The 109,642-nt window shown below is 40.6% G+C and overlaps 1 protein-coding gene across 1 annotated transcript; it reads right to left on the reverse strand.

Moving 5' to 3' along the window:
* Positions 1-28,021: 28,021 nt before the first annotated feature.
* LOC121462569 (serine/threonine-protein kinase Nek1-like) lies at positions 28,022-93,361 on the reverse strand. Its single transcript, XM_041674205.1, has 13 exons — positions 93,245-93,361; positions 86,761-86,910; positions 84,382-84,510; positions 79,358-79,423; positions 79,057-79,285; positions 66,658-66,778; positions 65,338-65,426; positions 64,279-64,499; positions 49,463-49,602; positions 34,562-34,770; positions 33,800-33,930; positions 33,101-33,233; positions 28,022-29,219 (listed from the first exon to the last, which is right to left on the reverse strand). Exons 1-13 carry the CDS (start codon positions 93,359-93,361, stop codon positions 29,206-29,208), a joined length of 1,749 nt encoding a protein of 582 aa, XP_041530139.1. The 3' UTR covers positions 28,022-29,205.
* Positions 93,362-109,642: the final 16,281 nt, after the last annotated feature.

Here is a 109,642-nt window from a genome sequence, read left to right on the forward strand (position 1 = left end):
CATCCTACCAAAGAGAAACATAAGCACCAACCCAGCCACAGAACATTTTCTCTCCAATGGTGAACTGCCTGAAACTGCTAGTGCAGTTTGGTGGGCATAATCAACCAATGACTGATTTAGACCCACTCCATAAATCAGAACTCCTAGCCAACACTACTTGGGTGACCAAGAATCTGAGACTAGATAGCCCAGACACTGGGGTAAAACCAATATACTATTTGTTCTAAACAAATAACATAGTAACTTCTAAAAACATTTTGGTATGCTCAGTGGTATATGAACAATGCCTTGTTCAGCCATAATCATAGAGGCTTTCTCCTGCAACAGATGGGAACAAATACCCATAGTCAGACATTATGCAGAAAGCAAGAGACCTCCGAGTACTCATTCCTAAATGGGATGTCCTCATCAGTGCCTGTCCTCAGAGAACCCTGTAGAAGAGTCGTAGGAAAGAGTGTCAGAGCCAGAGGGGATGGTGGACACCAAAAAAACAAGGCCTTCTAGACACAATGGGACTGATGAACATACTAAGCTCACAGAGACTGAGGCAGCACCCAGGACCTGCGTGGGTCTGCACAAGATGGGTCCTCGTGGGGAAAGAAGTGGGCACAGGTCCCCATCCCTAACCCAGAAGCAACCTCCCATTGATTATTATTTGCAAACAAAAATTTAGCTTTCTCCAAGGGAGTTTCAGTGGGAAAGCAAATAACTCATAAGGCAGGCTGCGTGCCCAGCAATGGAAGGCCAACAGGAGAACAGACTCATTGGCATTGTTGGAGGCTCCTTGTCTCATATTGTATCAGAGATTTTTTTCTTTCTTTTTAAAAATTATATTATTTTTTAATTTTTATTTTATTCACATGTTTTTTCTTCTCTCTTTTACCCTATAGGTCTTTTGTGCATATATTATGGTTTCATTCAGTGTTTTTATGCGATTCCTAAGTGTGCTAATGAGTGAGTCTCTGTTTCTTAGGCCTTCTCTTGGGCTCTTTTCCTTCTGGTTGTTTGTACAACTTCAATGTGTCACTTTTTGATTTATGTTATTATATTTTATTGTATTATGATTTATTGTATTTTATAACCATCCCATAGAAACCTGTCTTCTAATGGGAGGCAGAAAGGGGGTGGATCTGGATAGAAGAGGTTGAGAGGAATGGGGAGGAGGGAGAGGAAACTGTAGTCTGAATATATTGTGTGAGAAAAATCTATTTTCAATAAAAGGAAAAAATAAAACAAAGAAAATTGAAACAGAAGGCCGCCTCTCATTTCTAATATGCTCCTAGAAACCAACCAAGTGGTGACCACTTTCTGGTGACAGTCACATCCCAGTGATAGCCTAAATGGAAGCCGGACAAGGTAGGGGAGGTTGAGTGCTATATATTCTCGAGTTTGGTTTTGACGAGGCCATTTCCTCAGTTTTGAATGGCTGGGGCTTGTCGACTGGAGACGTCCACGGGCATGTCATCGCCAGACTACAAGTTCCCGAGAAAGCCAAAAGCTTGCCACAGCTGTTTAAAGAGCTGCAGCGATATGGGTCGAGCCAGAAGTTCATAATGCGGAAGAGCACTGTGCCCCAAGTGTCAACAATGGTGAGAAGTCACAGAGCTCCTAGAGGATGTCATCCCCCAGGTGTTTACAGAGGTAATGGAGTGTGGCCTCCATTGCCACAAGACAAAGAGGTCAGCTTATGGCAGGAGTCACACGTCTGTGACTCTCCATCTGGACTCAATGAACATTTGCAATTCAAATATATGAAACAATTAGTGTCAATAGCAATTAGATGTTAGCAGTACAGTTGACACCAGTACAATAAATTGGCACAAATGTCCTGGCACAAGATCAATTCTGTCTCCTGTTCCCACTTCAAACCTTGTCCAATCCCAAGAGTTGCTCTGGGAGCCCCTTCCTCCCAAAATACTAGATAGGACGGTGACTTTAGTATCTATATTTAATAGAGCCATAAACATGTGTTTGTACTGGCAGGATAACAGAGCTTTAAATGCTTCTTGTGTACAGGAAGATTATAGCTTCTCTTTTCCTCTTGAACATGGTTGAGGCAGGAGCAGCAGAAGGAAGGATTTGGGATAAAGGAAGACAGAGGCTTTGTCTGTTAAAGGACTTGTGTTTGCTCGTAGTTGTAAATGGCATGGGTCACCACTCAAGTCAACAAGCTTCTAGTGTTTTTGGCTTTCACAATACTCTGTTTGGCTTAGCAAGATACTTTCTTGTTCTGTGAACTTTCCTTAGGGAGGCACTATCTATTCACCCCATATACAGCACGAATGACGGACCAAAGAAAAGATTTCAGTCAAGTCTGATTTGATGAAGCAATGAGTTTAACAGTATTACAGCAGCATGGCTTTGGTGCAGGGGGTGGAGGTGGGACCTACAGGACAAACCTTGGTCATTAAATTGTTAATGGACCCAAGATTATTGCCAGGTTTGCAAGCAAGTCCCCATCCAGAGGATGGTTATCTATTTGGGTCTTTGAACCCACCTGAAATTACTCAGTAGTTTCTCCTGATTCACAGGCAATACCTGGGACGCCCATGTATTGCACTGATCACTCTAAAGTTTAGACAACATGCTTCTTGTAAACCACATGAGCTGGCTCATTTAGGCTCTTCTCCTTCCTTCCACAGGACATCACATCTCTATCACCAAGATTCTTTAGGGAACTTGGAAGGATCTGCTCTTACCCTGTCACAGGTTAGCAAGTTAGGCTGGTTTAGCTAGATAGATGCTGTTAGGAAACATGATACTCTGGTCAGAGACAGGAGACAAGTTGTTATTGAAAACAACAGAAGGAGAACATTGCCCCCCTGGGATTCCCTGTGATCAAGTTCCTTGACACAATAGGCAAGGGAGATACCAGCACATACCATGGGTATGTGAGTCTGGGTAAGCCAATAGTTTCTAAACAGACAGTGACATGGCCTACCTTTACTTCTGAAAGGGACAGTCTATCTTTTAAGGGTGCTCACACCCATCTCTGAAAAGTTAGTCCAGATATGAAAGCAGTCAGCCTCACTCTCCAGTTTGTACTTTCTCCCGAAACACACATTTTTTCATGCACAGAATTCTGGGCCCATTGTTTACAATAATTTCAATAAGTAATTTTGAGACATTAAAAAAAGACAAATGCAAATACCAAAGGCAATGCAACAAAAATTTTCCTGGAAAAAACTCTTAGGAGAGAATGTTAAATATTGGCCTCTATAATGGCTTTGATAGAGATTAATAGTGAAGCCTTTCTGTCAATACTACATCTAATAAATGAAAGAAAATTGTTTTTCCTTTTGAGACAGTGTCTCTTAGCGGCTTGAAATCTTAAAACTATAGTGGTTGACCAGTAGGCCCTAGAATCCACCTGTCTCTGTCTCCTCAGTGATGGAATTTCGAGAGCATGTCACCATGCCCTCCATGCCCACCATGCCACCATGCCCATCATTCCCTCCACAGCCATTACACATCCTCCATGTCACTATGGCCACAATGCTCACTGTGCCTTCTGTGCCCTCTATGTCTACCATGACCAGCTAACTTCGAAACTGAACTCAAGTTCTTCATGTTTACAAGAGCTCTAAAATTTGTGTTTAGGAGATCTTTCTCTCACACACACACACAAGTTATGGAACTAAAGAAGTTAGTACACATAGCCTGTTCTGCAGTTAGGACTGTTTGCAGAATAGACAGCTTCAGAGGTAGTTAAAATTAAAATCATTCTTTCATATTTATTTCCATGTCTGTTTGTTCTCTGTGTGTGAAAACACACGCTTGCCACAGTCTGAATGTAGACGTCAGGGGACAGTTTTGGGGAGTCCATTCCCTCCCTTAACCCTCATTGTGGGTCTTAAGGAATGAATTGAACTTAGTCTTGAAGGCAAAATTGCAGGGCCTAGAGACCACCTCCCCATCTATGTCAAATTTCGGCTTGTTTGGCACTCGGTGTGTAACTTCTGTGAATTTTTAAATGTGATAACCGTGTCATGGCATGACATGGCATTTCCCGTCATTTCTCCCCATTATCTGGTTTTACACTTTGTTGCCTTGATGACTGTCAGCCTTGGTAGGAATGAAAATGTGTGGGTAAGGGACTGATAAGGACGTCCCACTTAGGGCTAAGCATTCAGTCTCTTATTCTCATCAACTTGAACGATTGTTTGCCTCTGTGATGACTGCTGCCCTCTGCCAAAAGAGGTTTCTCTGATCCAGGTTAAGAGCCGCCCAGGTCTGTGGGTATACACATAACTACCTACAAGGCAACCAAGTTAAACTTCTGAAAGCTAGGGATGGAGCTCAGGGGCATAACACTTGCACCACTGCTTAGGTGAAGTCCTGGGTTTGACCTCCAGCACTGAAATGAATACAAATTAAAAAATTAAAGCTTCTGGGGCTGGAGAGATGGCTCAGAGATTAAGAGCACTGGTTGCTCTTCCAGAGGTCCTAAGTTCAGTTCCCAGCACCCACATGGCAGTTCACAACTATCTGTAACTCCAGTTCCAGGGCATCTTACCCTCACACCAATACACATAATAATAATAATAATAATAATAATAATAATAATAATAATAATAATAAATCTTAAAATTATTTTAAAAATTAAAGCTTCATTTTGAGGTAATGAAAGATTCACATATGGTTGTGAGAAACGGCAGAGAGCCCAGTGTTTAACTTATGTAGCTTTCCCCAGTCTTGCAAAACCACTGCACAAATTCAGAGTCAGGGCATAAACATGAAGGTAGTCACGACACAGAACATTCTCACCACCACCAGGTGCTGTTTATAGCCAGTGATATCTTTTAAACCTTCCTGGGACTCTTTAAATATGTTTTCTTGGCTACTCCAACCTTCCCTTAATCTGTGAAGAAACAGAGTCCTAAGGAACCCATCTGTCGGCTTTAAGGTAAATCAACACTTAGGTAATTAGATTACTTTGGATGGAGAGGACAGGATGGTTATAGCCCTAACAGGAAAGGATTCTATATGCTTTTTTATAAATAGGAGTAAAATACCTCATTATAGAATATTTAGAATGTACAGGAATAAGGAATTTGGGGGTAAATTAACTATCATATCATTACTCTTGGCTAAGAAGGAAAAACAAGACATTGACATTGATTTCATTACAGTTATGGCTTGAATTTTCTCACCAAAACTCATGTTGAAATTTGGGTTAAGGTGGAAATTCAGACTAGAGCTGTGAGTTTGGAGAGATAATTAAAGTAAAATGAAGTAAAAAGAGGCTAATCCAACTGGGACCACGACTTTTCTTTCTTTTTCTATTTACTTTGTGACTGGTAGTGCTAAGAGTCAAATGCAAGGCCTTCAGCATGCTAGGTCTGTACCCACTGAGCTACACCCCCCCATTCTAGAGCTGCGGCTCTCTAAGAAGAGGAATAAAGACCCAGACTAGTATGCTCTTATTTGATTTGAGACTCTGAAGGCCCTCGCTGGCAATAGAGACAATGGCCAGGCACAGGTTCCAGTTCTCAGAACACAAAACCGCTAGTCCAATAAACTTTTATTCTTTATACATGAACCAGTCTGTGCAGTATCCATTATAGCAATTGAGAATGGACGAGGACACTGACAATCTTGAGGTCAATAGCATCACTGGAAACACAGAAGTTCTTACACCACTTTTCTCTCACCTTGATTGATGGTCAGGAGACAATGGATGCAGCAGTAAATTCTTATGGGCATGTCTTCAGATCTCCCTGGCTGTAATGATGGTACTCACTTTGCAGGGTGGGTATCAAGGAACTCCATCAGTAGGTACATGGCCAGGAACTTTTGCTTTAGTTGAACAAGGAGCAAATGTTCAGGCAGTAATTGAAAGGACTCTGAAGAGGTGGAGAAATGCATGTTGTGTGGAGGTATATTTCCAACCATCATTTGATTAATGACAAAAAAGTTTTTATGTGTAACTGTGATATATCTGACTTGGACCTCAGAGTTCAGAACACCTGTCCCATGAACCAGGGAGTCCAGGGGTAACTCCTTTAATGTACTCACGTGCCATTAGCCCAGTCACTCCTCCCGGGGCCAGCCTCGACCCACAAACCTGGGGCTGCCGGGGGACTTCTGCCAACAGCCTTTCTTCTGCCAGCCAGTGGGCTGACTGATCAATACTCAGTCAAACAAGCCTTCCCAGGGAAACAGCAATTACCTCCCACTCTCAGAACAGGACCGATAAATATGGTTATTTATATACAGTCATTTCACACACAATCTGATGCCCTTTACTCTGACTAATGAAGATTTCCCAAGAGACTCTCTGTTTCTTAGGAGATCTTACTATAAGTAAAATTCTCTTACATGAACACCATTATGTAACTTACCGGTATAAAAAAGAAGCTGGCTAACTCCATATAGCCATGAGGGCAGAACTATATACCCCGCCATGGAAACCGTACTTCTCACTGTTTATTCTAAGAACGATTTCCTTCACTGAATTCATGAGTGAGGCTGGAATTCGGTTCATTTTTAAGTGTGAAAATAGGAGAAATGATTCTAAAAATAAAATAATTTGGATGTAGAGACAGCTGTACTAAGATTCTGTTTACAATCCTGAAGCTATAAATATGTGACCTTATTATCAAAAGCTATCTGAACATCAGTTTTAACGTCTACAAAGTGGAAATTATCTGTGCCAACACGACAGAGGGATTCTGATTCAACAATGAGGCTTCCCAGCACTCAGATTCATCCTAGAGGAATTCTGCTGTCCAACGTCTCAAGTTACACTGACTGGTCTCAGTCCTCAGAAGGAAACTGGCCAAATGGATGTTTTGTGCTAAATGTCATGGACCAGCTGCTGATGAGGAGCAGGCCATAAGCTTTCCAAGTCTGGCTTTTTCTGCGAAAAGATGTGGATGAAGACGGTGGCAGTCATTGGACTGGACCAGGAATCCCCAAGGTTCACAGAGCACCAGAATGACCTAGGTATGATTTAAAAACATAATATTGCCCAAACCACACCTGAGACCAACTCAATCAAATGCTGCTTGGTTAAATCGCATCAGCAATTTTTAGCACTCCCCAGGTGAATACACTCTACCACCAAGGTTGAGAACTAGGAGGCACCATTCAGCTAGGAACACCTCAGAATAAAGCAGTAGGCAGTATTCGAAAAGAAGGCATTGCTTATGTTGTTGGCATTTAGTTCGCAGTATCCAAAGACTGCAGTGTTTCCTAAAAGATGGAGCTGTAGTTGGACGGAGGAAGGTGCGATGCCGAGATTCTTCATGGAGGAATTGTGTGACCTCAAACCTGTGCCAACCATTATCATCACTGACAGTGATTTCTAGAGCTGTGTATCATAAGATCTGTAAGGAACGATGGCCCATCTCACTATTGATCTTTGTTGCCATCTTCAAGGCCAAAAGCACATGTTCTTGGGCCAGGACATATACCCCAAGGGTCTATCTATTCCTTATTTGACCTTTAGAGTTTCTAATTCAGTGGTTTTGCTCATAATGGAAAAAATAAATGTTTCTGATAAAAATTTTCTAGAGGAAGATATAGAAACATGGGGATTCCAATAGCTTACAGGAAGCCACAAACTCGGTACTCAGTCCTGGGGAGAATTTTCAAGAAATTCCAATTTTTTTCCTTTAAAGAAGAATGTTTCTATTGTATTCAAAGTAGCTAGTTACCTTAAATATAAATTTCATTCATGTGGCTTTTAGTGTTGTGTAATGTTTTACTCTTTTTGCTTTTTAAGGAACTCACCACCTGGCTCCCAAATAATCACACATGGAGGCTTGTTCATAGTTTATGGATACCTGGCCTTAGCTTGCCTTTTTTCTTGCCAGCTTTTCTTAAATTTTCTCAACTGCCTTTTACCTCTGGGCTTTTATCTTTCTCTATTCCTGTATTCCTTTCTTTCCTTCCTTTCTTTCTTTCTTTCTTTCTTTCTTTCTTTCTTTCTCCATGGCTTGCTGTGCAGCTGGGTGGCTGGCCCCTCATGTCCTCCTCCCCTTGCTCTCTTCTCTCCTTCTTTGTTTCTCCTATTTATTCTCCTTGCCTGCCAGCCCCACCTATCTTTGCTCCTGCCTTGCTATTGGCCATTTAGCTCTTTATTAGACCTTCAGGTGTTGTAGACAGGCAACGAATCACAGCTTCACAGAGTTAAACAAATGCAGTATAAACAAAAGCAACACACTTTAAGATAATATTTCCCAACATTTTACTGTTATTTTATCTATGACGCATTTGAACCCTTAAGACTATATTAAGACTATAAAAGGTCTGCTTATTGAACTGCTATATACAAAATGTAGGCAATACTATATAATTAAATAGCATTAAAATAATTAGTTCATAAATCACAATAAGCAACATTCTCTCAAGAGAAAGCTATATGTCATAATTATAAAATTATAGCCATATTTGAATTTTCACCTGAACGATAATCAGGAAATAAACAGCTTGGGGATTTGTTTTTATGTGTGTACATTTTGATAGAATACAAAGGTTCTATATGGATCATCATTTCTTATGTGATTGATGGTTTTCTAAGGAATGCATGGGCTGAATAGTGCCTCTTTGCCTTTTAACTGCATGAATATATTTATTTCAATGAAGTTGAAACACCATTCTCCTCTTTCTACATTATTTAATATAAGGTGTGTCATTGACTGTGAAATATAACTAGGTTATAGATTATCATTAATGCTTTCCCTAAGGAAGACTGAAGCTGTCTGTGGTGATTGACAGGGCTTTGAGTTGGATTCCAACAAGCAGAGGCTAAATGCATGTTCTTATTGTGTATTTTGGTTAAGCATCCTGTAATATTTTGCTTGTAATCTAACAAAGCTTGCCTGAAGATCAGAGTGAAGTGCTAATCATACTAGTTAGCTATAGAGGCCAGGCAGTGGTGGCACACACCATTAATCCTGGCTTGGGAGGCAGAGGCTGATGGATCTCTGTCAGTTCAAAGCCACCCTGGGCTACACTAGATTGACCCAGTCTCAAAGAGAAACCAGTACTTGGGAGTCACACGCCTTTAATCCCAGAATTAGGGAGGTGAGACAGGGAGGTATATGGCTGGGTAGAGAGAGGAATATAAACCAGGAAGAGACAGGAGTTCAGATACAGTCTGAGGATTCAGTCTGAGCATATATAAATAGACATATATATAGTAAAATATAATATAATAATATTAAATATAATATAAATAGACTCAACTCACAGGCTAACAGATTGGACACAAAAACAGAATCCATCCATCTGCTGCATATAAGAAACACACTTCAACCTCAAAGACAGACATCTCCTCAGAGTAAAAGGATGGGAAAAAATTTCCAATCAAATGGACCTAAGAAACAAGCTGGTGTAGCTATCCTAATATCTAACAAAATAGACTTCAAACTAAAATCAATGAAAAGAAACAAAGCAAGACATTTCATATTAGTCATAGGAAAAATTCATCAGGAGAAAATCTCAAAATTGAACATCCATGCCCCAAATACAAGAGCACCTTCATATGTAAAAGAAACACTACTAAAGCTTAAATCATACATTAAACCCCACACACTAATAGTGAGAGACTTTAACACTCCACTCTCACCACTGGACAGGTCAGTCAGACAGAAAATTAACAGAGAAATAAAGGAACTAACAGATGTTATGACTCAAATGGAACTAATAGATATCTACAGAATATTCTATCCAAACATAAAAGAATACACTTTCTTCTCAGCACCTCATGGAACCTTGTAACATGAAGAGCCAGCTTGTTGGGGTTTCTGTCCTGCCCAGTACCCCACAGTGGGCAAGGGCCAAAGAAAATCACACAAAGGACTCCATAAGATTATAAATTGATTGGCCCATTAGCTCAGGCTTCTTATTAGCTCTTGTAGCTTATATTAACCCATTATTCTTATCTATGTTAGCCACATGGCTCAGTACCTTTCTCAGTGGGGCAGATCACATCTTGCTTCTTCAGAGTCTGGGCAGGAGTGGGAGGAATGGGCTTCCTCCTTCCTAGAATTCTCCTGTTCTCATTGCCCTGCCTCTACTTCCTGTCTGGTTGACCCACCTATACTTCCTGTCTGGCCAATCAGCGTTTATTCAAAATATGATTGACAGAATACAGACAATTCTCCCACACCAGAACCTTCTCAAAAATTGACCACATACTTGGTAACAAAACAAACCTCAACAGATTAAAAAAAAAAAAAAAAAAAGGAAAAACCCCATGTATCTTATTGGATCACTATGGCTTAAAGCTAGAATTCAACAGCAATACTAATTCCAGAAAACACACAAACACATGATTTAAACAATGCTCACCTGAATCATCAATGGGTCAAAGAAAAAATAAAGGGAGAAATTAAAGACTTCCTAAAATTCAATGAAAATGACCACACAACATACCCAAATTTATGGGACACTTTTAAAGCAGTGTTAAGAAAAAAGTTCATAACACTAAATGCCCACATAAGGAGCTGGAAAAATAACACACTAGTGAATTAACAGAACATTTGAAAACTTTAGAACAAAAAGAAACAAATTCACCAAAGAGAAGTAGAAGGCAGGAAATAATCAAATTGAGAACTGAAATCAACAAAATAGAAACAAAGAAAACAATACAAAGAATCAATGAGACAAAGAGTTAATTCTTCAAGAAATTAACAAAATAGACAAACCTTTATCAAAACTTAACAAAAAGACAAAGAGAGAATATCCAAATTAACAAAATCATAAAGGAAAAGGGAGCCATAACAACAGACACAGAGAAAATACAGAGAATCATCAGGTCATATTTTGAAAACCTGTATCCACAAATTGCAAACTTAAAGGAAATGAAAAACTTTCTGGATAAATATAACTTACCAAAAATTAAATCAAGACAAGATAAACAAATTAAATGGACCTATAACTGCTAAAGAAATAGAAACAGTCATCAAAAGTTTCCCACCCAAAATATCCTAGGACCAGATGGTTTCAGCTCAGAATTTTACAAGATTTTCAAAGAAGAACTAGTACCAATACGCCTCAAATTGTTTGACACAATACAAACAGAAGAAACATGAAACTCTTTTTAGGAGGCTACAATTACCTTGATACCCCAACTACAGAAAGACATTACTAAAAAAGAGAATTAAAGACCAATCTCACTCGTGAACATTGATGCAAAAATACTGAATAAAATACTGACAAATCAAATCCAAGAACACATCAGAACCATCATCCAAAATGATCAAGTCGACTTCATCCCAGAGATGCAGGAATGGTTCAGCATACGAAAATCTGCCACCGTAATCCACCATATAAACAAATTGAAAAATAAAAAAAAACACATGATCATCTCATTAGATGCTGAAAAATCTTTTGATAAAATACAACATTCCTTCATGATAAAGGAAGAGAGAGCAGGAATACAAAGAACATAGCTCAACATAATAAAGGTAATAAACAGCAAGCAAACAGCCAACATCAAACTAAATGGAGAGAATCTCCCAGTGATCTCACTGAAATTGGGAAGAAAAGGTTGTCTACTCTCTCCATATCCATTCAATATAGTTCTTGAGGTCATAGCTAGAGCAATAAGACAACAAAAAAAAAGATCAAGGGGATACAAAACGGAAAATAATAAATCAAATTCTCATTATTTGCTGATGATACAATAGTTTACATAAGCGACCCCAAAAATTCTACCAAGAAACTTCTACAACTCATAAACAATTTCAGTAATGTAACAGGATACAAGATTAACTCAAAAAAATCAGTAGCCTCCTTTGCACAGACAATAAAGAGGCTGAGAAAGAAATAAGAGAAACATCACCCTTCACAATAGCCATAAGTAGCATAAAATATCTCCAAGTAACTCTAACCAAGCAAGTGGAAAACTTGTATGAGAAGAACTTTAAATCTTTGAAGAAAGAAACTGAAGAAGACACCAGAAAGTGGAAAGATCTCCCATGCTCTTATGCAGGTAGAATTAACATAGTAAAATTGGCAATCTTACCAAAAACAATCTACAGATTCAATGCAGTGCCCATCAAATTCCCAGGAAATTCTTCACAGACCTTAAAGAATGGTACTCAACTTCATATGGAAAAGCAAAAAACCCAGGATAGCCAAAATATCCTGTACAATAAAAGAATTTCTGGAGGCATCACAAATCCTGACTTCAAACTCTACTACAGAGCTACAGTACTGAAAACAGCCTGGTATTGACATAAGAACAGACTACTTATAATCTAATCCATAAAATTTCAAGATATACAAGAAACCTTGATGGACATACTTTTGGGGTGAAAATAAAAACAAGAAAATTCTCTATCATTTTGTGAAAGGAAATGGACAAGGAGTTTCAGTGTTTTGCTTTTATTTTAATTTTATTTTTCACACACACACACACACACACACACACACACTCCTATTCTCTTCAAAGCATATAGTCTGTTGCCCAACAGCTCAGTGCTGTTTCTCTCTGTGATGTTTTGATTAGGTAAGTGCATATTTCCAATAAATGTTTGTTCCAAATTGCTGCATTTATAACTCAAGCCTTCGTTCCATGTTTTCTCATTTATTTTAAAGACTATATTGTGTTTTGTCATGGCCTTTGACTAAAATAATGAGTTCACTGATTCATTTTTGAATTTTAAGTCTCTAAAATCAGCTCTGCACTGGGAAATGATTCCCAGCTAGGAAACGGAGACTATGACATAAGGCACGTGCCCTAAACATTCATGTTGCGTTTGGGGGCCCTTCCACCCCTACCCCAGCTGTGTGTTTGCACCAGGGCATGAAATCTACTGACTTGCTACAGACTTGCTCTCTTGGAGAAACGTTAGGACAACTTAAGAAAGGCTGATCCTTGACAGATTTACCTACATGCAGATGGCATACCAAATTTATTGGGTGATCTTCATAAGTAACGAACCCAGCCTGAGGGCCGCAGCCGAGGCTGAGCGCTGGGGTGTTTCTTTATTGTGAGAGTCTCTGGAATTGAGTCTCCAGCAACAACCCCCTCCCTCTCCTCGTAATAATAATAATAATAATAATAATAATAATAATAATAATAATAATGAAAGTTAAGAAAGGAAACCGAATATACAAGGCCCCTTGTAGTTGTGAGTGGCACCCTGTTTGGGGGCAGATTAATGGCTGGGCTGTGACTATTCAGAGAAACACTTTGGAGATGTGAAACCAGGGGCCTGGAAGCCAAGCTCGACTCTTGTGTGTTGAAATAATAAGCATTAAGTCTAAGAAGGGCAGCCGTCTAGTGGGGAAGTCCGAGGCAAAGAAGTAGCTTAACTCCAAGGAAGTATTCCACGTCCATTCTAGCGAAAACTGGACGGCTGCCCCCATCTGTTTTCCTATTTGCAGGTCACTTTTAATTTAAATTGTTTCACGACAACTGTCCCAAGTTTTACTGTTCTAGGAAGCACTTTTGTGCTCTCAAGAAAAAAAATTTAAAAAGGAATAGTACAATTCCCTAGTAAAAAGTCTTTGTGACTTCCCGGGGCTCGGACGCAATCATGGTGACCCGCGGAAGCTGTTGATTGGCAGACGACCTCTTTCGGAGTGACGTCAGGAAGTTATGCAGGGCATCACCGGAGTCACGGATGGATAACTGCGTTTGGCAGTGCCAGGAGCCGTGACTGCCATAGGGTGCAGTCTGCTGAAGCTTGAGCTGAAGCCACGGAAGATAAAGGGAGCTGGGTTTTTTTGAAAATAGTATTGCTTTTCACTCACGAGTTCCTTTTAATCAAGCACTCTCAATCAAGAAAGCCATTTCCAATTGAAGCTTTAAGTTTCGCTTTCTGGGCGAGAAACATTCTGTGCCAAATGGGAAAGTTATCTGATGAGGCTCAATAACTTTTATTGGCGAGTTTGGAGGAATGTATCATTTTGATTGCTTTTGCCTAATTATTAAAAGACACAAACCTTATACTGAAGATATTTTCTTTTCCAGAATTTCCAAGGCTGTAAAGGATTTCTTTATTCATCTAGTTAATGAGCCTTGATCAAATACCTACTATCACCCAGGCACCAGGCCAGATGCTAGAAACGCGAAGTTGAGTAAGACCGTCTATGGGCTAGCTTCACTAAGCCATTAGAGAAGAAATGTCAAATCCAAACTTTCTTAGGGGCTGGAGGGAGTGCTCGCTGCTCTTACACCCACCCACATGTATGCAGCATTACAACAGCCCGCAACTCTAGTTCCAGGGGATGGCATGACCTCTCTCAGCATCTGCAGGCACCTGCATCCATGTGGTGCTCATACATACCTCCGACTCCTGCCACCCAAAGTATATAGAAATAAGTAAAATAAAAAACTAAAACTATCAATAAAAACTTCATGAAATGTAAGAATGGCAAAGTTTACAGTGTAGATAAACCATTGAGGGGCCCATAGGAAAAGGGAGCGCCCTCCTGGGTCGTAGAACTTTGAAAACGGAGAGTGTCAAAGCCCAAGTGGCCACATGGTAAGGTGCGGTGTAAAATACGGGAACTTGTAGCTGTTTGTTTGTTTGTTACTCTGGTCCCACGTTGAAACACCAAAATTTTGGTTGTTTTCTACTCTTTACTCTTTTGGGGGGGCAGCCCCCCCAAAAAATACATGGAAGCTTATTATTACTTATAAATGCCTGTCCTTAGCTTCTTTTGTTTCTACAGCCAACTTTTCTTAACTTAAATTGTGCCATCTACCTTTTGCCTCTGGATTTTTGTCTTTTTATACTCCCACATCTTACTTTCACTCTTGCTCCGTGGCTGACTGGATGAGTGTGTGGTTGGTCCCTGGCACCCTCCTCTCCTTGTTCTCTCCTTCCTCCCTATTCCAGGTTTCTCCTCCTATTTAATCTCTTTGCCTGCCAGCCCCACCTATCCTTGCTCTCCTGCCTCACTATTGGCCGTTCAGCACTTTATTAGACCATCAGGTGTTTTAGGCAGGCAAAGAATCGCAGCTTCACAGAGTTAAACAAATGCAGCATAAACAAAAACAATATATCTTTACATCATTAAGCAAATGTTCCACAGCATAGACAAAAGTAACATACCTTAAAATAATATTCTACAATAGAAACCATAATGTACCAACCATCAGCCATCTTTACAGTACATCAATAATTTTTTTATTTAGTTGTACATTTATTTATTTTACATCTTGAACACAGACAGTTTCTCCTCCCTCCTCCACTCCCTTCTGCTGTCCCTCTCACACCATTACTTTATACCCTACCTACACATATCATTTATATCACTATTCACTTGAAATTCTTCTTCTTTGTTCGTTGTTGCTTTTGAGACATCTTACCATGTATCCCTGGTGGACCTTAAACTCACAGAGATCCTCCTGCCTCTGCCTCCTGACCAAAGGATTGCACTACCAGCTGTGGCTGACATTATTCTTTAACACAACTAACTCCAAAAGATCAAGTTCAGTTTTCAGTATGCTAATCGTGCTTTTCTAATGACATTTATTCTCTGTGAGAAGTATTCCCTTTCAGAAGACCTTTCTGAGGCTGAGGAGATGGTTCAGTTGACAATGTGTGCTTACTCACAAGCGTGGGCACCTGGGGTTGGCTCCCCAGCACCCATGTAAAACAGCCAAGCATGGCGCTGTGCCTTTGTATCCCTGGTGTTAGGGGAGGGGAGGGGACAGAGACAGGCAGTCACTGAGCCCCTTGTTTATTCCTGCTGCCCGGCTAGCTTACACCCGAAATAACCACACAGAAACTGTATTCATTAAAACACTGCTTGGCCCATTAGCTCTAGTTTCTTATTGGCTAATTCTTACATCTTAATTTAACCCATTTCTATTAATCTGGGTATCACCATGTGACTGGGGCTCACCGGCAAGATTATAACCAGCGTCCATCTCAGGCAGGAGATCCATGATGTCTCTCACTCTGTCCTTCTTCCCAGCATTCAGTTCTGTCTTCTCTGCCTACCTAAGTTCTGACCTACCAGGCCCAAAGCAGTTTCTTTATTCATTAACCAATGAAAGCAACACATGAAGAAGAATCTCCTACACCAGTGAGAGACCATGTCTCAAAGTGTAACTTGGAGAGAGACAAAGATGCCTGTAATCCAACTTTGGCCTCCAAATACCAGCGTGTACACCCCTATATACATGTTCACAAACATATACCACACACGTGGAAAACATACTTCTATATGTTGTACATGTGTCCTAGGCTTCTGTCTCCTTTCCCTTTCAACTTTCAACACTGTGACTTCTTTGACCAACTAGCTGCCCTTGAATTAATGGAAATTTATGTTCTGAAGCTGGCGACTAACCAGTCCCTGATAAATATTGGAGTATGGATGCCACCGTCCTTTGCCATGAGTGCGGATAATTTGACAGAGCTTCCCTGGAGATCAGGTTAAAAGGCTACCCCTCCCCAAAACTTACTCTTAGCCTGTCTCTGTCATCCTAAGCCATATTCCTCAACCGGGCACTTTCTTCATAGTCTCTTTCAGAGAAATCCAGAACTGCTGAGGAATTCAATTGGGCAGGCACCAGCACCCTCCACTACACTCCCCAATCATCTGTTTACCACCACCCAAAGGAGAAACTACCCACCCTGTCTTCACAAGGTATCCTGTGCGCCTGCCTCCCTAGCAGCTCTTGGAACATTAATCTGACACCTATATATTTCATTCCATGGAAAAGGAAATTCCTAGGGTTCCAGGCAGACACTTGGTATTCCTTCCAAGGTGGGACATTTAATCCACAGACAGACTCTCCCACTAGGTGCCTTACTTTCTAGCTATTACCAAAGAAATACCTCTCTTGCTTTGTTATCATAATTTTGTTTCTTTGGAGCTTAAATATTTGATTAGGATATGCTCTTCGAAGTGAGGAGCTTTGCATAGAGAGATTCTGGTCATATTTATTCCACTCTCTGCTCTTTCCTATCCCTCTTCTCCTTCCGCAGACCTAGAGGCCTCTGTGACCTTCTGTCCTTCCTCCTCCTGACTCCACGTGTGAGGACACATGTGATATTTGTCTTGGATACATTTTGCTTCACATTATGACCTCCAGTCCCACCCACATTTTTCAAACAATATAATTTCACTTTTCTTTGTGGTTAGCCATTGTCTCTCTGCACAATTTTCATTACCTGTTCATCTACTGACAGGCACCTGGGCTGTTCCACAACCAGACCACAGGAAAAGGTGAAGGGACAATTACAGTGTGGAGGTTTCCCTAGGGCGTGGTGACATGGGCTCTTCTGTGTATCAACTCAGGAATAACACAGCTGAACCAGGGAAGTTCTATTTTTAATAGAAGTTCATACTGATGTCCGCATTAGTGGGTCTAATTTATATTACTGCCAAAAGTTTATAAGGGCTTGTTTCCTCCACATCCTTGCTAACATCTGGTGGGGGTTGTTTGGTTTTGTTTTGTTGATAATGATTCTAAATGCAGTAAGATAGGATCTCAGTGTAGTTTGATTTATTTGTATTTTCCAGACAGCTACAGATATTGAATATGTTTCCATTGGCCATTTGTACTTCATTACACAAGTGTTCATTTGTCATCCCATTTATTGATTGTATTGTTTTCTCCCTTGTCAGTTAAGCCTTTGACGTTTTTGTTATATATTCTGCAGATGAATCCTCTGTTGCATGGATATCTGGGGAAGACTTTCTCCCATTCTGTAGGCTGTCTTTTTACTCCTGTAATTGTTTCTTTGACTGTATAGAAGCTTTTGAATTTAACTTAATTCTGTGTTTAATTCTTGCTGTTTTTTTTTTACTGAGATACTGAGATGCTTTGCTCAGGAACAGTGTTGTGATCTAGTTTTAGAATTCCACACGTGAGCCGGGCGGTGGTGGCGCACGCCTTTAATCCCAGCACTTGGGAGGCAGAGGCAGGTGGATCTCTGTGAGTTCAAGACCAGCCTGGTCTACAAGAGCTAGTTCCAGGACAGGCTCCAAAACCACAGAGAAACCCTGTCTCGAAAAAACCAAAAAAATAAATAAATAAATAAAATTAAAAAAAAAATTGCACACGTGGATAGCCAGCTTACCCAGCATGAAAAAGCTGTTTCCCCGATGTATAGTTTTGAAACCTTTGTCGAGAATCACACAGCTACATAGGCTTACCTCTAGATATTCTGTTTTATTTTCTTCTGTGCTAATAACATGTTGTATGTGTCAGGATAACTTTGTAGTATTATTTGAAGTCATATATTACCATATCGCCAGCACTATTCTTTTTCTCAAGAGTACTTTGGTTTCTGTGAGTTTGAGGCCAGCCTGGACTATAAGGCTAGTTCCAGGACAGGCTCCAAAGCTACAGCAAAACCGTCTTGAAAAACAAAAACAAAAATAAAACTAAAACAAAACAAAATAAAAACGAGTGCTTTGGGTACACAGAATTGTATTTTCCCCTTTTAAAACTTGTTCCATTGCTTTTGATTTATTTTAGTGTGTGTGTGTGTGTGTGTGTGTGTGTGTGTGTGTGTGTGCAGGTGCCTGCAAAGACCAGAAGAGGAATCCCTTGAAATTGGAGCTTCATGTGGTTTCAACTGCCTGACATGGGTGCTGAAAACTGAACTTGGATCCTATGCAAAAGCAGCAAGCACTCTTTACAGCTGAGCCATCCTCCAGCCTCAGTCCTGACTTTGATTTTCCTCAATTCTCTCACAAATCTCTTGCCTTCTTTCTCCTTTCCATTAATTTCCTTTTTCTCCTTACTGCTTCATAATATATTATTTGTAAAACCACTGTGGGGAATACAGATTGTAAGAGTAAGAGAATGCACATCTCTTAGAACTGCTGAGTTGGCTCAGTGTGTACGGGCACTTGCCTCCAAACCTGATGACCTGAGTTCTATCCCTAGATAGCCACATCGTGAAAGAAGAAATCCAAGTCTTGGAAATTGTCCTCTGGCCTCCTGACCTCCACAGGAACTCTGATGTATCTGACCCCTGTAACTCTAAATAAAATATAACAAATTTTTTTTCAAGGAAGATACGATTTGAAAAATATGTAAATATGTCACTAATTATCATTTGAATTTCACTAATGCATAATTATATGGAATTTTACTCTTTAGTCCACGGTCTCCTATTTTACTTATTTATGGTCAGCGAAGGCCTGAAAAATATTATAAAGAAAATTCCCAAAGTAAATAATTTCTAAGTTTCAAATGTCACATCAATCTGAGTAGCATGATCAAACCTAGTATACCTGTCTCTGTCCTTCCTGGGCCGTGCGTGACTCAGCCTCTGCGCTGTGTCCACCCTATATAAGCTACGGTCACTAGTCACTGCACACTGTGTCCACCCTGTATATGACTGTCACTAGTCACTGCACACTGCGTCCACCCTGTATATGACTGTCACTAGTCACTGCACACTGTGTCCACCCTGTATATGACTGTCACTAGTCACTGCACACTGCATCCACCCTGTATATGCACTGTCACTAGTCACTGCACACTGTGTCCACCCTGTATAGGACTGTCACTAGTCACTGCACACTGCGTCCACCCTGTATATGACTGTCACTAGTCACTGCACACTGTGTCCACCCTGTATAGGACTGTCACTAGTCACTGCACACTGCGTCCACCCTGTATATGACTGTCACTAGTCACTGCACACTGCATCCATCCTGTATAGGACTGTCACTAGTCACTGCACACTGTGTCCACCCTGTATATGCACTGTCACTAGTCACTGCACACTGCGACCACCCTGTATATGACTGTCACTAGTCACTGCACACTGCGTCCACCCTGTATATGCACTGTCACTAGTCACTGCACACTGTGTCCACCCTGTATATGACTGTCACTAGTCACTGCACACTGCGTCCACCCTGTATATGACTGTCACTAGTCACTGCACACTGCGTCCACCCTGTATATGCACTGTCACTAGTCACTGCACACTGCGTCCACCCTGTATATGACTGTCACTAGTCACTGCACACTGCGTCCACCCTGTATATGACTGTCACTAGTCACTGCACACTGCGTCCACCCTATATATGACTGTCACTAGTCAATGCACACTGTGTCCACCCTGTATATGACTGTCACTAGTCACTGCACACTGCGTCCACCCTGTATATGCACTGTCACTAGTCACTGCACACTGCGTCCACCCTGTATATGACTGTCACTAGTCACTGCACACTGCGTCCACCCTGTATATGACTGTCACTAGTCACTGCACACTGTGTCCACCCTGTATATGCACTGTCACTAGTCACTGCACACTGCGTCTACCCTGTATATGACTGTCACTAGTCACTGCACACTGCGTCCACCCTGTATATGACTGTCACTAGTCACTGCACACTGCGTCCACCCTGTATATGACTGTCACTAGTCACTGCACACTGCGTCCACCCTGTATATGACTGTCACTAGTCACTGCACACTGTGTCCACGCTATAGATGCTACTGTCACTAGTCACTTGGGATTGTCTTGGTTACCAAACCATCTTTCAATGTATTGAAATGCTTCTTTAAGTAATAATTACTTTTATAATTATTCCAAGGCACAAGAGTGGGAGGTTTGAATATGCCAAAGAGAAGCCGTGAAGAGCTTCTTCCTTTAATTATTTCTTAGAGTAGTGATTATTGAACTTAGGGCATGCTAGACAAGTTGTTTCCCTCTGAGCCATTTCCCCAGCTCAAGTGTTTGCTTGAAATGAAATAGTACAATTTCTTGACTTAATAAAAAGAAAGAAAAAGCTCTCCACTGCAGTTGCTAAGATCTGTGCTCAGAATGAATCTTCTGTCTGTGAAACTGTGAAGAAGAAAAACAAATCCATGCTACTTTTGCTATTGTGCCTCAAACTCCAATACTATGCCCAGATGCAAAAAAAAAAAAAAGCACTAAATTTTTGAGTGAGAAACATGAACAGAAAGCATGATTTTATGGACGGCAGTGCTTTGCTCCAGAAAGCACAAAGACTTGCTAAAACAAGGAGTGCCTGGAAATGAGAGGCGGAAACTACCTCACTGCAAGGGCCAGTTGTACAAAATTAGGCATACGTTTGGGCTGCAAACCATGAAAACTATTGGAGACACTGCTACAGTGTGGGAAGGCAAGTGGGTGGTGAGATGGAGAGGCTGGTTAACAGACACAAAATTACAGTTGAATAGGAGAAATAAATCTCCGTGTTCTTCAGCACAATGAGGCGACTATAGCTAAAAATAGTATTCCGTATTTCTAAGCAGCTACCTGAGATTCCAAAAGGCCTTAACACGGAACCCCAGATAGAGGTGCAACTGTGAGTGGATTCAATGAGAACTAGAAAGGCCCTCTATTCTTGTAGGGAAAACATAGTTCTACACTATGTATTAGTTACCTGTCTCATTGCTGTGACCGAATGACAAAGCGTCGTGAAAAGGGAGGGCTCATTTTGGCTCACACCTTAGGGTACAGCCTATCACGGCAGCAGAGGCATGGCAGACAAAAGCTGTGACCCCTGCTTACGTTGCACTCACAGTCAGGATGCAGAGGACGGATGTGGCTGTTCAGCTTGCTCTTTTCTTCCTTCGGTCTTTTAGCTCCTTTTCTAGCCCCTGGCAGCTAGAAAGAGTGTATTGACTTTACAGTTTCAGAGGGTGAGTCCATGACCATCCTGGTAGGAGCCATGAAGCCAGTAGGCAGCCATGGCAGGAGCTGAGAGCGTACATGTTATGAACACCAGGGGGCAGAGAGTGAGTGTAGCGGTAAGGGCATAGGGTCTTGAAACCTCCAGGCCCCACTGACATACCTCTTCTGACCAGGCCCTGTGTCCTAATTCTTCCCAAACAGTTCTATCAACTGGGCTTGGAGCATTCAGATGGGGTCTGTGGGGGCTGTTCTCATTCAAACCACCATATTTTGTCTAGTACTTTCGGCATCGCTGAATCTAGAAAAGCCTTCGGGTAATGTCCCCAGGTGATTCTAGACCCGGGGGAGGCAGGCAACACTAACCATCACTCCTGGCACAAACAGTAGCCGGAGGGGCTGTATCTTCTGACAAATAAGCTACCACTACATTTCAGCAGAAGAAAAGGAAAGAACACGACCTCACGTAGGTGTTTAATTGTGAGAAAACTGATTTGGGAAGATGTTGGCCATTAAAATCTACGTGCGCATAAACGCAGAGTCAGTGTTGGTCTGATAGTTGTGGGAGAGCAAATTAACTCCCATCCTGTTTGGTGATGCTGCAGAGCATGTGACAGAGCCATGCTCAGTCTATAAATAAAATGGAAAGTTCTAGAAAGGCTTGGTGACAGCCATCTTGCTTATGGAATGGCTCTAATATTTTCTCCAGAAGCTGGGAGAGGAAGGGTTGGAATTACATGTCTGTTAGTGATGGACAATAAACCTACCAACCTGAGTATATTTGTTATGTATACAGTGAGGTGATATTTTTGATGTTTTATTAGCATATATCAATTATAGATCTTTTCTTACATGTGTGCGTTTTGATCATAGTCATTCCCCATTATCCTTTCTTGTGTCTCCCCCACTGCTGTTGATCCTTTTCCTTACTATGCTTCTACTTGTGTGTGTGTGTGTGTGTGTGTGTGCTTGCGTGTGTGCCCCATATGAGTTTAAATAGGTTGTTTACAGGAGCATGTGTAAAGAGTTATTTACAGGTAACTCATCAGTGGCTACAGAGCTGAAGAAAATGTCTTTCCCCAGCAGTCATTATCTGCCGATAGAGCCTCAAGGAGAGTAGGGGTTCATGGGCCCCTCCCAGCTCCTCAAGGAACACTGATAGGCTGTCTTGTGCAGGCTATCACAACTGCTAAGGGTTTAGAGTGCAACGGTCATGTCATGCCAGGAAGACAGTATTCTACAGCACTACAGTCCTTACTCCAGGTCCTGCATCCTTTTCACCCCCTTTCTGGATGTTTCCTCAGTCTTGGAAGAAGTGATACAGACATCCTTTCTATGCTGAGTATTCAGCTGTGACGTATTCTTAGTTCTCTGATAGATTATGTGTCTCCAGATTGACGGCTTGTTATTGTTTGAACGTGCAATGTCCCTCTTAGGCTCGAGTGTTTGAGTACTTGGTCCCCAGCTGGTGGTACTGTTCGGAAAGGTTATGTCTAGAACATTTGGAGTTGGAACCTTTCTGGAGGGTGCATGTCACTGGGAGTGGTATTTCAGGATGTATAGCCTGCCTCTACCTACTGTTCTGTGGTTCCAGACTGCTAATGCACTGTGATTGGGCTGACTGCAAGCTCCCGTCATGCCTTTCTGCCCTTATGGACAGTATCTTCACCTCTGGAACTATGAGCCAAACAAACCCTTTTGCCTTTAAGTTGCTTTTGTTAGGTATTTTATTACAGCAATTAAAACTAAAGACAATTGCCCACTAGGAAAAAAAAAAGCAAAAGCAAGCAGCTAGCAGCTTTTCTTAATCAACCTGCCAACAGAACTAACTAATCTCTTGGAGTGAGTTCTGGCACACCCGCATGGCGCTGAGCTGTGTAGTTCTCGGTTCCCTCTTGGTGCTCTCTTATCTTGGTTCAGGTTGGCTGGACTGGGTTCAGTGTATAGGAGGGAGCAAGTGGAAGTTTTGTATTTTTACTTCCAAATGCCACCCCATTGCTTCAGAACCTTGATCAAGACCACATACAGCCAGCTGGACTATGACTGAAAAAGCATGGGATAAAACCGGACTCTCTGAACATGGCGAACAATGAGGGCTGATGAGAAGCCAAGAACAATGGCAAGGGGTTTTGATCCTACTTCATGTTCTGGCTTTGCGGGAGCCTAGCCAGTTTGGATGTTCACCTTCCTAGACATGGACGGAGGGGGGAGGACCTTGGACTTTCCACAGGGCAGGGAACACTGACTGCTCTTTGTACTGAAGAGGGAGGGGGAGAGGAGTGGGGGGAGGAGGAGAAAGGTGGGAGGAGGGGTAGGGAAATGGGAGGCTGGGAGGAGGGGGAAACTTTTTTTTCCTTTTCTCCATAAAAAAAAATAAAAATAAAAAAATAAATAATAATAAATAAAAAAAGAGAACAAAAGACCACATACAGCTACCTGGTATCTGGTCACAGATCAGCATCTGCTGCAGCCTGCAGACAGAATGTCGTGTTGACTACTGCTGGTGCATAACATGCACCGATGCTGTAAAGGAAGGACAGAAGCCGGAAACTGCAAATGTCTGCTAGAAAGACTTAGGGAATGGTTTTAAAGGATTTCCTGCGAAGCAATGGAAGCTAGAAAAAGCATCCCTATAGGATACGTTGGTGGAGGATTTGCCCACATTATGGATGAAGAGGAAGGGAGGGCACGGTGAAGGCCATCAAGAGGCAGCAAGCGAGGAACTGGAAGAACTTGTGCATCTCCGGAGGAAGAGAATGGAGACTCGGAAGCAGAATCTTCAGTGTGAACACTACTAAAAGTTTCGCAAGTGTTTTGAACTGTCCAGACATTAAAGGGCAGAATTCTGATACACGGATCAGTGGGGGGAATGTGGCATTGACCACCTGTGTGATCCCAGAAGCAGTACAGACATTGAAGTGATATTTTTCCAAGTCATGAGCAGGTTGCTTCCTTAGTGTTCTTTCCAAAACATTTGGCAAAACTTCAGCTATTAAGGACCCTCAACCATTATCTGCTGCTAATATGTAACCACTGACATCCAGGCTCCATGGTCCAGGATCCCAGAAGCAGAGGTCTGCCTTCAGATACATTGTTACAAAAGCCAGTGGCAGCCTAATGCCCGGTCGCAGTGTTCCTTCACACACTTCACCACACTGCAAGGCTGAGTGCAGCACCATCCATGGGGAGAGCACATTCTCATAACTAATCACTGGAGTGTGACGTTCCTGTTAATCTCTTACTGTGGCTAATTTATTGCTGTGTTTTGAATGAGAGACGGCCACCATAGGCTCATGTGTTTGATCACATCCTCAGTCAGTGGAGCTGTCCGGGAAGGAAGGCTGTGGAAACTTGAGGAGGTGGGCTTGCTGTGGTGAGTCATGAGGGGTGGGCCTTGAGGATATACCTGCACTCAGTCCGGTGTGTGTGTGGCATCCAGAGTGTATGTGCAATGTGACCAGCCAGCTTCCTGCCACCATGCCTTCACTGCCGTAATAGACTGGGACCCTCTCAAACTGTAAGCCAAAAGAGACCGTTTTGTCTGTTAAGTTGCTTTTGCTGGGGTATTTTATCACAGCAATGAGAAAGTAATTAAAAACTTTTATGAGTTAAATTTTATTATCATAAACACAAAAGGAGAAAAATAGTCTGTATATTAAACTGTCCAGCATTATTCAGTTTCTGGGTCTATTGAGGGGGCTCTTGCAGTCTTTACAGCTGGCAGGTATATTAGAAGACAGAATTCAGTAGCCCTTTCAAGGACATGCCATCAATAACCAAGCTTCCTTCTTCTAGGTCCAATCTCCTAAAGGCTCCCACATCTGCAAGAAGTATCTCAAGCTAGGCAACAAGTCTTCAGCAAGTGGACCTTTACAGGAGCTAGGTTCCAACTAACTATAATGTTGAACTACTATAGACCTTTCCGTGAGTTTATCCTCATCTTTGAACATGCATGACTTCTTTTTCCCATTTTCAAACTGGCCATCTTACTGTTATATTTTCTTTCCTCATTCTACATGGCATCTTTGTCAGATACATGCTTTGCAAACATCTAGCCTATTCTGGACTTTATATTTTTGGGACAGAATCTTTGGAAAAGTATTGATGTTATTTTAGCGAAGTCAAATTTTCTTTTGTAGTTTGTACTTTTAATCAGTTTACTTTGTATTGATTTCTCTGAGCAATGTTTGTAACTGTCAATGTAGTGTGCATACTGTATATATATATGTATATATATTTACACATATATACTGATAATTTGTCAAATATGACAAGAATTTCACAATTGATGCTATTATAAATAGTATCTTCATTTTTCTTTTGAGACAGGACTTCAGAGCCCAGTCTGGCCCCAAACTTGCTATATGGCGGATGAGCTTGCACTGTGGATTCTCCTACCTCCACTTCCTATGCATCAGGACTAACAGACCCAGCTTTTATTTGGTTCCTGAATTTTGTGCATGCCAGGCCAGCACTCTGCCAACTGAGCCACATCCCCAGAATGTGCTTAGCTCTCTCTAGTTTTTGTAGCCACTATTTAGATATCTTAAGACTTTTTTGTATGTCCTGCCTTCCATGTCATCTGTGAACATTTTCCTTTCTTTATAATCTGAGGTGTCCTGATTACTGTTCATTACCTTGGTGTTATCTCCAGGACACTGGAAAAAGCAGCAAGCAGAAATCCATGTTCTTATTTCCTTTAGGAAGGAAACTTTAAGTCCACCACTCCCTGGGGGCCTTTATCCTTTCTGCTCCCTGTCTGCAGAAACTGTTTGGAATGGATGCCCAGTTCTCTCATAGGTGCTTTTCTTAGTCTGATGATATAACGATTTACATTGCTATTCACATGTTACTTTAATCCTGTATTCCTAGTATATGGTCCACTTGGTTACCATTCATTGCTTTCTGATTTGTTGTTGAGCTAGATTTGCTAACTTGTAACTTTTTCATCATTGCTCACTAAATAGGATTCCTTAGCTCATTCTCCCTCCAGCCGTTTTCCCCCCTCTCACTTTGGGAACAGGTTGTGCTCTCTGAAGAGGGACAATTTCCCCTGCATTCCAGTATTTTAGAACAGCTTGTGTAGAACTGGTACTGTTTCTTCCAGAAGTGCTTGATAGAACTTATCGCTGAATCCATCTGGACCCAATGGCTCATTTGTGGTAGGCTTTAAACTAAATTTCACTTTCACAATTAGATATTAGACTCTGAGTAATCAGATAGAGACTTCCTGTGAGCTTAGATAACTCTGTGGATTAAATATTTGAGATCCCCCCACTTCCCGATGCAACCAAATAAATTCTTGTTGAAGTCCTAATTACCAAGAAATGTGAGTGGACATGGACTGTCAGGCAAGGTTAAGTGAGGTCATAAGAATGGGCCTGGATGCTATAGGATTAGTCACACAAAGAGCTCACCTCCACTGTCGCCTCATGAGGAAATCCTATCTGCAACCAACGAGAAGCCACACTAGAAATCATGACTTTGGACCTGTAGCACCTATGACACTGAGAAAATGGATTCTGTAGTTGAAGTCACTCTTATGTCTGTTATGGCAACCTAGCGCAGATAAGTTTTGCTCCAAAAAAAGGCAGTTTTAATTATTTTGGCATGAACTGTTCATATTTCCTTATAATCCATTAGGTGACTGTCAAGATACAGTGAATCATCCTCATCCAGATATTTCTAATTATGTCTTAAGTACCTGTTAGTCTAGCTACAGATTTATCAATCAGTACTACTGATATCATTAAATAACCAACCCTTGGATTCTCCAATTTTGTTTACAATAGAGTAATTTCTGTTATTTAGAAAAATAATTTCCTTTCTGATAGTTTGAATTCACCTCTGTATCAAGGCAGAGCTTAAGTTACTGAGTTGTTTGTTTATAATATAGTAAATTGTATTTTAGCAAATGATGGCAACCCCTGGTTTTGCTTGGCTCCAACCTTTCCATCCCCACCCTGCTGGCTCCTGTAAGGCTGAGGAGCCACAACACCCACTGTGGTCAGCCCATCTCGGCTGGAGCATTAGTATCACTGACTGTTCCTCACTGTTAGAAAACCATCTGCTCAATACTTTGCCTGGTGGTGCTGTTAAAGGTAGACCTGCTTCCTGCCCTTTCATCCCAGACAGGAGTCAGACCATTGCTTTCTGGCACATGTCTTCTAAGTATATGCTCTGGGTTGAAGATGTTTTGATAAAAGTTCGGTTCCCAGGATGGTAGTGAGGAGAAACTGTGGCCTTAGGAGGTCCTTAGGTTGCCAAGGGCTCTTACAGATTACGGTAACTTTCAAACGAGGGTTGCTTGAAAGTCTGAGATCAGCCTCACCGACTGCCTGGCATCAGTCTCCAGACGCAACGTCTTCCTCTGCACGTGCTCCTGTCATTGTCTGTCTACCTGAAGACGGTGCAGATACTGAGAACAGTGCTAATAAAGACAACTGATTGTACGCTTCAGGTACATAATACAAATTTAATAGTACAAAATAAAATATAAAATCAACTATTTAGTTCTGGATGTTAGAAATAATATACATAATAAAGTCAATACAGTACTAATAGTAATAAGAATCCACATTTCAGATGACAGATTATGCCCATCAGGTTGACTGGTACCCTAAGAAGCACACATTTCTGGTCTTATTAGGAACATTCGGACTGTAGACAATGAAGCCATGTATACTTGGCATATTCTGAAACTATAACTGTTCCCATATGTAGTTTCACATAACTGAAACCATGTGACCATCATTGTGATGACCTGGTTCCATCCTCGTTCTGAACAGGACAGGCAAACATTCCCCATACTAGTTACCAAACTGTCAGGGTGCTGAAAACAAAGGCTCCCTCCTTTTTAGCAGGTGACACTGAGGCACATATATGAGAGGGGTTAAAAACCAAAAGGACGATTTTATGCTATTTTCTAGGTCCACGTTTAAATTTATAGCCTGATTTTTAGACACACTATTTCTGGTCCTTAAAGAGAAACAGAAGAAATTAAAGAACTTTTAAGTGTCAGGAAATACAGCTTCGCTATTCCTTCATAATGAAATCTTTCAATGATTTTTAGGATTATTTCCACAGTCTGTTTCCACCGGGCTAGCTCAGGAGATTCAGTATTTGGTTGAAAAATGACTTGAGAATACAAACTTCAAGGTTAAAATTTCATCTTCCAAATGTAGAGATTTGAATAGAGCCCTTGACAAGAATTATTTAATGCAAACCTGCTAGCCAGGATGAAAAATCCTAGACGGAAAAAAAGTGATGCTAAAACTGAAATGAAACCCTAGTGGTAGGCCTCTTATGATACAGGCAACTCCTTCCACAGAAAGACTGTTGCTAAAATTAGTTCCTTCTTTTGTGGTGAATTTTAACACTATTAATTCCAGTTCTGAGTCAAAGCTTTGGTGGACTGAGTTAAAGACATATACATTCTATAGGAACCTATGAGTCAGCTATAGAATCCAATAAACAAAATAAAATAGATAAAATGTAAGAAAAAACACACTTCTCAAATTTTTCATGCAATAAGCATGCCTATCTTAAATCTGGCATTTCTCATAAATAATCTTTATTGCCCAGGAAGCTTGTATTATGAGCCAAGTTCAAATGTTTTCATATAGTTGAATATTAAAGGATGTCCTGAGGATTATTCATCATTATCTGTAGAAAAAAAGAAAAAAATTAATTCACTTTATTATAATTCAAGCAGTATCTTGCTTTTTAAAAAGCATTTCCTCTCTAAAGATTATTAATGCAGTCTTAAATGTAATTTTATTATAATAGTGCATATTCACTGTCTGACATCCAGGCAGTATTACAAAGAATAAAGGTAAGTAAAAATTATCAAAGACAACCAGTGTTACAAATAAGTAAGCATAAATCCTCAGATTGCCTTCTGAAGCACAAATATCTCTAAGACAATCAGACTAAGATGCAGAATTGTGAAGTGAGCGCCCCACATAAGACACAGACTAGACAGGAGGATAGAGAAGTGCGCTTGGTAAGAAGCAGCAGGACTGGAAATGCTCGCTGCAGTCTCTGTGGGGGTGCCAGGCACCACTACAAAGCTTTCACTGTTTCTCATGGTGAAAACCTCACAGTAAAATCCACGTCAGAGTCAACGTCTGCACACTATTCCATCTTATGAGGACGGAACAATGAAGTAAACTATTCTTATGTAAAACCACAAGAATGTCTATTCTTAAAAAAACATTGTTGAATGAGTTAATAAGCACACTGATTTGCCTAACACTGCCAAACAGCCCTCTTTAGACCCCGGTAAATCCAAGGCATCATGTCAAACATTACACCCTGTGGACCCCACTGTCTGCCACGCCCTCGCTTCTGACGATGTCTGTAATGCTCTCCAGGATCAGCAAACGCGGAAATGCTTTAAAGATTCCCCGTGTTAGTTACTGGCCATCACTCACTGTCCCTGCTGCAATGTTCTGCATCCCTTTATACAGGATGTGCATACTGATCCAAGATAAACTGCCATTCATCTCTGAAAATCCAGTTTCGATGTTGTCTCCTTAAGGACCACCCCCAGCCTACCTCCCACCAGTACTTCATGCAACTTGAATATATTTTCATTGCTTCCAATGTCACACACCACTCTCTATTATAACTTATTCGCTTTTACAGCTATAAAGTGCTTCAGAGAGTCAGGAAAGCAATGAACACACATATGCCTACCTAGCATTAACAACGTTAACTTTTAGTCCTACTGGTTTTGATATTTAAGTAAGAGTGTATTACAGGCTGTATACTTTCCCACTTCAGTGGCCTTCTTTTCTAGGGACATTTTTCAGCACACCCAAATTAATGTATATTCTTGTTGCTTATACTTTTTCACTGCTATTAAACATATGCAGAAGTATATAAGCTTGTTTTAGATGTTATATAAATCACACGTGACTTATTTAACTTAGATTTGTGGGCATATGCATATTCATAGCTAAAGATTTGGTTCATTCATTTGAACAGCTGTATAGAATTTCATTACATAAACACAACATAACATTCCATCTAAAATGGATGAGAAGGGAAGGTAGATTGAAAGAAATCACGTGCTTAGTTGCTGATGATCAATGGGAGGACGTGGTAGTCTCTGCCAACCTACCATTGGCCACACTACATTCATTCAATTCTCCTTGTGAAGGAATTCTTAGAACCAGTTCTAAATAACTTACAAAATTACTACCTCTGTTTGACCTATGACTTTTGAAAGAGCTTCATATGGACTAGTTAGTGTTAATTTTACCACTGGAGACAGTTACTAAAGCTCACAAAACCTACACTGCAACAATATCAGGAGACCTTATTGGTTGAGATCGGTTTGGGGAAAGTTGACAATTTCCAGGGAAATTAAACAGAAATGAGATTAGAAGATCATTTTACAAAGTTCAAGTCTTGCTTGTGGTGTGGGCATACGCATGTGTGCAGATGCTCTATGTGGACATAAGCTCAGACCACCGGCTGATGGTGGCGTGTTTCCCTCAATCTCTTCACCTCACTTTCTTCTTTTTAATATGTCCCTTACTAGTTTCTCATCATTTAGAATGAGAATAAAAGTGTGCAGGCATCATGTATATGACACGATTCTATTATCTCCTAGATAATATCTAAAACCCAACTATTTATATATAGGACAGCTTGATTTGAGATCCATTTGCTCTCATTATTCTAAACACAGTCACCGTCTAGCACTTAATTGTCTAATGTTTAACACAGCATCTTCGCTTTTGCTTAATGTATTTTTCATGTGTTTATTCAGTGGCTACATTAGTAAGCTAAAGTGTGCTATAGGATATATAAGAAGTTTGCTAAGGTTGCTGGGGTATTCTACCTTGTCCTTTGCTCTTTGCAAAGGCAGTCGCTTGACTGTGAAACTGCTTTACCTTTTCTCTCCAGGCTGGCTCTGGGTCAGGGAACTTCGTGGTCTCACGAACGTCCCCACTGCACACTACAGTAAAACTGACCACGTTTCTTGAGGGCTACACGGCTCAGCCTAGTGTTTGGTCCTTGTAGGTGACTAGGCCCATAAGACAGGCATCCTTTAGCAACCACTCAGCTGTGCTAATCCTACCTTGAGGCCCAGCTGATTGTTACAGCTCTCCACTCAAAGGGCAAAGCAAAAGAAAAGCTCTTCAGACACTTGACAAGGAACACTACAGCCTGAGCATACTGCTGCCGAATCCACTGAAGAGTCCATTGAAACAAGACTTGTGGAGGGCTTCCTGAAGGACCAGTCTGAATGAGAATAGAACTGGCTAGATCTCGCCACAGATTTACTAAAATAGAATCATTCTCTAGTCTTGTGTCATGGTAGCTTACACATATGAAAAATAATCTATGGAATCCAAATGTTGCAAAATTACAAGCTATTCCTCACTTCAGTGAAGTATAGCTCAAGTGCACGAGCTCAGTGAAATCAAGAATCTGTAAATTCCAGACGCTGGCTAAAGTAGAGACCTTCATCTTAATGATGAACTCATCTGTTATCATTTCAGAAAATAAAATACCTATTTTATAGTAATACACCGGAAGGAAATTTCCGAAGTCTTAACAAGTTAACTCAGTTAACTAATGTTAACACTTAGCTGTACTGAGATCTACAGACCCCTGGGTTCTGTTGTGCCCTATGGGCTCTGATTCTACTAACCAGGATTCCTGCTTCCCTGCCAAGTTTCCAGAACGAAGACCTTCTGAACATTATCCTATTTTTACCCCATCCCTTGTTTTGTGCTTGTTTATCTAATATGCTGCTTTCTCAAATGTTTTTAGTACTTATTTTTATTTTGTAAAGTGGATGTATTTTTAAAAATTATCTTAATTATTTTTAGCAAGAGGCAATATAAATGTATTTTAAGAAAAATTATATTGCTAAAATTAAACAATTAAAATTTAAAATCCTCAATTTTGGTCTATGAATTAAATCTTTAAAGTAATTATATTAATTTTGACAACCATATTAGAAATAAATTCATGTTCAGAATTTTACATTTTTTCCTTTGCCAAAAATTCAATAGATTGATGAGAATTATTTTAATTTCTACAGCTATTGAATTTTTAATTAGGAAACTTAAAATTTTTTATTTAAGGGTTGGAGAGATGGTTCAGTGGGTAAGAACACTGGTTGCTACTGCAGAGGCCCAGGTTCAGTTTCCAGCACTAACATGATGGCTCACAACCATCTGTAATGCCAGTTCTAGGGATCTGATATCCTCACCTGGCTTTGGTGGGCAATGTACACAAAAGGTGCATATACATACACGCAGGAAAATGTACACATTAGTAAATAAAGCACTAAAAGTTCATTCCAATGTTACTTATGAACTAAAAGACAGTGGCTTAAAGACTCTAAGGCAATAGAATCTCGTGACAGGGCAGAGTAAATTTTAGAGCTACTTCACAGTATCAGACAGGGTCCAGTACAGACTGCCTCAAAGCCCATTTGAGGAGAGTGCCTTATCTTACATCTGTCATCTTGTTTTTTTCTCACATTTGCTTAAAATATGAAGGCATGAGAAAAACTTTACCTTCGTGATAGGCTCCATCTGCCATGACTAAATGCAGAATCTTGGCGTAGAGATGCTGATGCTCATTGCCCAAAATAGTCTCAACTATTGTTGAACAAATTTCAATATTTTCATCTTCATCCTCATGAATAGCCTATGCCAAATTACCAGATGTAAGTTAATACGGAAGCTGCTACAGAAGAGAAGCAATCAACGATAGCCTGTGAACCATAATGGTGCCTAGCACAGCAAGCTCTCCCTAATGGACAATAGTGGCACTTACATCTCGATGGCAACCAGAAGCCGTGTAATTAGACTCAAGGCGTCTTCACCAGAAGGGGGATCATGCCTGGTACTATAAGCCTAGCCACTCTATGCAGCTGGTGAGGTCAGTGATTTTAGAAGAAAACCCACTACTGCTACTTTCCTAAACCAGCGTGATTCCTAACTACATCATACCATTATACCCAACGTTAGGTGTAGATCTCTCCCTTCAACAAAGAAGTTTATCTTTACAATAGCATGAGGTCATCACAGAAAGTTAAAACTGGTTAAGATGCAGTGAACAAATTATCATGGGCAGCCTAGCTCTACACGATACATCTGTGTATACGCATATATAATAGCAATGGTTAAAGAACAGGCCGTGCATTTGGGAGGGGCTTATACAGGACAAGTAGGAGGGAGAGAGGGAGACATGATGTAATCAAATTGACATACCTTTACTTTCTCATACACCTCAAATAACTTGTCAAAGCCCATTTCCTGCTCCAGGTGAAGTCTCAGCTCCTCTAAGTGGTTGAAGACGCTGTCATATTCACATTCACTAGCAGTCTCACCGTCACTGTTATCTAAAGACACTTTGTGATTAAAAGTCATTCTTACACTACCAGACTGTCATCAACGACAAATGAGTTATAGCTTCCTGTATTCTTCTACGTTCAACACAAGCAGTCTTCACTATGGCATCTGCCCATCAAAACACTTATAATGCTGTCTTACCCAAGAATGTTACTTTGAGAATTGTTTCTTTTAAAGATATAGATAGTAAATCAGATTACAAAGAAAGATTCCCACAAACACCACTATTTAAATGTTAGTTTGGAAACAAATGGAAAAAGCGTATTTCTATGTTCTGAACTGAAACAACCAAACCTATGTATAAAGGATAAACATGGACTATAACATGAAGAGACAGGCAGAACAGAGATACTAAGTTATTGTCTTTCTTACTAGAAAACAAGTCAAGAAATGGAGAACAAAAAGCAGAGTAAAAATGCTTCACAAGTCGCTGTGCAACAACAGGAAGAAATGAAGAACTGCTATGCCCTGTGTGAAACACGGGCAGTCAACACACGACAGAAGACAGGCGCACACGCCAGCTTAAGCTGGTGATGGCCACACTGCACGTCAGAAAAAGACCTCTTACTTAAGATGTCTGAGCACAGAGAAAGAAGCAGGCCCACAGCCAAGACCATGCACCTGAGTGCCACTCCTCATTCAGGGCACTGTCGCTGCTGGGGTTGTCGTCCTCGTCGGCGGCGTCTGTCCCTCTTGCTGTCCGCTCCACTTCGCTGCTCTTTAAGGCCAACTCGTCCTCCTCGCTGTACTCATCACCGGGCTGCTCCCTGAGCAGCTGCTCCATTGAGGCCTGAAGCTCTTGTAAATCTGTGTCAGTTTCTTCAAACACACTGGAGCGTAAAGGATTAAAGAGAATGCTGCCTAAACTTGAACGTATTTTGGAATGGTACTTCAATTCAACACATGCATGTGCCTTCTCTCCCGCTTAAAGGTAGTAACCATAGATAAAAAGAAGTCTGAATAAGCCTATACGGTGTTAACTAAGGAAATAAGGATGAATACAACTGAGAAATAGAGAACATGAGGGGTTTTCTACAATTCATAAACTAGAAGACGATTTGCTAAAATTGGTCCTGATTTGCCAAAGAGAATCATGTACCTATTAGCATTAATCACTGCCTAAACTTTGAAATGATGTTCCGTGTCTCTGTGTCCCAGCTATAATTGGACAATTTAAGAAATCAAAGATGTTTATCATTTGTTTTCTCAAAGTGAATACTCAAATATTTAAAAGAAATTTTGAAAAAACAGATAATTTTGAAAGTTCATCGCAATCTTCATATGGCTACTAGCTGTGCACTTACTATATGCAAAGATTTCCATGTGAATGCATTTGCACTTGTAGCAATAAGAGTCAAGGTCTTGTATAGTGTCTATATAAAGTGAATATAATAGCCAACAGAAACTTCTGTGCATATTCTTGGAAACATTTCTAAACATGTAAGTAGATTTTCCCAAGAATAAATCAACTACCATGATCCTAACAGGAGGATTTTCTCTTCAAAGCATAAAATTCCTATCTTTATGAGATTTAAAATGTAGAAAAAAATTAATTCATATAGTAAGACCTTATGTTTATATAGCACATTAGTTTACTAAGCAGTTTCAACCAATTTTTAAATTTTATCCAAATGAAGCTCATGGTAGAGACATGAAAAGTGTAAATCAAAGTATGCCATGGCTCAAAGCCTCAGCAATGCGCAGCAGACAAACCTTGAGCTCTTGTACAGTAACTCAGAAGCATACTCAAGGCTGCTCTCTGAGGACAGAGTTCTGTCAGAGTCTGGATGTGTGAAGGCGTCTGCTGAGGGATCCTAAACACAGGTCTCATCTACTAGAAATGCAATTTAAGTTAGGGATGCTCATGATGACCTCCCCAAAAGTTTACACTCAACTCCCAATACAAACACTAGGTAAGGACCTGAAGACATTTTACATTACTGGAAAGAGAAAACAATCATTTTCACAGAAGTACCTTTATTTGGTACTTAGTACACTGACTAGCCATTGGACTTTGTGGACCTGACTATTGACTAGCAACCCCACCTGTGAGCATGAGTAAATACTGGCCAAGGCATGTTGGAGTCAGTGAGTGAGATTGGCCTGACTGCCACCCTAAGGAAAACCTGAGAAGATTTCATATTTTATGAAATCAGCATTCAAAAACCTGTGTCAGATAATCTGAAATCTGGTCCCAAATTTAGTTTTTAGTTTGCTTTCCCATTATAAAATCTTGATAAATACATGAACCAAAATCAGTTTTCAATGACAAACAACTAGTAAATCTGGAATAGTACTTTAGGAAGAATTCGTTTACAGCTGGCTCAGTTAAAAACTGTTCATTTTAGTTCTATTTGGGAAAAACCCTCCACAAAATCCATTACCTAGCAATTTGCAACCACCCAGGTGCTAAACATTGTGTCCACCAGTGAGCACAATGAAGCATGACGAAAGGGTCCCTCCCAACCACTCACAGGTCTCTATGAGGACTGATGAGAACGGACAGCTTGTTAGGAACTTGCAAAGTACCAATGCCAGGTGCAGAGATCCTGCCTCAAACTGGGCCTCGCCCGAGCTAAGCTCCTCTACCCCAGAGCTACAGCCCTGCATCCCCAGCACTAGACCCTACACGACACTTTTCCTAGCACTTCATGACAGGATACTTAGCTTTTAGCTCCCCCACGTTAGTGATACTTGCCTGACGTGCTTGGAAGGCTAAAACTGAAGAGGTCAAGAATGATTTTTATCAGAGGCTTGGCCAACATTTCCCTTAACTTTCAGAAATATTGTTACACTTCCTTCCTGAGTTCTATAATTCACATGAATCACAAGATAGGAATTTTGTGAAAACAATGAAGTTACACACAACATACACTCTCTCTCTCATGGTTACCCTGCCCCCACTCCCACATATATCATACAAATAAAATAACTACTCTACCTTACCACTGACACAGCCTAAAATGAAACATGTCCAAGGCAGATATGAAACTTTCAGGCATTTTCCTGAGAAAATGTGGAGCATTTAATACTTCCCAACGTCCCACTTCATTCCTAGTATAATGGAGACTGTAGTCATTACCCTGTGAAAATTAATTTAATCACTACTTAGTAATCTCTTACTCTAGTCGCATCAGTGTACTAGATGGACATCAATGGGGAAAAAAGACAGTGAACACAAATATAAATGTTTCATATGCATCAGATGAGGTAGTAATCATTTAGAAGCAGATATCCAGAATCAAGAGGCCGACTGTGTTTGACCAACTTGTAAGAACTTGAAGGGTGATGAGAAGCCAGCTGTAGGCCATGCTCTCTGGACTCTTCAAAGGCTCAGACATCACAGCGGCAATCTCATTTGTTAATGGCTTTGTACTCACGTGTCTTCGGAATCTTTACTGAGCTCATCTTCAAGCTCCTCTATCTCCAGACTGTCCTGATGAACATCTCCTACAGTGGGAACGTCCATCAGGGTTCTGAACAGCTTGGAAAGATCTGGGAGTGAGCACGTCCTCAGCATCTACAAAGAGGGTGACAGATTGCTTATTAGGAGGAAGAGAATTAAAAGCAGAAGGAAAAAAACCAGAGATAATACAATATTTAAATTATGTATTTAGATTTAAAGGATTCAAAGGTGACTCGCCTGAGGTTAGAAACTAATTTTCTTAAAATATGGCTCATATAAATAACACTAAATGAACTCAAATACACATATGTATCTGTGTGTGCCAATAATAATAATAAAGAGATCATGAGTTTGGGAGGATGTGGGAGTACACGGGAGGAGCTGGAGAGGGATGGAGGGATGGCAATGATGCAAATTCATAAGAAATTGTCAAAAAATTTTAGATTAAAAATTCAGCTTTAGATTATTTTTACAAAGAAAACTAAACTTGTAAGTAATGACTGGGCTTTAGCACAGAAATCGTGCCGGTCACCTTTTAGAGTGGGAGTGTTTTCTGTGGGACACACATGGCCTGGAAAAGTAAGTCTGCTGGGAATCAGGCGGTGTGAGACGTGCCCACTTGTTCTCTCTCACCCATCCTGTAGTTCGCCCACCTTACCGGGTCAACTCTCCCTGTGCAGACTTGCTGAAAGCAGAAGAGAATTGTCTGGACTGTGCTGAGCCACTATCATGTACAATCGGAAACCTGCGCACCACTTGCTCTTAGGAGCTGCTGCTAGCTATGTGGTTTGTTAAACCAGGGACCTTCCATCAGTGTAAAGACAACCCTGGCTGCATCCCCCAGAACAGGGCTGATTGGGGTCAAAGAGACGGCTGTAAGGACAAGCTCTGAGTCATTTATAACAACACTGAGAAGGAACTCAGCCAACTGTGCTAAGAAAAATCACATACAGTGTAGGTGTTGACATTTCGATCAGTGTTGGGCAAGAGCAGGAATACCAGGAAGAGTCTCTACTAGCCAGCCTTTCAACAATGAGAATGTGACAGTCAGGACACGAGACAAGTAACTGTAAACACAAGTTCCTAGAGGAATCTGACAGTGGAATCTGAGTACCAGGCCCTGAAAATAACGAGGTGTTAGAGGGAAGGCTTTGAAGAAAACGCAGTGCTTAACATATTAATGGAAATTTGCATATCTGGTCAATCTTATTAGTGCAACCTTTTCAGAATAACAAAGGATATGTTCCTATTATTTGGACATAGTTCATATATTACAGCAATTAAGGAAAATGGTTATCAGTTACAAACCGGTAAAACTGGCAAAAATGGTTAATAACAACAACAAAAACAACAAAACAAATCCCACTTGCTAGAGCACTGAGTGACATCAGCGGTGCTGCTGAGGCACCTCTCCCAGTGCTGAGGCTGGCTGCATCTCACCCAGTTGCTAATGGCTCGCTGATGGATAATACACAGTCTTAACTACAATTTATGTACTTGGGTATAGTCTTCAACTTGTTTGGACCACTGTATAAGGAAATAGTGTGAAAGGCAGAATAGACTTGTGCTTGCTTCAGCCATCACTTACATCCCCACTGATGGACAACGGCCATCAAAGTATTACTCTCCTTACCTGACCTGTCTTACAGTGATCAACTAAAACACTAATTACTATCCGTGTGTGTGCATAACTGTACAATTCAGTTAACTAATACTACATTTGGGCTTTGCAAAACAACCTATTTAAAGTACATTCGATGTATGCCTTAGTATTTCCTGACTCTTAGGCTTCTGAAGATACGTCTATTAAACTGTGCGGCAGAGGATAGGAGACGAGCAAGGAGACAGGAATAATCTGAGCAGAAAAACACTTTGATCTCTTCAGAAAGTGTGTTTCTTATTGGAAAAAATACATATACAATCTCCCCCCACCCGTCCCCCCCACAAAGCTCTGACTAAGCCACACATTTGAACACTATTGATTAGGAACAAAATGACTGGTAAACTACTTTATTCACACTTTGAGATTTTAACAAAGTTTTGGTTTTTGCTTTTTTAAATGTGTGTGAGTGCTTGCCTGCATGTCAGTCTGTGTGTCACATGTGTACAGGAACTGCAAGGCCAGAGGAGACCCCTCGATTCCCTGGGACTGCGGTTACACAGAGTGAGCCACTATGTATGTGGAGACCCCTCGATTCCCTGGGACTGTGGTTATACAGAGTGAGCCACCATGTATGTGGGTTCTGGAAATCAAGCTGAGAAGAGCAGCTAGAGTTCTTATTAACTGGCGAGTCTCTGCTCCAGCCTCAGCTCCTTCACAGGCCCCAGTACCTCAAGCACACTGTGCTGCTCCATGCCAACTCGGTTTGCTTTAAATGCTCTTGAAGGTCCTGACCTTTCAAATTTCTGCACCAAACCTTCCTTTCTTAACCCTAATGCAGACGTAAGCATTTCTTCTTTGCTGGCACACTATCCATTTTCATTTCTCCACTATAGGAACTGTCACAACTGTTTTCCAGTTCACTCCCTCTCTTGGTTACAAACATCACATCATTATTATAAACATTGCACCTAGCGTACAGTACAGCTTGATGTGCATCTACTGAATGGATGCTAATGATTTACTTAACTCAGTTTACAAACATCGTATCATTACTATAAACAGAGCACCTAGCATACACTACCACTTGATAAGCATCGACTGAATTGATGCTAATGATTCACTTAACCCAGTTTAGGACCATGAAAGACACAGATGTGCCAAACAACATTTGCAGTGACATTCTTAAGACGAATACATAAAGTTTTCTCGAGAGTTTCTCACGCTGTGCACAAAGCAAGGCAGGCCACAAAGGAATATTAGCATAAACTAAAGACAAATCTTTTTGTGCTAATAGATCTTGCATTTAGTAACTATCATAGGTGAATAAATTCCTGATGTGAATATTTCTAGTATACACAATGCCTTTTAGGAACTAACTTTTTGATATGTACTTGATATTGAAAGATGAAGCAAAATCAAGAATGTACTTCAGTTTCTTTTTTTCAGTTTATTTGTTAACTAGTTTTATTTTCTTAAATTGATTTTACTGATACATGAAAACATAAAAAGTGTACATATTAACAGGGTACCAGGTAATTTTGACTGTACATCCTGTGTAATGTTTAATCATGTTAAATACAACCTGCTTACCCCTCATTACAGTAGAAATGCCAAATGCCTTCCTCAGAGATTTAAAAAAAATGTATATTATTATCTATAGGAATGTACTTTGAGGTCAATGAAATAAACAAAGCTTACAGTGCACAATCACTGTCTTAGAAACTCCTGCAACTGCTAAGAGTTCCTGTAATTCTCATCGTCCTTGGTGACGGCATCTAACACTTACTGAGTACACAGCTAGAAAAACAAGCAGAACATAAGTGCTTCACTTACTTGGTCTCACTCTTTTAGTATTCTATGGGCAACAAACCATTATTACCCCTACTTTACATATGAGAAACTAAGTAAGGCACTTAAACAACTGAAAGACTTTAGCTAGAATATGAACCAGCAGTCTCACTCATCACTATTTTAATTATGTTCATGTATGTATATATTTAATTTTTTTAATTATATGTTTGTATGTGGGTAGGTACACATTTGTGTGCCATGGTGCACTACTGGAAGTAACAGGATAACTTGCAGGAGTTGTTGGTTTTTTTTATTTTTTTAACCATGTGGGTCCTTGGGTTGTCTGGCTTGGAGGTAATTACATATACTCATTGAATCATTTCATTGGCTCATATGTACATTTTTTAAAGGGAGGGATTATTTATCTTGACGCATAGTTTCAGTCTGCTATGGCAGGGAGGGTCATATGTCTGCTATTCATCCATTTAGTTACCAAATATTTATCTATCATTCATTATATTCTAAGGCATGGGCTATAACTAATGTGTGTATGTGTGTGTGTTGGTGTGTGTAAAATTTGTAAGTAAGGTTCTTAGCCTGAAGGAGATAATATTCTAGCGGAAGATAAACAAAAATAAGATGAATTCTATGAATTATAAAATAAATAAAAAGGTAACTTTGGATGGAAATTACTGTGCTCAAGGCTTGTGAAGATAACATTTGAGAAATGATACCTGAAAGTAAAAAATGAGTTAGAATTCATTGGGCTTTGGTGGTACATGCCTTTAATCCCAGCACTCGGGAGGCAAAGACAAAGGCAGGCAGATCTCTGTGAGTTCGAGGCCAGCCTGGTCTACAAGAGCTGGTTCCAGGACAGGCTCCAAAACCACAGACAAACCCTGTCTCAAAAAAACCATAAATAAATAAATAAATAAAATAAAATAAAAAGAATTGCACCCGTGGATAGCCAGCTTACCCAGCATGAAAAAGCTGTTTCCCCGATGTATAGTTTTGAAACCTTTGTCGAGAATCACACAGCTACATAGGCTTACCTCTAGATATTCTGTTTTATTTTCTTCTGTGCTAATAACATGTTGTATGTGTCAGGATAACTTTGTAGTATTATTTGAAGTCATATATTACCATATCGCCAGCACTATTCTTTTTCTCAAGAGTACTTTGGTTTCTGTGAGTTTGAGGCCAGCCTGGACTATAAGGCTAGTTCCAGGACAGGCTCCAAAGCTACAGCAAAACCGTCTTGAAAAACAAAAACAAAAATAAAACTAAAACAAAACAAAATAAAAACGAGTGCTTTGGGTACACAGAATTGTATTTTCCCCTTTTAAAACTTGTTCCATTGCTTTTGATTTATTTTAGTGTGTGTGTGTGTGTGTGTGTGTGTGTGTGTGTGCGTGCGTGTGTGTGTGCAGGTGCCTGCAAAGACCAGAAGAGGAATCCCTTGAAATTGGAGCTTCATGTGGTTTCAACTGCCTGACATGGGTGCTGAAAACTGAACTTGGATCCTATGCAAAAGCAGCAAGCACTCTTTACAGCTGAGCCATCCTCCAGCCTCAGTCCTGACTTTGATTTTCCTCAATTCTCTCAGCAATCTCGTGCCTTCTTTCTCCTTTCCATTAATTTCCTTTTTCTCCTTACTGCTTCATAATATATTATTTGTAAAACCACCGTGGAGAATACAGATTGTAAGAGTAAGAGAATGCACATCTCTTAGAACTGCTGAGTTGGCTCAGTGTGTACGGGCACTTGCCTCCAAACCTGATGACCTGAGTTCTATCCCTAGATAGCCACATCGTGAAAGAAGAAATCCAAGTCTTGGAAATTGTCCTCTGGCCTCCTGACCTCCACAGGAACTCTGATGTATCTGACCCCTGTAACTCTAAATAAAATATAACAAATTTTTTTTCAAAGAAGATACGATTTGAAAAATATGAAAATATGTCACTAATTATCATTTGAATTTCACTAATGCATAATTATATGGAATTTTATTCTTTAGTCCACAGTCTCTTATTTTACTTATTTATGGTCAGCCAAGGCCTGAAAAATATTAAAAAGAAAATTCCCAAAGTAAATAATTCCTAAGTTTCAAATGTCACATCATTCTGAGTAGCATGATCAAACCTAGTATACCTGTCTCTGTCCTTCCTGGGCCGTGCGTGACTCAGCCTCTGCGCTGTGTCCACCCTATATAAGCTACTGTCACTAGTCACTGCACACTGCGTCCACCCTGTATATGACTGTCACTAGTCACTGCACACTGCGTCCACCCTGTATGTGACTGTCACTAGTCACTGCACACTGTGTCCACCCTGTATATGACTGTCACTAGTCACTGCACACTGCGTCCATCCTGTATATGACTGTCACTAGTCACTGCACACTGCGTCCACCCTGTATATGACTGTCACTAGTCAATGCACACTGTGTCCACCCTGTATATGACTGTCACTAGTCACTGCACACTGCGTCCACCCTGTATATGACTGTCTCTAGTCACTGCACACTGTGTCCACCCTGTATATGACTGTCACTAGTCACTGCACACTGCGTCCACCCTGTATATGACTGTCACTAGTCACTGCACACTGCATCCACCCTGTATATGCACTGTCATTAGTCACTGCACACTGTGTCCACCCTGTATATGACTGTCACTAGTCACTGCACACTGCGTCCACCCTGTATATGACTGTCACTAGTCACTGCACACTGTGTCCACCCTATATATGCAATGTCATTAGTCACTGCACACTATGTCCACGCTATAGATGCTACTGTCACTAGTCACTTGTGACTGTCTTGGTTACCAAACCATCTTTCAATGTATTGAAATACTTCTTTAAGTAATAATTACTTTTATAATTATTTCAAGGCACAAGAATGGGAGGTTTGAATATGCCAAAGAGAAGCCGTGAAGAGCTTCTTCCTTTAATTATTTCTTACAGTAGTGATAATTGAACTTAGGGCATGCTAGACAAGTTGTTTCCCTCTGAGCCATTTCCCCAGCTCAAGTGTTTGCTTGAAATGAAATAGTACAATTTCTTGACTTAATAAAAAGAAAGAAAAAGCTCTCCACTGCAGTTGCTAAGATCTGTGCTCAGAATGAATCTTCTGTCTGTGAAACTGTGAAGAAGAAAAACAAATCCATGCTACTTTTGCTATTGTGCCTCAAACTCCAATACTATGCCCACGGTGCTTTCTAAGTGGTTCAGATGCAAAAAAAAAAAAAAAAAAAAAAAAAAAAAAGCATTAAATTTTTGAGTGAGAAACATGAACAGAAAGCATGATTTTATGGATGGCAGTGCTTTGCTCCAGAAAGCACAAAGACTTGCTAAAACAAGGAGTGCCTCGAAATGAGAGGCGTAACTACCTCACTGCAAGGGCCAGTTGTACAAAATTAGGCATACAATTGGGCTGCAAACCATGAAAACTATTGGAGACACTGCTACAGTGTGGGAAGGCAAGTGGGTGGTGAGATGGAGAGGCTGGTTAACAGACACAAAATTACAGTTGAATAGGAGAAATAAATCTCCGTGTTCTTCAGCACAATGAGGTGACTATAGCTAAAAATAGTATTCTGTATTTCTAAGCAGCTACCTGAGATTCCAAAAGGCCTTAACACGGAACCCCAGATAGAGGCGCAACTGTGAGTGGATTCAATGAGAACTAGAAAGGCCCTCTATTCTTGTAGGGAAAACATAGTTCTACACTATGTATTAGTTACCTGTCTCATTGCTGTGACCGAATGACAAAGCGTCGTGAAAAGGGAGGGCTCATTTTGGCTCACACCTTAGGGTACAGCCTATCACGGCAGCAGAGGCATGGCAGACAAAAGCTGTGACCCCGGCTTACGTTGCACTCACAGTCAGGACCCAGAGGACGGATGTGGCTGTTCAGCTTGCTCTTTTCTTCCTTCGGTCTTTTGGCTCCTTTTCTAGCCCCTGGCAGCTAGAAAGAGTGTATTGACTTTACAGTTTCAGAGGGTGAGTCCATGACCATCCTGGTAGGAGCCATGAAGCCAGTAGGCAGCCATGGCAGGAGCTGAGAGCGTACATGTTATGAACACCAGGGGGCAGAGAGTGAGTGTAGCGGTAAGGGCATAGGGTCTTGAAACCTCCAGGCCCCACTGACATACCTCTTCTGACCAGGCCCTGTGTCCTAATTCTTCCCAAACAGTTCTATCAACTGGGCTTGGAGCATTAAGATGGGGTCTGTGGGGGCTGTTCTCATTCAAACCACCATATTTTGTCTAGTACTTTCGGCATCGCTGAATCTAGAAAAGCCTTCTGGTAATGTCTCCAGGTGATTCTAGACCCGGGGGAGGCGGGCAACACTAACCATCCCTCCTGGCACAAACAGTAGCCGGAGGGGCTGTATCTTCTGACAAATAAGCTACCACTACATTTCAGCAGAAGAAAAGGAAAGAACACGACCTCATGTAGGTGTTTAATTGTGAGAAAAGTGATTGGGGAAGATGCTGGTAATTAAAATCTACGTGCGCATAAACGCAGAGGCAGTGTTGGTCCCATAGTTGTGGGAGAGCAAATTAACTCCCATCCTGTTTGGTGATGCTGCAGAGCATGTGACAGAGCCATGCTCAGTCTATAAATAAAATAGAAAGTTCTAGAAAGGCTTGGTGACAGCCATCTTGCTTATGGAATGGCTCTAATATTTTCTCCAGAAGCTGGGAGAGGAAGGGTTGGAATTACATGTCTGTTAGTGATGGACAATAAACCTACCAACCTGAGTATATTTGTTATGTATACAGTGAGGTGATATTTTTGATGTTTTATTAGCATATATCAATTATAGATCTTTTCTTACATGTGTGCGTTTTGATCATAGTCATTCCCCATTATCCTTTCTTGTGTCTCCTCCACTGCTGTTGATCCTTTTCCTTACTATGCTTCTACTTGAGTGTGTGTGCATGTGTGTGTGCCCCATATGAGTTTAAATAGGTTGTTTACAGGAGCATGTGTAAAGAGTTATTTACAGGTAACTCATCAGTGGCTACAGAGCTGAAGAAAATGTCTTTCCCCAGCAGTCATTATCTGCCGATAGAGCCTCAAGGAGAGTAGGGGTTCATGGGCCCCTCCCAGCTCCTCAAGGAACACTGATAGGCTGTCTTGTGCAGGCTATCACAACTGCTAAGGGTTTAGAGTGCAACGGTCATGTCATGCCAGGAAGACAGTATTCTACAGCACTCCAGTCCTTACTCCAGGTCCTGCATCCTTTTCACCCCCTTTCTGGATGTTTCCTCAGTCTTGGAAGAAGTGATACAGACATCCTTTCTATGCTGAGTATTCAGCTGTGACGTATTCTTAGTTCTCTGATAGATTATGTGTCTCCAGATTGACGGCTTGTTATTGTTTGAACGTGCAATGTCCCTCTTAGGCTCGAGTGTTTGAGTACTTGGTCCCCAGCTGGTGGTACTGTTCGGAAAGGTTATGTCTAGAACATTTGGAGTTGGAACCTTTCTGGAGGGCGCATGTCACTGGGAGTGGTATTTCAGGATGTATAGCCTGCCTCTACTTACTGTTCTGTGGTTCCAGACTGCTAATGCACTGTGATTGGGCTGACTGCAAGCTCCCGTCATGCCTTTCTGCCCTTATGGACAGTATCTTCACCTCTGGAACTATGAGCCAAACAAACCCTTTTGCCCTTAAGTTGCTTTTGTTAGGTATTTTATTACAGCAATTAAAACTAAAGACAATTGCCCACTAGGAAAAAAAAAAAGCAAAAGCAAGCAGCTAGCAGCTTTTCTTAATCAACCTGCCAACAGAACTAATTAATCTCTTGGAGTGAGTTCTGGCACACCCGCATGGCGCTGAGCTGTGTAGTTCTCGGTTCCCTCTTGGTGCTCTCTTATCTTGGTTCAGGTTGGCTGGACTGGGTTCAGTGTGTAGGAGGGAGCAAGTGGAAGTTTTGTATTTTTACTTCCAAATGCCACCCCATTGCTTCAGAACCTTGATCAAGACCACATACAGCCAGCTGGACTATGACTGAAAAAGCATGGGATAAAACCGGACTCTCTGAACATGGCGAACAATGAGGGCTGATGAGAAGCCAAGAACAATGGCACGGGGTTTTGATCCTACTTCATGTTCTGGCTTTTTGGGAGCCTAACCAGTTTGGATGTTCACCTTCCTAGGCATGGACGGAGGGGGGAGGACCTTGGACTTTCCACAGGGCAGGGAACACTGACTGCTCTTTGGACTGGAGAGGGAGGAGGAGAGAGTGGGGGGAGGAGGAGAAAGGTGGGAGGAGAGGTAGGGAAATGGGAGGCTGGGAGGAGGGGGAAACTTTTTTTTCCTTTTCTCAATAAAAAAATAAAATAAAAAAATAAATAATAATAAATAAAAAAAAAAAGACCATATACAGCTACCTGGTATCTGGTCACAGATCAGCATCTGCTGCAGCCTGCAGACAGAATGTCGTGTTGACTACCGCTGGTGCATAACATGCACCGATGCTGTAAAGGAAGGACAGAAGCCGGAAACTGCAAATGTCTGCTAGAAAGACTTAGGGAATGGTTTTAAAGGATTTCCTGCGAAGCAATGGAAGCTAGAAAGAGCATCCCTATAGGATACGTTGGTGGAGGATTTGCCCACATTATGGATGAAGAGGAAGGGAGGGCACGGTGAAGGCATTTGCACTTGTAGCAATAAGAGTCAAGGTCTTGTATAGTGTCTGTATAAAGTGAATATAATAGCCAACAGAAACTTCTGTGCACATTCTTGAAAACATTTCTAAACATGTAAGTAGATTTTCCCAAGAATAAATCAACTACCATAATCCTAACAGGAGAATTTTGTCTTCAAAGCATAAAATTCCTATCTTTATGAGATTTAAAATGTAGAAAAAAAATTAATTCATATAGTAAGACCTTATATTTATATAGCACATTAGTTTACTAAGCAGTTTCAACCAATTTTTAAATTTTATCCAAATGAAGCTCATGGTAGAGACATGAAAAGTGTAAATCAAAGTATGCCATGGCTCAAAGCCTCAGCAATGCGCAGCAGACAAACCTTGAGCTCTTGTACAGTAACTCAGAAGCATACTCAAGTCTGCTCTCTGAGGACAGAGTTCTGTCAGAGTCTGGATGTGTGAAGGCGTCTGCTGAGGGATCCTAAACACCGGTCTCATCTACTAGAAATGCAACCTAAGTTAGGGATGCTCATGATGACCTCCCCAAAAGTTTACACTCAACTCCCAATACAAACACTAGGTAAGGACCTGAAGACATTTTACATTACTGGAAAGAGAAAACAATCATTTTCACAGAAGTACCTTTATTTGGTACTTAGTACAACACTGACTAGCCATTGGACTTTGTGGACCTGACTATTGACTAGCAACCCCACCTGTGAGCATGAGTAAATACTGGCCAAGGCATGTTGGAGTCAGTGAGTGAGATTGGCCTGACTGCCACCCTAAGGAAAACCTGAGAAGATTTCATATTTTATGAAATCAGCATTCAAAAACCTGTGTCAGATAATCTGAAATCTGGTCCCAAATTTAGTTTTTAGTTTGCTTTCCCATTATAAAATCTTGATAAATACATGAACCAAAATCAGTTTTCAATGACAAACAACTAGTAAATCTGGAATAGTACTTTAGGAAGAATTCGTTTACAGCTGGCTCAGTTAAAAACTGTTCATTTTAGTTCTATTTGGGAAAAACCCTCCACAAAATCCATTACCTAGCAATTTGCACCCACCCAGGTGCTAAACATTGTGTCCACCAGTGAACACACTGAAGCATGACGAAAGGGTCCCTCCCAACCATTCACAGGTCTCTATGAGGACTGATGAGAACGGACAGCTTGTTAGGAACTTGCAAAGTACCAATGCCAGGTGCAGCGATCCTGCCTCAAACTGGGCCTCGCCCGAGCTAAGCTCCTCTACCCCAGAGCTACAGCCCTGCATCCCCAGCACTAGACCCTACACGACACTTTTCCTAGCACTTCATGACAGGATACTTAGCTTTTAGCTCCCCCACGTTAGTGATACTTGCCTGACGTGCTTGGAAGGCTAAAACTGAAGAGGTCAAGAATGATTTTTACCAGAGGCTTGGCCAACATTTCCCTTAACTTTCAGAAATATCGTTACACTTCCTTCCTGAGTTCTATAATTCACATGAATCACAAGATAGGAATTTTGTGAAAACAATGAAGTTACACACAACATACACTCTCTCTCTCATGGTTACCCTGCCCCCACTCCCACATATATCATACAAATAAAATAACTACTCTACCTTACCACTGACACAGCCTAAAATGAAACATGTCCAAGGCAGATATGAAACTTTCAGGCATTTTCCTGAGAAAATGTGGAGCATTTAATACTTCCCAACGTCCCACTTCATTCCTAGTATAATGGAGACTGTAGACATTACTCTGTGAAAATTAATTTAATCACTACTTAGTAATCTCTTACTCTAGTCGCATCAGTGTACTAGATGGGCGTCAATGGGGAAAAAAGACAGTGAACACAAATATAAATGTTTCATATGCATCAGATGAGGTAGTAATCATTTAGAAGCAGATATCCAGAATCAAGAGGCCGACTGTATTTGACCAAGTTGTAAGAACTTGAAGGGTGATGAGAAGCCAGCTGTAGGCCATGCTCTCTGGACTCTTCAAAGGCTCAGACATCACAGCGGCAATCTCATTTGTTAATGGCTTTGTACTCACGTGTCTTCAGAATCTTTACTGAGCTCATCTTCAAGCTCCTCTATCTCCAGACTGTCCTGATGAACATCTCCTACAGTGGGAACGTCCATCAGGGTTCTGAACAGCTTGGAAAGATCTGGGAGTGAGCATGTCCTCAGCATCTACAAAGAGGGTGACAGATTGCTTATTAGGAGGAAGAGAATTAAAAGCAGAAGGACAAAAATCAGAGATAATACAATATTTAAATTATGTATTTAGATTTAAAGGATTCAAAGGTGACTTGCCTGAGGTTAGAAACTAATTTTCTTAAAATATGGCTCATATAAATAATACTAAATGAACTCAAATACACATATGTATCTGTGTGTGCCAATAATAATAATAAAGAGATCATGAGTTTGGGAGGATGTGGGAGTACACAGAAGGAGCTGGAGAGGGATGGAGGGATGGCAATGATGCAAATTCATAAGAAATTGTCAAAAAATTTTAGATTAAAAATTCAGCTTTAGATTATTTTTACAAAGAAAACTAAACTTGTAAGTAATGACTGGGCTTTAGCACAGAAATCGTGCCGGTCACCTTTTAGAGTGAGAGTGGTTTCTGCAGAGACACACATGGCCTGGAAAAGTAAGTCTGCTGGGAATCAGGCGGTGTGAGACATGCCCACTTGTTCTCTCTCACCCATCCTGTAGTTCGCCCACCTTACCGGGTCAACTCTCCCTGTGCAGACTTGCTGAAAGCAGAAGAGAATTGTCTGGACTGTGCTGAGCCACTATCATGTACAATCGGAAACCTGCGCACCACTTGCTCTTAGGAGCTGCTGCTAGCTATGTGGTTTGTTAAACCAGGGACCTTCCATCAGTGTAAAGACAACCCTGACTACATCCCCCAGAACAGGGCTGATTGGGGTCAAAGAGACGGCTGTAAGGACAAGCTCTGAGTCATTTATAACAACACTGAGAAGGAACTCAGCCAACTGTGCTAAGAAAAATCACACACAGTGTAGGTGTTGACATTTCGATCAGTGTTGGGCAAGAGCAGGAATACCAGGAAGAGTCTCTACTAGCCAGCCTTTCAACAATGAGAATGTGACAGTCAGGACACGAGACAAGTAACTGTAAACACAAGTTCCTAGAGGAATCTGACAGTGGAATCTGAGTACCAGGCCCTGAAAATAACGAGGTGTTAGAGGGAAGGCTTTGAAGAAAACGCAGTGCTTAACGTATTAATGGAAATTTGCATATCTGGTCAATCTTATTAGTGCAACCTTTTCAGAATAACAAAGGATATGTTCCTATTATTTGGACATAGTTCATATATTAAAGCATTTAAGGAAAATGGTTATCAGTTACAAACCGGTAAAACTGGCAAAAATGGTTAATAACAACAAAAACAACAAAACAAACCCCACTTGCTAGAGCACTGAGTGACATCAGCGGTGCTGCTGAGGCACCTCTCCCAGTGCTGAGGCTGGCTGCATCTCACCCACATGCAGCTTCCGACTTCCTGAGATTTGGGATATATAAATAGATATACGTATTATATACATACATATATATATATATGTGTGTGTGTGTGTGTGTATATATATATATGTATATATATATATATATATTAAGCCAGAAGATATAAAGTAGGCATCTTGCAATTGATTGCTAATCAACACAAATGAACAGAATAAATTAATTATATACTTATACTTGAGAATGCCATACATATATTTAGGCTGAGAAAACTTTAGCTTATCCAAAGAAATACATCTCAATTTTAGTTTATACCTTTCAGTAGTTAAAATACCTCCCCAATACTTAGCCCAGGATGTAATCCTTCTGCTTCTGTTGGCCAAATTCTACAGTTCCATGTATGTGCCACTACGCATATTAATATAACTTTATATCCTATCATGAAATAATTCCATCAGGACAGTATTTCAAGGGGCCATGTAACTTGACACCTTAGCTCTTCTCAAGGATAATACTCATTTCCTGGTGTATTTGTAGGACACACCTTTGTGTCGACAGAACTCCTTGTAGGCCTCCTTCACACTGCATGCATCTGTGGAGATGCTGTCTGGGCTGGGCTGAAGTTAACAGTCTTCCTGCCTTGCCCTCTGCAGCACGTGGGATTGCAGTTACGTGCTGCCACTGCAGTCTGGCTTTTAAGTTTTAAATGGATCTTCATCTTTCTCCGCAGGAAAAACATTATATCAGAACATTTCTGTTCTCATCTGCTGGTGCTAAGGCTGTTAGCACATTAAACCCAGATTAAACCCCTGAGGTATAGTCCTAGATCCCTTCATTTTTCTGTTTTGATTCTCTTGGCTTTTTTATGTTGCTTACAGTATATTCTATTGTCTTAGCTCCAATGGAAAGAAATCCTAAACAGACAGGTGATTCAAAGCACTGCTTGAGCGCTTACTTCAGGTATGGATTTCCCCTCAACTCTTCATACCAGAGTGCATTTGGCACTGTGATAAATTTAAACAAGAGCAAGGCTTTAGGGAAGCTTACATTTCAAACGCTACGTTTTCTTCAGTTTTAGTATTAATTAGCTTTTTCCCCATAAAAATAAGGGAATCACATAAAGCAGTGAATGAATTAAGTGTCAGTGTTACTACTGACTGCACATCAAATTCTACATCAAAGAATTCTTTTAATCCTTTTAAGTTTTAATATAAACTATGAGTTAGTAATCCTCTAGCTATACTATATAGTAGTTTGCTTTGGGGGCATTTTGTTCAGCCTCTGATTACTACCATAAATACTCAACATTGTTTCCTCAGGAACCTTTATTTTTTATAAATAACTGCTGACTTTATTAAAAGAGATGTTTATTATTTAAAAATGGATTTCAAAGTAAAAGATTGACATGTACTCAGGAAAAAGCAGGTCTAACTTAGAGTGTCTTGAAGCTGGAGCTCAAACGGATGAAGCTCATGCTGCATAACCTACGGCTGATTCGAGGGCTGCTCACTGCGGTAGAACCAGACACTTCTAGCTGTACCAGAAAGAGAACCGGTGCTGTGGATGTCATCTGGCTGACTCTTGTGCCTTCTCTCTCTCCCCCAGTCTCTCTCTTGCAATCTTAAGGCTGAGAATTTGAAAAGGAGTTAAGACATAGTTGCCTACTGCACTCCTTTTGTTCTCATGGAATGAATTAACCCTGAAAACATTAGTAATTTAGGGAGGAAATACACCAATAATTTTCCTTAACAGTCATTACAAATACAAAGTTTAGGTTTTTCTCTCTACAAGTTCTTGTAGGCATTGCTGCGATATGAAAGCAGGATTCTTGGGTGAAAACCTCTGGGGAATAGCTCTGGTACCTACTGGCTACAGGAGTTCACTATATGACTGTGGACAAGTTGCTCTTGTGTATGGGTGACAACAGGATTGTGAGCATGAGATTGTTATGCTACCGTTGCTGAAACAACACGGAGGAGACTGCACACATGGTTGGCAAAGTTGATTATCCTATATGGATAATTAGTATTATACATTTATTAGCCATCTTCGTAAAATCAAAGTAGGCTGAATTACTCAAGAGATAATGGAAACGGGCTGTTTTCTAATCCTAAATATGCATTTGCTTGAATTTTAGTGAGTTAGACTGTTCTAGTAACAACAGAAAATTAAGAATACTCCATATTACTCCAAAAATATAATCTTTCCCCCCACAAACTAGGCAAGGACAAGATCGTAACTGGTACTTCATTCTGTCAGAGAGCAAAGAACAAAACTGTACTAGCTGCCCCGTCACAGTCTAACTGGATGCTGCCCACTAAAGCTCTTTAGTTGTCTCTCTGTTTGCAATTGTGTGTGACAAAGCATTCATAACAACAGCTTATCATAAAGGCATCGAGACTCACACCTGACGCTCTCTGGAAGCACTGCTACTATTTCGAATAGCAAAGGAGGAGACATAAAGTGATTCAAACAGCCCAGGAAACGGCCAGGCCAAGTGTGCATGCCAAAAGTATATCTTTCTCAACTCTGTCCAGACACATGGCTACTCTGTGCCTCAAATACTCCATATTGAAGAATTTTTTAGAATGAATACTCTACCGGTAGAACACAAAATTCTATAAAGAAGTTTGACTAGAAATTCCTCCACCTTCAACAAAGTGACTAGTTACTTGTCCAGGCTAGAGTCTTGGTGAAATTAGTTCATCTCTATCCAAGTATTAACCTTACCATCTCCTTACTTGCTATCTGAGTCAACCACCCACATATCTATGCCCTTGCCGGACACCACAGGCGTAACCACTGTTGTGAGCCACACTGTAAAATGGGCCTGTTAGAAAAGCAAGGGCTTTGTTCCTCTGATAATCCAGCAAGATCCTGAGGAAAGTGTAACTTTATTTAGACTTTCTGAAATTTACTGTTGAGACTATCCATTTACTGTTATACCCACATGTTTAAAACCAATCCACTGAACTTAATTACCTTAGGAAATGTGCTTCTCTGTTTGCAGAAGAAACAGACGTGAAGCCATCACTTACTCCTAAATCTAAAGGAGGCAGCAGCTGTGCTGACGCACACCTGTCCTCGGCAAGCACAGACAGACAAGTAGAAAGCTTGCAGCCTGGGTGGAAAATGAGTCCCGTACAAAGAAACCTCCAGAAGAGAAATCTTTCCAGAGCCAAAACCAGGAAAAGCTTCCCCTAAACACTCATATTTCCTAGCCTCAGAAATGCAGCACAGTTTATAACTCTCATTTCACTTTAACTATGACATAGATAAATCTTTTACTTAATGTTAGCGACTACTGTAGCAGTTGCTAATGGCTCGCTGATGGATAATACACAGTCTTAACCACAATTTATGTACTTGGGTATAGTCTTCAACTTGTCTGGACCACTGTATAAGGAAATAGTGTGAAAGGCAGAATAGACTTGTGCTTGCTTCAGCCATCACTTACATCCTCACTGATGGACAATGGCCATCAAAGTATTACTCTCCTTACCTGACCTGTCTTACAGTGATCAACTAAATCACTAATTACTATCCGTGTGTGTGCATAACTGTACAATTCAGTTAACTAATACTACATTTGGGCTTTGCAAAACAACCTATTTAAAGTACATTCGATGTATGCCTTAGCCTTAGTATTTCCTGACTCTTAGGCTTCTGAAGATATGTCTATTAAACTGTGCGGCAGAGGATAGGAGACGAGCAAGGAGACAGGAATAATCTGAGCCGACAAACACTTTGATCTCTTCAGAAAGTGTGTTTCTTATTGGAAAAAATACATATACAATCTCCCCCCACCCGTCCCCCCCACAAAGCTCTGACTAAGCCACACATTTGAAAACTATTGATTAGGAACAAAAATGACTGGTAAACTACTTTATTCACACTTTGAGATTTTAACAAAGTTTTGGTTTTTGCTTTTTTAAATGTGTGTGAGTGCTTGCCTGCATGTCAGTCTATGTGTCACATGTGTACAGTAACTGCAAGGCCAGAGGAGACCCCTCGATTCCCTGGGACTGCGGTTACACAGAGTGAGCCACCATGTATGTGGAGACCCCTCGATTCCCTGGGACTGCGGTTACACAGAGTGAGCCACCATGTATGTGGAGACCCCTCGATTCCCTGGGACTGCGGTTACACAGAGTGAGCCACCATGTATGTGGAGACCCCTCGATTCCCTGGGACTGCGGTTACACAGAGTGAGCCACCATGTATGTGGAGACACCTCGATTCCCTGGGACTGCGGTTACACAGAGTGAGCCACCATGTATGTGGGTTCTGGAAATCAAGCTGAGAAGAGCAGCTAGAGTTCTTATTAACTGGCGAGTCTCTGCTCCAGCCTCAGCTCCTTCACAGGCCCCAGTACCTCAAGCACACTGTGCTGCTCCATGCCAACTTGGTTTGCTTTAAATGCTCTTGAAGGTCCAGACCTTTCAAACTTCTGCACCAAACCTTCCTTTCTTAACCCTAATGCAGACGTAAGCATTTCTTCTTTGCTGGCACACTATCCATTTTCATTTCTCCACTGTAGGAACTGTCACAACTGTTTTCCACTTATTCACTCCCTCTCTTGGTTACAAACATCACATCATTATTATAAACATCGCACCTAGTGTACAGTACAGCTTGATGTGCATCTACTGAATGCATGCTAATGATTTACTTAACTCAGTTTACAAACATCGTATCATTACTATAAACAGAGCACCTAGCATACACTACCACTTGATAAGCATCGACTGAATTGATGCTAATGATTCACTTAACCCAGTTTAGGACCATGAAACACAGAGATGTGCCAAACAACATTTGCAATGACATTCTTAAGACGAATACATAAAGTTTTCTCGAGAGTTTCTCACGCTGTGCACAAAGCAAGGCGAGGCCACAAAGGAATATTAGCATAAACTGAAGACAAATCTTTTTGTGCTAATAGATCTTGCATTTAGTAACTATCATAGGTGAATAAATTCCTGATGTGAATATTTCTAGTATACACAATGCCTTTTAGGAACTAACTTTTTGATATGTACTGGATATTGAAAGATGAAGCACAATCAAGAATGTACTTCACTTTCTTTTTTTCAGTTTATTTGTTAACTAGTTTTATTTTCTTAAATTGATTTTATTGATACATGAAAACATAAAAATTGTACATATTAACAGGGTACCATGTAATTTTGACTGTACATCCTGTGTAATGTTTAATCATGTTAAATACAACCTGCTTATCCCTCATTACAGTAGAAATGCCAAATGCCTTCCTCAGAGCTTTGAAAAAAAATGTATATTATTATCTATAGGAATGTACTTTGAGGTCAATGAAATAAACAAAGCTTACAGTGCACAATCACTGTCTTAGAAACTCCTGCAACTGCTAAGAGTTCCTGTAATTCTCATCCTCCTTGGTGACGGCATCTAACACTTACTGAGTACACAGCTAGAAAAACAAGCAGAACATAAGTGCTTCACTTACTTGGTCTCACTCTTTTAGTATTCTATGGGCAACAAACCATTATTACCCCTACTTTACATATGAGAAACTAAGTAAGGCACTTAAACAACTAAAAGACTTTAGCTAGAATATGAACCAGCAGTCTCACTCATCACTATTTTAATTATGTTCATGTATGTATATACTTAAATTTTTTAATTATATGTTTGTATGTGGGTAGGTACACATTTGTGTGCCATGGTGCACTACTGGAAGTAACAGGATAACTTGCAGGAGTTGTTGGTTTTTTTATTTTTTTAACCATGTGGGTCCTGGGTACTGAACTTGGGTTGTCTGGCTTGGAGGTAATTACATATACTCATTGAATCATTTCATTGGCTCATATGTACATTTTTTAAAGGGAGGGATTATTTATCTTGACGCCTAGTTTCAGTCTGCTATGGCAGGGAGGGCCAAATGTCTGCTATTCATCCATTTAGTTACCAAATATTTATCTATCATTCATTATATTCTAAGGCATGGGCTATAACTATGAATATGTGTGTGTATGTGTGTGTGTTGGTGTGTGTAAAATTTGTAAGTAAGGTTCTTAGCCTGAAGGAGATAATATTCTAGCGGAAGATAAACAAAAATAAGATGAATTCTATGAATTATAAAATAAATAAAAAGGTAACTTTGGATGGAAATTACTGTGCTCAAGGCTTGTGAAGATAACATTTGAGAAATGATACCTGAAAGTAAAAAAATGAGTTAGAATTCATTGGGCTTTGGTGGTACATGCCTTTAATCCCAGCACTCGGGAGGCAAAGGCAGGCAGAGCTCTATGAGTTTGAGGACAGCCTGGTCTACAAGAGCTGGTTCCAGGACAGGCTCCAAAGCTACAGAGAAACACTGGAAAAATGCGTTAGAATTGAAAAGAACAAAGAGAAGCTCAATCTGGGTCAAGGCAAAGTCTCTAACATAGGAAGGGTTTGACTACCAAGGGGAAAGAGGATGAGAGCAACTGGGAGGTGAGTCAGAGAGGTGGTTAATGTCTTGTCAAACGTTACAGACCATGGTGAAGAAGGAATGCAATTTAAGAGCAGCAGAAAATCTCAGGTCTTAAGCATAGTACTGGTGTGATATAATAGCTAACATTAAAAATGCTTCAGGTTTGAATTGGGGCAAAGAAAGAGAATGAGGAAGATGAGTTAAAACAACTGGATGACATGGCTAGTGGGTGGACTAAAGACGCAAGTGACAGCAGAAAGATTTGATTCATAAAATGTGTCCCCACTTTAATTAAGGTCAGAGAGTATTTGTGGGGCAGTGCCAGCAGAAAGGCTCAAGATATGGCCTTGACAAACTAACATTTATCTACTGAGGACTCCTGTTCTTGCTGTGAAAGACTATCAAGGGCTAGACTTAGCCTCCCACAAAACAACTAGAAAACTGGATAAAACAGATAAAACAACGTAGATACTAAACAACATGCAACTAAGATAGTGATTCTGGGGTGACAGAAACAAATGAGGTGTATCCAGCCATTAAACTGGTCTTCTGTCTGAAAAGGACATACCTGAAGTCTGTGTGAACTTCCTAGACTAACAAAATGAAGATTGAGTTCCACTAGGCAAAAAGGATACAAAACCCTGCAAGGTCTTACATGTACATGTAGAGTGAAACTCTCCACTTGATATGATACCTAACATTAAAAACGGCTCTGGTTTGAATTGGGGCAAGAGGTTACAGATGGAAATGGAGTGAGGAAGACTGGTTAAGAAGGCTGAAGAATTCTCAAGGCTTATGCAGGTAGAGGAGACGACTGAACTTTGACCAGATGTGAGGAGTGTCTTCAATGAGAATCTGGGCATGCTGTGGAGGCCGCAGAAGGTCAGAGGTAACAAGTTGAACTAGCTCTATGGTAAATAATTTTATATCTGCTCCACTAAAGCTGAAAAAGCTTGAAAATATAAAATGGACTGAGAGGTAAATGGACTATCTGAAAAAGCCCAACACATGTTAAAAGTATGACAACAGACCCCAGATACTCGCCATGTGATATTTATGATGTCCAGCTTTAAACAATTACAGAACATATGAGGAGCAAGATGAAAAGACCCTAAACTAGTAGGAAAACCAGTAGATAAAACCAGAAACTTGTATGCTAAAGCAATACTTAAATGACTTTTTTTATTGAATGAGAATAGCTTATTACTATAGAAAGGAAGACAGGCAAATTTGAACACATGACAAAATCTACTCCATGGAAAACCAAAATGAACGAAGGTTTAGTAACTTATGACATTGTATCAAGTAGTCTAATATGTATGTAATTGGACTCAGGAAGACAGTAGAAAAGGCACGAAACTAATAGCTAAAGGTTTAAAGACTTGATGACAATTATACTATCAAAAGACTCTGATGGGGGATTCCCCTCTGTATGCTATGAATATACTTTATTATCATTGGCTAATAAAGAAGCTACTTTGGCCTATGGCAGGGCAGAATACGCAAGGTGGGAATTCCAAGTAGAAATAGAGGAGGAAAGAAGACAAAGGCATGTAGTTGCCGAAGGAGAGAGATGCTGAAACTTTATCAGTAAGCCACAGCCTTGTGGAAATACACAAATTAATAGAAAAAGGTAATTTAAGATGTAAGAGCTAGCTAGGAATATGCCTAAGCTATTGGACAAACAGTGCTGTAATTAATATAGTTTCTGTGTGATTATTTGGGTCAGAGAAGTCAGGAAATGAATAAGCAGTTTCCAAGAAGGATATCCATACACCTGTACTCTAAAGTAGTTGAATACTAAAAGGAACACTAAATACAAGGGAATGAGGGTTACTCCCTGACAAACTTGTCAAAAACAAGTGTAACCTTGAAGACCATAACCCTATATCTAGTAGATATATTCTTTAAAACTGAGTATGGAAAAAAGAAAAAAGCTATCAACAGCCTAGACAAGAAATGTTGATTCTCAAAGTTAATGTTGATTCTCAAAGTGGAAGAAAAAAAGTACACAGAGGTAGGCAGAAAGATGGAAGCAGCAGTAACACTGTGAGGTTCTCAATTACACACAGGGTTGTACAATATTACTGGAAGAGAATTTATGAGAAGCTAAAGATTTATTTTGAAAGCAGAATGATCATTTAATTTTTTAAAAGAAGTATATGAGGAAGCTACTAGTAGAAAGAGTAGATGAAATCCTAAAAACACTGAATCCCAAATAAAGGAAAAATAATAAAAGCTTTGCTATTTTGTTTCTGTTTTGAACAAAACAAGTAGTCAAGTAGAATCACAGGTGCAAATCCAGTCACATTGATGACATCATATGGATGCTTATGTTAAAGAGATTTCATACTGGTTACAAAGTAAGACTTTGGCAGGGTAGATGGCTCAGTTGGTCCAGTGCTTGCTGTTCAAGTGTAAAAAAATCTTAGTTTGGATTTCCAGAACCCAGGTTAGGCCAATATGGTTGTACTATTTACAGCCCCTGTGGGAGGGAATAGGAGACTTCCTGGGAGCTTCTGGGCCAGCCAGCTTGGCCTACTATAGTAGCCAACAAGACACTTGTCTCAAGGCCTGAATGACAGTGAGCAGAGGAAGTAGTTTCTGGAGAACAGCAACCACCATAGTCAGAGAGAAGTTCAACTCTATATGCTCATATGGGAAAAGAAGAAAGGCTTAAGATTAGCCACCCAAGATTCCACCTTAAGAAGACAGAAAAGGAGCGTGTCTGTCCCAAATGATAAATAAATGTTACCAGAGATTGAAAAAAAAACACAATGCTGCTGAAAAGTAGCAGCATCAAGTAAGGAGAGAACGGGTTCAGGAATGGCAGTGTACTACCAACTGCCGACCTCGACAAGAGCAGGATAGTCGAAAGCCGTGCAGAATGTACTTGGGAGTGAATGCATGTGTAGAGACTACAGCATATTTAAGATGTGTAGACATGAATAGCAGAGAAACAGATGGTGGGTGAGTAAACAAGACATGTGGTCAAGCCAGGCTTGCATTTTACGATGAGATTTCTTAGGACACTGAAGAAATGATCCACTATAGAAAAGATGAGCCGGAGCAGAAAAGCAATGGAGCAAAGCCCCTGAGAAGGCAAGTGGGTGAGAGAAGACTTTGTTAGAAACAGGACACAAGTAATTTAACTTAATACAAAAAGACTTGATTGAGCAGTGAAAATCGTTGTAAGAAGTTAGGTCACACTATTTTAGTTTAATGGATTACTTATAATTTTTACTTTAATGGTTCAGTTATGAAGTTTTGACTACCATTATCAATCTTACTGTTTACTACACTGGCCCAGTGACGGCTTTCCTGATCTCAGAATGGATGTGAAAACTTTTGTTCTAGTCTGAAACGGCCATGGATTGCTAGGTTTCTTCTGTTTTCCTTCTTGCCTCTTCTCTCACAGAAATCTACATGATACATGATATCTGCATTGTGGCTAAAATCTTCCAGAGTAAGCACATCAAATAGAAGTTTTTAAGCTCAATTAAAGTTTAAGAGGACACCAATATTCAAAAGCATCACACAATGTGAATATTAGCCTAGTAAATAGCAATAAATTCAAAAGCTCGGGCTAATGACAGCTACACAGATAGCACATGGGCTGCTGGCGAATGGTTCCGATTAAAGTGCTTGCCAAGCAAACATGAGGACTTGAGTTTGATTCCAGCACCCATGTAAAACGCTTACCATGTGATGTGTGCTTGTAATCCCAGTGCTGAGAGGCAGAGACAGGGATTCCTGGGCGTGGTGGTGAGCCAGCCTAGCCTAACTGGGAAGCTCCAGGCCAATGAGAGGCGCTATCTCAAAAACCAAAGTGCACAATGTCTAAGGAACAAAGCCTGAGTTTGACTACTGGTGCCTACAGACACACGTGCACAATAACACATAGAAAGAAAGTACATAAGTAATAATGATAGCGCTTATGTCTGATAATGCCTTTGGGTTTAATGCTGAAGACTATAAAACTGTTCTGGTAGTTTACATCTTCTAATGTCTGCTATTTAGAGTAAGCAACAGAATTTAACATTTCTAAGTTTAAGAGAAACATAATTAAATACTTTACCAGCTGTGAGTTCGAGACCAGCCTGGTCTACAGAGCTAGTTCCAGGACAGGCTCCAAAAGCCACAGAGAAACCCTGTCTCGAAAAACCAAAAAAAAAAAAAAAAGGACACTCAACTAGATTGAAAAACAAAATGATGTTATTTTGAAACACAGTTAAAGATTAAAGAATTCTGGCAATTTAATTAAATAGACAAAACAGTCAATTTCAGATATAAAAATATGAATTTAAGCAAACAATTTTTCGTTAAAGAGATACTTTTAAGTAAATTATAAGGTGCTTTTTAGCACATGGAGAAATGGATATACTTCATTCATTTTTGATGAATTTTAATAGCACAAAACCTATTCTGTGTGTGTGGATGTGTTCATTTGCATGTGCACGTGTGTGTAAACAGGAGGCCTACATTTCTCTCTACCTTATTTTTTGAGTCATGATCTCACCAAACATGGAGCTCACCAATTTGATTAGGTTGGCTCAACAGCAACGCCAGCGATCTTCCTGCACTACGATTTCAGCTGGGTATTGCCCTGCCCGGCTCTACGTGGGTGCTGGACATTCAAACTCAGGTGTTGAAGCTTACACTTTACTAACTGAGCAATTTCTCTAGCCACAAAACTATTTCTTAAATAGAAATAATTCAGCCATTATAAATTTTGGATTTTACTTGTAGAAATTTATTTTATGAAAATAATTATAGGATTAATAGAGACAGAGGTCCAATGACAGAAATGTACTGCTAAGAATGTGTTACAAGTAATCTAACAGAATTCCCAACACCAGGTCAGGATTCTCCAAGAGACTGACTACTAAAACATTTTAGCCCTTGACTGTCCTCCCAGTCCCAAGGTGGAGTATGCCTATTGCTAAAGCACGGCCCAGATGCCTCTCAGCTGGAACTGACATTATAGCCCTTGACTGTCCTCCCAGTCCCAAGGTGGAGTGTGCCTATTGCTAAAGCACGGCCCAGATGCCTCTCAGCTGGAACTGACATTATAGCCCTTGACTGTCCTCCCAGTCCCAAAGTGGAGTGTGCCTATTGCTAAAGCACGGCCCAGATGCCTCTCAGCTGGAACTGACATTATAGCCCTTGACCGTCCTCCCAGTCCCAAGGTGGAGTGTGCCTATTGCTAAAGCGCGGCCCAGATGCCTCTCAGCTGGAACTGACCTGAAGAACTGCTCTGATGACTAGCTTTCATAGAACCAGAACGTTTCATGCAAGCTTCCAAAAATAGGGGAAAACCCAACAGTTATACCCAGCTATGATGCCTATGAACCACAACAATGACCAGCACGGCACGGTAACTTTAAGGGTGCAGTAGTGGCACCACCTTGACGATAACCAGCAACTCGCAAATCAGACTTAAGACCCACTCAACAAGAGGAAAAATCACACCTGGCACTGGAAACCTAGCCAATTAACCATGGCTAGGGAAGTCATGGATCTTGGAGAAGAACCTACATCCTCCACTTTACTAAACCAGGATAATCCTTAAGTATATTCTAAATGTTTATCTTTATACTCTAAGAGTGTAAGTGCAGTCCTTACTTTTTACCAAGAAAGCTTCTCTTTGCAATAGAATGAGACCAACACAGAAAACAACAAGCAAAAGTGCAGAGTTATGGAGTCCTGCCCCAATGGATACACCTACCAAACAACCTTCAGCTAATGCTCAGAGAACATTGCAGAAGAAGGAGCAGGAAGGTGTACGAGCCAGAGGATCAGGGAGTTTGCTATAAGATAGCATCTCTTAGTAATAATGTCAGGAGCTACATCCATGTCTTAGCAGTAAGACTGCTAAAGCATGAGATGAATAAGAACAACAATAACAGAGATGCCAAAGCAGAAGGAAAGGCCTATTAGGCCTCAGTCTTACACAAAAAACTACAGGCAACTAAGGAATACTGAGAGTGAGACAAGCAGTCTTCACCAGGGAGCAGCACATCAACTGGTGATTCAATACCATGAGGTTAGCCCTGAAACATACATACAAGTAGCAGACAAGACTGGGCAGGCTATGTTAAGGTATATATATATATATATATATATATATATATATATATATATATATACATGCTAACAATTAATGGAAAAAGAGACTTTAAGTTATACTTATTTTTAATAATATCAAAACAATCAAAACAACATCTATAATATTGCAATATACACAATAAAAAGAGCTACACAAACAATATACATGACATATTTTGGTAGGTATACATATGTAAAATTACATATAAGTAAAGTAGGCAAATGAATTTACAAATCCAGAGGAGAGCTCTGCAGGGAAGCAGGCGGAGGACCTAAGAGAATCCAGATAGAAGCTGTATCCACTCTGCACCACACAGTCCTACTTGTAGAATGAAGCTGCCCATAAAAGAGTGAAAACCACAAGAGCCAGAATGGTGTGCAGGAGTCCAAGGAACTATCAGGAAAGGACTTACACCTCTCCTCTGGCCTGTCTCAACAGAATCACAGGAACATCAAGGTTGCTGAAACAGCCACATCCTTTAGCTGTAGGTATTGGCATTTGCTGTGGGACCTGATGTGTGGTAACATTGAATGGTAGCTGAGAAAACAATTCCTCAGACGAGCAACTCGGAGTGCCTGCTATAAACTCTGTCTTATTCCCCAAGTAGGATATTTATTGGGAGAGAACCAGAGCTCCAAAGCTATTTGTTAGTACCACTAAAAAGAGCCTTAGCCAATATCCAGTAAAGTCGGGACATTCTGTTGCATTTGTTTGTACTTGTTTGGGTTTTGAATCAATTAAAAGCCAGCACTGGCCATTAGGCAATGCTATCAGTGGAGAGACAGCATCATCCAAATGAGACCACACTTACCTTTGGGTTGTTTGCATCAAATAGACCAGTTGAAAGCCTGATCAGTAAGGAGTTCTTGGTTTTAGCTTTTGGTGGTGAATCAGAGCGAGATCGGAGTGAAACTGGTTCTGACTGAACTACGCTCAAGTGCTCAGACTGAGCCACTTTCTGGAAGAATGGTTCTGGCGGTACTGACTTCTCTACGTCACATCTGGACTGCTGAGAATCATCTACTGCAGGCTCTGTGGAATAAAAAGAGATTATATCATAAATTTATAGAATAGCACTTAAAATTCTAAAAATATCAGCAAGTATCATATAATATTTAACACGCATCCCATCCTAAGATCTGCAGAGATGGCTTGGTGCTAAAACACTTGCTGTTCTTGCAGGAGACCTGGGTGTGGCTCCTAGGACCCCCATAGCAGCTCGCAACCATCTTTAACTCCAGTTCCAGCGAATCTGACATGCTACACTCTTCTGGCTTCTGTGGGTACCATGACCAAATGTGGAACAAATACTACTTATATGCAGACAAAACACTCAGCCATATAAAATATTTTTAAATAAAAATGAATTAAAAAAACTCATACCAGGTAAACAAAATCAAAGTATACATATAAGTATATTGTATACTATCTTATAAATAACCATTAAGGAGATATAACATTTTAATTTCATATATATCTTTATTATATTGGAAGTTTTAAAATAAAGAAATCTAAAGAAATGTAAAAATACAGTTTAGAAAATCAATTTTTCTGTTCGTTTTCATAGAGGATAAAAATTGTTTATATTGTGTTATATTTTGACCAACAGTATTTTAAAAAGATACCAGTTTACTCAGTGTCTTTGGTATATTGCTTTGTTTTAGCAGCAAATTCTTTTCATTTTCAACAATACAACTTACCAAAAAGTTAACTGCTTATATTACCACAATCCCGGGCCAGCTAGTACAGGTTCCTAGTTTCTAGGCCTATTTTAAAATAGAATTATGACGACTTATAATGGTGCCCAAATGAGACAGGCTGGTATTAAGAAGCCGTCCAGAAAGAGTTAGACTCCAGCAGTGTCACTTACCTATATGATCCTCACGAGACTGCTCCACATTCCCTGGAATGCTGCCTTCACAAACCTCACTCTGCTGCTCAGCAACCTTATCTTCCAACCTGCCACAGACAGACAAACCAAACAAAATAAATACCACGCAGTTTTATTAGAAATAAAAGCCCTTTTATATAAAGAAAATGAAATCCACATCTACTAGCATCCTGAACTCCCTTGTCCAAATGATTTTCTAATCTTAATATAATACTTCCTCTTTAAGTACAGTGTTTTCTACTTTGAGCAAAGTGAAACTCTTACCAATCACTAATTATTAGTTAATATTCATTCATTCTGAAAGTTTACATTGGTCAAAACTCTAAAGAATGACTAAATTACAAATGCAATTCATCTAAATTCATCTCTGCTTCAAAAAAACCACCTGATTTTGCAAAAATATTTTATGTAAAACATTACTCATTGCAGCATCACAATACATAGCATGAATATTCATCAAGTAGTAGGTTATTGAGTTTTCTTATATCCATATAATAGAATATAAAATAGAGAACTTTCAATTAATGTGAGAAAATTTCCCAGACGACAAACTTTTTAAAAAAGTATTTGTTCTATATGTATGTGTATGTGTGTGTATATCACATGTGCACAGGAATCCTTGAAGGAGGGAAGAGGAATCAGATACCCTGAAACTAGAGTTACAGGGTCTATGAGTTGGCATGTATGTGCTGGGAGCCAATCCCAGGTCCGCAAGAGCAGTAAGCCCTTTTTAACTGCTGACTACCGACTTTATAAACAAAGTGAGCATGGAGTTTGCTCAGTGGTTAAGAGGGAGCACTGACTGTTCTTTCATAAGGACCAGCGTTTGGATCCCAGCACACACACGGATCAGCTCATAAATACTACAGGTCCAGCTCCAAGGGATTCAGTGTGGCTTCCTGCCTCCATATTTTATCTGTGCACACACATGTGAGCATACACTTTCAAAGACACACAAACACATTTTAAAAAGCTGAAAAGGTTTTAATAAGCATTGTATATATTAGCAACTGTATTTGAAAAGACTATGTATTTTGTTTATATATAATAAAAATTATCTGCAGAGAAAAATCAGAAATTGGTTGAATGGGAATAAAGGCTGGCAAGACATTTACTGCTTATCTTCATATAGTTTTTTATTTCTGTCCCATGCTAATATCTATTAAGAAATCAAATTACTTTATAGGGGGTACTACAATATGAAGTTATTAAACTACAACATTAGTTAATACAGCATTACTTATTAAAGAGCTTACCAAAGGAACCTGCCTTTGAAAAGTAAAGAAAAAGACAACATACTCTGTTTCCTTAGCTTCTTCTTCCTCACTAATCCACACATCATTAACAGCACGTGGCAAACTTCCATCTGTGTCTGTGCTACTTGGCTCTTGGAGAACTTCTGTCTCCAAATCATCAGGTTCTGCAGAGCAAGATCAGGAGATGTCAGAGTAAAGTTTGCTGAGAATGGGCTGACTAACTTTCTGTAAGTTATTATTTCACTTAGTTTAACTAAAGAAAATCAACTGTTTAAAGCTTTCTGGGCTAGTTCTGTAGCACAGTCATTCCTAAAATGAAAGACGAGGCCTTTCATTTTTTTGGTATAACAAAAATACTTGAGTACTGTGCACAATATTCATTATTATGTAAGGTATATGCCGGGCGGTGGTGGTGCACGCCTTTAATCCCAGCACTCGGGAGGCAGAGGCAGGCGGATCTCTATGAGTTCGAGGCCAGCCTGGTCTACAAGAGCTAGTTCCAGGACAGGCTCCAAAGCTACGGAGACACCCAGTCTCAAAAAAAAAAAAAAAGATATAAGCCTTATTAAAACTACAGCAATATGTAAATCAGCATAAAGGAATCAAAACTAAAGACTAAAGATACCTGTTGTTACAAGTATGAGAAAATAGACTGTATTATTAATATTTAGTAAAGAAACTTTAATCTTGGAAATCTTCCAACAAACACAAAAGAAAACCAATATGATTACCTGGACTTTTACAATGGCCTTGAGAAGTATGCTAAATCAATTTTCTTATACCCTCAAATAATTAATAGCTAGGAAACTATTTTTCTGGCCATCTTTAAAGAGAGTCTATTTGTCCATTTATATGTTTATGTATAAGTCTGCATGAATGTATGCACATATGCAAGGTATGTGTAAATATATGTTGAGGCTAGAAAAGAGCGAGATCCCTTCGAGCTGAAGTTATGAGTGCTTGCAGAATGGCAGACATGGGGTGCTGGGATTCACATTCCGCTCTGCATAACTGTGCAGCAAGTGCTTTGCTGCTGAGTCCTCTCTTCAGTCCCACTGAAACTTCTATTTTTCCTGTCTGAGATCATATACTTTCTTACTTAATTCAACACCATGCACATTTTTTCATGGACTTCAGATATGCTTTTCTTATCTATTTACAAATTTCTAATGTTTTGCCCTATTGTGAAAGACAAGAGACATGCAAATACTAATTTTGATCTGTTGCTCACATGAATGTTTGGGTCATCCATACAAGGTATGTACTAAGATAGAAGAACCTTTTTATTTTGTCTTTTAATGTGTAATTCTGTTCTTGTTAAATAGAGGGAGAAAAGGAGGTGGCAATGGGTTGGTTGTTTCTAGAAAGAAGCTGACACAAGTTTTCCTTTGGGAGAGTTTTATCGGCCTTAAGATAACAGAGACGCAGTCACTCTGAGGCAGGACAGCGCCCTCTAACAGACAATAGGAAGGAGAAGGCCTGATGGAGGAGAGCTTTCCCTTAGAACCCACAAAGGAGTTTTAGTAAGAGGCACAGATTAAAGAACCAGAGAGACAGCTGTCATGGACAGGATAATGGGAGGGGATCAACTTTAGAGAAATTCTACAAACACAGGAAAATATATGACCTTTATATCCTTCCAGGGGCTGGTAGGAAGCTCCATATCACATGATTTTGTTCAACACAGCCCACTGACAGGGAGCACAAAGGAGCCAGCTACAGTGTAGCACTATAAATCAGGGGCGGTAGACCCACAGCACAGATAGCTTCTTAACTCTATGTCCCAGAGAAAGAGCTGAGGGGAGCAAGGCCTGGTTTTTCCAGGCTGTGGGATGGACTTCTTAGAGAGATCAGCTTCTTAAAGGGGTAGGTTCACTATTTAACAATTCCCTAGTGATCTTCAGCTCTATCAAAACTAACATTCTATCCTCTAAAGTCAATTTGTGACCTGGTTTCCATAAAGCCTAAAATATTTACTCCACAACTCTGTAGGAAAAGTGAAGCTTGCCAACCTCAAAACTAGGCTATAAACTCTCTACTATATGCACACTCATCCTGCTGGTTAATTTTATCTTTTATCTCTCGAGAGGAGAGCACCCAACAGAAGTGAAGGAGGAAGACCTGGAGTTTACAAAGACCAGAACCAGTTCCTATCTCCACCAGCCTGTAGTTCACAAGCCATTAGGCAGATTGTTCAGAAAGGTTGTGGACTCAGTAAAAGGGGAAGATTAGCCATAAACTAAACACTGCTTGATTCCACTTCACAGAACTTAAGAAGAAGGCCTAAAAGGATCAAGATACTCATAACTAACCAAACTGTATCCCAGAACAAAGGTCAAGAGTAGTTATAGAAATATAAAAACTACATAAACTTCCACAAATTATAATTCAGTGTTTTGTCCCTAAGCAAAAATAATCAAGTAAAATCTGGTCTACCAACCAAAGGCAATGTCCAAATGACAGAGATGATGAGATTACTCACTGGGGAAGGACATTTGTAGTGATTATTATAGCTGGGCTCCCTTGGGTTCAACTAAAGAAGACTGACCATGGGAGGGACAAAATAAGGGAAGCTGGGCTGGTGTGCAGCTCAGTTGCAGAGTACTTGCCCAGCATGAAGAGACTCTGGACTAGAACCTCCTCTACCAAAAGGAGGAGGGGAAAAAAGATTGGTGCTGGACTTGTAGGAGAAAAGTCCAAAAGAATACAGGAAAAAATACTGGCAAAGAATTTTCCAATACAAGTGACAGTTATGACTCACAAGTCCAAGAACACTAGCAAAAGGATGTGAGAACAAGGAGTGTCACCACCAAGCTCACTGAAACCAGGGCTTTGAGAAAAAGCCAGAGCAGCAGCCAGAGGACAATGACATCCTGCATCCAGAGGAACCGCTGAGACTGACAGTCACAGACGACTTCCCGCTGCGAGCAGTGAAGAAATATTGTTAAAGTAGAATAGAAAGAAAAAAGTATCAGCTAATTCCATAGCTCTTAACAAATATTTGTGAAGGCAGGCACAGTAAACTTTTACAGACATATACAAGTTGAAGGAACCAATCATTAGTGATATTAAAGCATAGCAAGTCTTAAAGGGAAGCCAACACGCAGAGGAAACAGAGCCAGACGGTAGAGAGCACTAAAAATATAAACACAAAGCAGACACATAGGACCACTTCACTTACTGCTTACGTGTCCCTAAGAACTAATAAGTAGATTATGAATTTTATAGCAAAAATATAAGCAAAGCAATTACCTCACCCATCCCAATCCTAGCACAAAGGTAGGAAGGAAGAAAGTGCAAGACTGTTATAATGCTGCTTGCTATATATAGGTTAAGCACTGAAGACATTTGAAAATAGAGTTCATAAAAGTATATACTGTTGACTCTAAATCAAATAGTGAGTTATCAGAGTAATGAACTCTAAGAAAGCAAGAGGAAATAGAGAAAAAAATCACAGATAAAGCAAGGTGGTACAGTTAAATTTTGTAGAATGCAAATAGTATAAAAGTATTAGGTGTTAGGAGTGGACTGAAAAAGCAAACCCACACTAAATGTAAATGTATAAACAGTTTGAGTGCGGGAAAGGGATAGATATCTCAATCTAACATTGAGCAAAAGAATATAAAAATGACTATACCAATAAAACATTCTTTAAAAGAGTTGGTTGGCGCACACCTTTAATCCCAGCACTCAGTAGGCAGGCACAGGTGGATCTCTGTAAGTTCAAGGCCAGCCTAGTCTATAAGAGCTAGGTCCAGAACAAGCCCCAAAGCTACAGAGAAACCCTGACTCAAAAACCAAAAACCAAAACAAAATGAAAAAATCTTTAAAAGAAAAAATTAAAGCTCACAATACAGATGCCTCTCAAAAAGCATATGTCAAAGAAGCCAGAAACAAGAGAACACAAAACTCATATGGCTGGCTTCATGGCATTCTAGAAACAGAATAACTAATATAAGGTGAGGAAATTTCAGACAAAGAGTCTCTGGGAGACAAAAGTCAAAGTCTGATTGAGGAAGGGCTGTGACACTTCTTGGGGTGATGGTAATGCGCTATCTATTATTAGTAATTAATGTTAAATACGTCCACGCATTTGCTGGAACTCAGCAAATGTACAAATCATTATCCTTAAAATAACATAAAAGGAGAAAAACTAAATAAATACTGAATTCTGACGGTGACTCTATGCTGTGAAGCACAGGAAAGTATACCAATGTCTGCGGTTGACTCTGAGTTATGTCAGAAATAAGACTGATGAGTACAGGATAGATACAATGGACAGCACTAATGGTAGAAGGTAAATGGATGATTATAACACCTACTGCAAAATTATTAAATTCTTCTACATGTTTGAAATTTCTCATAATGAAATTCTAGGAATTTAGATATAACACAATGAGATATACAAACATAAAGAGAATTTTAATGTAGTAGTAGTAAAGGTCCATAAAATACACTTAAAAATAAAATCTAGAACAATGCAAATAAAACTGCATATAACCAATAAGGCAATATAAAGGGAGAATTATATATGAACACGCCCATTCACACATATATGGATATATGTGCATATATGTGTATATACATACATGTGTATACATTAAATAAATATATCTTTATTTAATCTATATATACACACAAACATGGATAAGCACATATATCTGAATGTACTCAGAAAGATAAACAAGCTAATGTCAGCAAGTACCTGGTAACAGGAAGGATTGCCCTTCATGTTTTAGGAAAGTACTGTTCTAGGCCTAAAGAAGAAGCAGAACTGATCACCCAGTTCTTGTGTTTTTGGTTTATTTGTGATCAGTCTTCCCAGTTTCTTAAGAAATAAGAGAAGCTGAGCATGGTGATATATACACCTGGAACCCTAGGACTTAGAAGTTCTGAAGCAGGAACTCAATGGGTTCCATGCCAGACAGGTCTATATAACCCTTTCCAGGAAGCTTATGTATTTCTCACCCTGGCCCGCTACTGACCTTACACAGTGGCAGTGGTCTATTATTAATCCAGAGCAGTGCTTCTCAACCTTCCTAATGCTGCGTGGAGCCTTTTCATACAGTACCTCATGGTGTGGTGACCCCAAATCATAAAATTATTTTTGTTGCTAATTCATAAATGTAATTTTGAATCATAATGTAAGTATCTGTGTTTTCTCAAGGCCACAAAGGGGCCTCGAACCACAGGTTGAGAACCTCTGCTCCAGAACCACAGGTTGAGAACTTCTGCTCCAGAACCACAGGTTGAGAACCACAGGTTGAGAACCTCTGCTCCAGAAGCCAAGTCGGCTATAGTATAGTCTCCCACCTCAGACGTTTCACAACAGGAGTTGTGTGTCCGTTTATTTATTTATTAACTATTTTCCTGTATAAAATTTGAGTGACACACACACAGAAAGCCCAGAACATGTGGTACATGTCAGACAAGCTTAGCTAAAAAGCTTATATGTTAAAAGGAAACAACATACTTAAGGGAAAAAAAAAAACATCTGATTATCAATGAAAATAGATTATGAAACTCCCACAAAAAAAAACTCATTACTTTAAATTCTAAATAAAAACTTAAATGAATGAGGTTTATTATTCATTAAGGGAAGAAAAAGACATATGTATCTGATTATACAGAGAACTATAAAATCAGGCTGTTGAATTTACCAATATGAAGGTCTTCTGTGACTGAGTAGTTTTGTTCACTGATAGGAAAAAGTAAGGTAAGCAAGGACAGGAGAAGAATTAGAATAAAAAACAAACATGTCTTTAAAAGTATGTTATGAAGAGAGCTCTCAGAATCAGACAGTGGGGAGTAAGTATCATCTAAAAATCCTGGGGAGTTGTGGAGACAAAGAGTGCGGCACATCGAAGAGGTGAGCCATTCACAGTGAGGGCAAAGGAAACGGACAGAGTGCCATGAAGAACTAAGAGGGTGAGCCGAGTCCCCGGATCATGAAGGGCTGTGGGCTGTATTCTAGCTGTAATGGAAATCAACAGCTTGAAGACAGCAGAGTGAGTGACATGATAGATTTTTTCCTCATAATTGGTGAAAATTAATTTCAAGGCAGGTGATGATGACATAGCCTTTAATCCCAGTACTCGGGAGGCAGAGGCAGGTGGATTTCTGTGAGTTCGAGGCCAGCCTAGCCTGGTCTAAAAGAGCTAGTTCCAGGACATATAGGGCTGTTATACAGAGAAACCCTGTCTCGAGAAACAAAACAAAACTAAAATTTAATTTCAAATCTCTTTAGGTTACAATGTCTTTACATCCCTATCTAGTAACACCATCCACCCGTTCCATTTCACTTCCTATAAAACAGATATACTTTTTGTACTTCCTTGCCTTCCATTTACCTTTAAAATGGATTTTATTCCTTTGGTATAGTTATGACACTAATTTCCTCAAGCTCACAATGCCTCTCCTAGGATAAACATTGATAAAATATAGTCCTCAATTTTTCATCTTTCTTTCAGAAATATTCTGCTCATCCTTTTGAGCTAAACCATATTCTTCTTCTGTTCTATATATCCCTAACCCTTCTGCATGTGCATGTTAGTGTGCGTGTGTGCACTGCATGTGAAACCCAAGGACAGCCTTGGCTACTGCTTCTCACGTACTGCTATCCAATTTGGTGTGTTGTTGCGAAACAGGGTCTCTTTATTAGCCTGAAACTGGAAAGGAGAAAGAATATTTAAAAAATGTTTGGACACTTAAGAAAGAGAGTTAGCCCCACCCACGAGGAAGAACTGGGCCTGATGGCCTGGGCATAGGGGAGCTGGCTCTGCCCCCTCACCTGACGGGAGAGGCCCTAGTAGACTGACCCACCCTAACATCTACTCCATCTGGGACCTGCCGGCACTCATGAAAGGACTGGTCCTGTGGGATATCTACAGGATCCCAGAGGAGCTTCAGTGAGAATCCAGTGGATCAGACCAATGACTCTTGCAATGCACATCGGCTAGGAAAGCTGACTGGACAAAAGGGTAACCGGGTGACACCTGCAGATCCTAATGCCACCAGAATGAATAAAGAGGTGCTAGAGAGGTGGGAATGATGGGGGAGTGAAGAGGGTTTTTTGTTTTGTTTGATTTTGTTTATGTTTGCTTGTTTTATTTTGATTTTTAAAATTTTTTTTCTTTGGGGGGTGCTGCAGGGGTGAGGGGAAGATATGGGGGGACTGGGAGGTGAGTGGAATTAAGTTTCATGACTTGAAACTTCCAAAGAATCAATAAAGAAATTATGTCAAATAAAAACTAATGTTTGGTGAAGTTTTCCAAATTTGACAAAAGATTTAAGTCTATATATTGAAGAATTTCCTAAGTCCAAGGAGAGGAAACAGGAAGAAAAGTACACTAAGATACTTCACAACCATACTATTCAAAACTAGACATAACGAGGAATAATAATCGATAGGATGGAGAGGTAGTTCAGCAGAAGAGCACACACATGGCAGTTCACAATGGTACCCCTTTCTAGGGGATTTGACATCTTCGGGTTTCTGTGGCACAAAGCATGCACATGGTGCACAGACACACATGTGGGCAAAACACCCATACACATAAAATCATACCAAATTTCTGAAAAATAAAGAGATAAAATGATGGAGGAGGGTCATTGGCTAATAAAGGCACTGCCCTGGCCCATTTTATTGGTTAGAGGATAGGTGGGAGGAGTAAACAGAACAGAACGCTGGGAGGAAGAGGAAGTGAGGTCAGCCGCCACAGCTCTCCTCTCAGGAGCAGACACCAGAGAGAGACTTGACAGCTCTGCTCTCAGGAGCAGATGCCTGAGAGAGACGCCATGCCCCGCTCCGGGCATGAAGCTCTGGCCCAGGATGGACTAGGCTAGAATCTTCCCGGTAAGACCGGTTCTCACAGATTATTAGAGATGGGTTGATCGGGATGTGAGAATTAGCCAGTAAGGGCTAGGGCTAAAGGGCCAAGCAGTGATTAAAAGAATACAGTTTGTGTGTTGTTATTTCGGAGCATAAGATAGCCATGTGGGCGGCCGGGTGTGGGGGACGCAGCCCTGCCGCCCCCTATTACTACATATGGCGCCCACGTGGACAACTGCTTCCACATAAAGCCTGAGACAGCTTGGGAAGTAATTCTAGAACAAAATGAAAGCATTGTGCCTGGTTTCTTGGTAGCAGCATTTTCTCAGTTCTACTCTGCTTACTAGAGGCAAGCAAGCGCCTCATCTAAGAGAGGCTTCCTGACTCAGCTTTAGCTGCAAAAGCCTGCAGCTCATTAAGAGGTCCTGCCACAAAACATTTAAACGGTTAAAGCTGAACGCATGCTTTTCGGTTTTCAGCTGTAGCAGGAAAAAAGCTGTGCCGTTTAAAAATGCCAGCTTTCTGGGCTGTCCTGCCAGGGCAAACTCTGACTGTTTGAGGCAGGAGGGCCGGCTACTGAGAGAGGACTTGAGTGTTGTCTGTTGTAGCTCACTTGCTGGCAGGGACCTTGAAATGCCATACAGTTGTTGCAGTAAACATGGCTACAGCCTGTATATCCGCCATGAGGCTGGAAAGCTAAGGAATGGACTGGATCTAGCTGGCAAAGCCACGCCTTTAATCCTACTGAGATCGCTTGGTAAATTAAAGATTCATGTGGTCAGAAAAAGAGAGATATACAGTAAAGAGAGATTCAAAGACAGAAAAAATTTCTGAATGGTTTAAAGTGTGTTAAAAATATATGCAGACTAAAAGTTAAAGTTCTTAAAGTAAAAAAAAAAAAACAAAAAAAAGGAAGAGAGTTGTTGTGTGTGGTAGCACACGCCTTTAATCCCAGTGCCTAGAAGGCAGAGACAAACAGATCTCTGTGAGTTCAAGGTGTAGTAGTGTACACCTTTAATCCCGAATGCCTGGGAGGCAGAGACAGGCGGATCTCTGAGAGTTCAAAGACAGCCTGGTCTACAGAGTTACTTCAGGTCAAAGATACAGAGAACTTATCTCAAAAAGCAAAAAGTTAAAAGTAAAAATAAACAAAATAGAGGTTAAAATAAAACGAACAAAGATGGAAAATACACAGAGAATCTTGATACTGTATGCTATTATGCTCTCTTTGAATCGTTTGAATGCTGAGGAAGGAGCAACAGATGCTAAAAGATATTTATTTATAAATGCTGCTGAACTAATCCAACATAGATATTTTGAAAATGCCTTGAATTTGAAATTTGGATCTAAGGACATGATGCTTTGGAGAGGAGTTTCTTATTTTGTTTTCACAGAGGATGAGACGCTGTTCATTTCTTCTATTCCGATTTGGTATGATGAACCACGCCCTCCTGAAGGGTTGCTGTGAGCATCTTCAGAAAATTGCTTCGCTCAACTGCCAACTGAGATGAAACTAGCACACAGGTTATACCATGAAAGACCTAATTAACGACGCCCCCATTCAGCAGGAAGCAGTTTGGAGAGAAATAACGGCGCCCATATTCCCAAAAAATGTTTATAAATGTTCTTTTACATTTAAAGGGGGATATGATATAGATATGAATAATTTGCATTAGTATAGATTTTGCTTTATTGATAGAGATTTTAGGCCATTTATTTTCTAGATGTGCATAGATATATTTTAGATAGACATTCTTCATGTCTTTCAAAGATTACAGAATAGGACATTTAATGTTTTAATAACTTAGGACTTTTCATGACAATGAGACACTCTGCTCCTGGCAGCACCAATCTACTTCAAGAGGAAGATGGGCATCGAAGAGGCTCGTTATGGAGTTTGATAGCCATATGGGCAAAAAACTGCTCTTGCCTGGACTATTGCATAAACTGGACACAGAGAACCCGCAGAGAGAGGACTACTGAACTTGCCTAAGGTGAGATGATCTTTCGGGGTTCCTGATTCATGAAAGAGTCTGCGAGACATTCTGCAGGACACAACAGATAGTGACTGAACTGACTTTGAATTTTTCTGCTTTATGGAAATGTCTGCTGGATACCATGGGCCTGAAGGCTGAAGATGGATGCCCCAACCGTATAGAGGAACTTTGGGTGACTGTCCAGGCAGCGAGATGTCTCTGTCATTTCTAGAGTTTTAAAAGTTGCTTTTTTCTTGTTTGCTTAGGTAGTAGTGTATCTTTCTGGAGTCTTTGATGGAGTTAAGAATAGTTAGTTATAGTTATAGTTTTCCTTAGTTATGATAAAGATTATTGTAACTTTTACTTGATAACTGTTTTGTTATATGTAATTTTGCTATGTTAAAGCCTTTTTTTTGTTTAAACCGAAAAAGGGGAAATGATGGAGGAAGGTCATTGGCTAATAAAGGCACTGCCCTGGCCCATTTTATTGGTTAGAGGATAGGTGGGAGGAGTAAACAGAACAAAATGCTGGGAGGAAGAGGAAGTGAGCTCAGAGACTCCACAGCTCTCTCGGGAGCAGACGCCTCAGAGAGAGACGCCATGCCCCGCTCCCGGGATGAAGCTCCGACCCAGGATGGACTAGGCTGGAATCTCCCCGGTAAGCGCACCTTGGGGTGCTACATACAGATGATTAGAGGTGGGCTAAATTAATATGTGAGAATTAGCCTAGAAGAGAATGGGCCAGGCAGTGTTTAGAGGAATACAGTGTCCGTGTAATTATTTCGGCCGGGGTGTTGGGGACGCAGCCCTGCCGCCCTTATTACTTCAATAAAATGTCATAGCAATCACACCAAAAAAGTCATGCATGTACAGGGGAACAAAATGAAGGCCATGTTTCCTGTGGGAAGATGGTAAGGAGACAATGAAGGCCGTGATTCCTGTGAGAAGATGGTAAGGAGACAATGAAGGCTGTGATTCCTGTGAGAAGATGGTAAGGAGACAATGAAGGCCATGATTCCTGTGGGAAGACGGTAAGGAGACAATGAAGGCCATGATTCCTGTGGGAAGACGGGAAGGAGACAATGAAGGCCATGATTCCTGTGGGAAGACGGTAAGGAGACAATGAAGACCATGATTCCTGTGAGAAGACAATAAGGAGACAATGAAGGCTATGATTCCTGTGAGAAGACGGTAAGGAGACAAAGAAGGCCGTGATTCCTGTGGGAAGACGGTAAGGAGACAATGAAGGCCATGATTCCTGTGGGAAGACAGTAAGGAGACAATGAAGGCCATGATTCCTGTGGGAAGATGGTAAGGAGACAATGAAGGCCATGATTCCTGTGTGAAGAGGGTAAGGAGATAATGAAGGCCGTGATTCCTGTGAGAAGACGGTAAGGAGACAATGAAGGCCGTGATTCCTGTGGGAAGACAGTAAGGAGACAATGAAGGCCATGATTCCTGTGAGAAGATGGTAAGGAGACAATGAAGGCCGTGATTCCTGTGGGAAGACGGTAAGGAGACAATGAAGGCCGTGATTCCTGTGGGAAGACGGTAAGGAGACAATGAAGGCCGTGATTCCTGTGGGAAGACGGTAAGGAGACAATGAAGGCTATGATTCCTGTGTGAAGAGGGTAAGGAGATAATGAAGGCCGTGATTCCTGTGAGAAGACGGTAAGGAGACAATGAAGGGCATGATTCCTGTTAGAAGACAGTAAGGAGACAATGAAGGCCATGATTCCTGTGGGAAGATGGTAAGGAGACAACGAAGGCCATGATTCCTGTAAGAAGATGGTAAGGAGACAATGAAGGCCATGATTCCTGTGAGAAGACAAAAGGAGACAATGAAGGCCATGATTCCTGTGGTAAGAGGGTAAGGAGACAATGAAGGCTGTGATTCCGGTGAGAAGACAGTAAGGAGACAACGAAGACCATGATTCCTGTGGGAAGACTGTAAGGAGACAATGAAGGCCGTGATTCCTGTGAGAACACAGTGGGTGCTTAGGAATTCTTTCTAGTTAAACCTCCTGAACTCCTCCTAATGTCTAAGGGGCTCTTCTGAGCTTTCACTGCTCTTGTTTTCATTAGAAACTACTGATAGAGTTGGGCATGTACTCAGCTTTCAGAGGGCAGAGGCAAGAGGATTATGAATTCAAGACCAGCTTGGTATTTATACAATGAGTGATTATCTCATAAAACCAAAAGTGGGGAAGCTGGGAAACACATATCTGTAACTTAAGCACTGAGAAGACAGAGAAAAGAAGACCATGAGTTCAAGGACAGTGCTGGATACATACTGAGACACTGTGTCACCCACCAGGAACCCCTTTCACTACAACAAGAACAAAGAATGTAACAGGTTGACATGGTGTAAAGGGTTCAAACAGTACAATTTAAATACATTTCTTTAGTTCTCCTCTCACTACACTCTTACAGAAGAATTTTTGCTACTGTAAAAACCAAACCATTTTTCATGTCTTTATATCGTACTGAAAGATACTTCATATGCCCATGAGGGAGTTGCACAGACTTCTTCTACCTCTCTTAACCCATCCACATGCTGGTTCCTTAGGATGGCCAGGACACAAGTTTACGTGAGTGCTAACCCAAGACAGGACATGGACATGTTCATACATACTTTCAGAGGCAGAGAAGGATGTATGCAGTGTCACTTCATCCAGAGGAATCACAAGCTGACCTCCGACCTCCCACTTCTTGCGATCAGAGGAAATGGCATTTTCTTTCTCATACTCCTTGGCATCCTTGTGACCAGCGACCTCACAAGAATCTGAGTGATGGTGATTCTCCTTTTCATCTTCCTGAGCTTTAAGATTCTCATTTAGCCTACGCAGTATTTCTCGCTTGCTCTGAAATAGTTACACTTTAGTGAGCATATTATTAAATAAGAGCCTGACAGAGTCTCTGAAAACTGTACTTACTGAAACAGCATTGCTGCTCTTTTGCATTTCTTCTGAAGTTTCTTGGGTTTCAGTTAAATTTCCATCCTTTAAACACAAGACGGTTGAAGAGTAAGAGGACTCTGAAACAGTTGGTATTTTTGTTACTTTCAGTTTTTCATTTAACTGAAATTTAACCCCTGTGAACTTTTCTCATTGCTGTGAAATGTTAACATGGCTTCTGTCATTATAAATAATGATGAACATTTAAACATTATCAATCAGTTAATAGGTTAAATGTGTGTGTGTGTGTGTGTGTGTCAATTCTCAGTTATTTGTCATGTTTGTGGGTTACTGCTAACAATTATCTGTCTTCTTTGATATCTAACTTTTGATAATTTAAAGTCAATGAGAGGCATGAAAAGAAATTCATATACTTTGTTTATTAGAGTTAGGAAAAGGGTTGTCATGTTTTGCTTTTAAAAAAATATGGTTCTTCAGGCTAGAGATATGGCTCAGTGGTTAAGAGTATTTGCTACTCCTGCAGAGGACCTGGGTATGATTCCCAGAACCCACAAGGTGGCTCACAACCGTTACTCCAATTCTAAAGAACTTAACACCCTCTTCTGGCCTCTTGGGGCACCAGGCATACACACTGTGCACAGAGATACCTGCAGGCAAAACACCCAAATGCATAAAATAATTACGTCCTAAAACTAAATGATCCTGGGGACTGAATGCCTCATGCAAGTGTTCTACCACCTGAGCTAAAGTCTTAGTCCCAGGGAATGTGTTGGTAGATAAAGGAATTCAGGATAAGCTGTGTTATTTTGAAAACAAATTTGTTACATACACATACACATTAAGACAGAGCATTAAACACAATTAACAAGTAGCTTTCTTATCTATGGAAAGAAGTTAAGTAAAAACAGATTCTTACTTTTCGTCTGATTAGTATAAAGATATTCTTAAAAACTTAATATTTAAGAATACATTAAAAGAAAAAGATTAGTTATTATGAAGGCTATAACAGTGTGACTAAATAATCTTCAAAGTTTTAAATGAGCAGTTTCTATAAACACAACAATAAGAAAAACGATTTAGTCACATGATTACCACAGATTTCTAAGACTTGAAAAACACAAAAGCATAGTGATCAGAATTACAGTAACACATGTAAATGAGACAAGGAGGATTTTACCCAGGAACGCAGTCAGAGATGACAGGTACTGGAGATGTGAGACTGGGTACCAGGAAGGAAACCACACAAGGAATCTAAAGTTGTAAACAATGCGGCACATGCAAGTCATTATCAGAAAGAGATAAAACCTACTGGGAGAACAGATTCTTACACGAAGCTCTGAACAGGGACATAGAGCTTTATACTCTGCCTTATTTTCAAGATAAGCACAAAGGCTGCAGAAAATCTCTGAGGTAACCAATAATCTCTGCAGTATGAAAAACATCTAAAGAATCTCAACAAATACAAGTCACAGACAGTAGCTACTGGGAAAGGAAAACAGAGGTTCCTAGGTTGTAGGGCTCAGCAGACTGTGTTCAGAGCAGTTTAAACCAGGGAGTCACTCCACATTTGGAGCCATTCCTTTCATCCAGAACGGTCTTTTTAGACAGGTAACCTGGTGCACACTTACAAGTTTAAACTTTTGCTTGTTCGCATATTTTTGTTTGTTTTATTATCTATATAGCTAGCATACAGAGACAGAAGTAGAAGGTAAAAAAAATGAATTACATTGAACATCACTTCCCATGTTACAAAATTTCAAATAGGTGTAGAGTTCATTTCTATAGTTATTTACTTTAAGTACTATAAGAGATATGATTCTTTAAAAATTCTACCTAAGGCAATTTATAGATTCAATGCAATCCCCATCAAGATCCCATCAAAATTCTTCACAAATCTGGGGAGGACAATAATCAACTTTATATGGAAAAACAAAAAACCCAGGATAGCCAAAACAATCCTATACAATAAAGGATCTTCTGGAGGCATTACCATCCCTGACTTCAAACTCTATTTCAGAGCTACAGTAATGAAAACAGTGTGGTACTGGCATAAAAACAGAGAAGTCGACCAATGGAATCGTATAGAAGACCCGGATTTTAACCCACAAACCTATGAACACCTCATTTTTGATAAAGGAGCTAAAAGTATACAATGGAAGAAAGAAAGCATCTTCAACAAATGGTGCTGGCACAACTGGATGTCAACCTGTAGAAGAATGAAAATAGACCCACATCTTTCACCGTGCACAAAACTCAAGTCCAAATGGATTAAAGACCTCAATATCAGCCCGAACACACTGAAAAGGATAGAAGAGAAAGTGGGAAATACCCTACAACAGATGGGCACAGGAGACCGCTTCCTATGTATAACCCCAGAAGCACAGACATTAAGAGCAACATTGAATAAATGGGACCTACTAAAACTGAGAAGCTTCTGCAAAGCAAAGGACACTGTCACTAAGACACAAAGGCAACCTACTGACTGGGAGAAGATCTTCACCAACCCCTCAACAGACAAAGGTCTGATCTCCAAAATATATAGAGAACTCAAGAAACTAGACTTTAAAATGCTAATTAACCCAATTAAAAAATGGGGCACTGATCTGAACAGAGAATTCTCAACAGAAGAAGTTCAAATGGCCAAAAGACACTTAAGGTCATGCTCAACTTCCTTAGCAATCAGGGAAATGCAAATCAAAACAACTTTGAGATATTATCTTACACCTGTGAAAATGGCTAAAGTCAAAAACACCAACGATAACCTTTGCTGGAGAGGTTGTGGAGGAAGGGGTACCCTCATCCATTGCTGGTGGGAATGCAATCTTGTGCAACCACTATGGAAGTCAGTGTTTCGGTTTCTTAGGAAATTCGGGATCAACCTACCCCTAGACCCAGCAATACCACTCTTGGGAATATACCCAAGAGATGCCCTATCATATGACAAAAGCATTTGTTCAACTATGTTCATAGCAGTATTATTTGTAATAGCCAGAACCTGGAAACAACCTAGATGCCCGTCAATGGAAGAATGGATGAAGAAAGTATGGAATATATACACGCTAGAGTACTACGCTGCGGTAAAAAACAATGACTTCTCGAATTTTGCATGCAAATGGATGGAAATAGAAAACACTATCCTGAGTGAGGTATCCCAGACCCAAAAAGATGAACATGGGATGTACTCACTCATAATTGGTTTCTAGCCATAAATAAGGGTCACGGAGTCTACAATAGGTGAATCTAAAGAAGCTAAGTAAGAAGGGGAACCCAAGGTAAAACATATAGTTATCCTCTTGGCTAAGGGAAGTAGACAAAATTGCCGGGGAGAAAATTGGGATCTTGGGGTGGGGTGGGTTGGGGGTAAGGGGAGATGGGGAGAGAAAAGTTAGAAGGGAAGGAGGTCGGGCCTTGGGAAAGCAGGAGGATAGGGATAAAGGAAGGTTGGACAGGGGAGCACGGAACCACAATTCTTAGTTAAGGGAACCACTTTAGGGTTGGCAAGAGACCTGACCCTAGAGGGGCTCCCAGGTGCCCAAGCTGAGGTCCCCAGTTAGTTCCTTGGGCAGTTGAGAATAGGGAACCTGAAATGACCCTATCCTTGAGCAATACTGACGAATATCTAGCATATTATCATAGAACCTTCATCTGGTGATGGATGGAGATAGAGACAGAGACCCACACTGGAGCACTGGACTGAGCTCCCAAAGTCCCAATGAGGAGCAGAAGGAGGGAGAACATGAGCAAAGAAGTCAGGACCACGAGGGGTGCACCCACCCACTGAGACAGTGGAGCTGATCTATTGAGAGCTCACCAAGACCAGCTGGACTGTGACTGAAAAAGCATGGGATAAAACTGGACTCTCTGAACATGGCGAACAATGAGGGCTGATGAGACGCAAAGGACAATGGCACGGGGGTTTGATCCTACGTAATGTGAGGGCTTTGTGGGAGCCCAGCCAGTTTGGATGTTCACCTTCCTAGATATGGACGGAGGTGGGAGGTCCTAGGTCTTACCACAGGGCAGAAAACCCTGACTGCTCTTTGGACTGGAGAGGGAGGGGGAAAGGAGTGGGGGGAGGGGGAGAAGGGTGGGAGGAGGGGGAGGAGGGGGAAGGAGGGGGAGGGAAATGGGAGGCTGGGAGGAGGTGGAAACTTGTTTTTTTTTTTCTCCTTTTCTCAATAAAAAAAAAAAAAACTTGCCAATCATGAGGGTTAGGGTACAAAACTGTTTGCCACATTATTTTCAGTATATTGCTTTCAAATGTTTTTACTACATTTAATTAGTGTGTGTGTGTATGTTTGCTGCTGCTGCTACAATTACATGCACATGGAAGTCAGAAGAAAACTTGTAGGAGTTGTTCACTCCTTCTACCATGTGGGTCAGTCTCAGGGATCAAACTCTGATTGCCAGACATCGTGGCAAGCTCCTTTCCCCACAGAGCCATCTTATTAGTTTATCAGAGAGTCATTTCAACACAATGCCCTTTCTATACACATGCATCTGTGAGACACTGGTTCTAAGATCTCTCTGCTTCCCTTGCCAAAATCCACAGGTGCTCATATTCTCATATTTAAAATGGTTAAGTGCATATAGCATATGATATCCTGCACATACCACGAAATGTCTCTAAATTAGTTTCAAAACCTAACAGACAGATATGCTATGAAAACAGTTGTGATACGGTTTAACAGCATGAACATCAGCACTACAGAGGCCATCAGTACTGGCCTGGGTAAGCACATCAGCAAAAACATGACTTTATTTCTCAAACACTTTGGATATGAAATTGATTAGCTCTGTATATAGGGAATCTTCAAAAGCAGAGTGTTCAAGGCATATTTATCTATAACTGAGTCCTAGATAAAAATCTATGGGCAGAAAAGTTCCATATTCAGAAGAAGCCAAAAAAAAAAATCCAGAAGACAATCTTTTTACTCTAGAAAACAACAAGGAGGCATTAGAAACCAATGTAATCCATTAAATTCATTTTCGCTTAAATTGATCTGTAGTCTTTGGGGAATTCTAAATTTTATGAAACTTACCAGGCCCACTTCTTTCAAAGCCGAAGTCACAGAAATAACAGGTCTCATTTGCTGCTTTGATGGAGAATCCCCCATTTCTTGATGCTCCAAAGGTAGAGAAATATCTGAGCTCCTTACCTTCACCACCAACTGCAAGAAACAGAATACACAGCTAAAAACACTGGATTTCATATCCTCATAGAGAAATAAAAGGCCCCAAGATATCTCTAATGCATAGTACAAATAGCTTCCAATTCCTTCATTCCTCACTGGGCTGGACACTATGATACATGCTGGTAGAATGTGAACACAGAAATCCCCAGCTGCATGTGTAAACACAGCCACGTGTCTGACAAGCAGTCCTAAATAAAACTGGCTACCACTGCTCGAGCAATGTCTCATAAAATGATTCCGCCAAAAGTCTTCAAGGGTCATGAGGAATGCTCAGTAGTTAATAGTGCTTACTTCTCTTGCAGAGAACCTGTGTTGAATTCCCAGCACCAATACAGTAGCTCACAACCATTGTCAACTCCAGTTCCAGGAGATCCAATGCCCTCTTGGCCTCCATGGGCTCCTGCACACACTTGGTGCGCATAATCTCACAGAAGCATACACACATACCCATAAAAATAATAAACACACACATAAACAATGTGTAAGAGTCATATAGAATATTCATTTCTAATACCATTATGTTATTTTAATCTAATACAATGTTTAATGTAAAAGTAGTTTATTAATTTTATATTTCAGAAAGAAATGCTTCTAAAATTTCTCCCAAATTTTGTAGTTTCCTTAAAGCCTGAAACCCATATTTCGACACAAGTGCACTTTTATCAGGTGCTAGTCATTGGGACTCTAATCAGCATAAATATTGTGAGCTTAAATTTTTACTATTATAGTTTGTATTTGTGCATTTGAGGTGACCCCAGAGGTTCCCCTGAGCTAGCGTTTCAGAAAGTTGAGAGCTGCTTGAAGCAGGTCCTGTGATCTGTACTTGGGTGCTCTGCAAGAACACTCTTGACCCATCTTTCCAGCTCTCAGACAGTAAACTTCTGAAATAAATAGAGGCAGTGGAATTAGCTGTACTGTTGTAGCACAGAGTGAGTTGCTCCCAACTACAAATCGTTCTTGATTACGAAGACTTTCAGTAAGTATATATTTCAGGTAGTTGTTACAGAGTGTAATGGTCTTAATAATAAAAACCCAGAGTCAATATCGGGGCAAACGCTGGAAGATCAGAGAAGTATTAGGGAGCCAGCCAATAGAGTGACTTGACTGAAGTGGGCAAGATCCTGTCCCCAAGAATCCTCAGACTGAATGGGCTGAGCTCCTGTTTCTTCCTGCCTTATATTCCTCTCTCCTCCCAGCCATATCCTTTCCTGTCCCCACCTCCCTAGCACTGGCACTAAAGGCATTTGACTCTCAAGTACTGGGATTAAAGGGGAGAGCCACCACCTCCTGGTTCTGTTTCTCTTTTACACTGAATCAATCTCACGGTGGCCTCGAACTCACAGAGATCCATCTGCCTCTGTCTCCCAAGTGCTGGGATTAAAGATGGTGCTTAGCCTTTATAGCTAATTAGTGGCTAGCTCCTCACTCTGATTTTCAGACAAGCTTTATTTCTTAGAATCACAAACAAAATGGCACCACAACTGAGCTATGAATAAGGTGGTAATTCTAATATTTAGACTTCCAATTTTTATTATACCAGTATCTATGTATTTAAACAGTTGCAAAACTGATATGGCCAACATTATTAATTATACTAATTTCAAGATGTGAAATAAATTTTTAAAGTATCTAGAACTCATAACAACCAAGTACTCTCACTGTGAAGGAATATGCTAATAATTTGAAACTGTTTTGTTAACATAAGAATGTATATTAAAGGCCTCTCAAATTCTATGGGAATCAGAATAAATTCTAAAATTGTCCTACATAACATCAAAATTTTTAGAATATATTAAAAGTTTTAAGTGATTTCTATAAAAACTGGGGCAGATACCAATAAACCAAAATTAAGAAACTGCTGAGAAACACCGTGGTTGTAAATAGTGACATTTCTAGAATCTTGTGCCAATTTTCTTGAAGAAATACTTCCTAGAATTTCAATACATGACTCTAATGTGATTCTTTCTGAGTCAACAAATTCATAGGTCTTGATATCTACTAACAAACTGAGAGTTCCTATCTGCACAAACAATCTAGGTGACGAAGACCATAATGAGTGAGGCAGGGTTCTCTTGAAAAGGCTGCAAACTGCAATGGAAAGGGAAGTAACTGACTGTACTCCTGAGAAACACTACCTGATCTGAACTAGAAGGAAACAGCAGACAAAAAACAAGAACCGAGTGTGTAAGTCAGATGAGGTGCTGAAGACAGCAGCCTCCAAGGCACCCTGAGCCTCAGCAGCCCTTCAGGGTCAAAGTTGGACACTTCTACACCCAAGGTCTCAAACTCACACTTAATACTCTTGCGATTTTTCATTGGACTCTGAGATTCAGTTTCTTCCTCTAACAAAAGAGTGATGTCCTCATTTTCTCTTTTCTGAAGAGATCAAATGAAATAAGTTGTGTGAAGCACACAGCAATTATTGATTTAACCTTTATCAAATAAGATCATTTGGCATAAGCACCAAAAGCTTAGACTGAATTACTGATGCATTAACTTGCAGAAGCCAAGTTTCTGATCTTAAGAATGCAGAACAAAAACAAAAATTCATCTGTGTATAATCGGAGTTTGAAGTTTAGGCAGTGCACTGGAGGTTTAGAACAGAATTCACAAGAAACAGTGATCCACAAGTCGAATACCTTACCTTATGAAATTCAAAGAAAACTATGATTTAAAAGGATCAAAAAGTAATATAGTTGTATGAATAATTAAATAGAAGTTACAATAAGTATTGAAACAATTTCACTAAAGAAAACAGCATCAAATGCCCTTCTCAACTTATTCATGAATTTCAAGAATAGCTTTTTCTGTTATTATTGTTTTTATTGAGCTATATTTTTTTCTCCTCCCCTCCCTTTCATTCCCTTCCCCTTCTACCCTCTCCATGGTCCCATGCTCCCAATTTACTCAGGAGATCTTGTCTTTTCCTACTTCCCATATAGATTAGATCCACTTATGTCTCTCTTATGTCGCAGGCTTAGGGACAGGGGAGCACGGAACCACAATTCTTAGTTAAGGGAGCCACTTTAGGGTTGGCAAGAGACCTGACCCTAGAGGGGCTCACAGGTGCCCAAACCGAGGTCCCCAGTTAGTTCCTTGGGCAGCTGAGGATAGAGAACCTGAAATGACCCTATCCTAGAGCAATACTGACGAATATCTTGCATATCATCATAGAACCTTCATCTGGTGATGGATGGAGATAGAGACAAAGACCCACACTGGAGCACTGGACTGAGCTCCCAAGGTCCCAATGAGGAGCAAAAGAAGGGAGAACATGAGCAAAGAAGTCGGGACCACGAGGGGTGCACCCACCCACTGACAGTGGAGCGGATCTATTGGGAGCTCACCAAGGCCAGCTGGACTGTGACTGAAAAAGCATGGGATAAAACTGGACTCTCTGAACATGGCGAACAATGAGGGCTGATGAGAAGCCAAGGACAATGGCACGGGGTTTTGATCCAGCTTAATGTGCTGGCTTTGTGGGAGCCTAGCCAGTTTGAATGTTCACCTTCCTAGATATGGACGGAGGGGGGAGGACCTAGGACTTACCACAGGGCAGAAAACCCTGACTGCTCTTTGGACTGGAGAAGGAGGGGGAAAGGAGTGGGGGGAGGGGGAGAAGGGTGGGAGGTGGGGGAGGGAAATGGGAGGCTGGGAAGAGGTGGAAACTTGTTTTTTTTTTCTCCTTTTCTCAATAAAAAAAAAGTAACAGCAGTTACTGGCTTTAATTTTTTCACATTTTAATATTTGGCATCTTTTGCTGACAATTAAGAAAAATGTAAACACATTGTGTAAAGACTGCAAATTTAAAAGTGATAAATATTTACTGAATACCTACTATGTGCTGTTCAGTTATCGTGATAAACATGGCAGGTAGAAACAAACACGCAAGCACACAATCCAGTGCCAGTAATCGCGAAATTCATAGCAACATCAAGGGTGGTTAAATGTGGAGAAGAGTTAGAAAGACAAACGAGTTATTGTCTAGGTTCTACTTAGACTGTGGCTAATACGGCATAAAAACCTTCCTGTAGCTTTTTTGTTAGGGAAAATAAGTTATGCTCTGAAAAAATAAAGTCCGGAAATAATGTCCTGTCTGCTAGTGTTCCCAGTAACATTTTAAAACGTCTAATTTTCATTCTACAAATAATCATTTCTTCAACTTTTTTTTTAAATCAACAACTTTTTACAAAATACCACATAAAAATATTTTAAATAAGAAATTTAGCTGTAAAAACTTAAAATCTGGGGCTGCTACTTTTACAGAAGACCTAAGTTCCATTCCCAGCCTCTACGTGAGATGGCTTATAATCACCAGTAACTCCATCTCCACGGGGTGTAACACTTATGGCTTCCACAGGCACCTGCATTTAAAAATAAATCTTTGAAAAAAAAACCTCTAAAATGTACTGTATTACATCCCCATGAGTGATGGCAGTCTAAAGTCCTTTACCTATTATTTAAAAGAAATTCTCTAAACTTCCATCACAGGAATTTTGTAGGTTAGGTAACATCTATAACTGCTTTAAGTGCCAACTACTATGATGTTCAGCTATTCCTTCCAGATGGTTACTGTAGTTCCACATGACATTTCTGAAATCCAAAGCTATGTGAGCTTGAGTAGGTTTGTAATAACGAGAGATTTGTTCATGCCTCTGAAGGACACATATGCTATCCTCTCTCAGACATATATAATGCACTATAAAACTGAGATCAATTAGGGGCATCTGGTCTGAATTCAGCATGTCTCTGCATGTATCCAGGTAAGCTGGCATCCTGCTCTGCTACTTCCCTGTTTACATAAGGCTGGAGTATCATGCGGGGACACATCATCTGTGGGTCTTGGAAGCATAGTCCACCACCTGCAATTAGATAAAGCCTCCAATCTCTCTGCTTTGCATCACGATGGCCTTGACTTCAACATTCACAGAAGTAAAGCGTGTTTGTCATTCCAAGACCTGGTCTGTGTAGCGTTTGACAGTATAACACGCCAACTAGCATACCCTACTAGAATTACTGCACAGTACATCAGAACATGATCATATGGACAGCAGCCTTGATTTATAGATTTGCACACTGCTTATGTATACATGACACTTTATATTTAAAAGTGTAGCTTCACTCAACTGCTATTTCCTCAGTTGGTTTAAATAAGCTGGCTTATATGACTGTCTATTTTCAAACACACACTTAAAATCTTTAATGATTATTTAAACATAATTTCTCTTCTCTTCTGATGTATTAAACAAAGAATTGCTAAGTGTCAACTATTTGTCATATCAACCTCTGAAGATGTAACCATGACCGTACTGGCTGCTTCTATAGCAACTTGACACAGGCTAGAACCATCACAGAGGGAGCTTCAGTTGAGAAAATGCCTCTATAAGATCAGGCTGCAAGGCATTTTCTTAATTAGTGATTGACGGGGGAGGGCCCAACCCCTTGTGAGTGGTGCCATCCCTGGGCAGGCAGTCCTGGGTTCTATAAAAAAGCAGGTTGAGCAAGCTGGTAAGCACCACCCCTCTATGGCCTCTGCACCAGCTCCTGCCCCAGGTTCCTGCCCTGATTGAGCTCCTCTCCTGACTTCCTTTAATGAAGAGCGGTGATGTGGAAGTGTTAAGATGAACAAGCGCTCTCCTCCCCAAGCTGCTTTGGTCATGGTGTTTATTACGGTGACAGTCGCCCTGACTACCACAATGTCTAAAAAAGGGTTCCAGGAAACAAAGTTTCCTGATGAAAATCACAGTTTGAGTAATTCTGTAACTTATGTTAATAATAATCTATGTTAATTAATAATCTAAATAATCTATAACACACATTCTTATGTATTAGCGCTCAGAATCTTTATTCTTTAAAGAAGTAAAAGTGTTAAACTGTGGGCACAAACTATCTATTGCAGAAGGCTCATGGGAATAAGGAGAAAATAATTTACTTATTCATTCTCTTCATTAAACTCTAGTAAGAATTCAGATGAAGTGGCCAGGCGCAGTGGCACATGCCTTTAAAACCAGCACTCAGGAAGCAGAGGCAGGCCGATCTCTGTTGAGTTCCCAGACAGTCAGGACTATGCAGAGGCCCTGCATGGTGATGTGAATGAAAACGGCCACATATCTGATCTCCAGCAATGGAAGATGGGGAAACAGAGGTGAGACTACAGAAGTTACACAGAACACAAAGAAATTTGAGTAATGTCGGGGATTCAGTATATGAATTAGCTATATTTTCTGCTACTCAGCTCTCTATTGGAGCAAATTTTCATTTGTTCTCTCCTTCTCTCTCCCCTTCCCATCTCCCTCTCCCCGTGCTCCCACTCATCTACCCCCTGCTTGCATGCCTGCTTGTCAAGGTCTCTCCAGATGTTACCCAGGCTGACTTCAAACTCACAATCCTCCTGATTCTCCCTCCCTAGTACTAACTAGTATTGCAGGTGTGGCACCACGCCCAGGTTTAAATCAATACCTACATAAAAATATCATTAACAGAAAAGGATTTCCTTCGTTAGAGGGGTAATGATCTGTTTTGTATTCTTTCTAACATCATACCACCACCTGTTTGTCAGATTAATTTGAACAGGACTACAGATACACAAAAACCCCTTCATCACTAATAGCCTTACAGGCTTTTAAAGGACCCCTAAAACCCAAAACTACTACCTTAGAAACTGCTTGATGTTGAAACAAAACAAAACACAAAAACCACATAAGCCAGTGACATAGACAGAGAATAACTAAGAGCACAACAGAAACATTAACGGGACATGAAATAGAAAACTCAGTCCAAGCGCACTGCTTGGCTATTTCTAGCACCTTTCCTTTACCACTACTAAGTTTAGAAGCCAAAAGCCCCAGACATTGTAATTACTGTTTTCTAACAGTCTGGGTGTGAATTTGTGTTCATTATAAAAGACATACGTGTGCTATATATGTATGGCATGTCTTAGCTATAATTCAAGTGCAGTGTTTCCTAGAGTTCTGTGAGCTGCTGGAGCAAGTTGATCAGATCTGAAGGGCGGTCATGGGAAAGTCCATTGTAGCTTATTTGGCAGAAATTCACAGCTCTGCACTGGCTAATGGGTCTGAAATAGGGACAGCGTGGACCAGTATTGTCCCCAGTCTCCCCGCAAGTAGACAGTGTCTGATGTGGACTGGATTAGTGGGCTTCTAGCTGCTATCCACTGTACAGCTGCTTCTTTGCTACTGGAAAGACTCCCACAGCTTTTGAGTTACAGAAGTCTTCAGAATTGTGGTGCCAGGACAGAGAGAAAAACCAAGCACTTTGTTTCCCTAACACAGCACATGTCATGTAGGCACAGAAAACAGGCTAAGAATCAACACTGGCTGTCAACCACACTAATTCCTAGGGAGTTCGAATGAAGGTGAACTTAGAAGAACCGAGAACTTGTAGTCATGCCTGTCTATGCCTTCTGAACATATATGGTGACAGGTAATGCTTAAAATGAAGTACATTTGAATCATTCAGATGACTCCTAGGTGCAGATGGGCCTGTTCACCACGTTCTAGGATGGACTGGGAGGGCCCATGAGGACCCACTCCTAGAAGAGGATATATGGTAGTTAAAGGCTACTGGGCAAGGACGAGTCATTTTTCCTCAGGGCTGTCATCACTGGTAAACTGCCCAAGAAATAACCCCATTATGGAAGTCTTTGACACGACTACATTGTGGGAACTCCTTCAGCCAGCACCCCATACCTGTCCACATGCAAGCAACCCTAGTTAAAGTCTGTGGGTTATTAAAAAGAGAAGACATGAAAGTAGGAAGGGAGTGCTTGGAAGAGGAACGCAATGGGCTGCAGGTGGAATATGATTAAGTTATATGCATATATGAAATCATCAAAAATAAGGTAATGGTTTTTACAAAAATCAAGATCAGAACATTTTCTCAGTGTCAGTAGAAATACTTATAGGGAAATTTAAGGTTAAAATGTTGCTATTAATTTTGCCCACTCAAAATTTTTGTACTATACTGCTTCTTCTTAAGTAATTGTTAATAACAGTAAGTCAATATTAAGCTATGAGGGTATCACTACTATCCTAAAATCAAACTAATACTAACATGTATATTTATGAAACAACAAAAACAAAAAGTATTTTTACCGAAAATACATTCACAAAAAAAATCCTTAAAGGAAAATACCCAAAAGTTGTAAGTATCTTAGAGCTTATTTTAAATGTTTGCAAAATATATCTGACCTTCAAAGGATTCTTTATATTGGACAATATTTGGATGCTTCATGTTTGCCAACACTGCAACTTCTCTCCTTGATTCCTGCCGTTCTTTGCCGGACATCTTAAATGGAAGAAAATAGTAAAGCCACTAATAAAGGTAAAAGTCCACCTATAAGAGAGTGGTTAAAAATGCTACTAATACAGCACGGTAACAATAACAAACATTAAAAACTATAGCAGTATGTTACAAAGGAATGAACTGAATCCGTAAGTGAAGCCCATTAAGCGTGGCCAATCTACAGTGAGTCACAGGACTGTAAGTATATGTTTCTACATACCGTACAGGAACGAAAAGGAAAAAATCTGAAAGGACACACAGACTCCAGTGACGTAGTGGTCCTGATGGGATCATAGCACTCTTCCTCACTAGGTTATGTGTTTCTCTGATAAATAATAAATATTTAATATTTGATCCTAGGGTGACCAAATTACTACTTCTGCAAACAAAGTAAAAATGTACTTACCCTTGAAATGTTAATTTCCTTGATAACATAATGCCTGCCATCCTCCGTGAACTTAACAAGAACAGCTTTTCCAAATGAGCCTTCTCCAATCTTCTGTAGTCTAACATACTTCTCCATGGCTCTTTCTTAAGGCATTTTTATAGGGTAGCTACATGCAAAAGAATTAGCAGAGATTAGGCAAGTCTTAATACAAAGATATTTAATATCTTGACTGAAACTTACACTTCACACTTAGAACAAAACAAGAAATATTGATGTTTCAGTTTTATTAGAATGCTTTGAAGTATCCAGCAGTAAACATATTTACAACACAGGCACATAAAGGCAATCTTTTTCCTACATGAACAAGTAGCATAATTTTATTATTTTAATAAGAATAAAGCTTAGTAAGACAATTTTTCAAAGTTGTTTCAAAAATTGAAGCTAAAATTTCTGTACGTATATTTTGTTATTTATTGTAAGGATTTTCTTAGGATAAAATCTGAAATCAAAGACAATGCAGGTGTTAATTAAAGCTTGCAAACATATTACTTAAGCATCTTGCAGAAATCTGTCAGAACATGGTCCAAGAACGAAGGCATGTGAGAATTGTGAGAATTCCTGAGTGCTTGTGAGAAAACTCCAAGAAAACACAGTCTTGTGACCTCGATTTTATCAAAACACAGAACTGTTCTTTTTTTTTTTTATTGAGAAAAAAAAAAGTTTCCCCCTCCTCCCAGCCTCCCATTTCTCTCCCCCTCCTATCACCCTTCTCCCCCTCCCCCCACTCTTCTCCTGCTCCCTCTCCAGTCCAAAGAGCAGTCAGGGTTCCCTGCCCTGTGGAAAGTCCAAGGTCCTCCCCCCTCCATCCATGTCTAGGAAGGTGAACATCCAAACTGGCTAGGCTCCCACAGAGCCAATACATTAAGTAGGATCAAAACCCCGTGGCATTGTCCTTGGCTTCTCAGCAGCCCTCATTGTTCGCCATGTTCAGAGAGTCCAGTTTTATCCCATGCTTTTTCAGTCATAGTCCAGCTGGCCTTGGTGAACTCACAATAGATCAGCCCCACTGTCTCAGTGGGTGGGTGCACCCCTCGTGGTCCTGACTTCCTTGCTCATCTTCTCCCTCTTTCTGCTCCTCATTGGGACCTTGAGATTTCTGTCCGGTGCTCCAATGTGGGTCTCTGTCTCTATCTCCATCCATCACCAGATGAAGGTTCTATAGTGATATGCAAGATATTCGTCAGTATTGCTATAGGATAGGGTTGTTTCAGGTTCCCTATCCTCATCTGCCCAAGGAACTAACTGGGGACATCGCCTTGGGCTCCTGGGAGCCACTCTAGGTTCAAGTCTCTTGCCAGCCCTAAGGTGGCTCCCTTAACTAAGAATTGTGCTTCCGTGCTCCCCTATCCAGCCTTCCTTTATCCCAATCATCCTGTTTCCCCAAGTTCCCCCCATTCTCCCCTTATCACTTTTCTCTCCCCATCTCCCCTTACCCCCAACCCACCACACCCCCAAGATCCCACTTTTCTCCCCGGCAATTTTGTCTACTTCCCATAGGCAAGAGGATAACTATGTGTTTTTCCTTGGGTTCACCTTCTTATTTAGCTTCTTTAGGTTCACTAATTGTAGACTCCGTGTCCCTTATTTATGGCTAGAAACCAATTATGAGTGAGTACATCCCATGTTCATCTTTTTGGGTCTCGGTTACCTCACTCAGGATAGAGTTTTCTATTTCCATCCATTTGCATGCAAAATTCGAGAAGTCATTGTTTTTTACCGCAGCGTAGTACTCTACTGTGTATATATTCCACACTTTCTTCATCCATTCTTCCATTGAAGGACATCTAGGTTGTTTCCAGGATCTGGCTAATACAAATAATACTGCTATGAACATAGTTGAACAAATGCTTTTGTCATATGATAGGGCATCTCTTGGGTATATTCCCAAGAGTGGTATGGCTAGGTCCAGGGGTAGGTTGATCACGAATTTCCTGAGAAACCGCCATGCTGCTTTCCACAGTGGTTGCACAAGATTGCATTCCCACCAGCAATGGATGAGGGTACCCGTTCCTCCACAGCCTCTCCAGCAAAGGTTATCGTTGGTGTTTTTGACTTTAGCCATTCTCACAGGTGTAAGATGATATCTCAAAGTTGTTTTGATTTGCATTTCCCTGATTGCTAAGGAGGTTGAGCATGACCTTAAGTGTCTTTTAGCCATTTGAACTTCTTCTGTTGAGAATTCTCTGTTCAGTTCAGTGCCCATTTTTTAATTGGGTTAATTAGCATTTTAAAGTCTAGTTTCTTGAGTTCTCTATATATTTTGGAGATCAGACCTTTGTCTATTGCAGGGTTGGTAAAGATCTTCTCCCAGTCAGTAGGTTACCTTTTTGTCTTAGTGACAGTGTCCTTTGCTTTACAGAAGCTTCTCAGTTTTAGTAGGTCCCATTTATTCAATGTTGCCCTTAATGTCTGTGCTGCTGGGGTTATACCTAGGAAGCGATCTCCTGTGCCCATCTGTTGTAGGGTACTTCCCACTTTCTCTTCTATCAGGTTCAGTGTGTTCAGACTGATATTGAGGTTTTTAATCCATTTGGACTTGAGTTTTGTGCATGGTGATAGATATGGGTCTATTTTCATTCTTCTACAGGTTGACATCCAGTTGTGCCAGCATGTGTTGTCATGCTTAATCCAGGTGTAGTGTTTATTTCAGCTGCTGTCATTCATCTGTTCTGTGGAAAAAATGTTTTCCCGTGATTGTACTCTTTACTCATGTGACTCAGCCCTCAGAGTATAAACTTCTGCTGCTCTGAATAAAGGTGGCTATCGCATGAGACTTCGACCCACCTCCTCTTTAGGCCCCACTCTCTCCGGTTCACAGACCCACTAGAGTGGTAAACATCTACTACGGTAACCAATACTGTATAAAATGCTAACTCTTAAACACTCTTACCAACAGTGGCTATTCTTTATAAAGATATCAAAGAAGCAACAAAAGGCAGTAGTTAAAGAGCTGGCCTGCAAGATGGCTCAGTGGGTTAAAGGCACTTGCTAAGCAAGTTTGGAGAGCAGAGTTGGATCCCTGGAAGGAGAAAGCTCCACAAAGTTGCTGCTTGGCTTCCACACATGCGCATGGCACACATGCCCCCACTGACATCTGCACTTGCAGTTATAACAAACTTCAGTGTCTAAAAAGAGCACTGGACCCTAGAGCTTGTGGTGGTTTGAGTAAGAACAGCCCCACAGGCTCATATACTTGCATTTTTAGTCCCCAGGTGAAGAACTCTTTAGAAGGCTAGAAGGCGTGGCCTTGTTGGAGGAGGTTTATCACTGGGAGTAGGATTTGAGATTTCACATGACCATACCAGGCTCAGTGCCCCACTTTCCTCTGCAGACCTGCCTGTGGATCAGGATGTAAAGGTATCAGCTACCACTCCAGCACTGTGCCATGCCTTCCTGCCTGCCGCCATGCTCCCTTCACAATAAACTAACCCTATGAAACCATAAGCAAGTCCCTAGTTAAATTCTTTCCTTTGTAAGAGTTGTCTTGGTCACTGTGTCTCCACACAACACTAAGACAGAGCTATGTCCTGGTTATATTACTTGTCACATGACCTTAGACCAGTGGTACTCAACCTGTGGGTTGCGACCTCTTGGGCAGTTGAATAGGGGTTGCATATCAGATAGCTACATATGAGATATTTACAATATAATTCATTACAGTGGCAAAACTACAGCTGTGAAGTAGTAACAAAATAATTTTATGATTGGGGGTCACCACAGCATGAGGAACTGCACTAAAAGGTGCAGTATCAGAGCTGTTGAGAACCACTGCCTTACACTAATGCCTTCTGTATCTCAATTTATTCACCTATAAATGTGATAAACACAGTATGCCCTTAAAGAATCACTGTGAGGGTAATTAAAGCAATACACCAAGAACGACCTAAGGCATGTGTCACTGTGTTCCTGTTTCTGATGGACAGTGCTACATTTCAATTCTTCTGCTTCCTGATAAATCTGAAAATTTCTTCCATATTTATTCAACATTTGTACTTCCTGTAAACTGTTTGCCCAGTTCTACTTGCATAGTCTTTTATTAGTATGCAAAACCTTACTATTTAATGAAATATTCATCTGTCATAAAAGTAAAAACTTTATTTTTGAGACAGGTTTTTAATGTAATCCAGGCTGGTCTCAAACTAACTGTCCTCCTTTTCAGTCCTAAATGCTAGGGTACAAGTGTGTACCTCCACTCCCAGCTTAATATGAACTGGCTTGATTAGTATACCTCAAAGATTTTCCAACCAAGATAAAGTTGTTAGTAGCTTGGCTAATCCTAGTTGTCAACTTGACTATACCTGGAATCAACTAAAACCCAAGCAGCTGGGCACGCCTGTAAGGGATTTTCTTGGCTGGATCATTTGAGGTGGGAAGACCCACTCCAAATCTGCATCACTTGAGATCAGAAGACCCATCCTAAAATCTGGGCTACATCTTTGGTGACAGTCCACATAAAAGGATATAAAGGTATCAACTACCACTCCAGTACTACGCCATGCCTTCCTGCCTACCGCCACGCCATGGAGGACAGACGCTTTGGCTCTTTACCTGCTTGCCTGCACTCCTGAGGGCAAGCTCATCTAGCCCACTGCTGAAGCACCCCTTCACTGGCATTAAAAACTTCATCTTCAGGATTGAAGACTAACCTTGTGGACAAGATTCTTTGCTTTTCCATCTGGTCACAGCCATTGTTGGGCTAGCTAGACGACAGCCTGTAAGCCATTCTAATAAACCCCCATCTATTCTGTTTCTCTAGAGAATCATGACTAATACAATAGCTTTAACACTTATAATTTTAGGATAAGTCAGAAAAAATACACTAGTTAATGAGAGCTTAAGAAAGGAAGCATGTGAAAGTCATAAAAGCAGTAATCAACACAGCCAGGGGAAAGAGTTCTCTTCTGCAGAATACATAAATTCACTATTTTAGTCTGAAACTAATACTTTATTCACCCAAGATGCTCTGTTTCCATTCACAGCAAGCACATTCCAATGTATAATTCCCTTCTAGGAGGAAATGGGCTTTCAGGAAACTTAAAGTTTCTGCCACAGTTCACCACCTCATCCACCAATACTAAATTTTTAAATTTCCCTTAAAAAGGTTCGATTTTGTTAAGTTACAGAATTCATAATATAGTCCTGAAAACTAAAAGTTAAAATCCAGCCTGTAGTAAAATTGATAATTATCTTGTTAAATTTTGTGAAAAAAGAACCTTCCTCAACATTAATAAACATTATAATCAGATCTCATTTCAATTTCTATAATAAAAATTCTTTTAGCAACTTTAAGAGAACTAAGAATTAAAATATTATCATAAAAATCCAGCCATCAACAGTAGGATAGAGAGGAAAAGTCATTCCAAACATGGCCTACATTGAATCAACTGGCATAGTATAATGGGTATCTGGGAATCAGCCAAAACTTAATGCTATTCCCAGAACATGGAAGCTCAATGTATCATAATACTACACTACTTAGAGATGATAAACTTATCTTAGAAGACTCAATTCCATGAAATAAAATTACATTAAATAATAGCCACATCATGAGGTTATTTCATAACCATCATTGTTTTGTGACGTTTTTCGAAGAGAGGAGAAAACAAAATTTGTCAATTTGGCTCTTTTTCCAAATTTAATTGTCAATTCCTTTCTAGATACTATACCAAAAAGGCAGAACCTATTAGTGTTCCTATTCTGTAATTCTATTGCCATCCACATACTGAGCTTTGTGGTTCTAATTCAGTAAAGCCAAATTTATTGCTCTTGGTAAAAAGAAAATAATTCTAATTGCCATCAAACAATGATAAACACATTGTTTATCAATGGTGTGGGAAGTCCTGTCTATGTGTTGTTTTTCTTGGTTAATAAATAAAGCTGTTTCAGACAGTGGCTTAGCAGATAGAGGAGGAGAGAGAGGCAGAGTCAAGGAGTGTAGTAATAAGAGCGGCGGGGCTGCATCCCCGGCACCCGGCCGCCCCCACGGCTAGCTTTACCCAAAATAATTACACGGAAACTGTATTCTTTTAAGCACTGCTTGGCCCTTTAGCTCTAGCCCTTATTGGCTAATTCTGATATCCCGATCATCCCATCTCTAATAATCTGTGAGAACCGGTCTTACCGGGAAGATTCTAGCCTAGTCCATCATGGGTCTGAGCTTCATGGCATGTGTCTGCCTGGGAGCAGGGCATGGCGTCTCTCTCTCTGAGGCGTCTGCTCCCGATAGGAGAGCTGTGGAGTCTGAGCTCACTTCCTCTTCCTCCCAGCGTTCTGTTCTGTTTACTCCTCCTACCTATTCTCTAACCAATAAAATGGGCCAAGGCAGTTCCTTTATTAGCCAATGAGCTTCCTCCCTCATTTCCCCTTTTTCGGTTTAAACCAAAAAAAAAAAAAAAAAAGCTTTAACTTTAACATAGCAAAATTACATATAACAAAACAGTTATCAAGTAAAAGTTACAATAATCTTTATCATAACTAAGGAAAACTATAACTATAACTAACTATTCTTAACTCCATCAAAGACTCCAGAAAGATATAATATTACCTAAGTAAACAAGAACCAAGAAACTTCAAACTCTAGAAATGACAAAGACATCGCGCTGCCTGGACAGTCACCCAAAGTTCCTCTGTACCGTTGGGGCATCCATCTTCAGCCTTCAGGCCCATGCTATCCAGCAGACATTTCCATAAAGCAGGAAAATTCAAAGTCAGTTCAGTCACTATCTGTTGTGTCCTGCAGAATGTCTCGCAGACTCTTTCAAAATGAATCAGGAACCCCGAAAGATCATCTCACCTTAGGCAAGTTCAGTAGTCCTCTCTCTGTGGGTTCTCTGTGTCCAGTTTATGCAATAGTCCAGGCAAGAGCAGTTTCTTGCCCAAATGGCTACCAAACTCAATAACGAGCCTCTTCGATGCCCATCTTCCTCTTGAAGTACATTGGTGCTGCCAGGAGCAGAGTGTCTCATTGTCATGAAAAGTCCTCAGTTATTAAAACATTAAATGTCCTATTCTGTAATCTTTGAAAGACATGAAGAATGTCTATCTAAAATAAATCTCTATATATCTAGAAAATCTAACTAACATGACTACAAGCTTTACTATTATCGATGATTATCCATTAACAACCTATATTTCTTAATTATACAGTACATATTTAAATGAACTACACAATCACAATACCTTAATCAAAATCAGAAACACTTATATATATATATATATATATATAACAAAATTGACCTTAAATCTCTATCAATAAAGCAAAATCTATACTAATGCAAATTATTCATACCTATATCAAAGGAGAAGCCATACAGCTACAGCAGGAGATGCCAGAAGAAACCTTACTGGTAGGCCACAACCACATGGTGATACAAAGATTAATAGAAATGGGTTAATTTAAGATATAAGAGCTAGCTAGCAATACAACTAAGCTATTAGCCCAACAGCATTGCAAATAATATAGTTTCTGTGTGATTATTTCGTGTCTGGGCGACCAGGAACAAACAAGCAGCCTCTACCAACAGGTACCTTTCTGAGCAATCAGATTCATGTTAATGAGTTTTGGAACACATGACAAGTTCTCCTTTTCTGCAGTCAATGTAAATCAGAAGGAAAACAAGATACCTATTTCATAGTTGTTAGACTTTACAACTAATTTATTATACTAGAAAACAGTTTCAAATGAAGTGAAAGAAAAGATAATAACATATACCACCTGCATCAACTGGCTTTCTTATACAACCAGGACCATGCGCCTAATGGTGGCCCCACCTACAGTAGACTGAGCTCTCCCACACCAATCGTTAATCAAGAAAATGCTCACAGACATGTACAGGACAATCTGACTGAGGCAAGCCTTCAAGTGAGACTCCCTTTTCCAAGATATGTCTAGATTTGTATCAAGTTGGCAACAAACACATTTATAGAAGAAATAGTTCTGTAAGGACACAAAAACTAGTAATATTGCTTTTAAAAAGGGAAGTGAACAGTTGAGAATTCTTTGATCTTTTGTATTGTCTGAATTTTGAACTATAAGAATTGATTAGCTAGTCAAAATAATAAAGTTAAACTTTTAATAAGCCATGTATACTGATACAAGTAGGAAGAACACTGAGCAAATCAATTTTTTCACTTTAATTTTTAAATGTTTTAAAATGTATGTATTTAGAAAGACAGACAGACTGTGTGTGCGGGGGGGGGGGGCAACTTGTGGGAGTCAGTTCTTTTCTTCCACCATGTAGGTAGGTCATGGAGACTGATCGGGCTTGGTGACAATCTTGCTGGCCCTACTTAAATATCTGAACAGGAAAGGGGATACAGCTTGGCAGCAGAAGCACCTGCCTAGAGCGCACCAGACCCTGGGACTAATCCTTAACATTGAAGGAGAAAAACCTCAAACAATGTCCAAACTTTTTTACCTTAACATTTAAAGTTTTGCCACAATATCATGTTGCTTTTTAATCCCGTAGCTCTAGACAAATTAGGTATCTTCCTTTTTAAGAACTATTAAAAATAAGCAATGTTTGACACAATATTATGAACCACATGTGAAAACTGTCAGATTACATGAATTTAAAACTGCATCTCCATCAATCAGGAAAACACATACTGACTGGCAGTAAGCAAAGCTGTTTCAGATATTTGATGGACAGGTTATTCCAAAGGGAAACATTAGGAATAGATGAAAACAGATGCCAAGAAATTTCCTGGTACTGCCTACAGGCAGTCTAAACACACAGTTCTTCCAAAACAATAGAAACAGCCTGAACTGTAGAAAGGGTCAATGTATCTTCTCAGAGAGGAAAATCCTTCTCTATTTTTCATAACTGAGAAAAAATTAGAAAACAAAATAGAGGATTGCTACTATTTATTTTTTACAGTATGTGTTTTCTCCTTGGTAAATATGTTCAGGCAACATTCAAGGAGTTTGAGGTAGAAACTACCAACATACAAAGACAAACTTAATATGCATGAAAAGCTATTATGTCCATAATTTAGAAAAGAAAGCAGACTAGAGAGTAAAATCTGCTTGGGATACAATGCTAATGTATTATTAATATGACCTCAAAAGAACTTCTGTGATGAAATTCCACAGCTTTTATCAGATTTCTAACAGACTTTTTTCTGTGTAAAAACCAGTTTCCCCACAAAATAGGTTACTCGGGTTTCCCTAGAAGAGACAATTTTAACTGCAGACATCCAGATTCTCAAAATTAGAAACAAAGAACTACTCTTTGTGTTTGGCTGCAGCCCTTCATCTCTACTTACTGCATCTTAAGAAAAGCCCATCATTAGCGCTTAGACGGACTAGGGCTTTTAAGCCTTCACAAACATTTCTGATGTGATTTATGTAGGCAATAAAAATATTTCTGCTTCTCGGAGGTCTTACAGGAGAGAAAAAAAATTGATCGGGCAGATAACCTGCCTAGAAAAAATGAAGTCCTGTATCCAATCCCCAGGAACCCTCCCCAAAGTTCCACTAAATTATTTAAAGTAGTAAAAATTTGAATACTTTACACATGGAAATTGTGTCAAATCATGAAGAGAAGTGATACATTAGCTTTTAGGTTAATTAGTTAACTGTTATTCATTTTCTCATTAAAATACACAGATAACATCAAAGGCATCTAATCCATTTAAATGACTGCTTATCATCCACTAAGATTGCATTGTCATTTTATATCAAAGAACTGCTTGGAGAGACGAGTTTACATTTTAATGAGCTGAAGGTGCTTCACATGCAAACACTTGGGAGGGCATCCATGCACTTTACAGAGCGTCCACACAAGTCTCCCGGCTCCCAGTGACTTCACCATCCTGCCTACCACTGCTTCCCCCATGAGAAACTCACCTCAATGACAAGGTACTTGATTCAGAATAACAGTGGCGACCATAAGCACCGGTGCAGAGGCAGTAGGGTCTTCCCCTAGGGCTTAAGGCAGCGGCACCACGGAGCACTTTGAAAAAGGCATGCTGAAAGAGAAAGCGAGTCTGTCTCCCCAGCAGCCGCTCACAGCCCTGGCACGGGTCTCCGGCTGATGCGTCACGCTCGCCTCCGGCCGGCCAGGCACAACGCCCGCACCACGGAGCCCGGCTCTGCGGACGACACAAACACAGCGGTTTCTGACCCCTTGGAAACGGCGGCGGCACAGGGGGAGTGACGGGGTACCGCCCCCAACTTCACAGGGCCAGGAGGCAGGGCCGGGCACGGAGCCGCAGCACGTGCGACTGGGGGGGCTAGATGCCGCCCGCGTCCTCCCGCCTCGCCACAGTGACCATGGATTCCGGGCTGCGGGCAACTGCACCGGCTCAAGGTAGGGACGCCCCACGTAGCCGCCCCAAAACCCTGGGGCTGAGGATGGGGGAGAAGAGAAGAACGGCCCGCGTCCCTGTCGCCGGCGTGTGACGTCAGAGCGCAGGGGCCTACTTGCAAAGGTGCTGCAGGGGAGGAGCCGGAAGGCGCGGCTTGGCCGGGCTAGCCGAACGGTGCGAACGGGGCGGTACCTGCAGCGCGGGGCGAGACTAGCGGGGATGATAGGGGCGAGGCTTTGGGGAAGGGCGGGTCACGGGACTGCGGAAGCGAGGGGCTCCGGGCCCCACGCAAGTGGAGGAACTGGAGCGAAGCATCGGGGTCAGAGGGGCGGGACTAGAGGAGAGAGGAGGCGAGGCGGAGGGCGGAGCGAGAGGTAGGCGGATCGCCTGGGGGCGGGGCGAAGCGAGTTGGGCGGGATCGGGGAGGAGCAAAGGGACTGGGGCGGGGCATCGGAAAGGGGCGGGGCCGTCGAAGAGTGTTAGGGCCACTGGGGTGAGGCTTGTGAAGACTGAAAAGAAATGGTACTAGCTGAAGGTGCGGATAGGGGGCGGGGCGAGCGAGGAGGGGCGGAGCTTCAGGAGTTGCTAAGAACCAGAGGGAGAGTGTGATACAAAAAGGGTGGGAGAGGTCTGGAAAGATGGCTCAGTAGTTAAGAGCATTGCCTGCTCTTCCAGAGGTCCTGAGTTCAATTCCCGGCAACCACAGGGTGGCTCACAACCATCTGTAATGAGGTCTGGTGCCCTTTTCTGGCCTGCAGACATATACACAGACAGAATATTGTGTGCATAATAAATAAATATTTAAAAAAAAAGGGGTGGGAGAGATCCTAGTGGGAAGAAGAATGTAAAATTGGAAAGAATTAGGCTGAGTGAAGGCAGGAAGTTCACTCAGGAATCTCGGACTGAATAAAGCATATTAATAACTTTCCCACACAAAGTACACAGATACGGTACTTATATAATTTAAGCCCTCATTGCTTAACTGAGGATGCCATAAGTTGACAAATAATTTTCCTTTAACTACAAAACCTTTAAAAAGTTATTTTGAGAGACTAGAGAAACGGTTCAGTTGTAAGGACTAGGACGAGTTCGGATTCCCAGGACCCATGCTGGTTAGCTCACAACCATCTGTAATTTAACTTTAAGGGGATCCTGAAGCCTCTGGCCTCTGCAGGCACTTATGCACATATGTACACATATCTATGTGATTATAAATCAGGTATGCTTAAGTGATCTTGGGCAGTTAATTAAAGGAATCATTTAATCTTTATTTTTTTAAGATATAAAGCTATAATTAGGTTTTCTACACCTTTACATCTACTGTGTATAACTTTTTTTTTCTGTGTATAACTTTTATACTGAAGTGGTGAACAATAGACTATTCAAATTTAGTGCAGAATTTGAAACAGGTGCGGGGAGGGGGAGGTGGCACACGCCTCTAATCCCAGCACTTGGGAGGCAGAGTCAGGTGGATCTCTGTGAATTCGAGGCCAGCCTGGTCTACAAGAGCTAGTTCCAGGACAGGCTCTAAAATTACAGCGAAAGGTGCTGGAGAGATGGCTCAGAGGTTGAGAGCATTGCCTGTTCTTCCAAAGGTCCTGAGTTCTATTCCCAGCAACCGCATGGTGGCTCACAACCATCCGTAATGGGGTCTACTGCCCTCCTCTGGCCTGCAGGCATACACACACACAGACAGAATATTGTATACATAATAAATAAGTAAATAAATAAATATTTTAAAAATTACAGCGAAACCCTATCTCACAAAAATAAAATAAAATAAAAAACAAGAAAGAATTTGAAACAGGTGAGAATACACCTAGCTAGAGTCATCTCGAGTAGCTTTACTCAATAGCCTAGTACCTTCTAGGATAACCTGGAACTGTGGAAAGTCCACACTTAAAGCAGGAAGAAGATGGCGTCTTTGTGTGCTGCCACAGTGGCTGTATGTTGTGCTTGTTTGTGTGTTGTGGGCAGACAGAGTGGAGAGAATGAACAGAGTTCGCCAGAGATCTGAGGTCAGATGATTTAGATCAAAGAAACCTGCCTCCTCTTTCTGTTATCCCATCCATTCCCCACCCTATGCTTTCCTAGGTCCAGGAGTTTGTAATCATTTCTAACGTGGAGATAGACGTGGGATTTCTTTGCCGGGGTGGTGACACAGCAAATCACTCAAGCTCTTCGGTCTCCATGAAGCTACAAAAGACTTACTTTATTGTTGTTGTTGTTGTTTTTCTTCTCATCTTTAGCCCCAGCCAGCTCCAGCCAGCAGGAATTTTGTCTATAATACAACTCTAGTTCGACAGCCATGACATTATCTAACAAAGTGACGGAAACACTGCCAACTGCTAATCTGAGCAAACGGATTTTTTTTTTGTTTTTTTTTTTTTTTGGTTTTTCGAGACAGGGTTTCTCTGTAGCTTTGGAGCCTGTCCTGGAACTCCCTTTGTAGACCAGGCTGGCCTCGAACTCACAGAGATCCTCCTGCCTCTGCCTCCCAAGTGCTGGGATTAAAGGCCTGTGCCAACACCACCCGGTGAGCAAACTGATTTTTAATGCTTGCCTGAAGAAAGACTTGTCAGATGTGTCTGAAGATAATTCTTTAGAACAATGGTTCTCAGCATGTGGGTCATGACCCCTGGGGGAGTCAAACAACCCTTTCATAGGGGTTGCCTAAGACTGTCAGAAAACACAGATATTTACATAATGATCCACAACAGTGGCAAAATTACTGTTAGGAAGTAGCAATGAAAGTAATTTTATGGTTGTGGTCACAACATGAACTGTATTAAAGGGTCACAACATTATGAAGGTTGAGAGTCACTGCTTTAGACTCCTGGCAAGCTGAGAATATAAATTGTTAGTCTTTCTAAAAGCATGGGGCCAATATGTATATGCTTTTCTTCTACAATTTCACTTCTAGAACCATGGAGCTTCCCCCTTCCCCCAAAAAAGAGATAACTTAGAAACCATAGAATTGTCTACAAAAAATTGAGTAGATTACAATGTGCTTAAACAGTGAAAAACTCAAAAGCTATTATAAAAGGTAAGCAGGATCTATTCTTACTGACATAGTACATTGGTGTACATTGGTGTATTTTTGAGAAAATATAGTGCATTACCTGGTGGTCTCCCTTTCTGGTTTATATCCCCCTGTATGTTTTATTTTTACAGCACTGCTATTTCCTATTCTTAAGGATTCCACTGGATGTTCCTTTTAATCAAAAGTACTTTTGCTCCTTGAAACAATCTAGTACTAGTCTTAAGTGTACAAAAATAAAGCTTTCAATCTCCATCCTTGGTGCTCACTTCTGTGCACAAACTAATGTAAATGGTTTCTGAACTTCACTTACATTTCTGCTCTTAAAGAATACTCATGTATTCTTGCACGGTAGTCCTGATCTTTTTTATTGATTTTTATTGAACTCTACATTTTTCTCTGCTCCCCTCCCTGTTTCTCCCCTTCCCCCTTCAATCCTTCCCCAAGGTCCCCATACTCCCAATTTACTCAGGAGATCTTGTGGTTTTCTACTTTCTACTTCCCATATAGATTAGATCTTAGATTTATGTAAGTCCCATGCTCCCAATTTACTAAAGATATCTTGTCTTTTTCTACTTCCCATGTAGATTAGATCTATGTAAGTCTCTCAGTGTCAACATTGTTGTCTAAGTTCTCTGGAATTGTGGTTTGTAGGCTGGCTTTCTTTGCTTTATGTTTAAAAACCACCTATGAGTGAGTACATGTGATAATTGTTTTTCTGTGTCTGAATTACCTCACTCAAAATAATGTTTTCTAGCTCCATCTATTTTCCTGCAAATTCAAGCAGTCATTATTTTTTTCTGCTGTGTAGTACTCCATTGTGTAAATGTACCACATTTTCCTTATCCATTCTTCAATCGAGGGGCATTTAGGTTGTTTCCAGGTTCTGGATATAACAAACAAAACTGCTATGAAGATAATTGAGCACAAGTCCATGTGGCACAGTTGAGCATCCTTTGGATATATACCCAAAAGTGTTATTACTGGGTCTTGAGGAAGGTCGTTTCCTAATTTTCTGAGAAATCACCACACTGACATACAAAGGGGTTTTACCAGCTTGCACTCCCTCCAGCAATGTAGAAGTGTTCCAGTCCTAATCTTTTAAATTGAGGTGATAGAACACACATTGTATGGTATATGATACACACATTATATACAACTTGGATAAATAATTTGATTTCTGTCAATATAAGAATCCCATGACCATCAGGCTAAGGAGGTGGCTAAGCAAATAAAGTATGTGCTGTGAACATGAGGATTGGAGTTCAGATCTCTAGAACCTATGTAAAAAGACTAGATAGGCTTGTTGGTTGCCTGTACCGCAGTCATTCAGGAGACACAGACAGCAGATTCATGGGGCATGCCAGCTAGCTAACCTAGTCAGAACTAGTAATGTCCATAATCAGTGAGAGACCCTGCCTTGGTAGAGCAGAGAGCAACTGAGGAAGATAATGTCAACTTCGTGCCATCACACACACACACACACACAAACATGTACACCCCTTCTATGTGTGCCCACAGATTCAAACACACATGCCACCTGTTATGATCTGCTAGACTGGGTACCCTGTACCTTTAAGAGACAAGCCCATGCACTCCCCCCTTACACCTAGACAAGGGGATCTTCTGCCTCCTCCAGCCTATGCTCTCTCCCTTCCCATCCCTCTTCTGAAGAAGTGGATGCTGCCTCTCTCTCCTCTCCCTTCCCCCCTCACTTGCCCCCCTTTTCTTCTTTCCCTTCCCTTCCATAATCCACTAAATAAACTCAATACCCAAACTCTCTCTGCATGGCATACCTGTCTGTCTCTCACCCACAATGGTTTCCCACTCGCCTGGAAAGCGCTGAGGCCTCAAGTGATGTGACCAGCTGACCCTCATGGTCTGTTGCTGCCCCTCGGGGGACTGCTACCCCCTTGGGTCACCTGCCAATGGCCAAGGCCTCTGGGGACTCGCTGAGTGACCAGCCGCTGCCCCTTGTGAGACCACCATCACTGGCCTCCCCTCCCACCATATCTTTAAAAAGAATAACACAATTCACAAAAACACTTGATATAGATATACTGACATCCACTTTGGTATACAGTATTTAGAGATTGCTTTTCACGGTACTCTTTTAAAAATGTTTTTAATTGAAATAGAATTGTATCACTTCCTCCACCCTTTCCTCCCTAAAACCCCTCCTATGTCTTGTTGATTGCCTCTTTACTTATATTTGTTACATATGTGTATATGTACATGTATAAGCACAAAAATATGTAAATAGAGCCTGCTGGGTCCATTGCTTGTTGTGTGTATTTGGCTTCAAGGCTGATCACTCTACGCTGAACAACCAATAAAGGGACTCATCCCTGGAAGAAGATAATTTTACCAGAAGTCAGTTGTCTGGAGTTTGTTGTCCAGGATTAAGACCCTGCTAAAATTTCAAACCATTCTAGTGTGTCCATTGATAATGCCATTGTTCCAGTCATTTATATAGCCGTTTCTAGGAAAGACTGCTTCATAGCCAAGTTCCTGGTATTCTGGTCCTTACAGTCTTTCCCTCCCCTTCCGAGACATTTTTTGTCATGGACTTAAATAATGTAGATGTGTTCATAGGAGTTGGGCTCCCCCACTCAGTTGACTATTGGAAGTCAGGCTACCTAGAGCAGCAATAGGACAGCTCTGGAGGCTGGAGTAGCAATGGGACAGCTCAGCCCTGGAGCAAAGGTGTCCTTTCAGGAAGCCAGGCTACCTGAAGCTGGGGTGCGGTGGGAGATGGTCTCCCCGCAGTATATAGGGATCTTGCTCCTCTCCTGGAGAGCCATTACAGCTGAGTTTCTGCTCTGTTCCCTTACCAGAGCGTCCTAGCAGAGCTTTGTGCTTCTCTGGCTGAAGATGTTTCTTCTGCTAATACCCTGCTAAAGGGAAGCCGGGTGCAGAAATATAGCAATCTCCTCTGGCTCCAGCAAAATGTTGTTACTTTTCCTCCACTGGCCTTGTTAATGCCCCCCTAAGGAGCATCCTAG

The sequence above is a fragment of the Microtus oregoni genome, unplaced genomic scaffold (assembly GCF_018167655.1).
Source record: "Microtus oregoni isolate MIOR12 unplaced genomic scaffold, Mior012 000025F_ref0000491, whole genome shotgun sequence".
Taxonomy (NCBI): Eukaryota; Metazoa; Chordata; class Mammalia; order Rodentia; family Cricetidae; genus Microtus; species Microtus oregoni.

Excerpts from the sequence above, each read along its gene's own strand:
- LOC121462569 (XM_041674205.1), bottom strand. The coding sequence starts at position 93,361 with ATGGAGAAGTATGTTAGACTACAGAAGATTGGAGAAGGCTCATTTGGA. Across the intron at positions 86,911-93,244 it reads AGGAAATTAACATTTCAAGG|AAAAGAGAAAATGAGGACAT; the intron begins GTAAGTACATTT and ends TGATCTCTTCAG. Across the intron at positions 33,931-34,561 it reads GAATGAGGAGTGGCACTCAG|ATAACAGTGACGGTGAGACT; the intron begins GTGCATGGTCTT and ends AAGTGTCTTTAG.